We start from the raw sequence: 144,179 nt of genomic DNA, 5'->3' as shown, positions 1-144,179 counted from the left end.
TTTCCTTGCACCTGAAAGAGCCTGGTCTGCCTCTGCCAAGGCCATCTCCACCCCCTGCCAGGAAACCACACCAGACAAGACAGAACTGGTTCTGGCTGGGCACAGACACCCTCTGCCTAGAAGATCAAAGGATTTTGGAACCAAATACTGGGGCCCATACCCCTGAACTTTAGAACTCTTTTGCATCAAGAAGACTGCCAAGAAGAAGAGCTGGAGAATATGTGAGGAGGGACTACCACTTTGCTGTGTACTTTGCTGTGTTGGCCTGCAGGGGCTGCTTCGGTCTTGGGCAGTAAAAGGACTGGACTGAACATTCTGCAATCTACTTTGGGAGTTTCTCCAATGGCTTGAGGTAGAGCTTGCCCCCTGTTCAAGAAGTCTCAGGAACAACAAAGCTCTTCTGCCCGCAGCACTGGGGACTGTATGTTTTGTGGTGCAACAGAGGAAAAATAATTAGATGACGGCTAAGACGCCACTGCAGTTTCCGTGTCCTGATGGCACCGCAGAGGGCACCGCCGCAATGCAACCCTACTGACACCGCCATCGATCTGCTGTTCGTACCGGGATCTGTGGACACCGCACTCGGCACCACCTTGCTTCACGCCGGAGCCAGGGCACCTCAGAGAGCACTGCCGCAACGCAACCCTGGTCTCACCGACGACACCTGCTGACGCAGTCAGAGCCGTTGCTCGCACTGCGACCTGTGGGCACCGCACTCCGCCCCACTACACGACGACGCATTCGCCCCCCTGACGACACCGCTCCACACCGAAATCAGCGCTGCTGCTTGCACCGTGGTTTCCGGGCACCGCTCGTAAAGTTACAAGACGCACTGCCCTCTTCCTGCACCGCAGCCTTGGCTTACTGACGCCGGCACCATTGACTCCAGTTCGTCAGCCGATGACAGCGCTTCAGCAACGACTACGCCATTGCTTGCACTGTGACCTGAGGGCACCCATGCCGAAACCGCTGCACTTCGCACTGCAGCACACGCCGCCTGCCGCCTCCAGCGGTCCTAACTCAATTAGAGAGGAGATCGACCTGCAACGCTGTCTGACTTCAAGGGCCTCTGACTACTCCTGCACCGACCTCCGGAACAGACGCCTGCAGACACCGTGCTTTCGGAAGCTTAACGAGAGGTCGCTGATGGCCTGCATTTCTAAAAGGTACTGTTTGCGGGTCTACCCGACACCATAGCAGGCCCGCGACGCCGCAGTCAGCCAGAACAATTTGGATTTGTTTGCTCACGACGCCGTGATAGCCCCGGCCGGAGCTATCGACATCAAGGAACTATTTTTAAACCATATTTTGGTAAGTGAAGATTTTGAAGTACTGTATTGTGGATTTCTATCATTTTTGGTCGTCTTAAGTATAAAAACATCTTGGATATTTTTCTAAATTGGTGTGGTGTCCTTTTGTAGTGCTTACACTGTATTACTGATGGTTATATGCAAATGCTTTACACACTGCCTCTAAGATAAGCCTGAGTGCTCGTGCCAAGCTACCAAGGATATGAGCAGGGGTTATTTTAAGAGTGTAACTCCCTTATCCTGACTAGAGTGGTGGTTTCTGCCTGACTATGGCACATGCCCTAGCCTGCTAAAAATCCCATTTCTAACAGGGTCTAACGCACAGGGCTTCAAGGTGCAATGCCTGATCATGCTTCATTTTTTTGATGTCACTTACCAGTATGTCACTGCCTCCCATCTGTAGGAATCAAGGGTTGTAAAATGGAAAGCTCAGCATAATGAGATCGTCACCATACCATAGTGCATCCCTTTTCGAGCACGTGTGCAGGAATGATTGGCATTTGAGTGCTTGCCTGCAAGACCCTCAATCAAACCACAGCGCAATGGTCAAACGGCCAGTCGTTTATGTATTGTGGAATATTGAATTTAAAAGCATGAAAAAAACGTATTGGGCGAGGCCTGCAGATCAGAATGGCAGAGCCCCACAGCCCTAAAGCACAAGCCGCCACTACGGCACTACTTGTTAGATATAATTTGGTATTGACGCACGGCTACAACACCTTAATGGCAGACTTCTTTCTAATCTGCTGGCCAGAGTTATTTTTCACTCCTTTAGAGCTTGTAGTACTGTCCCCTCTTAAACCCCCTTTTAGGTCTCGCCTGAGCCAGCGCGCATGCGTTGCTATGCAAGGCTTCTAGTAAGCACTTTTAACTTGGACCACACGCTTGTGCATGTGCTTTTATTTTTGCTCAGATGTTATTGGCCTTTGCATGCGTCTTTCTAAGAAAGACAGCTCACAATTGGCCAAAGGCGGGTGCATGTCCCGCCTTCTCTCTCACCTGGCCTATGGAGCTCGGGAGCGAGCAGCGGCTTTCCTCCCTTGTCATGGCTCATTAAGCACAGCGTGCACTTTTCCCTCCAAACACAGTTGCTTTCACTTTCACAGACCACGCTTTCAAAAAAATGTATTTACTAGAGTGCCGTAATGCCTTTCTGCACAGAACATCTCTCCCACCTCCCAAACATCAACTAGAGCGATGCTGTGACTTGTTAATGGGTGTTTCAGGTGAGTTGGTGTTCAGAAGCCAGTCACTACTGTAATTAGCACATGCACCCCACACCTCATTGTATTCAGCGGCAGCATGTCTCTGTCTGCGCAAGGGCCATCTCTGGGTCTGGACATGTGACAGAGGTGCCACGGGCTGTAAAGCAAGAAGTAAATGTTCCCAGACCTTCTGCCCCGCCTCCCAGTTGGGCAGTAAAGAGCAGCCTTAATTGGGGTGCAGTGAGTCACTCACGCCCCAAGTCCGGTGTAACTGCACCTGCTGCACCGATGATGCGGACCTTGATGCCAGCAGAGCGAGGCAATCTGTAGAGAAGACATGCACGCCCCGGCGCCAGGTTGTGTCATCACGGCCGGTCTCCGGGAGGTTTCCTGAAAGACTATGAGCCCTTTTCTTTTGTCGGCCAGCCCTGAGCGCAAACCTCATGAACACAGTCAAAGCGCCAACATGGCTTTACCAGCTTGTAAATGCTGGGTGCCATCTCCGGGTAGGTCACCCGACACCTCAGCCCGGCTCTCACGGTCTGTATGTTTTTATTCATCCTCACAGCTGCCCGTGAAGCTGAACTTTACCGCTGCAGGGTATGGCGGGTATTTATTTTAAGACACTATGGCTGACAGGAGGCACACCAAGCCGCACCTACACGTCTTCCTTCTAATTCCCCTCAGAAAAGGATTTCTTCTTTGATTGATGGCGCAGGCCTTTAACTGCTCTCAGCTCTTAAACGCGGCCTTGCCATGATGACCCCCCCCATGAAGAATATGATGAGGGTCCCTCCAGTCTACTGTATCTCACAGATATCTATGGCCTGTGCCTGCAAGGGGCCTCACTCTAGGGTTGCCAACTCCCACACACCCCTGCGCCGCAGGGGCCCGTGGTAGTCCCCTACTGGTCACTAATATCATATTTAGGCTGTGAGAGAAACTGAGAGAAAAAACAGTGAAGTGAGTCAGCGAACAAGCCACCAGCCGATGCGAGGCTCAGACTACAGGGGCATTACCGGCAGGCACCACACCTTGCTGTGGCAGGAGAGGGGCAACTTATGACGCATCTGACAGGAAAACACGAAGCTCTGATGTATGTGCGAGCTATAAAACAGTTAAAATAGCCTCTAAAATATTCCAGGACGTCTTTCTTTCGTGTCAGTTTACAAGCCTCAAGACTTTTACAGCCAGCGCCATATTTTTAACCACCCCTTGATGGAGCCTTGGTGGTGCAGCCAGGCGAGGGTTGTAAAGTTCCCGACGGGACAATTTAATTGTCTCTTACCACCACGACCCTCTCGCTTTGCTTAATTACGTTAGGAGACATCCTCATAATGTAATTAATCAAAGCGAGAGGAGGAGTAGGAGTAATTTAGTTAACCAGTAAGTAACTGTAGCCTTCCTGCTTATCCGCTCATGTCAGATGTGGCATGTTTTGTACCACCCCCTTTCATATTCAGACGTCTCAGACAGAGTCTCTTTAGGACTCAAAACAGGGTTATCTGGTATTGTTGAGGAATGCTAGAGGAACACATTGCTACATATAAGGTCACATTTCTTCAAAAGGATGATGACATGTTGCTGAAAAACTTAGCTCGCATTTAAAGTAATTACTGCATTATCGTTTCAGTTGTGACTTTTGTATGCCTGGTTTCATTGACCAATTAATCTTCGGCTTGTAATGGAAACACATTACACAGAGCACCTTTCCAGAAAAATCACACAACGAAGAGTCATTATATTTCAATATTGATGCAGGTCCCTGCAAAAAAATTAATTTATATTTTTGTAAATGGTGTTACAGTTTATCCAGTTATCAACAATTTAAGCATCCATAGAGGTTTGTAATGTGGATGTATATGGAAAATATAATGCAAGAAGATTCTTTCAGTTTAGGAAATTTTGAGGTCTCGCCTACGCTTCTCACAAGCGCTGCTTAGGAGGGGACCTTTAGCAATCACTCAGGACTTTGCTTGAAACGTGTGCATGTTTTGCATTGGTTTCAATTGCCACTCGTGCACGTATGGCGTTTCCCTTGCGAGAGCGAGCTGCAGTGGGTGCATCTGTTAGCAATTGACTCACTCCCGCAAAGTAAACGCTGCGCGTGCTTTAACTTTCGCGGACGCGGGCCGTGCTTGTTAAAGATTGCTGTTCCACCTAAAAATGCTCAAATGTAAATCAATGCGGCGCCGATTTTACGAGCGCCATGCTTTGTTATTTGCAGCTTCAAAGTGCTGCGCTTTAATTTTATTTGTGTGCGCTGCGCTTTTTTCACTATTGGTCGCCAACCTCCATATTTAAAAAATGCCCAAATTTACATTAGTGTGGTGCTGATTTTAAAAGCCCAGCACTTTAATTATATTTGCAGCTTCATCTACTCACCTTCCAGCCACCAAAACTTGGCTGCCCATTTGACGATTCCTCCCATATCTTCACTAGCGGCAAAAGCCTCTTCCAGCCATAATAATCAGCCGCTGTGCCTAGCTCTAACCTGCCCGCCTCCCGTCCTCCCCTGCAGCAGGTCATCAGCAGTCCACAACACCAGAACAAGTTGTGTGGCTGCCGGAACCCGATGCATACGAGTACTGGTTTTGGTACATATATCTTTAAAATATCATCTTACATTGTAACATAGACTTGCAAATGGTACAGTTACTCTTCAATGCGGCGCAGATTTTACAAGCGCCATGCTTTATTTGCAGCTTCAAAGCGCCGCTGTTTAATTTTATTTGCGGGCACTGCGCTTTTTTCACTATTGCTATTCCACATAAAAATGCTCAAATGTAAATCAATGCGTTATTGCAGCCTGACCCCGTCACGACACTAAAGCCCACCACCACCACTGTAATGCCTTTCTGCACAGAACAACCCTCCCACCTCCCAAACATCGACCAGAGCGATGCCGTGGCTTGTAATTTTTACTTCCTCCACTGCCTGTTTTTTTTTTTTTTTATCATAGACACCTGAAATTACATCGCTCACACCTCCCTGAAGAGCGGCGCTTACTGGTGATTCTGGTAGCGTGCCACCACAGAGGTAGACACTTTTCCAGCCCATAATGTTAATCGAAAGCACAAGTCCCTGCTTTAAATTGTGTAAAGTCGTGGCCATCCAGCTGCAGCTAACACTCCACCTGGGACTCTGTAAGACGCGCTGTCTATGCAAATCTTTCTTCCTCCAGAGTCCTGCAGATCACTCCTTCTCGAATTCCGCTACCCAAATGTGTGGTGTGTTTGAGTGTGTGGTGTGTTTGCGTGGGGTGTGGTGTGTTTGCGTGGGGTGTGGTGTGTTTGCGCAGGGTGTAGTGTGTTTGCGCAGGGTGTGGTGTGTTTGCGCAGGGTGTGTTTGCACCGGGTGTGTGTGTGTTGGCACATGTGTGTGTTTTTTTATTTCCCAGAAAGTATCACTCACTACTGGTCCACAACAGGGTATCGATGTTTCCTAAATAACGCTTTGACTAAAACCTGCTGATGTAAAAGCACTTTGAATCCCATGCGCCTAGTCCACTGCTAATAAATGTGTAATTGGCTTGATTCTTTTTTACATTTTCTGCTACTGCGGAGCCCAATTCGGACAGTTCATCTTTTAAGGGAAGTCTTCCAAGGGGGGTCAATTGGGCCTTATATTTTGGGATTTAAATGTGCTGCCTGGCAATCATAAGCTGAAAACCTTGATACTGGTGTGCAGAAGTATGAATTCCCAAAGCAGTGTCCTGACTGTCTGTAGCAGAACAGGCTCTGGACAATGGCGGCCTCGTCCATCTTACACAGTCTGCTACTGGTTTCTCAAAGCTTCTCTATTTGCAAACCATTCGGTTATTAATTCACGGAGATAAATTTGGACTTCACTGATGGAGCAGCAAGGGCTTCCCATGACCCCAGCTGTGCGCTCGGGCATTCTGCGGAGTGACGGACGTTAACTAGGAAGGAGTGCCCACTGGGAGCGCGCCCATGAGCGCTCCCTCCCGTGGATGCCAGGGTGTGAGAATTAAGGCCCGCTGTGATAACGCGCAGTACTTCGGATGTCCGGGCCCGCTGGAGCCCCGCTGAGCTCTTCCTGGTTGTTGAGTGTAGCATCTTTTATCACTTTCGCTCTGGGAGCCAGGAGCATCCTTGGCCCTTCACACTCCCAGCCAGGTCCAGTTCTGTCACGACTCATCACTGCAGAGTGCAGCCTGCTCGAGTGATTGTTCCCTACAGCACTAAGGTGCTCCAGCACAAAAGTTCTACTCCTTGAACACACCATAAAGGAGGGTTGGGCAGAATGGACAATGAATGAGGAGCAATGTTATGTTATGTTATAATGGATTTATACTGCGCACAAATAGAGTGTCCTGTTGCGCAAAATAACAGTGACCCGATGGAGCGAAAACTTTAGCATAACTGCTTGCAAAGGAAGGGTTTCAGTTGCTTTTTAAAAAGTCTGTGGTCCTGAATGTACTGTAATTCCAGGGGCAGGGAGTTCCAAGCAATAGCTGCTTTAACGGACAAAGACTGGCCCCCCCAGCCGCACTCTGCGGAAACGTGGGATCACCATCCGTCGAAGGGTGGCTGAGCATAGCGATCTGTTAGGGACATAGAAAGCAAAATGCTTCCTAATGTACATTGGTCCAAGATCGTGCAGAGCTCTGTGAGCCAAAGTAAGAACCTTAAATTGCACTCTCTGAGCCACAGGCAGCCAATGCAGCTTGTGTAAATGCTGTTTTACGCTAGATCGTCCTGAGATGTTAAACAGAAGTCTAGACGCAGCCTTCTGTATGGTCTGAAGTTTTTTTTTTTTAAGTATCCAGGGATTCCCATATACAGAGCATTGGCATAATCAATGCAGGAGAGAATGAGAGCACGAACGACCACTTCCTTGGCCGACCTTGGAAGCAAGGGGAAGAACCTTCTAAGTGACTTAAGGTTGGCAAAACAAACTCCAGTGAGTTTCTTAATTTGCACCGAAAACTGCAAGTCCTCTTCAAACTAGACCCCCAAGTTTTTTGCTGACCTTTTATACAGCAGCAGGTGGGCCATGCCAATTTCACATTTCCAGAACTTAAAACAATAGGCCAATAGGTCTTGTCTTTGGGACCTTGTAAGTGTTTAGTTATCCAGCATAGTATCCTTGCTGCTGCAACAACTGTTGCATGGCTAAACACCTATAAGATACTAAAGGTGAGACCTATTGGCTATGCCAATGCTTGTTAATGGTCTTTATTATCTTCTGCCTGGTTTACCCTACATGTGCCCCTGCATGGACCCCCCCTTTAATTCTTCCTCTTTTGCCCCTCTGACTTCCTGGTCACACCCTTTCATCCATGATGGTTGTTTCTAGGGGTGGGTCTGATAACCACTGAACTTTCAGCATGGTCTGACATAAATATGAACAAGTCAAAGATTATGACGCTGCCATGACCATCTCACTTGAGTAAGACCTCTTATAATTACTGAAATGCAAAAAAACATTTCTGTAAACCAGCCCAACCGGTATCTTGTGAACTGTCAACCATGCAATGCACGACCATCGCATGACCTCTGGCAACAGCACTTGCAAAGTCACACCCCCAACAGCCTGCATGATCGAATGCATGAACGCATTTTGATAACTTTAGGAAATTGATCACACAACAGATTGCTTGGCAGCCTTGTTCAACCGTCTGCAAATGTGTAGCAATGAGTATTAGGGGGCAGATTTACAATAACTGGCGCAGCCCCAGGGATGCACCAGCTAGTGTGGGCCACAGCTCCGCCACCCATGGTGCGCCGCATTTACAATGTGGCGCACCATGGGGCAAAAACGGCACAGATGCGCGATGCATCTGTGCCGTAAAGGCGGTGCATTGCTGGAGTTGCGTCTGAAGCGCGACGCAGCTCCAGCAATGCTCTGGGGGCATATCTGTCCCATGCTGCGTCAAGCCTTACGCCTTCTTCAAGCAGGCGCAGGGTTTTGACGCAGCATTGGCCTAAAAGTGCCTTTGTGAAATCTTGTAGATTTCACGCAGGCACTTTTGCGAAGCGCACCTGCCCCGGAACGCCCACCCTGCGCCGGAACGCCCACATGTGGAGCAGGGCTTTACAAAGTGACGCATCTGCCTAGATGCGTCATGTTGTAAATGGGTCACAGGGATGCGCCACGTTTATGCCGCCGTTGCGTGACGCAATGAATGGCGGCTTAATCGTGGCGCAAGTCCGACATAAATCTGCCCCTCTATGTTTAACTCTAATGCATGACAAAGTCTTCAGCATTGCAAGCCTCTCCAATGTATGCGACTGAACTGGGGTGGCAGAGTGGGCTAAAGAACGGTGATGGATCAAACCCAGATCTTTTGACTGGGTGTAAGTGTTTGATTGATTCAGATGCTCCGTACATCACCACCCCCTTTTGTACCGCTTTTTTTTTTTTTTGGTGTAAGATTTTATTGAAGTTTGCCATCATTACTATGTCAGTACATCGCATCACAGGAAATCGTTACAGATTCAATCACATTTCTGTACTGTTACACAGCTATTCAGCCGACAACCTTCCGGTCCGGCAGCAAACGCTTGGTATAATGCAAAATGCAATAAGGATACAGTAATAGAATACGTGTCATCTTACTTTTATGTTATTTTTTGTTTTAAATTTAACAAGAACAAAAATAATAGACTCCTGCATAATGTATAGTCACAGTGAATCATCACAGTTGAGTTCAGTGTTGTTTGCCGGTTCCAGGTACCCAGGCTACTACCCCTCCCTCTCTGAGCACCAAACTAAGTGAAGCCCCCATCAGTCGATTCCTATCCTCCTACACTCATCTACACATTTCCCCCTATCTTATTCATCCAGCTCGTCATCATCTTCTGAGCTGTCGTCCTCTTCTTCCGGCAATGGCTCACACAAATCCCCCCTATATCTGTTCCATGCTTCCCAAACCTTGTTCCACTTGTGGGGGTTGGCTCTCATTTTATACACTGTGCGTTCGGTTAGCATAAGTCTATTTTTTTTATTTATTTATTTAGAAGTTTTCTATAGCGCTAACAAGACCCGAAGGTATCAGAGCGCTTCACAGTAGAGGGCATGAAAAAGAGAACAACATGAGACAAACCCAATAAAAGCAATCGGCGAGAGACAATTTGGAAAGAAGAAAAGTTCGGACAGCAGGGCTTCTTGGTGCTGGATTCAGCATTACCGCATGGATTCTAAGACGTTTGCAGCTCCAAGTTATCCACAACCAAGGGAGCGGATAAGGCACAAGGATTTAAGTTGGCTCTTGAATTCTGCATAGGACGGTAGAGTTCTGATGTGCGGGGGGATGGCGTTCCATATTTTGGGGGCATTTCCTGAGAAAGAGCAGTCCGCAGTTCTCTTCCTTCTGGTTTTTGGTAGGATGAGCAGCAGGGAGTTAGAGCTTCTCAAATTTCTGGCTTGGCCTGCTTTTTTGAGCTTGTTAGCCAGGTATTCCGGTTTGCCGGTGTGGAGGGCCTTGTGGGTTAGGCAGGCCGTTCTGAAGGTACTTCGCATTTCCGCAGGGAGCCATTCGAGTTCTTTGAGTGCCGGGGAGATGTGGTCGTATTTTTTGCAGCTTGTGATCATTCTTGCTGCCGCGTGAAGTGTTGTTTTTAGTGGTGCCAGGTGCGATTTGGGGATGCCTGTTAGGATTGAGTTCCCATAGTCCAGTCTTGATAGAACTAGAGATTGCGTGGCTAGTTTGAGGTCCTTGTTGGGAATGTAAGGTTTAATTTTGTTCAAAAGTCTGAGGTTGAAGAATGCGCTTTTCGCCGAGTTCTTAATATGGTTTGTCAGGGTTAGTTTGGGGTCTAGGGTGAAGCCCAGGGATTTAACGGAGTCGGCTAGCGTGAGGTTACCTTTGAGAGCATCGATCGACTTTAGCCACTCGGTGATTTGAGGGTTATCTTCTTTGTTTGAGATGAGGAGTGTTTCTGTCTTATCGGGGTTGAGTTTCAGGTGATTCTTTGTCAGCCAGTCTTGAACTTCATTTAGGACATCGTTGAGTCTGTGGATGTCTTTGAGAGAGGAGGTTTCCAGGTAAATCTGCGTGTCATCCGCGTAGAGGTGGAAGTGGATGTTGGCGTTCCTGAGTAACTTGGCGAGTGGTTCCATGTAGATGTTAAAGAGCTGGGGGGAGAGCACTGATCCTTGAGGGACACCCTTGTTGACTTGCTGGGTATCGGAGGTGAAGTTCTTGATTTTTATAATTGCGAACGGTTATGTAAAAAGGAGTAAAACCACTTGAGAACTACCTCGCAAAGGCCGGCTCTTTCTTGAAGAGTCATGATGAGGAGCTTGTGGTCCACCGTGTCGAACGCTGCTGAGAGATCAAGGAGTATGAGGAGGCAGCACTTGTCAGCGTCAAGAGATCCATGGATGTCGTCTATGATGTTCAGCATCGCGGTTTCAGTGCTGCGGCCTTGTCTGAAGCCAGATTGGAGGGGGTCCAGGAGATTGATGTTGTCTAGATGTTGCGTCAGTTGCAGGAGTACACAGCGTTCAAGTGTTTTCGAGAGTACGTCCTACACCACAGTGCTAGAGTAGGTGTTTCTGCCACTCCCCATCTCTGTGCAGTGCCGCGTTTGGCCACCATAGTCCCAATAGTGACCCATTGTTGTTGCCGGAGTGTCAGGTCAGTCCCCTCCCACACATTCAGCAAGCACATACGTGGTTCTGGTGTCAAGGAAGTGTCAAGGGTCTGGGAAATGGTGCGCATGACTTGCTGCCAGTAACTCGAGATGGCCGGACACTCCCAAAGCGTGTGCAGTAGTGTCCCCTCCTCCCCACACCCCCTGAGACAATACGGGGTTTCCGCCCTGTGCATTTTGTGCAGAGAGGTCCTGGTGTAATATACTCTATGCAGTATTTTAAGTTGTATGAGCCTAAACCGGGCTGAAACCCCCGTCTCCCTTGGTGATGCTAGTGCGGCATTCCAATCTGTCTCGTCCATGGCACCTAACTCAGCTTCCCACTACTCTTTCAACCGTTGTAAGGGGTCCGGGAGATTGTTCAGTAACTTGCGGTATGTAAGCGAGGTAGCGCGTGTTTGCATAAAGTCTGTGAGAAGTCGGTCTTGCAAAGGTGAGGACTCTGGAACAGTGGACCCTGGCTCAATTACTGCCATTAGTGCGTGTCTAATTTGTATGTATCTATAAGTTTCAGTGGGGCCTAATGCATATTGTTGCAGCAGGTGTGGGAAAGGGATCATCCCAGTAGTGGTCCATAGGTCCCCCACCGTCGAGATTCCAATAGTATCCCATTGGGTAAAACCTTTACTGGATCTAAGACAGCCTAGTTGTTTAGTGTCCCATAGTGGAGTAAGCTTGGTTATGACTCCCCTCCATTTAAGCCGTGTCAGCGCCCTATACCATATTGTTACTGTGTGTTTGGTTGGACCGAGCAATCGCTTCAGTAGGCTTGGATTATACAGTGGGGCCAGTAAACTATGTGTTCCCAATTGCGCTCTATCTGCTAGATATGCCGGGTCATCATGTGGGGCGTGGATCCATTGATTAATGACTTTGAGCTGTGACGCCCAATAGTAAAGCTGCATGTTCGGCAAAGCTATCCCCCCGTCATACCACCCACGATTGAGTTTAATATGCGCTATTCTGGGCGGACGTTCTCCCCATAACAGATCGGTCATTACTGCCGTCACTTTCCGGAAATAGGAAGGCGAGATCAGATCTGGGGTATTCTCCAGCACATATAAGAGGCGCGGGAGTGCCATCATCTTAAACAATGCCACGCGCCCCAGCAATGTGAGGGGCAGGGCTTTCCAGTGACGTACATCCGCCTTCAGGCGAGTGAGCGGGGGTGCCAAGTTCTGATCGTAAAACACACCCGCGTCACCAGTTACGTGTATGCCCAGATATTTAAATGAAGTATCGGCTACTACCAACGAGCAATTGTCGGGGAGGAGCGGCGCAGGACCTTTCAGCACGTTGAGGACTGACTTTGTCCAGTTGATCGTGTATCCGGAGGTCAGACCATGCCTATCACAGATTGCCAACAGTATCGGGATGCCCACCTCTGGGTTAGATAAATACATTAGCATGTCATCAGCATATAAGGATATTCTATCTTCCCAGGCGTCACCCCACGTTAGTCCTTTCAACAGTGGTGTAGTCCTAATAACAGTAGCGAGTGGTTCCAACACCAGCGCAAACAGTAGAGGGGATAATGGACAACCCTGACGCGTCCCTCTGGCCAGAGGGATCGCTCGGGAGATGTGGCCATTGGCTGCTATATGTGCAACCGGGTTCGCGTATAAGAGTTTAATCCAGGAGCGAAATTTGGGGCCAAAACCCATATGGGCCAGGACTGCGAATAAATATTGCCACTCCACCATATCAAAAGCCATTCTGGCATCTAGTGACAGAATGGCTGCCTGCTCCCGTAGCAAATGGGCTCGCGCCAGTGCCCCATGCACACGCTGGAGGTTTAATGCCGTGCTTCTATGTGGCATGAAGCCTGACTGGTCCGGGTGGATCAGGTGTTTTAAGTGCGGGGTCAGTCTATTCGCAATCAGTTTTGCCAGAATTTTTGCTTCTGCATTGAGCAGCGAGATTGGGCGATACGACGCACAGTCCGTAGGCGATTTACCTGGTTTTGGGATGGCCATTATAGTCGCCATTCGTTGATCCAAGGGCAGAACCCCCGTTTCTCGACACTCTGCGAACATGGCTAACAGTGGTGAGCTCTGGGTGTCCGATACTGCTTGGAACCACTCAATCGGAATACCGTTAGGGCCCAGCGCCTTACCCGTGTGCAGCGCACCAATTGCCGTTCGGAGCTCTTCCTCCGTTAGGTCTGCCTCCAGTTCAGACACTGCCTCCGGTAATAGAGTTTTGACCTGTATATCTTGAAGCGCCGACACTGCCGCCTCAGCCGTGACCACCTGTCCTGGAGTATAGACTGCTTGGAAGTGGTCAGCTAAGATGTCTATGATCTCAGAGGGGCGTGTATGATATGTCCCTTCCAGATCCTGCAGTTGTAAAATGTGTCTGCTGCCTTCACTTTTTTTATCTAGCCAGGCCAACAGTTTGTTGGCTTTGTCGCCTATAACATAGACCCTATGCGCAGTCGTCTCAATATTTTCTATTGTCCGTCGTCTGAGAAGATCGTCATGTAGCTGTTGACAGAGGTGGAGTGAGTGGCGTGTGTCCTCCGATGGGAGTGCCATATGGGCCGCATTAGCTTGTTCCAATTTTAGTTCTAGTGCTAGCAGTTCTTGTTTCTGTGCACGTTTATGTCTCGTGATCGTCGCAATCGCCTGCCCTCTCAGCACTGTTTTATATGCTTCCCACAGGGTCGTTGGGGAGGACACTGAGCCCGCATTTTCATTAAAGTAGTGTTTAGTCGCTTTTTTTAAGTCTTTACGGACGTGAGGAATTTTGAGATATCCAGGGTAGATTGGGTAGATTCTCTTACTTGCTATTGCTGTACAGGACATGGTCATGGTCAAGGGGGAATGATCTGATATACCCCGGGGTCTTATCTGTACATCATTGATCGTGAGTCGGCCACCCCCCAGTGTAAGAAAATAATCAATACGGGATAAGCAATCGTGTGTGGCCGAATAATAAGAGTATTGCCGATCCTCGGGGTGTAGGTGCCGCCATATGTCAACCAGTCCCTGTGCCTCCATGAACTCGCTGAATCTGGTCGGGCCTGGTGAATTTGCCCGGGTTGGGAATCTATCCTGTGTGACATGAGCCATTGCGTTGAAGTCTCCTCCCACCACTAGGTCTCCGTCCGGGAGCTCCAGAAGGAACTTTCCCAGGGCCGGAAGTGCCGATGCATGTAGTGCTGGTGGGATATACACAGACACCACATTAATGGATATCCCCTCCCACTGCCCACAGACTGCAGCAAAGCGGCCATGACCATCAATCACTGTTACAATCCCAGAAGCAAAAACAAGAACAGAGGCTTGTCTGCATTACCAGACATTCCACCCTGAATGCGACCATACGCCAGGTAATCAATGCAAATTGGCACCTGCTCAATATAAACCAAGATAAAAATAAACTGACAAAGCCTATGTTCGCCCATCGACGGAATAGGAATCTAAAAGACCTAATTGTCCGATCTCGCTTCTCTAAGTCTACAAACGCTCCATTTGTACAGAAATCCATAGATGGAAAAAAATGGTGTAAAAGGGACATCTCGATGTGGCTCTTGCCAATCTTGTGAATCCACCATGACTGGAGAAACTTTGACTTTCAATGGCGTCACCATTGAAGCCAAGGAACTCTGCACCTGCAATACCCGCAACGTAGTCTACCTAATCGTTTGCCCCTGCAATCTAGGATACGTAGGCAAAACTGCCCGAGCAATAAAAACACGCCTAACAGAACACAGGTCTGCGATTAAAACAAAGAGGCATATGGCACCGATGGTCAGCCACTATGTGGAATATAAACATGCATCAACAGAGATGAAGTGGTGCATTTTAGAAAAAATTCATATGTCGGAGGAAAGAGGAGTTGAAAAAATACGGAAGAAAAAGGAAGTCTACTGGATCTTCACCCTTGGAACTTTTAACCAGGGACTGAACCTTGATCTACCGTGGGAGAACGCTATTACATAAAACTAGCTAAAGACACTGCTTCCCCTGTTCCCCAGTCTGTGATATGATTCTGTCTATTATATATTTGAATTTGAGATTTTATCATTTTTCTCTCTTATTTTCGTTATTATATTATTCTTCTATTTTTCACGGGTATAATTTTCCCTTTCTTTTTTTCTTATGGATCTATCATGAGTTCTAGTCAGATGTGATTTAATAGCATATACATATTCTCTGTCTACAATACATAGTGATATCCTACGTATATGCATTGTCTATCCGAACATAACATGAGTGATATGGCCCCTTTAAAATAGGAGGAGCCATACCCAATCTCGTATTAGAAATCACTATATATAGACCAATTGGTCTGCACCTTTCATCTCTTTCTCTAATCACGGACAGAATCGCCGCCATTGACCACGTTCGTTTTGACCAAGAAAACAGGTATGCGCCGTAATGCAATAATGAGAGAACGACATATGCCGAATTCTCTTCTAGATGCGCATTGGAACACTGCATATAAGCCGGAGATAGAGCTTGGATTAGTTAACATAGTCTACTTGGATTTTAATACTTATTAGCTGTCGGCTTTGAGTAAACGTAAGAATTGTTACCTTTGAAACGCCGTATATATGCATCTCATTATGCCATACTATATCCGCAGGTCCTAAAGGTGCTGCTGTTCGGCTCCCTCTTCCTTTTTTGTTCAAACCCGGACGTGTCGCGCATTTGAAAGTGATCGTGTTTACATGAAGAACCAAATAAGTCAGCTATAAGTATGTTTAGTTATAGACCTTCTTATGTTATCCTCAGACCCTCGCTGCTTACTCCTGCCGTTCTATTAATTCCTCTTTATCTCTTTGAACTGTTTATACAGATTAATATCCGGCACTTTTATACGGCGTGTCATATGCTGCACCGATCGTATTTACATCGGAATTACTCACCTTTGATGTTGAATACCACAGTTACTTTCCAACCGTTAAAGTATCCAAGGTGGGTTTATAACATGACGTAGCCATCAATTAGATACACTTCAGTACTTTGGTTACATTTTCGTATCTTCCTTTTTCTGTTCTTAGCAGAATTTAAACAGGGTGCACGCTTTTAAGACGAGGAAGATTGCGAACGAACTATCCTTTCAGATGTACTAACTTTCTGGCCCAGATTCTGTCAGGTAAAAAGATTTTTTTTTTAAATAAAAAAAAGAATAGTGAACTATGGTCTGTTAGTAAAAGTGCAATTATGAATATACATAGGACCCATGTTAACACCGATTGCAATACATTTGTCTTTATAGATTAAAACGTGACAAGAATAAAGCTCTCCACATTTTACACTTTTGAAACCATCCCGTTTGTTGAAAGAAAAAAACGAGTGAAAAATCACTATTGGTAGGTGCTGATGTTGTAATTATATTTACATAAATTCAAATGGACTAAACGGTGAGGCAGGTAGAAGACCTAAATTACCTAATGAATATTCAGGTTAAGAGTATTGATAGGATCACTAGGCTACATCCATTATAGATGTGCAATCGTACTTCGAAAACCCTACCTGAATAGAATAATAAAAGAACGGTTGTCTCTAACTAGAGCTTGTAAACCTAGAATTAAAATAAATATAGATGTGCAATCATACTTCGAAAACCCTACCTGAATAGAATAATAAAAGAACGGTTGTTTCTAACTAGAGCTTGCAAACCTGGAATTAAAATTAAAATAAATTCATGTTCCTTTCTATTCTGTCTTTATCTTATGTATTTTTTCTGTTTGACATTTACAAAAACCTGTTTATAAATGATTTGGTAATAATTGTTTATTTAAATTTGTAACAATTTTTGTGGTTTGTTACATGACTAGGAGAAAAAAGTAGAAAAAAGATATAAAAGGAAATGTCTTTACCCCACTGTAGAATGTATGGAGGAGTGTTTATAGATAAAAACTATAGGGGTAAATTGTATAGGTACATGTTTATTAGTTGTTTTATGTGTCCTTACCTTGCGGTATATTATGTCTCTTTTTTAAGAAATGTGTGGCTCTCTTGTTTTAATATATCTATTATAATTGAATGGAAGACTTATTCATTTGAACACAGGAAATAGATCTCTAAATAATATCATCTTTTGAATTATAGATAAACGCTGTTGCCCTGATGAAGACGCTTTGTCTGCGTCGAAACGCGTTGGCAGAAAAACATCTATTGTAAATCAACTATGGGAATTATCACAAGTTTTTAACTTTTCCTTTTAATGTTAGAGATTACTATAATTGAATAATGTACTCTTGTTTTATATTTTGCTATAATTCTGTATTGGATTGAACGTACTCATCAATTTTTATTAATGTGATTAAATTTTATGTATGACTACAATTCTTGCTTTAAAAGATTTTTCTTTTTCCTGTGTTTATATTTATACCTGTCCATTTACTTTAACGCCAGCCACTTACATTGTCATTGCCTGGATAATTTATTTCTTTACCAATTGTTGAAGTCTCCTCCCACCACTAGGTCTCCGTCCGGGAGCTCCAGAAGGAACTTTCCCAGGTCCGGAAGTGCCGATGCATGTTGTGCTGGTGGGATATACACAGACACCACATTAATGGATATCCCCTCCCACTGCCCACAGACTGCAGCAAAGCGGCCATGACCATCAATCTTAGTAGTCTGTTGAATGAATCGTGATGCCTTCTTCACTAAGATGCCTGTCCCCCGGGACCCCGAAGTGAAGTCTGAATGTGTTACCATGCGGTATCCTCGCCTATCTAAAGCCTTGCTAGCTGCACCCACTAAATGTGTCTCTTGAAGAAGGACCAGGTCGCAATTTAACCTTCTAATACTCTGGAGAACCAACCCTCTCTTTACCTTGTCCCCCAGACCCCTGACATTCCACGACATTATTTGTAACGGCGGCACAGGCCCCACATCGGGACCATCCATCACGTTACTGGGCTGTGGCGGTCCTGCCATCGTAAAACTGTAAACATAAACACAGACCCCATAGGACGAGGCAGCAATGTGTCCGGTAGAAACCCATCCCCATGGGCGCCCACATTTGTATGCTGTGACGGGTCTAGTGTCCTCAGATCAGTACCGGTCTGCCCGGTGTGTGAAAACCGGCATAGTGTAACTATTGTGATTGTCAGTGTAAACAGTAGAGTCAAACAATACAAACCATCAAACCTTATTAACCCCCCATGCCCCGAACTCCCGCCCTCCCTGCTTCCCTGCCACACGGACTCAAAACTGCCCCCCCCCCAATTTAGCAGAGTGCTTGAACCCACCCAGATAGAAATACAAGGTTACTTGCTCGTTGGGGGTGAGGAGTACTCCGGAAACAGCGGCCCCTCATACCCTCTGTAGAGGCCTTCAGCCCAGTGTCCATGGCAGTCCCGGCGGCAGTCCCATATCAAGAATGTCTCGTACCTGCCGGGCCGTTAAATATCCACCTCCTGGTCTGCATCAGCATTGTCTCTCATCGGCGAGCTTCTGTCGTTGTCTAGGTCCTCCTCTCGGACGTTGTCATGATCCTTCAGTTGTTGGCCATTTTTTGTTCATCCCGGGCGGTGGGATTGAGAGGCAGGACGCCAGCCATCCAGCCAGTCCCGGGCAGTCTCTGGATTATCAAAAAAACATGTCCTGTTTTCCGCTACCACCCGTAGTTTTGCCGGAAATATCATGGAGTATTGAATCTCTCTCCTCCTGAGTTCCTTCTTTATGTCCAGAAACGTTTTTCGCTTCCTGGCCACCTCCGCTGTATAGTCCGGGAAGAATGCCAATGTGGAGTTCTGAATCTTTACGGGTGGGGAAACCCGCGCAGCTTGGAGGATGGCATCCCTATCACGAAAGTTGAACAGTCTCGCCAGGATCGGTCTAGGGGATGCCCCCGGTTTAGGCTGTCCTCCCGGGACTCTGTGCGCCCTTTCGACTGAGAAGAACACTGATAGCCCTTTGGGTTGGAGGTGCGATTTGATGAGTTCCTCCACAAAAAGATCAGTTGCTCTAGTGCCTTCTGACTCCGGAACTCCAAGAATTTGTATATTATTTCTCCTGGAGCGCCCTTCCTGGTCATCCAGCTTGTCCTTTAACATTTTATTCTCTGCGACGACTGCCTCCATTGCCGTCTGGAGTTCCGATACGTCCTCCACCAGCGATTTTGTGACCAGCTCCAGTGACCCCACTTTTTCGGCCATTTTGTGGAGATCTGCCCGAATGAGAGTTATTTCGGTCGAGATGGAGCCCACCGTTGTCTGGACCTGCGTGAGTGCTCTCATCACATCATCTAGGGTCGCCTTTTTCGTCCCCACGTTGTCCACCGTTTTCGTGGAGGTGTGCCGTCCGTCTGCTGGAGGGGACGCAGTTTTATCATTTGTGTATCGTTCGATACGTGTTTAGGTCGTGCCGCCTTTAGAGCCCTTTCCCGCCATGACGTCCACTTAGCTGTAACTCAGGCCTTCGGGAATAGGGGATCGGGAGGAAGGGGAGCGGCCACGGATACAATGCGGCCTGTAGTCCGATCAAGGAAAGCAATCTAATGTAGATGGGGGTCGCATCCAGCGCACCCCTGATGGTAACGGAGTTGCAGCCACAGTATTCTTGCCTTATCAGGCGATCTGTCCTTTCCGGCCGCTCAATACCGTCCCGGTGTCTCAGGGTCACTGCTGCGACATCAGTCTCGGATAGTCCCTCCGCCTCTCCAGCAGCATACAGCCTTCTGTTCGAGCTAACGCCGCTTCCAAGGATGAGAATTCCAGTTCGTTGTTCGTTTCGCAGGCTTCCTCTCCAGTCCCCGACCACTTCCGGTCCGTCGTCGCCGGTCAGGTCGCACTTCCGGTCGGCTTCACTCGCCACTGGTTTCCCCGGATTCAGGCCTGTGTTTCGGTCACACCGACACTCGACGGTAACTCCGCTGTCCGGCCTCCGATTTTCGTCCGAGTACTTGCCGCCAGTCCCGCCCGGTCCCGGGCGTTCGGTGCCTCCGTCTGAGGTCTGATTCAGCCACGGATTATAGTACGGAAAGTCTGAGAGGCCGCTTCTCTGTCGGAGCTAGTCCTCTATGCTGCCGCCATGTTCGGCCGCTAGCCACCCCCCCCCCTTTTGTACCGCTTTTGGCCGCCATAAGTGTGGCACGGTATGCTCAGACGTGAGTCCTTTGCTCACTTTGCCACTGGATTCAAGCAAGCCGGGCTGAAGACAGCTGGAATGCCAGAAACCGGTCCTCGGAAGCTTGTTTCCGGTCCAGGGAAGACATGGCTTGGCAGTTCGGGCTGGACTGTTCCCATGAGGCACAGGGTCAGACTGATTTGCATATAGCCATGTCTGAACTGGGGTGGCAGAGTGGGCTAAGAACGGTGATGGATCAAACCCGGATCTTTTGACTGGGTGTGAGTATTTGTTTGATTCAGATGTTCCGTCCATCACCACCCCCTTTTGTATCGGAACGCCCACATGTAGCGCAGGGCTTTACAACGTGACGCATCTGCCTAGATGCGTCACGTAAATGGGTCGCAGGGATGCGCCACGTTTATGCCGCTGTTGCGTGACGCAACGGTGGCTTAAACCTGGCGCAAGTCCGGCATAAATCTGCCCCTCGATGTTTAACTCTAATGCATGACAAAGTCTTCAGCATTGCAAGCCTCTCCAATGTATACGACTGATTGTGTGGCAGGTTCTGGCGACTTACAGACTGTGAGAACTGCATTTTAAGCAGGCTCCTACACTTATGGAATGTCGTTTTGCCTGGCAGACCACCTTAAAACATAGCGACAAGTGTGTGATAAACAGCATGAGAAATACAAACAAGTCTCTGGTGTAGCAACTATCTATACACGCGTGCTACCTGTCCACAAAGCTCTTCGGCACTGCCTTGTCAAGTTTCCTAGGTCCATTCATGATGTTCTGCTCTAGTCCAGGTGATTTGTAGTAAATTCTGTGACTTGTATTCCTGTTTATGCCACCATAAATCGGGACTAAAAGTCCAGAATTCAATGGTAAAACTTTAGCTGGGTCAGCACAGAACGCATAGGCCTAGAAAACTTGGCAGCTATGGCGTCTCTGCCTCCTTGGGGGTAGGAAGAGCTATATACATGTTAGGACAAAACATCTGTATAAAAGTCCTTACTTTGTCACTTCATAATCGCTCACTCACCACATATCACTCCCTCAGGGCCTGTGGCACTCTTACCTCCGCCACCCTTCCTTCACACCCACCGCCCTCATGAAGCCATCACTCAGAGATGACGTCCGTCCCTGGGGTGTTTTTGAGGCATGGTGTGCCAGGAGTGGGGTGGCTCGGTGGGTGTATTTACCCTCTATAGGTGGGCCGCCCCAGCTGGGGGGGTCACAGGGCTCTGATGGGGTATGCTGCGGGGAGGGTCGCAGGGCTCTGATGTAGTGTGCTGTGGGGGGAGGCAGGGCTCTGATGGGGTGTGCTTTGGGGGTCGCAGGGCTCTGATGGAGTGTGTTGCGGGTCTCAATGGGCTCTTATGGGGTATGCTTTGGGGGTGGCAGGGCTCTGATGGGTGTGCTATGTGGGTGTTCTGTGGGGATCACAGGGCTCTGATGGGGTGTCTGGGGGGTGGCAGGGCTCTGATGAGGTGTGCTGCGGGGGGTCGCAGGGCTCTGATGAGGTATGCTTTGGGGGTGGCAGGGCTCTGATGGGTGTGCTCTGGGGGTGTTCTGTGGGGGTCACAGGGCTCTGATGGGGTGTCTGGGGGGGTGGCAGGGCTCTGATGAGGTGTGCTGCGGGGGGTCGCAGGGCTCTGATGGGGTGTGTTGCGGGTGTCGATGGGCTCTGATGGAGTGTGCTGTGGGGGGTGGCAGGGCTTTGATGGGGGTGCGCTGGGGGGTGTTCTGTGGGGTCACATGGCTCAGATTTGGTGTCTGGGGGGTGGCAGGGCTCTGATGGGGTGTCTGGGGGTGGCAGGGCTCTGATGTGGGTGTGCTGTGGGGGTGGCAGGGCTCTCATGGGTGTGCTGTGGGGGTCACAGGGCTCTGATGGTGTGTCTGAGGGGTTGCAGGGCTCTGATGGGCTGTCTGGGGGGGTCACAGGGCTCTGATGGTGTGTCTGAGGGGTCGCAGGGCTCTGATGGGGTGTCTGGGGGGGATCGCAGGGCTCTGATGGGGTGTGCTGTGGGGGGTGGCAGGGCTCTGATGGGCGTGCTCTGGGGATGTTCTGTGGGGGTCACAGGGCTCTGATGGGGTGTGGGGGGTGGGAGGGCTCTGATGAGGTGTGCTGCGGGGGTCGCAGGGCTCTGATGGGGTGTGTTGCGGGTGTCGATGGGCTCTGATGGGGTATGCTTTGGGGGGTGGCAGGGCTCTGATGGGTGTGCTCTGGGGGTGTTCTGTGGGGGTCACAGGGCTCTGATGGGGTGTCTGAGGGGTCGCAGGGCCCTGATGGTGTGTCTGAGGGGTCGCAGGGCTCTGATGGGGTGTCTGGGGGGGATCGCAGGGCTCTGATGGGGTGTGCTGTGGGGGGTGGCAGGGCTCTGATGGGCGTGCTCTGGGGGTGTTCTGTGGGGGTCACAGGGCTCTGATGGGGTGTGGGGGGTGGGAGGGCTCTGATGAGGTGTGCTGCGGGGGTCGCAGGGCTCTGATGGGGTGTGTTGCGGGTGTCGATGGGCTCTGATTGGGTATGCTTTGGGGGTGGCAGGGCTCTGATGGGTGTGCTCTGGGGGTGTTCTGTGGGGGTCACAGGGCTCTGATGGGGTGTGGGGGGTGGGAGGGCTCTGATGAGGTGTGCTGCGGGGGTCGCAGGGCTCTGATGAGGTGTGTTGCGGGTGTCGATGGGCTCTGATGGGGTATGCTTTGGGGGGTGGCAGGGCTCTGATGGGTGTGCTCTGGGGGGTGTTCTGTGGGGGTCACAGGGCTCTGATGGGGTGTCTGGGGTGGGTCGCAGGGCTCTGATGGGGCGTTGGGGTATGCTGTGGGGGTGGCAGGGCTCTGATGGGTGTGCTGTGGGGGTCACAGGGCTCTGATGGGGTGTCTGGGGTTCGCAGGGCTCTGATGGGTTGTGTGGGGGGGGTGGCAGGGCTCTGATGGGGTGTTGGGGTATGCTGTGGGGGGTCGCAGGGCTCTGATGGGGTGTCTGGGGGAAGGGGGGTGCTTTTAAGGTTATATTTCTGTTCCATCGCTCTGTCTGTTCCTTTGTTTTCGGGTCCGGGCTCCCTCTCTTCGTCCCTGCGGCGCCTCGGCTCGGCCCCTGTCGCGCCCTGTGCTCTGCTGCATGGCAGGCGCTGCTCCCCGGGCTCTGATGTAGTGTGCTGTGGGGGGAGGCAGGGCTCTGATGGGGTGTGCTTTGGGGGTCGCAGGGCTCTGATGGAGTGTGTTGCGGGTCTCAATGGGCTCTTATGGGGTATGCTTTGGGGGTGGCAGGGCTCTGATGGGTGTGCTCTGGGGGTGTTCTGTGGGGATCACAGGGCTCTGATGGGGTGTCTGGGGGGTGGCAGGGCTCTGATGAGGTGTGCTGCGGGGGGTCGCAGGGCTCTGATGGGGTGTGCTTTGGGGGTCGCAGGGCTCTGATGGAGTGTGTTGCGGGTCTCAATGGGCTCTTATGGGGTATGCTTTGGGGGTGGCAGGGCTCTGATGGGTGTGCTCTGGGGGTGTTCTGTGGGGGTCACAGGGCTCTGATGGGGTGTCTGGGGGGTGGCAGGGCTCTGATGAGGTGTGCTGCGGGGGGTCGCAGGGCTCTGATGGGGTGTGTTGCGGGTGTCGATGGGCTCTGATGGAGTGTGCTGTGGGGGGTGGCAGGGCTTTGATGGGGGTGCTCTTGGGGGTGTTCTGTGGGGTCACATGGCTCAGATTTGGTGTCTGGGGGGTGGCAGGGCTCTGATGGGGTGTCTGGAGGTGGCAGGGCTCTGATGTGGGTGTGCTGTGGGGGGTGGCAGGGCTCTCATGGGTGTGCTGCGGGGGTCACAGGGCTCTGATGGTGTGTCTGAGGGGTCGCAGGGCTCTGATGGGCTGTCTGGGGGGGGGGTCACAGGGCTCTGATGGTGTGTCTGAGGGGTCGCAGGGCTCTGATGGGGTGTCTGGGGGGGATCGCAGGGCTCTGATGGGGTGTGCTGTGGGGGGTGGCAGGGCTCTGATGGGCGTGCTCCGGGGGTGTTCTGTGGGGGGTCACAGGGCTCTGATGGGGTGTGGGGGGTGGGAGGGCTCTGATGAGGTGTGCTGCGGGGGTCGCAGGGCTCTGATGGGGTGTGTTACGGGTGTCGATGGGCTCTGATGGGGTATGCTTTGGGGGGTGGCAGGGCTCTGATGGGTGTGCTCTGGGGGTGTTCTGTGGGGGTCACAGGGCTCTGATGGGGTGTCTGAGGGGTCGCAGGGCTCTGATGGTGTGTCTGAGGGGTCGCAGGGCTCTGATGGGGTGTCTGGGGGGGATCGCAGGGCTCTGATGGGGTGTGCTGTGGGGGGTGGCAGGGCTCTGATGGTCACAGGGCTCTGATGGGGTGTCTGAGGGGTCGCAGGGCTCTGATGGGGTGTCTGGGGGGGATCGCAGGGCTCTGATGGGGTGTTCTGTGGGGGTCACAGGGCTCTGATGGGGTGTGGGGGGTGGGAGGGCTCTGCTGAGGTGTGCTGCGGGGGTCGCAGGGCTCTGATGGGGTGTGTTGCGGGTGTCGATGGGCTCTGATGGGGTATGCTTTGGGGGGTGGCAGGGCTCTGATGGGTGTGCTCTGGGGGTGTTCTGTGGGGGTCACAGGGCTCTGATGGGGTGTGGGGGGTGGGAGGGCTCTGATGAGGTGTGCTGCGGGGGTCGCAGGGCTCTGAGGTGTGTTGCGGGTGTCGATGGGCTCTGATGGGGGTATGCTTTGGGGGGTGGCAGGGCTCTGATGGGTGTGCTCTGGGGGGTGTTCTGTGGGGGTCACAGGGCTCTGATGGGGAGTCTGGGGTGGGTCGCAGGGCTCTGATGGGGCGTTGGGGTATGCTGTGGGGGTGGCAGGGCTCTGATGGGTGTGCTGTGGGGGTCACAGGGCTCTGATGGGGTGTCTGGGGTTCGCAGGGCTCTGATGGGTAGTGTGGGGGGGTGGCAGGGCTCTGATGGGGTGTTGGGGTATGCTGTGGGGGGTCGCAGGGCTCTGATGGGGTGTCTGGGGGAAGGGGGGTGCTTTTAATGTTATATTTCTGTTCCATCGCTCTGTCTGTTCCTTTGTTTTCGGGTCCGGGCTCCCTCTTATCGTCCCTGCGGCGCCTCGGCTCGGCCTCGGCCCCTGTCGCGCCCTGTGCTCTGCTGCATGGCAGGCGCTGCTCCCCGGGCCCCCACCCTTCCCTCCCTCTCCGGCGGCCATGCTGCCTCGGCTTGGGCCAGCGGGGCCACCGTACAAGGCCAGGCTCCCTCCCTCCCCCGCTCCCCTCCCCCCCGTGGAGCCCTATGGAAGAGCCTGTGCTGCAGGATCCACGCCATGGCCGAGGCCCGGAGCCCCCTCTAGACGCCCCCCGGCGGGGCTGAGGCGGTCCTGCCACCCCCCTGGGGGCGCCCCAGCCTCCGGCCCCCCCGAGGTGAGCAGGGTGGGGGGGGGGGGGAGGAGGCCAGCGCATCCCTGGGCCCGCCCCTGCACTCCAGCGTCCCTTTAACTGCCCCTCCGTGTCCCCAACCCCCCTCCCCCGCGATCCCGTCAGTGTCTGCCCGCATCTACCCCAGTATCGGCTCCCTACAGTCTCTTCCATCTGCTGCCCAAAGTTCCCTCTAACTGCCCCTTCTCTTGCATCCGTACCTGCTACAGCCCACGCATCCGTACCTGCCCCAGCCCACGCTCTGCCCTTGACCCCGCCCGCATCTACCCCAGTGAGTGTCAGGTCTCTCTATTCTGTCCCATCACTTTCTGCCCCATCTCTTCCTTAAGTTTCTTCTAACTGCCCCTTCTCATGCATCAGTACCTGCCCCAAACACCGCTCTGCCCTGGACCCCTCCAGTGCCTGCCCGGATCTACCCATATACGTGTCAGTTATCTCTACTCTCTGCTCCATCACTTTCTGCCCCATCTGTTCCCTCTAACTGCCCCTTCTCTTGCATCCGTACCTGCACTTGACCCCGCCAGAGCCTGCCCGCATCTACCCCAGCGAGTGTCAGTTCTCTCTATTCTGTCCCATCTCTTCCTTAAGTTTCTTCTAACTGCCCCTTCTCATGCATCAGTACCTGCCCCAAACACCGCTCTGCCCTGGACCCCTCCAGTGCCTGCCCGTATCTACCCATATACGTGTCAGTTATCTCTACTCTCTGCTCCATCACTTTCTGCCCCATCTGTTCCCTCTAACTGCCCCTTCTCTTGCATCAGTGCCTGCCCTCATCAACCCCAACCTCGGTCTCTCCACTCTGTCCCATTTGTTCGTCTAGCTGCGCCTTCTCTTGCATCTGTACCTGCCCCAGCCCTCCATTGACCCTGCCGATGCCAACCCTCATCCACTCCATTAAGCGTCATTTCTTTACATTCTCTGTCCCTCCTGCCCCATATCTGTTCCTCTAACCGCCCTTCTCTTGTCTCTCCATCTGCCCTTACACGCACCATCAATCTGAGGTATTTACGCCCCTGTCCTGCTGCCCTCGGACTCCCGAATACTTCCTTTATCTGCCCTTTTTCTGATCCTGTCTCGTCCCTCCAATGGTATATTTTAGTCTCTGACATACTTGCTCCTGCCTGGTTTACTCTCCAGCTGGCCCATCTCCCTTCCTTAATCCCTTTTTTGCCTCTCTATCTACTTGATCACGACTTAAAAAAAACATGACACACCCCTTTTCAATCTATCTTTCGGGAGTTTATTTTTCTTTCTCACTTTTTTCTCGGTTTCTTATTTTTCTCTCCGCACCCGTGGTTCCTGTCCTTGTTGCTCTTCGTCCTTATCTCGCTCGATTTTTACTTTCTCGCTCTTATTCTTCACTGTTCATCCCCTCTTCATTATATCTTCTTTTGTGGAACCCTTCTCGTTTGTTTCCCTTTTTACTTCCTCTCTTCTCCCTCATTTAATCTTTTGTCTTTCCACTTTGTGTTTATTTAATTGTGCCCTGTTCTTCCTTCTCCCAAGTTCCCTTCTTTATTATCGTCTCATTTTTTAACCATTCTTTTTCGTCTCTCCATCTTTGTTCTTTCCTCAATTCTTGTATTTTCCTCAATTATCCTGTATTTCCCCTTTTCCTTCTCCCATCCCTTCCTCTCCATTTCCCCTTCACCGGCCTCAGCTCCTTTTTTTCCCTTTTAATGTATTTTTTATCCTGTATTTCCCCTTTTCCTTCTCCCATCCCTTCCTCTCCATTTCCCCTTCACCGGCCTCAGCTCCTGTTTTTCCCTTTTAATGTATTTTTTCTCCCTTCTTTTTTCTCACGTTCACTTCATATCTCTTTTCTTTCTTCCTTCCTATCACTTTTTCTCTCTGTAGTCTCCCCCTCAGCTCTTTCCTTCCATCTTTTTTCTTACTTCTTTCATTCCTTCTCCGTTCCTTCCTTCCTCTGCTGTAAACTTCCACATCTTTTGTATGTCAGCCCCATCTGTTCCTCAAAGTTCCCTCTAACTGCCCCTTCTCTTCTGTACCTGCCCATGGATTCAGACGCGCCATCCTGTCTCACATAGTACCTCTTGAAGGTGCTGTATTGTTAACATTGGTGCTCCCCGGGTGCTTTGTGGGTAAATAAATCTTGAGGGACTAATACACGAAGATGCCTCCTGTCCGAGATCTGCCATGCTGCTGGGGTTCGCTGGACGCAGAGACTCCTGGGGAAACCATGGGCAGGTTCCTTCTGTTTTTAAGACTTTTTTTCCATTTGGGGTTAGGCAGCGCAGTTGTCAAGTGACTTTTTGATAACAATACATACAGGTGGCTTCAGGTCCGCCCCTTTCAGCGGTTGGCTATCCTTTTCCAGTCATTGGCTTGAGATTTACCCAAACAGCTTCAGCGTACAAATCTCTCACCAAATACTGTTGGCTATTTGAGTATATCCTTCCGCCACTGCTTGAACGCTTACATTGAAACTGCAGGTGCAACTACTTTACTACTCTGTTGCCGCCGGGTGTTTCCCGCTTGTGTGTCTCGCTCCATTGTGCTAACATTGATGCGTTAGCACTTTAAACACACACTTTGGCTTTGTTCTTTCCACACTTGCCACGCCCCCATTCTGAAGTCACCCATTACCTCACGCGGACACTGCTCTGAAAGCTGAGTGGAGCATGGCAGGTAAGGATGGGGTAAAAGGAACTATTGAGGGGCGTGGCCTTGCATAGGGCCAGGTATTGGGTGTCCCCTTTACTCTGATGAATTTACAGCACTGACAGTTACACAATGCAGCAGAAAAAGCTGAAAATTAACAGTTCTAAAAAAATAGTATGTGTGTGTGTGTGTCTCGATTCGAGGGGAGAGTGACACTGAAAGTAAAAGCGCAAAGAACCGAAGACATCGGCAGGGAAAATCGACTGACCAAGCACTTGTAAACGTAAGAGAAGAGAAACTGTGAGAGATTTGAATTCAGGGGTGCTGCCCCCACCCCTCCCTGCTCACAGCTGCGCAGGAAGTAAAAGATATACATACATGTGTTATTTTCCAACATTTTTATTTTTGCTTTTTACCATTTGCTAGTTTTCGCTTTCACAACACTTTAATGGTGGGTGGGCCATACCACTGCTCAGAACCATTAGGGAAAATGTACTTTTTCCTCCTAGCTTAGTTCAGAATTTTCCAGAAGTGCCTTAAGTTGAGTTATCGTTTCAAGGAACTATCCCTCGCAGTAGTGACACCTGTCTTTGGTCCACGAAATCCGGATCCATGCCATAATTTCTTGATAACCATTGACCAGGTTAAAAAAAAGTTATACTTTATGTTTTGTGGTTCTGAAGCATTTGCACATCTTAAGTTCTGAGTAGATGCACATATAATATCATGTAATACAAAACAAGAAGGGAGGTCTCCTCAAGAATCCAATAACGGGACGAGGAGTAAGAGGAAAGACAGAAATCTGGACAGTCCCTGTTGGATTCAATCAAGTGGATAGTAATATCCACTGTATGTAACCATAGCACAAGAAATCCTACCATATAGGCCCACTTTGATAAGTTGTATACACAAATATGAAAACAATTTTAGTAAAAATACAAAGCAATTTATTAAAAATATACACAATTTTATACATCAGTTACTGTGCCACAATGTACAATGTAAAAAAACAGTGTAAGCACCCTCTAGTTAATTCAATGGTGCACATATGATAAACACACACGAAATTTAAAAACAAACAATGGTTAAAAACAAGTTGTCGACGCAGCGTTTCGGTTTCTAAGTTGACACCTTCATCAGGACAGGTTTTTTAAGAATAAATTCATCAATCATTCAGGATGTATTCCTCTTTAATCAATGGGAGGAAGGGGTCCTTACATCATCACAGGACATCATTATTCATGAGTAGATATGAATCATGGAGACATCACTATGTGTCTCAATTTTGTTATGGAGTTTTCTTTATGAGGAGAAAGGAGCCACCGTTATAGAGACTTTATTTTGGATTGCCAATAAAATTAATGGACCAGCATAAAGTGCAGCACGTGACCGGATTGTCTCAACTGCCTTACTTGAATGAAGATGCTGTTCGTGGGGTTATTTTCAATTAATTAACCACCCTTTTGTCCGGTATTCGGCCTCCCTGCTCCTTTCTCGCTCGATACTCTTCCTGAAGTCCTGTGATGATGTAAGGACCCCTTCCTCCCAATGATTGATGAATTTATTCTTAAAAAACCTGTCCTGATGAAGGTGTCAACTTAGAAAACCGAAACGCTGCGTCGACAACTTGTTTTTAACCATTGTTTGTTTTTAAATTTCGTGTGTGTTTATCATATGTGCACCATTGAATTAACTAGAGGGTGCTTACACTGTTTTTTTACATTGTACATTGTGGCACAGTAACTGATGTATAACATTGTGTATATTTTTAAAAAATTGCTTTGTATTTTTACTAAAATTGTTTTCATATTTGTGTATACAACTTATCAAAGTGGGCCTATATGGTAGGATTTCTTGAGCTATGGTTACATACAGTGGATATTACTATCCACTTGATTGAATCCAACAGGGACTGTCCAGATTTCTGTCTTTCATATAATATCATGCACATATACATTCACGTTTTGTATAGGCAAAATATCAATTTATACTCAAATTATTTTAGTGTCAAGTGAAATTAAGCCATCTTGGTGTAATGTTTCGTGAGAGTAAATCTGTTCCCAGGGGCATCAATTGAATGATTCAGACCAAAGTGCCTCACGCTTGTGTTATTGTGAGTGTTCAGTGCCTGGAAACCGTGAGAGAGGCGTCAATATGAGGGGCAGGTATAAATCCCCATTGAGAGGCAGGAGCAACCCTAGAATGGGATCTTCCCCAATACAAGTCTGAGCCCCCTGGCACTGGAGGCAGGCTGGCTGGTTCAAGTGTGGATGGCTGCAGCTTCTGGCACAGGAGGGTTGGTTTGTTCCGCTACCAGAGTTTGAAGGACTAGTACATCCAGGTACATCCAGTCACAAATATCTTTTATCATTTTTTTATTTGTAAAAGTAAATGTCAAGGTATTTTTTAGAGTGCACTGTCACCAAGCGGTTTCCTGGCGCTATTACTCATACCGCTGTGGAACCCATCCTGGCTTTCCCTGTGAAGTGTCCACTCCTGGGCACCCCCAGGGTGAGGCCAGGCATCCAAGCGCTGTTGGGGCCGGTGTGGAGGTTAAGCAAGCTATTGCCCAGAGTTGCAGCATGGGGCCCATGATTAGAATAGGCCCGAGGCAAGAATTGTCAGGTCCGAGGAAATTGAGCTTAAGACCCGCCGAGGCAAGAATTGAACCCTGGTCCCGGGCTAGACCCCTGCATCAGGGTCTGCCGCTCTAACCATTGAGCCACACTCCTCCACATATTTGTTTTTTACACTTTCGGTCCGTGGACTTTCATGAACAAAAGAAGTAAAGCATAACATTATACAGGTGAGATGTAAAATAACACAGGTTACATGTGGTGTTGGCAGAAAACTTCTTCATAGGGATGAAGGTGGAGAATTTAGAAGGGAAAGGGGCTAAGAAGGGGACTTTGGGGAGGGGGTGGAATATGTGTTTGGGGGGAGGCAAAGAAAGGGTAATGCTAAGTACATGATTCTCCAGTCGAAGGCAAAGGCTTCACAGGAAAGATGGCCAGGAGTTGAGGAAGGCAGAGTGCTGCGAGCTTGAAAGGGATGGAGCAGGAAAGGGGGTTTAAAGGGCCAAGTAATAAAAGAAAATGAGTTGCGCCTTTTGTGCGTTTTGAGGCCTTATCAAAAAGTCAAGACAGTCAGCACAGAGACTCAGAGGGATCTTTGTAGTGCTGATATTTTGGATGCCCTGGGGAACTTGTAATGTGCCGGCATACATATGTAAGCTGAATAAGCGTGGCGGCTAGCTTGACTTGTCTATCGGTGCCAAGCGGCTTGCTTCTCGTTCTGTTGAGGTAACTCCGACTATGGCCTTTGCCTTGAACTGGAGGGTGTTTTCAATACTTTGAAGTGTCCCATTGACTCCCGCTTCACCTGTAGTATCTGACTGAGCAATCCAGGAAAGCAGACAATAGGGGATCCGTTTTCTTGAGAGAGGACCCCTACATCATGTCGAACATATCCAGATCTTTTCTACTGTGGACAGGCCTCCTTCGGGTTCAAGTTGATCTGTCTCATACCCATTCTTTCATATGCATGAAGCGGATTTTTGTAAACATTTTTTTACCATTTTTGTCTTTGTTCATGAGGTCGATATGTCTGTAAAAGATGACGTCTGAAAGTTTGCCTTTTTTGACAACATGACTATTGGGGTTTTTCCAGCGAGGCACTACATTTTGGTACTTAATCTTCTGGAGTTTAACGGTACATGATGCTCGTTCGTCTGGGAACCAGAGCCTGTTAGGTCTAGGCACAAGGGATTTGTCCGGCCCGCGACCCCTGAAGTTGGTTTGCCTAAGGCCCTGTAAATTGGGTGGTCGAGACAAGACAAGCTACTTTGTGTAATCTCTTGAGGTGTTGGTAGTTCAATACCCATAGGCTGGTGATTCATATCACTATATTTCTTCTCTATTTTTAATATTACTTTTCTTTTACTTTGACTCCTCCCATTTTTCTGTTCTTCCTCTGTATTTCTTACTTTCTAATTTTTCCTTTTTCCACATTTTATGTCTTGTTTCTTTTGTTCTTTTATTTTTTTCCCCCTTAATCAGCCATGCATCCAATGATAATGGAGTTCGAAAGTTACACTTTCCCCTTTGTACACAATTTGCAGCACCTCAGTTGCAGTTGGGGACCTCCCTGGAATGAGCTTATATTTTGGGATGTTTCCTTCTTTTTTCTGTGCAGTACGCACATGATGTACACCGCTCTTCATTTATTAGCTTTTTTTAATAGCACAATCTAGATTCGAAGAATGACAGAACAAGTTTGTAGCGGGCAATTGAGAACAATGTAGAAGTTTAGAATTTCGACAAATTTGTTTAACCCCTTCGATGCTGAGCTCGTCATCAGCCACGGGGGGCGTGTGCGGATGACGAGCTGAGCTAGTCATCTAAAGCGGCTTTTAGAAAAAAGCTGCGTAGCGCGAAAATAACCGCCGCAGCGATGCAGTTAAATGAAAGAAGCGTGGAGATTACTCTGAATATTATATACAGAGGACCATGAAATAGTCTTACATGGATGATTACGTATGTGTAATGAAGATGTAGAATAGAGTGTCCTACTCAGAGTAATCTGTTCTGAATAAATGATCCATTTAAGAGCTTATTTGCCCAGGGCTGAAACTTAAGTTCCTTTTTAGGTTGAGCCGAAGACGGCACAGCTGTCTGACTGCAAAAGACATATTGTGGGCTGACCAAGAGCCTATGCCTGTTGCTTGCCATTGGTTGGCCTTCCTGTCACTCTCACTTGTCTGCTTCTTGTTCATGTTCCAGCATGTCAATCTTGTTTTGTGTTGTCATATCTGCGTTACCATTTCTTTTGATTGGCTGGCTTTTATGCTTCCAGTGCCTGCTTTTGAAGAACTACTTTTTTTCGTTTTTATTAAGCACTTTGTGTGAGTGCCTGTGTGTTTGCAGTTGTCTATGTAATGTGATTCCCTTCCCATGCACTCCCTGTTGCTCACTGTAGCCTGTGTGCTTCTCCTAACCCCTTTCCATGTTGCGTTTGCTCTTGTTCTTCAGTAGCATTGCTTTCTCATTTTTGTGCTTCTCCCCTGTACTCTCCATGTTGCAGTCTTACTCGCTGTTTCTCCTCCTCCCCACCCTCATGTTGCTTCCTTACACTTGCTCCCTCCATGTTTGCCCGCCACCTTCACTTAAAAAAATGTTTTTGTGCATTTTTTTCCCGATATCTGAGTATAAAAAAAGAAAGAAGAGTCTGCACCATAGTTTTTTAGGTCGAGCCTGGGCAGCGCATGTGCTGCTGCGAGGCATGCCGTATTGGAGTATGGCTTTGAAGCTCCGCCCACTCTCTGCCCATGTTTTTAATAGGTTTGTGTCATTGTCCTTCGTAAACGTTGGCTACCGAGGCGTTATTAGGCTTGTTAGTCCCTCCTTGGTACCGCCTTGTCTGCATTTGTTACCTCCCATAACGAATGGACCTTTCACTGGTGTTACATGGTCTGCTTTATGAGTCGGTGAGCACTATTTTTATTAATGCTCTGCTTTATAAGTTTTTGAGCACTATTTTTATTAATGCTCTTTTCCTATTCCACCCACTACCTCCCACCACAACGCCCACTTTTATTTGACTTTTTTTCTAGTAGCGGTCCACTTTCACTATAGCTGCTGTGTTTTTTAAAATGTATTTATTTTAGCAGCGCGGTCCGTATTTAGCGTCAGTGCTTACTTCTTTATGTATTTATTTTGTTCACTAGCGCCCATGCTGCGCTTTCACATTCATAGAGGCCGCGCCTCTTTCTTTACATCAATCTGCGCCTAAAGAAAGGTACCCAGCCGATATTAAAGTGAAAGCGTGGCATGGGCGCTTTTACCCCCCCCCCCCAAAAACATCTGTTTGTCAACTTGACGAACAGATGCATTTTGTTTGGTCAAAGCCCCCATGCCGTGGTTTCACTTTAATGTCGGATACGCCCCTTTCTTTAGACCCAGTTTGTGTAAAGAAAGGCGCGCAGCCTCTATGAATGTGAAAGCGCTGCATTGGCGGTAGTCAAACATATTTGCAATGCAATAGGTCTTGCATATGCGAGAGTTTAAGCCATTGCATTGCCAATAGCTTAAACTCTCGTTAATGAGAGAGCTATTGCATTGCAAATGCTTATTTTTCTTATTTAGCCATGCTACACAGCATTGGGGATGCTGTGTGTCGTGACTAAAAACACCTTACAAACCCAATAGGTCTCACAGCCATAACACTTGATGACACTCCGCGCCACTCACTTTTACCCCCCTAACCTTTAGAGAATGCTGAACAGCAGCCCCGCTGGTGTACAGCATGGCTAAAACATATTGGCAAAGCAAATAGCGCTTGCATAGGCGAGCCCTGTTGGCTTTGCCAATGCTTGTTTCTTTGAGTGTGTATAGTAGGACATTGTGACTAACCATCTCGAAATGCCTCAGATTTGTTGAGGAGTATGAGCAGGCAAGAGTCCTCATTATCTTGGAGCAGAGAGCATTGTTCATGGTCTAAACACTGGCTCTTTCTGTGCTATAACCTGTTCTGAAGCACGACTGAAAATTGTCTAGTAGGTTATAGCTCTCAATGTAGTGTTGTAATTGGGAAATACCACTCTATAATTATTGCTGCAACGGGAGGCTAGTTACTGAGTGGAAATTATTCAGGTCTGCAACTGTTTTGTTTTTCTTTTCTTCATAAGGGGCGTGACCTATTTTCACGCAGCCGTGACTTCACCATTGGCCAGTGAGGAGTTGTGGCATCCAGTGAGTGTCGTGTGTGAGAGTGGGCATAGTCTGTAAGCCCGGTGTGGCACAAGCCCCTCGCTCAGGCCCAGTGAGTGTAGTTTGTGAGAGTGGGCAGTAGTCTGTAAGCCCGGTGTGGCACAAGCCCCTCGCTCAGGCCAGTGAGTGTAGTTTGTGAGAGTGGGCAGTAGTCTGTAAGCCCGGTGTGGCACAAGCCCCACGCTCAGGCCAGTGAGTGTAGTGTGTGAGAGTGGGCAGTGTCTGTAAGTCCAGTGTGGGCCAGGCCCCTCGCTCAGGCCCTGTGAGTGTAGTGTGTGAGAGTGGGCATAGTCTGTAAGCCCGGTGTGGCACAAGCCCCACGCTCAGGCCAGTGAGTGTAGTGTGTGAGAGTGGGCAGTGTCTGTAAGTCCAGTGTGGGCCAGGCCCCTCGCTCAGGCCCTGTGAGTGTAGTGTGTGAGAGTGGGCATAGTCTGTAAGCCCGGTGTGGCACAAGCCCCACGCTCAGGCCAGTGAGTGTAGTGTGTGAGAGTGGGCAGTGTCTGTAAGTCCAGTGTGGGCCAGGACCCTCGCTCAGGCCCTGTGAGTGTAGTGTGTGAGAGTGGGCATAGTCTGTAAGCCCGGTGTGGCACAAGCCCCACGCTCAGGCCAGTGAGTGTAGTGTGTGAGAGTGGGCAGTAGTCTGTAAGTCCAGTGTGGGCCAGGCCCCTCGCTCAGGCCCTGTGAGTGTAGTGTGTGAGAGTGGGCATAGTCTGTAAGCCCGGTGTGGCACAAGCCCCACGCTCAGGCCAGTGAGTGTAGTGTGTGAGAGTGGGCAGTGTCTGTAAGTCCAGTGTGGGCCAGGCCCCTCGCTCAGGCCCTGTGGGTGTAGTGTGTGAGAGTGGGCATAGTCTGTAAGCCCGGTGTGGCACAAGCCCCACGCTCAGGCCAGTGAGTGTAGTGTGTGAGAGTGGGCAGTGTCTGTAAGTCCAGTGTGGGCCAGGCCCCTCGCTCAGGCCCTGTGAGTGTAGTGTGTGAGAGTGGGCATAGTCTGTAAGCCCGGTGTGGCACAAGCCCCACGCTCAGGCCAGTGAGTGTAGTGTGTGAGAGTGGGCAGTAGTCTGTAAGTCCAGTGTGGGCCAGGCCCCTCGCTCAGGCCCTGTGAGTGTAGTGTGTGAGAGTGGGCATAGTCTGTAAGCCCGGTGTGGCCCAGGCACCTCGCTCAGGCCAGTGAGTGTAGTGTGTGAGAGTGGGCAGTAGTCTGTAAGTCCAGTGTGGGCCAGGCCCCTCGCTCAAGCACAGGAGAGTGTAGTGTGTGAGTGGGCAGTAGTTTGTAAGCCCGCAGTGGCAAAGGCCCCTCGCTCTGGCATGTTTTTAAATAGACAGTCTTTATTTATTTTGCATGGTATTTTTAGATCGTGAAGCACTGGGACAGGAAGGCCACGGCAGCTGCTGCTCTCTAGCCTGTTTGGAAAGGCGCACTGCACCGTGGGGAACTTGGGCCACTCACCCCACCCCATCCCACCCCACCCCACCCCAATCCAATCCACCCGAGCTACAGGGCAGCAGTGAGCTCTCCTCCAGGGGCTGCAGGGAGACCACTCACACACAGAGCCCTCCAGCTGAGGCATGCGGCCGAGGGGATCACCTGAGGGGGCGAGCCCCCTCCCTCCCTGCCAAGTGCTGCTGCCCTGGTCTAAGGTTCCCCGCCTTGCTGGAACACTGAAACAATGATGTGCATACATGGGCGGAAAGCCCCTGCACTGTAAAGAGGTGCCCCCCTCACTGAGAGATCCCCCCATTATCCCTGGCGAGCCATAGGCCTGGGTGGGAGATCTCAGCTGGAGGGCGCTCCTATGGGTGATCTCCCATCATCCCAAGTGAGCCGCAGACCCCCTGGGCTGAGATCCCAGCCAGATATGGGTATCGGGTGTCACTTCCAGACAGCTGCGGGCTTGGGAGTGTGTCCCAAAGACCCAGTCCCACCAGTGAATTGTTTGCTTAGCCAAAGCCACCATGGCCACCACTCCCTTCTCCTGCAAACAACCTCACCAGCTCTGCTGGTTCTCGGCACACCAGCAGCCAGGACACCATCTGACCTCAGACTAAGAAGTGCAAAAAAGAGAAAACAAAACAACGGACCTTTTTAGGTCTCGCCTGGCGATAGCAGCGCACGCGCAGCTCTCACAATTGCAAGTGCCTTTTGCAATCGATTCTCTCAAAGGCTTACATGCATGCGTAGGGACGGACAAAGATGGCTGCTCTCGCCATTTGTCCTACCTCAAGTAGATGGTAAACCAGTCACAAATCGGAAGGGGTCCCTTTTGTGAATGGGTGTGAAAATATTTTTTAAGAGTAGACAGGCCCTTAAAAATCTGAAACTAAAAAATTTCATTTTGCTTTTTTAAATACATCCCGTTTTCCTTTGAGGAGAATGGGCTGCATTAAAAATCAGCATTAAAAATGCAAAAGTCTCTTTCATTAAGTTAAAGCCATTTGCTTTGCTATGCAATACTATTAGCAAAGCAAATAGCTTTAACTTAATCAAAGAGGATGCAGGCAGCTGGTTGGTTTGTTTGACTCTTGCTGGACATTGGGTGAGTGGATCGTCACTACTGTGCAGCACTGCACCCTGACCAGGACGCTCACCCACAATGACTTATTAAGGAAAATACCCTTACATTGGTGGCCCATCATCTGCAGCGAGTTCCTGAACCTAAATAGAGCCACTGGTTATGTCCCAGCACTCCCATCAGCAAACTGCAAGATGCCTGAGAACATTTTGGTTTCCTCTGGAGCTTCCATGGTCGCCTGAGTCTGGAATTACAGCAGTTGACTTCATGCTGCTGCTGCGGCCGCCTCATAAGTGGTTCACTCAGCACAAGTACTGATAAGAACTTGAACTGCCTCCAAAGGCTATCTGCCATGGCCACTACTGTGGTCCCCTTCCTGTACCTGTGACTGCCAGTGGCTTCAGAGGGAGAACTCCAAGATATTTGAGCTTCCCAAAAATCCCATGCTCCAGCAATACATGCTTCACTTGCTTATGGACACGTTTGTTTGCACCATTGATTGCCTGTGTACACCCCACTGCTATAGAATTAGGAAACAATGCATGTTATGCAGAACCACTACAAATGACTTATAACTTACTACAGTTACTGAACATATTACCATAAGAGTTATGAAATATATTTTTTAATTAAATTTCTTATTATGCCACTTACGCTGCTAAAAGTTGACCTTGTTTTATTTCCTGATATGACTGCTCAAGAATCAACATCGCATTAGAGGTCCTAACAAAAAAGCACAGTGTTGCATAGTACTGGTGGTACGGGAGCAGTTTGTATAATCATCAGGATAATACTGATGGAAGAGGCAATCAGCTTGCACTTATGGATAGTCCAATTTAGGGAATGGGTGCAGCAGAAAGTGCTGTTTGAGGTCCCTGTTAAAGGTGGAAATCAGTGGTGCCTTCCTGATATGTACCGGGAGAGGATTCATATCTATGGAGCGTTTCCATCCACACAGTTTTCAAATGTGAAAACTTTTCGGAATATGTTTAGATATTTTTGTTTTTATGGAACCGTTTTTCAAGCTTGATTAGGTGGATTATTGTGTAGGTAATGCATGCTCTTTTACACCCTGAAAGATCTTCACAAGAATGCAAACCTTTCGAAGGGAACATGAGTGATGCACTTTAATATTTTTGTTTGTTTGGAGACCATGAGTGCTGGTTTGTAGAGGACAACTTTGATGGGACAGTTTGTGAAGCCAGTCAGTCAAGCATTAACTTAGTTCCTGTTAGATCACTAACTCTCAACAGCCAACTTCTGGTTTTGTTTTGGAAGTAGGTGCTTAAAACTTTCAGGAAGTTGTACCTGGAATCTGGTGTTTTCTGGCCCTCTCTTAGATGTAAATATCAAGGTTAAGTGTTTTGTCAAATTTGAAGCCAAGGGATTTTGTAGAGTTGATCATTCTAAGTATAAGACTCTCTTCCCAAGTTGGTCTGTCCAGTTGGAGAGAAGATCCTTCCCTATAGTGGGGAGTTGTGGGGGAGCAGGAGGAATTCTGTCTGCATTTGTTAAATTCAGATAAGCCATTCTGTTGTAAATTCCTTAAGAGAAGAGGTTAAGGTCTTGAGACTGGTTTAGTATATCATTTTAATGTATTCTTGCATATTGTAGAAATGAGCTACTATATTTTTTGCATCTCCCAGTGGGCCCACAAAAAGTTTGAGAAGTAAAGGAGCGAGGATAGAACCCTCACGCCCTTCATATGGTGCTGCGGTAGTATTTGAGGATCTACTTCCTAGTTTGATGCATTGTGTTTTGCTGGCTAGCTCTGACCTTAACCAGGCAGTACTGCTTCTTCAATGCCCGGACGGGTTCTCGGAGCCCCTCATGGTCAACAGATTCAAAAGTCACTGACGAGTCATGAGTGATCAATCGGCAGGATGGAGTCTGTGATCCGATTAGAAATGTTAATCAGTTTAGACATGTAACAGAGGATTGGTACTTGTGTAGTCTTTTAGTGCCAGATTTGCTATAATTCTGGGAGCAGAAAGCAGTTGCAAATTGAGACCAGTCTTTCTAAGCCCAGAAACTAATTTTGCAAACCAATTCATGTATTCATAGGTCAGTTAGCAAAATAAGGACTTGTAGTGAGTCGCAATCCGACCTACCTAGTTAATATACAATAGATAGATCACAAAGTGTGACTCACTGTGACTGATCAAAATCAAAGGATTTGTGGCCAGCAGTCCACAAGTGTGTGACTGATTTTAAATAAAGTAAAAATTCATTTTAAAGCAGCCTGATTTCCTTACGGGCACAGGAATGCTTTAAAAGAAGTGTTGATACGTTTCATATAGTCATCAGTGGTCCATGAACAAAGGGGAAGGGGTCCAAACAGTAAAACTTCACTTTTGCGTATAGGTTACCACTCTAACTTGGGAGCTGGTAACCTTTTTAATGGTTTGGGATTTGAATTCTGGTCACAACCGTTTATTCATGGTACCGATTCACAATTTGGAAGGGATGCCCACAACCTGCTCCTTCCAAATTTAGAAACTACCCAATCAGAAACCCATTTATGGAGTCAGTAAATGCTAGAGTGAGTGCAGCCGCAGAATCTGTTAGTATACCTAGCTCAAAGTTTACTGACAACATATGATCTCGCAGAGTGATGGATCTATAGCTGTTCAAGTTCTGCTGTAGGTTTCTTGGGAATAGGCTGAAATCAGCTCATCTAAGGGATTCCAGGTACCAGCCCTAGTGGAGGAAAGATGTGATGATTTGTAACCACAGAGGGGAAAGAGCATTAGAGAGTTCCTTTGCTAGAGAGGGCGGGATCAGGTCTGCACTGGCTGCCAGTTGAATCACGCCTGAAATTCAAAATGCTGACTATTGCTCATCTGACCCTATATGGTACCGGCCCCTTATACCTACAAAAGAGATTCGCCTTCTATGTGCCAGGTCGATTGCTTCGGTCTTCCGCCCAATTGCTGATGCAGACCCCTAAGTTTAAGCGCCAGCGTCTCGGTGGCAATTCCTTTGTGCGCAGGGCTGGCCTGGCCTGGAATTTGCTGCCCTTAGCCCTGCGGACAATTCAAGACCCATTGATCTTCAAAAAGAATCTCAAGACTTTGCTGTTTTAATCAGACAATCAGACACTTCTTTCTTCAGGTGCTAGTGCCGGGACACTTTAGGTAGCTGTGCGCTCTATAAATTGAAAATAACATAACATAACAAAAGAGAAATTATGGAGTGGTCTACTCTCGTCGCTCTCAAACTGAGAGCTGGGATTGACCTTAAAAGCCAAAACTTAAAGACGAGGCACTTGGCAAGTTAGTGAGTCCCAGGCATAAGCACGGTCTTTGCCGCAGAGGTCCATAACTTGAAACAGGGACCAGATCTTGGTCCCCCTGGATTCCAGCAGGGTGTCTGCACCAGCAGTACAGGTTGCTGCATCAGGGGGTCCGCGTGGAGTTAGTGCCCTGCAGTGGGATCCCGAGGTCTCTGCTCTCATAAGGCTCCTGTTCCCCCTTCTACAACACAGCGCAGGGCCCGGCAATGTCTCAGTTTGGGCAGCCCCTATCCGTCGGGGTCGGATGACTCGCACCTGCCTCCCAAGGAGCTGACAAGATGATCCACGGTTCAGATCAGCGATACTGCAGGGATTACTGGTGTAGAAATGCAGCTGCGGGTTGGAACTCACATTTATGCGACCGCCCCAGCTGCCATCTTGGACATGCCCCCCTACTGAAGGCTTTAATGTTTTCAGCGACTCATGCTATAAATAAATCATAATAAAACGTCATACAGTTATATAGGCTTTGTCATCCCTCTTTTTCCAGTGGTCTGTTCAAGTGTCATACACATATTGCTTCTGCAATCCACAGCCTATAGCAAGGGGAAATGGTTCAATCCACTTCAGTCATTGGCTCTGTTCAGTTTGTGTTGATTGTTTTTTGCGCATGTGCACACCCACCTTGAAAGTAGTCCTATTCTGAGCTTGGGCTTCTTGTTTTTTTTTTTTAACTGATGAACGATTTTTATGATAGTTATTTTTATTTACTTTTTTGTGCAAAATATTAATGTGACCTTTCGACATTTTCACTTTTGTATTTTGTATTCATTTCATATATATTGACTAATACTCACTGCTTCATCCATGTCCACACCTTGGAAGTATTGTAGTGTTTTCCTCCTATCACCTCCCAGATTACAGATTTTATTTTTTAGGTTGAAGCCTAAACAGCTAACATTATCTTGGGGGCATTCAGAAAGCTTCCCCGGGAATGTACTCTGCCCGTTGTTTACCATTGGCTTTGTGGTTTGTAACTTACATTTGCTTGCTTTCTGTTGGCTGGCATTATTTGTATTAGGCTGTCAAGCTTGAGTTCATCCATTCCTTTGTCCAAACCCTATTTACTGTATTCGTCCACCAGTGCTCGAGTTCTGTAAACAGGCCTTTTATTCTTGTTCTTATCTTGTCACATTTGCTGTGCATTCAAAGACCAAGGGGCAGATGTAGGTAATGAATTACCGAATCTGTAACATTCGGTATTTACCGATTCAGTAAATACCGAATCGGTATTGCCCATTGATTCCTATGGGCCTTGAAGCCCATAGGAATCAATGGACAATACCGATTTGGTATTTACCGAATTGGTAAATACCGAATCCTGCAAGGGTGCAGGGGGTGTCACTTTGACACCCTCTAGTACCCCAAGTACAGGCTTGTGTGCCATGTGGCACACAGACATGCCCTAAGGGCATGTCTGTGTGTCACATGGCACAGGTGTACATGCACAGATATGCATGCACACCTGAATTCGGTATTTTACCACCCAATAGGATTGGGTGGTAAAATACCAACTCTTAAGGGCCTGTGGCACTCTTAGGAGTGCCACCTACATATGGATATACCGATTCTGTAAATTTACCGATTCGGTAAATTTACAGAATCGGTAAAATATAGGCCCCCTACATCTGGATGTTTACTTTTGTTTCTTTGACTTCAAAGTGAGAGGATTTATGTGACAATGATGCTTGCCACAGGGAGGGCTTGAGGAAGGCCATATGATTGTTATTTTTTTATAACACATAACAAAATGTAAATGTCTGTAAATGAACTGTGGAGATGTTTCAGAATTACCAATGCCCAGATGTAGCACATTTTTTGGTAATTCTGAAGTGTAGTCGAAAAAAATACTTTAAAACGATAAAAGCAAATCATTACACTAGGTGATGACATTTCCACACATTATTGTTTGTGCGCTGTATGCTTTTATCTGTGAAACTGTATGTCTGTGCAAATGTGATGGTGATTTAAATTGAATATGTGTTGTCTGTATTGTAAGTGTGCTATTACGCCATGCATATTCCACTCTACCCTGCTCCACTCCACGCCACTGCACTCTCGAGGACTCTCCATTGACTGCCAGTGAGGAGTGGGTGAATTTTAAAGCCCTGTGCCTACTATTAAAGGATCTTCATCAGCAGGGCACATGTAAGTTTTGGGCCATTTTCAACTTGAATGCTAGAGATTGGCAGGACAGAGAGGTTTCAGAAAGCTGGAGGGGGGAATATGCTTTCTCAGCAGCAGCGGCCAGGTGGTGGGATTCCCTCCCAGTAAATATTAGGATTCTGGAATCTCACTTGAGTTTTCGTAGGCAGGTGAAAACCTGGTTATTTTTATAATTACATTACCCTGGGTGACGTCCTGGCTTATTCTGAATCTACTTTGCTAGGGTGATCCGCCTTCCCTCTGGTGCCTTACTCTGTGACAGCGCTTTGATGCCGATTGGTTTTATGCACTTTATAAATTCAAATTCACTGCACTCTACTACACTCTTTTCTGCACACCACGCTCTCCTCCACTGAACTGTATGCCAGTCTACTCTGCACTACTTTACTGTATGCCACTGCCCTCTGCAGCGCAGTCCACTCTACGCCACTATACTCTACCATGCAGTACTCTACGCCGCTGCACTCTTAAACCACTCTACCCTGAAACACTGTACTCTGTCACTGTATTCTAGGCTAGTGCAATCTATGCATCTCCACTGTGCACCATTGCTCTCTACGCCCCTGTACTCTGTACGATTGCACTATGATATGCACCACTCTAATCTACGCCCTGCATTCTATGATACTGCATTGTACACTGTTGAGTTCTATGTTGCTGCGCTCTGCACCACAATACTCTGCAACACTCTACGCCAATGCACTCTACACCAATCCACAATACTCTACTGTACCCCACTCCACTCCACTGTAACCCACTCTATGCCACCGCACTCTACTCCAGACTATAGAGCCTTGACTACTTCCACGCATCACCTCAGTCTACAACATCCCTTCTCCTGCCGACTTGGCCCCTTTTTGCATCATCAAATCCCCCGCACCCTGACCTACTCCTACCCCCCCAGGGCACGACAGCTCCACTGCCTGCTGATCAAATACCGGTCACTCTGCAAGCACGCAACTGAAATCTGGTACACCATCACCTCCCTCACGCCGGACGTCCTCTTCCTCACTAAGACCTGGCTCAACCTGTCATCCGCACCTGACATCACCACTGCGACGCCAAAAGGATTCAAAATAATCCACCAAGACCGCACCAACAAACGAGGTGGAACAGCCATCACCCACAAAGTATCCCTCAACTGTACAGCTACCACTGACATCACAACCACCATCATGGAGCACCTAAACGTCCAAATCAACACCAATTGCAAAACCACAATTGGAGGCACTCTCGCCTACACACCCACACTCAGACCCTGCCCCGCCTTCTGCGGGGCCATATCTGACTTCCATTACCCCCCTAGCTATCAACTCGAAAGACAACGTCTTCCTTGGGGACCTGAACTTCCACCTGGACAACTCATTGACACCAACAAATCCAACTTCCTCGAGCATGGACATCCTTGGACTCTCCCAGCTAGTTACTGACCCCCACCCGTACCGCTGCACAGATGCTGGACAAATATTTTCAGCCAGAGACAGGATCAGATACAGCCACGTCCCCGAAGTCACCTGGTCGGACCACTCAATCATCCACTTCTACAACTTGTCCACCAGCAACCCATCAGCCAACCCCTCCAGCATCCCCCTAGGAGCTGGAGTAAGGTAACAGATGATCTGGCCAATCATCCTCAACTCCTCCCTGACAGACTCCCCCTTCAACCTAGAGGAGGCCTTGATCATAATGCCCTAAACCATCTGGTTCACAGCTGAACTAAAATCCACAAAACGCAACTCCAAAAGACTGGAAAGAATCTGGTGCACCAGCAAAACACCCTAAGACAGAAAAAACTTCAAACCATCGATCAACAACTACCACACTCCACTGACAAACTCCAAGAAGACCACCCTTAACACTCGCCTCGTATCCAGCTTCAAGCACAGCATGGAGCTCTTCGGTATCGTCAAGGAGTTCTACAACCCCACAGCCACTGAGGATACAATCGCCCCCTCCCAGGACCACTGCGACTCGCTCGCAGAATTTTTCCATAGCAAAATCGCAACCATCTACCTCACATCAGAGCTATCGGTGCCAAGGGATAGACCGCAGCCTTCAACACTGTGCCTCTCTGCAGCTTTTGACACCGTATCTCATTACACCCTCCTACACCCGTCCTCCACCAGATGGGAATCCAAGGCAGAGTCCTTAAGTGGATCACTTCCTTTCTCGCTGGAAGAACCCAGCAGTAGCAGCTGGTGTATAGATAGAGTGGAGGGCCAACAGACGGACAGATGACAGAAACAAAAAAAGCATTTACCTGCACATAGTGCCCCTCTCATCTGCTGGCACAGTTTCCCAGAGTGTCCTGCGGCCAATCTTGATGCTGCGTTCATGCTGCTGAAAGCAGCGCCAGGATTGTCCAGAGCACCGATAATTTGCTTCCCATTTAGACTGGGAACCTGTGCCTTCTCTCTCCAACCCACCAATGCAGCTCGAGTTGGAGAGCGCTTCAGTCCACATGGCGGTTTGGCCGTTCTGAGAAAACTGGCCAGACCGTCATGCCCACTGAACAGCAGTGCCCAAAACTACCCCCTCCATCCTGTCATCCTCCTGGCCCTGCCCCAAGCCTCAGCTCCAGAACAAAATGAAACAATAATAAACAAGGGTTTATTTTTTTTTTTTTTGGGCTGCTGGTAAGTGGGGTGACTCTCCTCCGCCATAGCGGAGCAGCTGCTTCTGGAACCCAGAGCATCCGCCTTTATCCTCGGGCCCAAAGGATATCATTTGTGCCATCCCACAAGGATCATCTCTGAGCCCTACTCTCTTCAACTCTTCATGGCTCCTCTGGCCGCCCTGGTCAGAGCACATGAAATGAACATCGTACCCTACTCGGATGGCACACAGCTTATCCTATCCTTGTCCTCCGACCCCACCACAACCAGATCAAGCTTCCACAGATGCATGACCAGCATAGCCAGCAGAATGCAGAACAAATGCCATAAACTCAACACTGATAAAACTGAGGAACTCCTCTTTGGGAAAACACCCCCCGGAACAACAGATCGTAGCTAACTGAGCTTGGTCCCCACCCTCGACCACAGAACATTCAAGGAACCTAGGCATCATACTTGACAGCAGGCTCTCAATGAGGCAGCAGATAAACGCCATCTCATCAACATGCTTCCTTATTCTATGCATGCTGAAGAAAATATTCAAATGTCTCCCCACCAACACAAGACGCATCGTCACCCAGGCACTCATCGCAAGCTTCTTGGACTATGGCATTACACGCTGTACTTGGAGATCACGTCCTTGACCCACAAAACCCCCACCTAAAAGCACCACACTGAGCCACCATCAACAAACTGTGCCAGTTCAAACTACTCACCCACGCCTACAAGGCCCTCAATAACAAGGGCCCAGCCTACCTCAAACACACAGTCAGTTTCTACGAACCCATCAAACAACTATGCTTCTCATCCCTCTACTTGGCCTACACACCACGCGTCCGCAGGAGCGGTGACCGCGCCTTCTCCCAACTGGCTGCAAAAAGCCTGGATCGACCTCCCTCAACAACTCTGAACAGCCCGGACCCTGCAGGAGTTCAGGAAAAGTCTGAAAACCTAGCTAGTCAACAGATAGCCCACAGCAGCAGCACCCCCCCCACCCTCCCATCACCTGGATACCCTCTAATGTTGAGCGATACAAATCCAGTTTGATTGACTCTATGTCTCTCTACTCCATGCCACTCTACTCTGCAACACTGCTCTCTACCCCACTGAACTGTACGCCACTCTATTGTGCGCTACTGCATTCTTTGCCAGTACACACTAAACTCTACACCACTCTACTCTGCATCACTCCACTCTACGCCACTTCACTGTATGCAACTGCACCCTGTCACTTTACTCTGCACCTCTCTATGCCAATTCACTCTATACCAGACCACTCTACGCCACTCCACTGTACACCACTCAACGTGACTCCAATACACAACACTATGCCACTTCATTCTACAACAGTCTACTCCTCACTTTGCTATTCCACTCTCTGCTGCACCACTTTTAACAGTGCTGGAAAGTAGCCATGGTGGTGTACAATATGGCTAAAACACATTGCCTAAGCCAGTAGCTCTTGCATAGGCGAGACTTATTAGCTCTGCCAATGCTTGTTTTGCTTCTCCTTACAACATTACTTGAAGCAGACCTACACCAGTCTACTACTATTGCTCTGAGCTGTCTCTATCCCACTCTGCTTTTCCTTGGCATTGAGTCTAATCCGAGATTGCACTGCTCTCACTGTGTTTTTAGGTCTCGCCTGTCGATGCGCATGCGCATCGAGCAAGCGAGAGTATTGGGACTTATCCACTCTTTCCCCAACTTGCAAGGAATCGTGGCGATTCCTTGCAGTGCCCGTGACTTTTAAGCTCAATGCGCATGCGCATTGAGCTTAAAAGCGCGTGCACATCAGTTCCCTCAGCCGCACTCCAGGCCCCTGCTGCTTTCACACCCCCTCCCCGCTCCGCCCCCTCCCCTGCCCGCCGTCTGTTCCCTCAGCCGTCTGTACCCTGCTGCTTAACACCCTCTCCCCCGCTCCGCCCCCTCCCCGCCATGTCGCATTTCTCCTCCCCCCTCCCCACAGCAATGCCCTCCTAACACACAGAAGCCCACCTCCGGCCCGCCTGCCCAGTCTAATCTGCCCCGATGTAATAATTGGTGAACAGTGCTCCTGTGCACTATACTCTTTACCCGCTAAGCCGTATTAAGATTTAATTGGTATGCAAGAATGTTTGCCGGTACCTTGAACTCCCGGTTCACCTCGTTTTTTCGTGTGGGCTCGTATACCGCAGTCCGACGACTGAAGTCTTTACTGCTGCTGCAATTCTGGCCAGAGGGGGTCAAACGCCTTACTCCTTCCGGAGTCCGTAAATCCTGGGTGCTCAAGATAGCGTCCCGGTTCAGGCGTTGTCCATTTTCAAAGAGGGTCTCGTGTGTTGGCTGGTCCAGGAACAAACCAGTCGATACATCCGGTACACTGCGTCTACTACCAGTGACAAACTCCTCCACCGTGATAGAAACAGCACGGACACGGACCAAGTAAGTGCTGAAGATTTTATTTGTGAAAATTCAGCCGCATGACGTTTCGGCTTTGAGGAGCCTTGCTCACATGACAACATGCTGATGTAGAGAACACTCATTTAAAGTGCCAGTAATTAATTTAGACATCGTCACCTGGTCAGGCTGGTAATGAACATAGACAAAATACTAGAAGTAGAATGACAAGGCAGAGATCTTGCATAAGTCAGTATCGTTTTTTTTACAGAAAATAATGCAAGGTAAAATCACTGGTAGAAATATTTTGTGGTCACAATCTCTGCATTAATAAAGGCAAATACTGTGGATTTAAACGCAATAATATGGGTAATTTTTATATACACACACACACACACCCACCCACCCACACACACACACACCTATATATACTTACATACACACACACATTCAATGTTAAACGTGCACAATACATTAGCGGATAGCGGGGTATGACTTACTATGAGAGCTCACCTTTACTGGAAAAGATGGCATAAAACTGCCTGGCCCAATGCCGCATCTGTGCGGACTGGGGATCCAAGCAGTAGTGCTGCATAAAAGTATGTATTTTTCCAGGTGGCTACTCGGCTGATATCTTGCATAGACACCAGCAGACCAAGCTGTCAAAGTTGATAAGTTCTAGTATAATGAGCTCGTACTTAAGTCTATAAAGGAGTGACAGCTTCTTTATGACAGAAGTGTATTAATATCACTACCCATCTTGCTATACTTTGTTTAGAGAGCACATAACCTTTCTTAGGAGCACTGTATGTTACTAGCAATTGATCTGATTTACGGAATTGTTTTGTCCTGTGACACCCTCACTCACCCTCACCCTCACTCACCCTCACTCACCCTCACTCTCACTCACCCTCACTCACCCTCACTCTCACTCACCCTCAACCCCTCACTCACCCTCACTCACTCACCCTCACTCACCCTCACCCACCCTCACCCTCAACCCCTCACCCTCACACAGTGCAATAGGTCTCGGAGCATTTGAGTTAGAGCTTTTAGAATTGTTTATGGCTTTTTTTATTTGTAATTCTTTAGCATTGGCTACAGGAAACAAAAATGCTAAAGATTTACAAAAAAAAACCATAAACAATTCTAAAAGCACTAACTCTAATGCTGCGAGACCTATTGCATTTCCAATGCTTGTTTTATTCTCCTACTATTTTGATAATGTCTCCGCTCTGCCTCCCCTGCACTCGCCCCCATCCCATTCCCTTCCAAAAATATCTCTGCTCAGATGTGCTGCACCAGCCCGAATTCTAAGCTGCTGTTCCTTGTTTCTCCTACCAAGATGACACGAACACTTGCCGAACTTGTAGCAAAAGTTTTGAAGTTTGAGCCTGTTCTGGGTTCATATTTTCATCATTACCCAAAGCAATGGTCGGGTCTGGAATAAACATGTGGAAACTAAAAGTTTTATTCACCCGTACTGTAATATTTCCACTTTATATCGCGTGGACATTAAAGTTGCCTGATAGCTCGTTGCCTCGAGTGTCAGACTTCTTTTCTTGTAAGCTTAACTGCTGTCACCTCCTGACATCTGGGGTGTAACCCAAGAGCTTTACCTCCGGGTCTCTCCAGCTAATGACGCTGTGCACAGCAGCTGCGGGTATTTCTTTAGGTCACGTGGCGTTGAACCGCTCGAAGCGCTGTCTCGCCAGAGACCTATTGTTAGGGATTCTTCTTTCTAGGAGAGGGGACAGGAGCTGGCCACGCGCTCGGAATTGAGCGGGCCACGCACACGCTGTGCCCAGCTCCTGTCTCCTCTCCTGGAAAGCTGTACCACACAGCCACACCTCCCCCTTACGCATGCGCACACACAGAGACCACACACACGAGCACACCTACGCACACGCACGCACACACACCTACAGAGACCCCGGCCCCCCTCCCACACCTGCCGCCGCCGCCTCACACACACATACACACACACACACACGCGCATACACACACACAAGTGCACTCCCCCACCCCCCTACAACTAAGCCCCACTTACCGCCATTGCAGAGTTCTGCAGCCTCCGCGGGGCTCTCCCTCGGGCATGGGAGCCCCGCGTCACCAGCACTGCTTGTTTGGCCATGCATTCCGCGTGCGCGGGCTTCCGAAGACGGGTGTCCCACCCCACGGAAGGTTTCAGTTTCGCTCACGTCTTGTTCTCCAGGTCGTTGAGGGAATCGCTGGGGGCGTGTGGTAAGTACCCTTCATTTTAGACACCTAAAATTACAACCACTGTTGCATAGCTGCCAAGGTCTGAGATTGCCTAGTTGTAGTTTAGCCGGGTGTCTGGTGACTAGCCACAATGCCTGGCCAGTCGATGTCCTGCAGTTCATTTTAGGTGGGAGAAAAAACAGCGATGTCTTCTGAAGTGATCGTGCTTCACTGTAGTCCCTGCCATAGGGCTTGTCCAGGTAGTGACTTTATCGCAGTAATATTCAACAGTACTTAACACTGAGTTTTGACTCCGTGTCATCGTCGAACAGTCGAATGCTGCCACCGTGTTGGCAGGAGAGGGCTGTGTCGGCACCCTGCAACCTCCAACCCACTTAAGCTCCCGGGTCACAGGATGCAGTCTTCTCAACCTGGGTCTCACTCTCTCTCCACCAGCCTCCAGAGCTATGTAATCCTCCTTTCTCGATGGATCAAGCACAGTGCAGGCACGTCACTGCACAGGAGCTGGACAAGCCAAGAGCGACCTCCTGCGGACCACTGCCTCAGATCCCCTGTGATTTCTTGCTCCAAGTAACTTCAAGTCTCTGCAATAGCTCGCTCCTGTAATGCCCATCAGCTACCTCTCATTATAGTCCTCTTCAGCGCAAATTGCATAATATTTTGCTGATATTTTATCGCCAACTGGAATAGCAGCCATCTTGCAGTGGGCAGTCTAACACCTCAGAGAGAGAGACCTGTACCCAAAAGTAGCCCCCCTCATGCCTCTCACACTCCGGTGCAAAGGGCATAGTGCTAAGGAGTCCATGGACTGTCTCCCTGATTGTTTGTATTGCAATATAGAGAGTTGTCTGGCCACTGTCCAGCATTTGTGGAAGACCTGGGATTGTTGGAGATAAATAAATCAGAGTTGTTTCACATCTTGGTATAGAATTAAATTGTTTGCCAAAGTAAAAGTTGTTAATAACATTACAGATTAGTGGCATTTATCATTCATTGTGCTAGATCTCTTTTCTGTTTATGAATCTCTGAGCTGGACCCTCTTGCTGAACCCTCAGTCCCCAAATGCCCAGATGAGTTGGCTTTGCGTTTTTGTTGATTTCTTGTGGCTGCGATTAGAGCGCAAACTTTTCCTTCACATTCTCATTAGCAAATGCTTTATTTGCCTCTCTTTCAAGTTTTAAGGGAGGCTCAGAAATACAGGCACTTTCAGGAGGCATCAGCTCCGTGCGTGAGGTGCATCAGCAGAGCTGTGTAAATAATAACTGCGCCAGCCCCGTGCGTGAGGTGCATCATCAGAACTGTGTAAATAGTAACTGTGTCAGCCCCGTGTGTGAGGTGCATCATCGGAGCTGTGTGAATAATAACTGCGTCAGCCCCGTACGTGAGGTGCATCATCAGAGCTGTGTGAATAATAACAGCTGTGAGCCCGTGCGTGAGGTGCATCATCAGAGCTGTGTGAATAATAACAGCTGTGAGCCCGTGCGTGAGGTGCATCACTTATTTGCCTCTCTTTCGAGTTTCAAGGGAGGCTCAGAAATACAGGCACTTTCAGGAGGCGTCTTCCCCGTGCGTGAAGTGCATCATCAGAGCTGTGTGAATAATAACTGCGTCAGCCCCGTGCGTGAGATGCATCATCAGAGCTGTGTGAATAATAACAGCTGTGAGCCCGTGCCTGAGGTGCATCATCAGAGCTGTGTGAATAATAACTGCGTCAGCCCCGTGCGTGAGGTGCATCATCAGAGCTGTGTGAATAATAACAGCTGTGAGCCCGTGCCTGAGGTGCATCATCAGAGCTGTGTGAATAATTCCTTTTTTTTGTATCAAAATAAAGCAGGTGCACGCGTTGTTAAAAAACGTCGGGTTGTGCCCTTCAACGCGTTCACCTGCTTTATTTCGATGACATGCCTTGCGATGTAACTGTAAACGCGCAGTAGTCGCATGCGTTGAGAAAGCATGCGATGTAACCGCCCCCGCAATGTAAAGGTCGCGATGCGATGGCAGTGGGATGTAATACTGTCGGTGTAATGGGTGTTCCCCGTAGCGAACACTGCATTCCAGGAGGAAAAAGTGACAAGTGTGCAGGTTACAAGACAAAAAAAGTACAATTAGAGGTATAATACTGCAATATATGCTAGACACTCAGGCACAAGAACAAACGTTATGTAGGCAATGGTGGCATTTGTGCAAGTATCAAAAGCAAACAAAATGTGAGAGGTGGCAAACAGTGTATTACAAGAGAAAAGTGGCGTGTGCATGTTACAAAAGAGTACCAAACACAAGGATAATACTGCAATAACTGGCAAACACTCCAACCACACTGAGAAGGCACTTCCATAGTCATGGAGAATAGAATTTTCAGTAATGGGAGGTCTTCCTTCAGATAATAGAGAGGGCACAGTGCCATCTTTGCATATTACTTTGTCCTATTAAGCGACTAGAGTGCTTAGATGTTCACTGTGCTGCCCAAATTCCACCTCTAATGATCAGCTTTGCATACTTTTCACACCAAAGCATGGGCCAGTAAAGGGCACATTTCAAACACCTTGAGTAACAAAATAAAGAATAATTTTATAGCTCATATTCCCAAACGTAACTGACTCTAGGTGCTTGAACAATTGGCGTTATAATTTCTCAATAGAACAAGTAAGGTTGAGTTATGTAACATTTATAACTTATAAATGTTACACAACTCAACAGTGCTGTGTTTATTGACTAGAAGGATAAACAGAAGACTTGGACCTGCCGTAATTTGAAACTCTGGCTGGCAGGTCAACGGCAGGCGCCTAATCCACTGAACTGTCTCACTGACCTACTTTGCAGTATTACCATGGAAGGGAAAATGTAATTTTTCTCGCTTTATAGCTTAACTGGGTTCCCTCTTCAATTCTGACCTCTTGTTTCACTTCCCTGAATAGATATACCTCTTTAACACATCCTCAGTATTCAACAATCCTGTCCACAATTTGATTCTTACTCCGAGGCAGTGCTTAGTTTGTAAAGGAATGAGTTCCTGTGCTCAGAGGTCGGCGCCCTGAATTCGTAGTCTTGAATCCACCTCAGGCCTCTTTAGTCCACTACCAGACACTCCCCGACCCCTTATCTCACTCTTGCAGCTTTCTGCTTTCTCTCTGTGTGACCGTTTTAGGTCTTACTCTTCCTCCTTCGTTCCCATATGTTTATTTTTCTATCTCTTCCTTTCGGTCAATGCTTGAAGAGGAAAAACACGTTCCATTCCCCAATATATCGCCCCCACTGTCTCCAAGCGGACACACCCCTGTAGACCCTCTACTAAACGTTCAGAGGGTTCTCTTTCTTTCTCTCACTCTCAAGCACACAACCAGACACACGCACGGATGCACACACCACACACCCATTCCATATCTCACTGGTATCCAATTAAACACATTTTGTCGAGTTACACTCACTCCTGTAATCGCACCCCATCCACATTGCTCAGGTCACCCAAATTCCTGCACTCTCTACCACACTGCTTTCAAGAACAGCATACTCTTGCACACACTCTCACTTTACCAATTCAAAGTTTGCTAAAAATTTTATGCAACGCATTGTCATACACAATGTCAATAACTCAAACTTTAATGCTGCGAGACCTATTGCATTGTAAATGCTTGTTTCTGTACACTTGCTGCTTCTGTTTTATGTTCTATATTGAAAATAACAATTATTTTTTATTTATTTATTTATTTAAAGGGAGAAGGTTGGGTAGAAAAAGTAACTCATTTGTAATTTCTATAGCTTCTCACGCCCTGACTATAGCTGTATTGCCCAGAAATTGCACGTTTCGAATTGCTACTTATGCAGCTCTCAAGCATTTTATTCCTGTTTACCTTCCACCAATAATTTACTCTTCCTGTCCGTGTTCTGGTTTTTCAAGTTCCTTGTTTTCTCTTTCCAGCCTAAGAGTTCCCAGAACTCCTGCCATATAGGAGAGATCTCTCGCTGGCGTATGTGGACTTTGTGTTCACCAAACATCAGACTATTCTAGCACTCAATAACTTCTCTCAAAATATTCCTCAGTCTCATTCCTTAACTTGTTTCTAAAACTCAGTGCTGCAATGTGCTGCTGCGTATTTTTTTTATTTTTTATTTTTTTAATTGTGCAACGTCCTGTGGAGACCATCCAGAGGAAACCCACAAACGCTGATGGCGGGAATTCTTACAGATATTCTAACCACTGGCGGTCGCTTGGGTGAGCATGCAACCCATCATTTTTCAACTACTCTAGGCAAAGGCTCACCTTATGGTATTTAGGTTACACCTTAGTCAGCACATTGTGATGATCATTATTTCTAAAAAAAAAAAACCCAGAAAAACCCCCTCCAAAAATGGATTTTAGCCTGCCCGTTGCTTCGCATTTGCTGGCTTCATTGTCACTCTTATTTACTTTATTTTCATTGGTAGCGAGGGTCCGCACGTGTCGGCTTCACTTTGTGACCACACGTTTGTTTTCTTCCAGGGCGCAAATGACCAAGTACTGATTGTTTTCTTGATTAGTGTTGGTGTGTGTTGTTTGTGCTCGGATTGTGGTGTTTTTTTTGCATATGCTTGCAAGACAACTTAAACCCATCAGAGTTGAAGCTTTCACTTCAGGTATTTCCAAGAGCTAAATGCAAACAACTAACACTAAAACTTTGTGGAATGTGACCAATTTATGAAACATACATGTTAGCTGCCTGTTGCCTATATTGCTGATAAAGTTCTAAACAGACTCCTTTCATTTAAGACTGTTGCCATACAGTTTGTGCTTTTCTGAATTAACTTTTCTCGCTGAGTCACATTTATCCATTTGTGGTTGACCTGTTTTATAATTGTAAGGATTATTTATTCTTTATTAATCACAGAATGATTTCAAAATGTATATGTTTCGCCCTTAATTCTACAAGCCCTAACCCTTATCTCCCTTTTCTTCTAACCAGCCCTAACCCCTAAATTTACCTTTACCTGTACTCACCCTTGAAGCCTAAAATCACACTCCCATCATCTCTACTCCCTCCGACCCCTCAAGTCACCTTCGCCTATCTTTACCTATATCCACCTCTGAGCCCTCAAGTCACCCCCACCTCCCTCTACCTGCCCCTGAACCCTCAAGTCACCTTCATCTCACTTTACCTCTGTTATTTGAAAGAAAATAAAAAATACCTACCTGCACGTTAAGGTACGGTCGGGTAAAGTACAGCGTGGTAAAAGGACAAATACCTGCGTGGTAATTACCTGAATACTGAAGGCTGCTTGGTAAAAATACTGCTTGGTAAAGATACTGCTTGGTAACGATACTGCTTGGTAAAGACTGCTCGGTAAAAAAACTGCTTGGTAAAGATACTGCTTGGTAAAGATACTGCTTGGTAAAGATACTACTTGGTAAAGATACTGCTAGGTAAAGATACTGCTAGGTAAAGATACTGCTTGGTAAAGATACTGCTTGGTAATGATACTGCTAGGTAAAGATACTGCTAGGTAAAGATACTGCTAGGTAAAGATACTGCTAGGTAAAGATACTGCTTGGTAAAGATACTGCTTGGTAAAGATACTGCTTGGTAAAGATACTGCTTGGTAAAGATACTGCTTGGTAAAGATACTGCTTGGTAAAGATACTGCTTGGTAAAGATACTGCTTGGTAAAGATACTGCTTGGTAAAGATACTGCTTGGTAAAGACTGCTTGGGAAAGATACTGCTTGGTAAAAGCTGCTTGGTAAAGATACTGCTTGGTAAAGATACTGCTTGGTAAAGATACTGCTTGGTAAAGATACTGCTTGGTAAAGATACTGCTTGGTAAAGATACTGCTTGGTAAAGATACTGCTTGGTAAAGATACTGCTTGGTAAAGACTGCTTGGGAAAGATACTGCTTGGTAAAAGCTGCTTGGTAAAGATACTACTTGGTAAAGATACTGCTTGGTAAAGATACTGCTTGGTAAAGATACTGCTTGGTAAAGATACTGCTTGGTAAAAGCTGCTTGGTAAAGATACTGCTTGGTAAAGATACTGCTTGGTAAAGATACTGCTTGGTAAACATACTGCTTGGTAAAGATACTGCTTGGTAAAGATACTGCTTGGTAAAGATACTGCTAGGTAAAGATACTGCTTGGTAAAGATACTGCTTGGTAAAGATACTGCTTGGTAAAGATACTGCTTGGTAAAAAAACTGCTCGGTAAAGATACTGCTTGGTAAAGATACTGCTTGGTAAAGATACTGCTTGGTAAAAAAACTGCTCGGTAAAGATACTGCTTGGTAAAAAAACTGCTCGGTAAAGATACTGCTTGGTAAAGATACTGCTTGGTAAAGATACTGCTAGGTAATGATACTGCTAGGTAAAGATACTGCTAGGTAATGATACTGCTAGGTAAAGATACTGCTTGGTAAAGATACTGCTTGGTAAAGATACTGCTTGGTAAAGATACTGCTTGGTAAAGATACTGCTTGGTAAAGACTGCTTGGGAAAGATACTGCTTGGTAAAAGCTGCTTGGTAAAGATACTACTTGGTAAAGATACTGCTTGGTAAAGATACTGCTTGGTGAAGATACTGCTTGGTAAAGACTGCTTGGGAAAGATACTGCTTGGTAAAAGCTGCTTGGTAAAGATACTACTTGGTAAAGATACTACTTGGTAAAGATACTACTTGGTAAAGATACTGCTTGGTAAAGATACTGCTTGGTAAAGATACTGCTTGGTAAAGATACTGCTTGGTAAAAGCTGCTTGGTAAAGATACTGCTTGGTAAAGATACTGCTTGGTAAAGATACTGCTTGGTAAAGATACTGCTTGGTAAAGATACTGCTTGGTAAAGATACTGCTTGGTAAAGATACTGCTTGGTAAAGATACTGCTTGGTAAAGATACTGCTTGGTAAAGATACTGCTTGGTAAAGATACTGCTTGGTAAAGATACTGCTTGGTAAAGATAACGCTTGGTAAAGATAACGCTTGGTAAAGATGCCGCTTGGTAAAGATGCCGCTTGGTAAAGATGCCGCTTGGTAAAGATGCCGCTTGGTAAAGATGCCGCTTGGTAAAGATGCCGCTTGGTAAAGATGCTGCTTGGTAAAGATGCTGCTTGGTAAAGATACTGCTTAGTAATGACTGCTTGGTAAAGGCTGCTTGTTAAAGATACTGCTTGGTAAAGACTGCTTGGTAAAACGGAGTGCGATTTAACCCCTTGGGAACACCGACAACACTTCTTCAGCCCCACACGTGCCGATGAGCACGTCGAACAGTGGTGCAACTTGTAGGGAATCTTCAGCGCGGCACTCCTAGACACTCAGAGCAGCCAGCGCGCCCCACACTCGATCTCTTCCGATTCTTCAGATCGAACCCACGCTTCCAGGAACACACTGCAGGGCAAGCAGGAGGGCACAGCAGATCATAGCGAACACGGCAGTTTCTTCTGCGTGGTAAAGACTGCTCAGTAAAGATACTGCTTGGTAAAGGCTGTTTCCCCTCAGGCAGGACACATCCCGCCCCTTTCTTAAACACTCTCCTGCCTTCACCCTAGTGCTCCTATATGTTTTGTGGGCACTGTTAGGTGTTGTATTCCCTTCTATATTTTTGGGGGGTGGGGGAGCATGAAAAGTCATACCAACAGGTATCAAGATGCTACAAAGATCCAGGCTGCTCTGCATGGCCTTTCTGGCGCTGGCTTCATGCAAGGCCAACACTTCAGCTTGGTCGTGAGATAGTGAATGGTTTTTATTGTGATGGCAGACCATAATACCATATTAAGGAAACAGATGACTGCCGCTTGAGGTCAGCGATGGCCGCGTCATAGGGTGCTTTCTTCTAACTTTCAGCCATGCTGCACAGTTGTCCCTAAATATTCTACAAAGAATATTCAAGTTTTGATTCACTTTTACACGCGATATGCAGATATTACTAAAAGCTTACTAGAGTTAGCTTCTTGTGGTTGTCATTTCCTATAAAACACGGTTAAGCTTTGGAGGCCAATTAGCAAGTGTTCAGGAAATATGGACAGACCTCACATCGGATGACATAGAGAATCTGTTTAATTTATGTGAATTTTCAAAATATTTCATGGGTTTGAAATCATTTCTATGAAATATTGGTTTTGAAACTGCAACTTATTATGCACTGAAATCAGTTAAACATAACCTGTAGAGGAATCTCAATTCATAACCGTGTAATTTCCGTCCCGTAATGCATTTGAGTGATTTTGGTGGGACCAATAACCATGAGGCCGGGAAGTTCGTTAGAAAAAAACTATTATTTTTTGTTAGATCTGGGGGTCTCTAGTTGGCTGAGGTAGGCACCTTAGACCAAATAGGGACCCTTGCATCTAGTCAGGGCACAGGGACACACACTGTAGATAAACCCTGCTCTCTCTAGGTAGCTTGGCTCGAGCAGTCAGGCTTATCCCCAAGGCAATGTGTAAGTATTTGCATTCGGTTACAATGACCCCCCAATGTACACCACAAACTGAGACCACACAGGTGAGTTATACATAAATAACTTTTATCTAGTTTTGGCACTGTAAATAAAATCACATAAGCATTGCACGTATTTCTCTTATCACTCTTCTTCTTGTTTCAGGTAGGCACTTGTTTTAGGAAAGTTTCAAAATAGTCTCTAGTCTCTCAAAAATAGATCGTGATAGAATGACTCAGGTGTAGGAATTCAGCACTCAAAAACGTGCTTCCTAAACTGTACTTGGCACTAGCAGGAGCACCGCTCCTTCTACTCAGGTTCCCCCCTTCTCAATGGGGAGATCGGGCACTTGTCGTTGGTCCCCGTGTCCCACGCTCAATGCGGGACCTTCGGGGGACGATGCGCACGCCCAAGAATACTTCCGAGGCGAACGTAGTCACTTGCACCGCCCCAGCGCTTCCTCTGCAGCCGGCGTCAATACCGGGTGCTGGGGGCAGGCGATCTCTCTCTCTTTAGGGTTTCAGACTCACCCTCGCAGGTACGATCGTTGTTGCAGGCTTCAGGTGCTGAACGCGGCTTCTCCAATCCGGTCGCGGCGTTTGCAGGCTTCTCGCTGACGTCGAGGAGTTCTCCGGAGTCAGCCACTCACAGCGCGGCTCCAGGGACAGCTTCCGATGACGCGGCGGCACTTCCTCCAATCGATGCGCAGCTCACGAGAACAGCTTACAGCAGCGGCCAATCACAGCGCGTCTTCTCCGACGAGCCTCCAGGCAACAACCAATCAGGTCGCGGCCCCTTCGTGCATCAGCCCAGGTGCCGATCAGTTTGCAAGTTGGTTTCGCGGGCCCTAGGCCGCGGCGGTGAAGTCCGATGGCAAGAATTTACGGCTCCCGGGGTCACAGGTCACGCGACTCCGCACGGAGTGCGATTTAACCCCTTGGGAACACCGACAACACTTCTTCAGCCCCACACGTGCCGATGAGCACGTCGAACAGTGGTGCAACTTGTAGGGAATCTTCAGCGCGGCACTCCTAGACACTCAGAACAGCCAGCGCGCCCCACACTCGATCTCTTCCGATTCTTCAGATCGAACCCACGCTTCCAGGAACACACAGCAAGGCAAGCAGGAGGGCACAGCAGATCTTAGCGAACACGGCAGTTTCTTCTGGGGCAACCTTTGTAGTCCTGGGTTGCAGACAGGAGGCCAGCTCTTCTAAGGCCCTTGGAGATTCACAGCAAGACACAGCACACAGCAAAAGTCTTTGTAGGTTTCAAGCAGGGTCACAGCACACAGCAAAGTCCCTCTTCTCCTCAGCTCAGTTGGTTAGCACAACAGGTCAGCCCTTAGAGCACACAGCAAGGCAATCTTCCTTCAGTTCTTCAGTCCTTCTTCCAGCCGACGTTCCTTCTTGATTGTTGTAGAATCTGATTTTCTGGGGACGGGGGTCCTATACTTATACCCCAAAAGGCTTTGAAGTCCTTTGAAGTCTCTAGAAGTCCTTTGAAGTTCCTTGTGCATTGGACCCTGAATCCTTGTCTGATCCCAGATCTGGGTGGAGTGGAGCACTTCGTTATCTGATCTTCCTGGTTCCTTTCAAGGAGAGGGGCAGGGTCGTCAGCCACCCAGCAGGAGGTGTTGTGTTGTGGCAGCCAGGCACATCCCTAGCTATTTCCAGGTGCTACCTCCCCTTTCACTTCCAGATGCTAATACCAGCACCCCATCAAAGGGCTGACTCATCTAACCCCCTGGGGGCTTCCTGCTCCTGTCACTTCCAAACCAGACAGTCAATCCCCAACCATACCCAGGCACACAGGAGGGTTAGACAGGAGAATAGCGACTTCTCTAAAAGTACTATTCTCCCACTCAGGATTTAAAAACCACCCCTCACAAAAGATGGGTTATTAAATGCTGAGCGCAGGGATATGAAACACTCATGTCTTATCTTGTTCCTATGAGGAGTTAGGCTGACAGCCATTGGCCCCAGCCTCTCCCATGTTATCCTATGGAGCAAGATAACCTTGCAGCAGTGAGCACATAAAATGGCTGTTGTTCACTACCATGGCATGGTACCTGCACTAGTACATGCCCTACCTTTTACATACACTGCATCCTGCCCAGGGGGGTACCTTGGGCCTTCCATAGGGATGACTGATGTGCACAAAAAGGGAAGGGTTAGGCCCAGTCAGTGTGGACACTGACCAGGGTGACATGGCAGTCCTAGAGACTGCGGGCAGGCCGGCAAAGGCAGGCCTGAGACACCATTTTAAAGCTACACATGTGGGTGGCGCAATCAGCGCTGCAGAACCACTAGTAGCATCTGGCATCACCAACCCTGGCACACACAGTGCACATTACTAGGGACTTCCTGGTGATACAGATATGCCAGTCAGGTATATCCAATCAACTATGATATTTTACCTTAGGAGCACTTACACTCTGACACTGATTAGCAGTGGCAGAGTGTCCAATACATCTAAACCAGCAAAACGAAATTCAGCATAGCATCACAAATCCAGGTAGCAGAGGCAAACTATAGGGGAAGAACTCACGCCAAAGATGTCAGGTCTAACATTTTTTTATAAACAGAAAAATATTTTTTGAGGAAACTTAGTGGATACTAGGCTATTCTCTTTATGGGTATTAAATAGAACAGGAAATACTGCTTTTTTTAATTGAGCGCAAAATTTTAGAAAAAAACATTTGTTTTGTTAAAAATTAGATTCTTTCTATAGAAGGAAGAGATTGTTGAAGATGTTGTCTCCAAAGTTCAACCAACAGTAGGCATCGATTAGGACGAGAATGATCAGATCTATCTTATTCGTTTGGAGTTATCATGATGCGGGTACAACACACATTTCGCAGGGACTTGTGAAATGTTTCACATATTTCATTGGTCCCTTAGAAATATTGTTTTTTATGCGACTGCATTTTCTGCAACAAAAGCACCTGAGATCGATCTATCTATCTATCTATCTATCTATCTATCTATCTATCTATCTATCTATCTATCTATCTATCTATCTATCTATCTATCTATCTATCTATCTATCTATCTATCTATCTATCATGCCTTTCCATGATTATTAAATCTTACGGTCTTCTGGTGAATCAATTCACCTTACCTGTATCCATAGCATAGCTGACCAAGACCTCTTGTCTCAATACACATGCTGCCCAGATGTCTGCACACCATTCCTGTTTTGCGGCTACAATGTCCTGCTGCCATTAGCCACTGGGCAAAGAACTTCTCCCACTATACCCTTCTCATTGCCAAACTGAAAACCCAAAAGCAGGTTCCGCTGCTCTTTTTCCTATTTAATGTCTGTAGGTTATACAATAGATTCTTTATGGAAGTAAATTACAAATATTTAGGCAATCGTGAGGTTTTAAATGAATTTCCAAACAGTCATTAATCGAAACTGCCTCTTAACTGGAGTTTCAGGTCAGAAGTAGGGAAATTGTTGTAGAGTTTTGTGAAAACACAAACGTATCATTCCGCCTGTTTTTAAAATCATCAATGCAAATATTGATGTTCTAGGGTGCGAATAAAGTACAAACTTTGAAGCCAAATGTGGTTTTTGTTGCTGTTGATAGAAGGACTTATGTGCTCTAGGCCTTCGATCTTGTTGTGATTCTCTGCTTAAACATGGTTCATCAGCTTTAAAAGTCATCACGCGGGGTGTATCCCCTCTCTCTGACCTGCTTTGTTCACACAATTCCCTATCCCTACTCACACGCCATCCCTTGGATTTAGATTCTACCTTGCAACCCTATGTGACTTTACCAAACTAAACCAACTCCCCTAGTATAATGCCAATGATGGTTCTAGTGTGTGTGATTGATGGGCTTAACCTGGATGGTAATAGAATACAAACCACTATTGTCCTGTTGTGTTTCTTTTTCAGGATCTGTTGCCCGTGAGGAGGTAGCTGTCTTACTCCGATGACGATTGTGCAGCCTCGAAGGAGTATTTCAAACATTGCTGCAGAAATGTGACAAGAAATTATTTTGAGAAAATGTTGTCTTTGGGTAAGTTGCAAATCTCACTGATTGTTTCTTGGTCATTATGAATCTTGGTCCTTATGAATCTTGCTTCTGCATTCCTTTTTTCCCACCACCTGATCTTGAAGTGTTGACCTTCTCGGATCCCTCCACCCCTCAGTTTATTTAGCATCTGTGTTGCAGTTTTTGTTCAGATTTCAATGTCTGAGTGTCTGGCAAAGTACATATAGTAAAAGTTCAGGCGCGTGGTAGCAGAAGACCCATAGCGCTGAAATAGACATATTCAATTGGAGTTCGATTTATTTTGTTGCATTGCTTTGATTTCAGCGAAATAAGATTCAAATGTTTGATACAGAAGATGTAAGAGAGTTTTGAGGTTTTCAATCCTCAATGCTTCTCCTGGATGATGTTTTGCATGCTCGTCACTTCCTGCTTGCTCCATTTTATCATCCGCCATCTTAAGTATTGTTGTAGTTGCCACTTTATGTAACACTCTAGTTGCTCACTGGGCTAATATTTAAGTATGCCACTTCTGCATTGGCGTCAGTGACGTGCGAAAGGCAAGCCTGTGTGCACCTGTCCATGCCCAGGCCACATCCAGTAGCCACAGACGCTGCTCCGCAGAGAGCATCATATCCGGTAATCAATCCCTGAGATGCACCATGACCGAGGTATGAACCTGGGCTAATGGGGAAACAATTGGGCAGAGATTCTTAAGACAACTGGGCATATTAACATATTTCTACTAACCACTCAGTTGCTCTCTTGGATAATGAAGCATGCAGTCATAATTATTGTAGTCTTGAATCTAACTCTGAAAGTTATGACCAGCTTTAAAGGAGCCCTGTCGAATGCCCTATCAGCGGTTAGCAATCAGCAATCATATTGGAGATCTGATTGCTGAACAAGATTTAGATCAGCCATATTTAGATTTAGCCATGATTATTAAACAACCCCTAAAATTTGAGATATTTAGGTTTGATGTTCAGGCTCGTTTGGACACTTTAACAGAAAAATGTATTTAGCCACATCACGTGTGCCACATTTCACTTTGCCATAGACGGTTAAATGTTCATTTTAAAACATCACTTGAATGATTGAACTGTCACTTAAGTTCCATCTCATTGTTTCATCTCATCGTTTATACCAGAAATACCACTAACTGATTTTAATATGCATTTGGATGCATCTTCTGATAGTGATCAACGGAGGTTTAGCAATTTGCTATTGATGTTTGATTTTAAGATCCAACCTACTCATAGAGCCACACATATATTACTTTGTGACAAGTTTGGCGTACCCTATTCATCCTCCTTTTGAAGCACCATGGACTAATTGTGCTATTATTCCCGTTAGCTGGGTATTTGCCTCTCACATCCCTAAGACAACTGAGGTAAGTTTTCCTAGGTTTTTGACACATTCGAGGCTTCTAAATAACAAAGCCTCTATCCTTTGTCTTTGAGGAGACGTTGACTGATAGTGATGGGTTTTGGGAACCTGGGTATTTCTTTATACCATTAATGCCCTTCTTAACAATTCTCGGAAAGACGGTGTCCTAGTAAGAACACATGTAAGCAAGGATACCGCAAAACCAAGAATTGGTTCTCCGAGGAGCCAAAGGATATGAGACAAGCTCCGCCAGCTCAAGCAAGAATGGCAGCGTGATGGATAGGATAACCCAAAATGTCTCTGACTTTCATTCAATAGAGAATACAAAAATGGGATCAAAGCTGCGAAGGCGAACTATTATGGAAATATATATTAAAAAGCAAGTCATTGAGTCTAAACTTACTTAACATCTCATCAAACTCCTAATGAACCTATTGATTGTAGAAATGATGGCATGGAGAATCCTGTAAAATTAAGTCAATTTAAAGATTTGAATTATAAAGAATGTTTAACCTTAATTAAAAAAATAGAAGGCCTTCTAAATCAAAGGGTGACCTGCTCCTGGTTGAAGTACATACAGAGTTCTTAATTAACTCTCAAGTTAATGGAGTTAATTAGTTGTAAAGTCTTCTCTCCATCCGGGCTAAGATCCAGTGGATCCGAGGAAAGCTAGGATCCGAGGAAAGCTAGGATCGTCCACTGTTGACCAACTCTTAACCCTGAGACTTTGGATCATTGTAGACCAGTGCCCTAGCTCCCCTCCATGGCAAAGGTTTGGGAGTGAGAAGTATTTCATCAGTTATAATTTCTTGTTCATAATTGTAACTCGACCAAAGTAGATGTTCGTGCTGCATGTAGCACAGAAAGTGTAGTTGTAGCCGTGTTAGGTGACCTTTGGCTCTACTCTGATCGTGATGTACCAGCGGCCCTGATATTATTAGATTTGTAGCTACATTCGATACCGTATACCACCGGCTGCTACTTCAACCCATGGTGGAAAGCTGTATCGATGACACAGCCTTGAACTAGTTTCAAATATTGCTGACCGATCGGGCTCCAATCTTTCAGGGGTATTACCTGTGATTGGTGTTCCCCAAGGTTGGGTATTGTCTCCTCTTTTACTTAACCTGTATATGACTCCCCCGGCGTAATGGATGGAAAACTTTGGCTTAACATTTTTAATGTATGTGGACAATACAAAACTTTAGTTTGCTATAAATGGTAACCCAGTTTTCAGGGCTGCCAATTTACAAAATTGCCTATGTTCAAAGGTGGATTGTTCAAAATTGTTTAAAACTAAATGGAGGAAAGACAAAGTCTTATGCTTTTCTGCCGTACAATGATGTGGAGGTGCGCATTCTGGCCCGCATCTTTGGCCAGCAGCCCACACCAGTGGCAATTTTTTTTTTTTTTGTAAATCTTTTTATTATTTTAAAAGCAAGAAAAAGGAACAGATATATCCGGTGCCATACATTCAAACATAATAATAGGGTGAGCAGGTATAAGGAAACAGGATAAATACGGTGCAATAAAAGAATAGCTGAGACGCCTGCGCTAATAATTATAAAACAGGATTTACGACATTTCAATATACAACCCAACGTAGGCGCAAGCCCTCAGATCCTGTCCACCTATAAATCAGGATAATTAAATGAAGTACGGTCACCAGACATTAGAATATAAACTAGATCAGAATAATACCCCACATTGTTAAGGAAACTGAAAGAAAGAGTAGAAGAAAATGAAACTATAAAAACGAAATCAAAAACAAAACAATAGACCCATACCCCCACCCTGCACCCCTGCATATGGCAATCGCCTAACCCAAACTAGCAGTGTGCCTGTCGCCCCAACTAACTAATTCTAAAAACATAAAAGAGTGGAGGAGGAGAGTTTCATACAGGCTCCCGGTCTCCCTACCCCCACGGCCAGAAACGAACAACCCCTTTAGTAAACAAAAGACATTCAGTAGTTATAAACAGTACAGAACAGGGGAGACGTTAAGCACCGCCCAACCTCCCACAAGCATTATGGTAGCAAATCCCGTGTCCTCCAAAGCCCCGAAATCCAATCTAGACAAACAATCTCATCCTTGGCCCTTCCGATCTTTCGTGCGAACTCTAAATGGCAACACCATCGCAACCCCAGAAGATTCAAAGTACGAAGGGAGTTTGATAAAGTGCAGTCCTCCTGTCCAATGGCCTTGATGCCACTCTCGTTAGATTTTTAGCCTATCTCCATACTGACCTGAAAGCACGGGTACGTATCGGGATGGGCGGAGAGGTCTCGGGAGCTATTGAGATAGGGAGGGGGTAAGACAGGGGTGCGTTTTAGCACCCCTGTTGTTTATCATTTATATCAATGGCCTGTTTAATTGTTTAAAAAAAGCCACCCCTGATGTCCCAACAATTCTAGGCAATCCCCTACCTGTGCTTTTATATGCAGACGATGCTGTCCTTATGGCACACACACCTAATGCTCTACGTCTGCTTGTACATAGTTTTGTAAATTTTATGGAGGGACTGGACCTGAAAGTAAATTTTAAAAAGTCTTTTATTATGTCCTGTGGGCCGGGCAAAAGGAAACTCAGTACAATTCGAATTGGAACGGATAAACTAGAATCTGTTCATAAGTTTCCTTATTTGGGGTTGGTTTTCGCTGCGAACAGCTTGTGGAGTGGGCATTTGGCCCACGCCACGAGCAAGTTCTCGAAAGCCAACAATTCTGTTCTGAGTCTCCCCCGTCCAAAGAAAATTGGTGCCTCAAAGGCTATTGTAAAGATTTTTAAATTACAGTGTTCACCTGTCGCTACGTATGGAGCTGAAGTTTGAAGATCGGATAGCAGCATCTGTATCCAAAGAGAGGAAAATCGTTTCTGTAGAAAAGTGCTGGGTGCACCGATTTCCTCTTCTGATTTTATTTGTCATAATGAACTTAACCTCCCCTATATAAGTGATTTTATCAACGCAAGACCAGCTCTCTTCTGGATTAGAATCTGGAGGAATGATGCTGCTGTCCTTACACAAAATATCATCAAGGACTGCCTAAATTGTGAATATGGTATGCAGATTCCTTGGTTTAAAGAAGTTCTTAAATCACTGACCCAATGGCAATTGAACCAAAGGATAAATTTGAGGTACAAAAAGCACTTTATGCACTTTATCGCAATGGGCGCATAGGAAGAGAATTTCAGAAATCAAGGGTCAAGAAATACATAGGAAATGGTCTCTGTATGCAAATTCTGCCGCCCTACCTTTCCCTCCCTATGTCAAACTGGGAGCGATCTCTATTGTTTCGTTTAAGGGCTGGAACTGTGACATTTTTGCTGTCTTTTCCTTTGGGGTACTGACATAGTACAGACCTTACTCCATGCCCTTGCGATGGTATACGATTTAGAAAAGGGGGTGGTGATGAACAGAGTGTCTGAGTTAAGCAGACCACTCTTACCCAGTTCAAAGATCAGGGCTTGATCCATCACCGTTGTTTATCTCACTGCCCCATCCCAGCTTAGAACCTGGCTATATGCAAATTAGTCTGTCCCTGGCCCAGTGCATCATGGGAACAGGGCAGACTAAACTGCGATGGTATAAGCACTCAAGATGACCTGCACTTTCTATTTTTCTGTAAATTTTATGTGAGATATATCAAATGGCTTTTAACCTCATATTTTAGAAAACCTAGACCTCTCACACTTCAAGAATCTTATATGTTGCTGCTTACCCTGGATACCGATGAACTGACCTTTCGCACTAGCACTTTTTTAAGACTAGCCATACGTGCACGCAAGACAATGGAAAGTCCCTGAAATCAGAAACTAGTCACAATGATACTACTGTAAAATTTTATAAGAAAATGAAATTTACTGCTCAATCACTGTATGAATTACTTTGTTATCATGGAACGCTATTTATATAATTGTCTGTATTACATGTATATGTGTGTTTTTGCTGTGTTCGGTACTTTTATGAATTTTATGAAATTCGAATAAAGGTCTTTTGAACTTGAACTTGAACTTGATAAAGTGCAGTCTGGGACGAGTCACAAACATTGAGTCATTGTAAACCGCAGCCACACATAGGATCCCCTCACCGACATTAAGTCCAACTGTTGTTTCCGCCATGAATGTAATAAAATCGCTGGGGAGGGAAAAGACGTTGTTGCCTTCCGATAGTCATTAAAAGAAGTCTCCAGGAGTAAAGAACAAAATCGATCTACTCCTATCGGTAACGATGGTGGATGCTGCGTTCCTGTCGAAAAGCCAAGTCCGCGACTCCTCATTTGCACACTAATCAAGGGCATCAATACTTCTTCCTGCACGGGGCCCTCATCCCCCATTACCATGTATATCGTGGGAGACTCAGTTCGTTGTAGTTCCTGTGATGGATCAGAGCTCGGACTCAGACGCCCGGTTTCGATCTTAGCGATCATTTTGTGAGCCATGGATTCCAGATGCAAATGAAGTGCCCCAATGGCGGCCAGTACGGTCTTCAAGGACGGCTCACATTTCGTCCGTTCCATCTCCGCTCGTTCTATATCAAACAAAGACGTGCACCCCGTAACGCCAGATCACTCCGGGGAAGTAGACAGGAGCGGAGCGGACGGCAACGGAGGGTGTTTTATCAGCCAGAAGGCTTCGATCTGTATCTTGCCTCCGCGAGCGAGGGCCCCAGCCCGGCTGACCCAGGAGACAGAGAAACCGGGTCGCCGGGACGGGGACCCCCACCCCACGGCCACAGGCGAGTCTTGTCACCACTCCTTCAATACCAATTAGACCAAATGATCGCCATCAAAATCGGGCCAGGATAACCTCCACTGTAAGAGACCAGACCCTGGGCCAATGTTGTTCAACTGTAACCCGGCTGGGCCAGTACTCAAGGCCCCGGCTCACAGGTTGAGTTAGGCCGAAAACCAAAGCACAACACAACTCCGTCAATCGGGGCGATAAAATTCCCGGGTCTGCACCATTAGACTCGGCATCAGTTCATCTACTCGGAGGTTGGACGTTTGAGCAGGATATATAACAGGATTATCTGGCTGAAGACGGAGGTCTGCGGAGGCTGGAGCTTAAGCGTAGCTCCTCCCAGTACCAGTGGCAAATTTAAAAAACCCTAGGCCTAAAGCATGACTCTGGCCTAACTATTAAGGGACACAGTAAAGATGTGACTAAGACCTGTTTATGCCAATTATGGATCCTTATACAGATTATCTACCTTTTCGATCACTAGCAACATACACAGGTAATAAGCACATTTATTTCTGCGAGACTGGATAATTGCAATTACATTTATCTTGTTTTTCCATTTAGGCTGGTAAAACTTTAATTGGTGCACAATGCATCCGAAAGACAGATTTCCTCCCACCCACTCAGTCAGCCAAACTTCATTGGCTCCTAGTTTTTTAGAGCATCTGTTTCAAAACATTGTGTCTTTTAACAAAAGCATTAAATGACAACAGACCCAGTCCACTATTAAATAAATTGTCCTTTTAAATCCCAACCTGTGAAAGATTCCCTGGTGAATGTCCGCAGGATTCGTAAAGTAACACAGGGCGGCTAGACTGTGGAATAGTCTCCTCTTAAACTTCCCCCCTGAAAAATGTTTGCTGAAATCATACCAGCTTTAAAGATACTTTTGTTTTCAGTAATAGCTTAGACATGTAGCTCCAAGATACCCAATGGGTAAATGTTTGCAGTCTTTAAAAATAAAAAAATAATAATTCTTTATGCTGTTTCGTAGCACAGTGAAGCCATTGGGGCATTTGGGTGAAGGTGTGTGCCTTTGCAAGATGTAATCAGGATACCATCTTGAAAGTACAGTAATATACACCAAATAGAAGTGTCTGAGCAGGGTAGAATCATGAGATCCATCCAGTCTGGGACAGCCAGAGTCTCCTGTCCCCATCACATGCTCAACGTGGGGAACAACCACATCAGCAAAGAGCTCACCTAAATCCTCAACTCTCCATCTCTACAGCCTCCTACCCAGCTAAATGGAAACATGTGAAGGTCAAACCCCTTCTTAAGAAACCCTCTGCAGACCCACAAGAAGTCAAGAACTACTGGCCCATCTCCTTCCCGACTAAAGTTCTGAAAAAAGCAATCAACCACCAACTCACCGACCATCTGGAGACCAACAACCTTGTTGACCCCTCCTAATCTGGATTCCGATCAAACGGCAGTACGGTGACCACCCTAGTTGCAGCCACTGATGATATCAGGTCCCTCTAGAACAGCAGGACACCACAGCCCTTGTCCTGCTCGATCTTTCTGCAACATTAGATAGTATCTCACCACAGCTTCCTAAATAGATTCCACCAGTTGGGAATCCGAGGGGATGCCCTTAAATGTATCGCATCTTTCCTCACTGGAAGAACACAGAGCGTTCGCCTCCCGCCCTACACCTCGGACCACAAGAACATCATCAGCGAAGTTCCCCGAAACTCCTCTCTGAGTCTCACCCTCTCCCACGCATACATGGCCCGTCTGACCACCTTGGTTAGAGCCCACTGTATGAGCATCATCCTATACACAGATCTCACACAACTCATACACTCCCTATCTGCCTGCCCCGCTTAAACCAAAGCTAATTTTCCCAAGTGTATGTCCAGCATCACCAGCTGGATGTAAAGCACCTGCCTCCGACTTAAAACGGAGGTTCTCATCTTTGGGAACAACGGCCCCTACTGCATCATACTTGACAACAGGCTCACCGTAAAAAAACAGATACACTCCGTATTCTCAGCTTGCTTCCTCACTCTATGCATGCACTGTAAAATCTTCAAGTGGATACCCATCAGTACCAGACGCACAGTCACCCAGGCCCTCATCACCAGCTGCCTGGACTAAGGCAACACCCTCTACGTGGGTGTTACCACCCAGCTTCTAAGCAGGCTACAAACTATCCAGAATGCAGCAGCTAGGCTCAACCTCGACCTCCTGAGGGGAGCCGTAGCACTCTGCACCTCCGATCCCTCCCCTGGCTCCCCATACACAAGAGATGTCCATTCAAAATGCTGACCCATTGCATACAAAGCCCTACACAACTTAGGAACATCCTATCAGACTGAGCTTCCACCAGCCCACCAGACTGCTGCATTCCGCCTCCCTGTCCCACACTTCTCGGTATCACCGAAGTAGGACAGGCGGCCACTTCTTCTCCTACCTTGCCGCCAAGACCTGGAACATTCCCCCCTTCCACCTCAGGACCCCCCCCCCACACTGCAAGAATTCAGAAATTACCTTAAGACCTGGCTGTTTGACTGACAGTGCCCAGCAGCAATATTACACCCCCATCCCCCCCAACCCAAGACCCCATCCCTTGATACCCTCACAGGTGATAAGCTGCGATTTACAAATCCGGAATGATTAAGTGATATTTGGCATGTGACTAATACTAACTCGCTCTTCTGGCCTTGCAAAGGAACTGGGCGCCATTCTTAATTTGTTCATAACTAATTGTATACAGTGCGTTATAAATAACTGTATCGATCCAAAAGATTGTCTTAGGAGCCTACCAGTAAGTGCTGCTGGATTCAAGCCAGCCTGGTTGATGAGGGGTGTTATCCCGAAACCGGTCCCAGGATGCTAGTTCCCGGTCTAGGGTGCACATGGCTTGGCAGTTCGATCTGGACTTTTCCCGTAAGGAACATTGTCAAGACTGAGTTGCATATAGCTGGGTTTAAACTAGAATGGCACAGGGAGCAAAAAATCGATGGATTAAACCAAGATCTTTGTGATTGGGGTTGAATGTTTGACATTGTTCAGCATTCCGTCCGTCAGTTGTTCTTGACGGAAAGAAACAGTGTTTGACTCGCAGGAAACGTCCTGCTTTCCCTGTAGGCTAGCAACAGATTTGGGAACCAAACATTTTCCATTTGCAGAATTTATTGGCAAACCTAGGGAAGAGAGAGGTCCTTACCAGGCCATGGTGTTCCTATCCCCAATCATCTCTCGCCGAGGGTGTTATGTTTTCCACTGCGGCTATTCTTCGGTTTATGTAAGCTCTGTATTCCCACATCCCAAACTCCTGCGGCAAATCTGTGCTTATAGGGAGTGTTACCTGCTGAGGCCTAAAGGCTAAAGGTTCTGCCCTTCTCAGCACCCTGATTCAGAAAAGGGGGTGGTGATGAACAGAGTGTCTGAATTAAGCAGACCACTCTTACCCAGTCCAAAGATCAGGGCTTGATCCATCACCGTTTTTTAGCTCACTGCACCATCCCAGCTCAGAACTTGGCTATATGCAAATTAGTCTGACCCTGGCCCAGTGCATCATGGGAACAGGGCAGACCAAACTACCAAGCCAATTCTTATACTGGGAAGGAAACAAGCTTCCGGGGACCGGTTTCTGGCATTTCAGCCGTCTTCGGCCCGGCTTGCTTGAATCCTGATGGTGCAATGAGCTAGGGACTCACATCTGAGTATACCCTTCCACGCTTATGGTGGACAAAAATGATTCAGAAAAGGGGGTGGTGATGAACAGAGTGTCAGAATTAAGCAGACCACTCTTACCCAGTCCAAAGATCAGGGCTTGATCCATCACCGTTTTTTAGCTCACTGCACCATCCCAGCTCAGAACTTGGCTATATGCAAATTAGTCTGACCCTGGCCCAGTACATCATGGGAACAGGGCAGACCAAACTACCAAGCCAATTCTTATACTGGGAAGGAAACAAGCTACCGGGGACCGGTTTCTGGCATTTCAGCCGTCTTCGGCCCGGCCTGCTTGAATCCTGATGGTGCAATGAGCTAGGGACTCACATCTGAGTATACCCTTCCACGCTTATGGTGGACAAAAATGATTCAGAAAAGGGGGTGGTGATGAACAGAGTGTCTGAATTAAGCAGACCACTCTTACCCAGTCCAAAGATCAGGGCTTGGCTGAAATGCCAGAAACCGGTCCCCGGTAGCTTGTCTCCTTTCTGGTGAAGAATTGGCTTGGTAGTTTAGTCTGCCCTGTTCCCATGATGCACTGGGCCAGGGACAGACTGATTTGCATATAGCCAGGTTCTGAGCTGGGATGGTGCAATGAGATAAATAACGGTGATGGATCAAGCCCTGATCTTTGGACTGGGTAAGAGTGGCCTGCTTAATTCAGACACTCTGTTCATCACCACCCCCTTTTCTGAATCGTTTTTGGCCACTATAGGTGTGGCAGGGTATACTCAGACATGAGTCCCTTTCTCACTGCACCATCAGGATTCAAGCAAGCCGGCCGAAGACGGCTGAAATGCCAGAAACCGGTCCCCGGTAGCTTGTCTCCTTTCTGGTGAAGAATTGGCTTGGTAGTTTAGTCTGCCCTGTTCCCATGATGCACTGGGCCAGGGACAGACTGATTTGCATATAGCCAGGTTCTGAGCTGGGATGGTGCAATGAGATAAATAACGGTGATGGATCAAGCCCTGATCTTTGGACTAGGTAAGAGTGGTCTGCTTAATTCAGACACTCTGTTCATCACCACCCCCTCTTCTGAATCGTTTTTGGCCACTATAGGTGTGGCAGGGTATACTCAGACATGAGTCCCTTTCTCACTGCACCATCAGGATTCAAGCAAGCCGGCCGAAGACGGCTGAAATGCCAGAAACCGGTCCCCGGTAGCTTGTCTCCTTTCTGGTGAAGAATTGGCTTGGTAGTTCAGTCTGCCCTGTTCCCATGATGCACTGGGCCAGGGACAGACTGATTTGCATATAGCCAGGTTCTGAGCTGGGATGGTGCCATGAGATAAATAACGGTGATGGATCAAGCCCTGATCTTTGGACTGGGTAAGAGTGGTCTGCTTAATTCAGACACTCTGTTCATCACCACCCCCTTTTCTGAATCGTTTTTGGCCACTATAGGTGTGGCAGGGTATACTCAGACATGAGTCCCTTTCTCACTGCACCATCAGGATTCAAGCAAGCCGGGCCGAAGACGGCTGAAATGCCAGAAACCGGTCCCCGGTAGCTTGTCTCCTTTCTGGTGAAGAATTGGCTTGGTAGTTTAGTCTGCCCTGTTCCCATGATGCACTGGGCCAGGGACAGACTGATTTGCATATAGCCAGCTTCTGAGCTGGGATGGTGCAATGAGATAAACAACGGTGATGGTGTTAGGAATCGAGCTAGTCCTGTTTCAATGGCCATGCCTTGTTATCATGTGACCAGGGGCTGGGAGATAAATAGTCAGTCCTACCTTTAGTTCATTGCTCGATATTGCCAGTGTTTGGATTCCCTTCCTGGTTGTTGGATGCTGGAGGCTGCAGAGCTGATTTTTCCTCTCTGTGGTCCTTTCCCTTGTTTGCTGAGCTGTACCCTCTCACGGGCTCGTGAGAAGGGTTATTCCTGTTTTTTACCTCGTTCCCGTCCCTTCCCTGTCTTTTCTCTTTTCTGTTAGGTATTTAGAGGTATCCTGGTAACCCCTCCCTTTTTTCCTTTCTTATCTCTGTTATTCACTTGGGGGTTTAGGTTACGTTCCGATTTATTGATTGAGTGAACCGGGGGCTCCCGGTCACTCTAGCGAGCCTGCCAGCGTTTCGCGGTAGAGCTGAGAACCGCCGCTACTACGTAGCGCGTCCCCTCCTCAGCGCTATCCGCCTCCTTGTATGCGGAAGTGACGTTTCGGGTCACTCCGCGGCGGTTTAGAGTAAACGCTAGCGCTGATTGGAAAGCGCACGGAGGGTTCCCTTGTCTCGGCCCCATTGGATTTTTGTAGTCCCCTCACGGGGTTTTTTGGTAGAGGTTGCTTGCCTTCCCTGACCTTTTTCCCCGGTTAACCTTTAAAGCGCCAGTGTCAAGCCCCCTGCTCCCACTTTGATACTGCTACAGTTTTAACGGCAGTCTGATCCTTATCACGTTTGTTTCTTCATGTACACAGCATCTTTGCGAAGCCAATCCTGCACAATACACAGGTGAGAGGGGACTGGTGACTAAGGCATGGTCATTGGGGGTTGATATCAGCAGTGCCCAGTGTATGTACAACGTGTTGTTTTTCCCTACTTGTGCTGCAGGTGCAGAAGCGCAAAGATCGTGGGAGCAGTGTCCTGGTGCTGTCAAGGGTGGCAGACTTGGTGTCTTCTTCATATAGCCACCCTCTTTTCTGGTCCATAGGTGCACCCACAGTGTGGTTCCTGTGGGTGTCCAGTGGGCAGGAGAAGGGGACTGGTGCATGCTACGTCCCTGCAGTGTTTGGGCCGGTTGGGGATCTAACAGATGGATCAAGCCCTGATCTTTGGACTGGGTAAGAGTGGTCTGCTTAATTCAGAAACTCTGTTCATCACTACCCCCTTTTCTGAATCGTTTTTGGCCACTATAGGTGTGGCAGGGTATACTCAGACATGAGTCCCTTTCTCACTGTATCATCAGGATTCAAGCAAGCCGGGCCGAAGATGGCTGAAATGCCAGAAACCGGTCCCCGGTAGCTTGTCTCCTTTCTGGTGAAGAATTGGCTTGGTAGTTTTGTCTGCCCTGTTCCCATGATGCACTGGGCCAGGGACAGACTGATTTGCATATAGCCAGGTTCTGAGCTGGGATGGTGCAATGAGATAAATAACGGTGATGGATCAAGCCCTGATCTTTGGACTGGGTAAGAGTGGTCTGCTTATTCAGACACTCTGTTCATCACCACCCCCTTTTCTGAATCGTTTTTGGCCACTATAGGTGTGGCAGGGTATACTCAGACATGAGTCCCTTTCTCACTGCACCATCAGGATTCAAGCAAGCCGGGCCGAAGACGGCTGAAATGCCAGAAACCGGTCCCCGGTAGCGTGTCTCCTTTCTGGTGAAGAATTGGCTTGGTAGTTTAGTCTGCCCTGTTCCCATGATGCACTGGGCCAGGGACAGACTGATTTGCATATAGCCAGGTTCTGAGCTGGTATGGTGCAATGAGATAAATAACGGTGATGGATCAAGCCCTGATCTTTGGACTGGGTAAGAGTGGTCTGCTTAATTCAGACACTCTGTTCATCACCACCCCCTTTTCTGAATCGTTTTTGGCCACTATAGGTGTGGCAGGGTATACTCAGACATGAGTCCCTTTCTCACTGCACCATCAGGATTCAAGCAAGCCGGGCCGAAGACGGCTGAAATGCCAGAAACCGGTCCCCGGTAGCTTGTCTCCTTTCTGGTGAAGAATTGGCTTGGTAGTTTAGTCTGCCCTGTTCCCATGATGCACTGGGCCAGGGACAGACTGATTTGCATATAGCCAGGTTCTGAGCTGGGATGGTGCAATGAGATAAATAATGGTGATGGGTCAAGCCCTGATCTTTGGACTGGGTAAGAGTGGTCTGCTTAATTCAGACACTCTGTTCATCACCACCCCCTTTTCTGAATCGTTTTTGGCCACTATAGGTGTGGCAGGGTATACTCAGACATGAGTCCCTTTCTCACTGCACCATCAGGATTCAAGCAAGCCGGGCCGAAGACGGCTGAAATGCCAGAAATCGGTCCCCGGTAGCTTGTCTCCTTTCCGGTGAAGAATTGGCTTGGTAGTTTAGTCTGCCCTGTTCCCATGATGCACTGGGCCAGGGACAGACTGATTTGCATATAGCCAGGTTCTGAGCTGGGATGGTACAATGAGATAAATAACGGTGATGGATCAAGCCCTGATCTTTGAACTGGGTAAGAGTGGTCTGCTTAATTCAGACACTCTGTTCATCACCACCCCCTTTTCTGAATCGTTTTTGGCCACTATAGGTGTGGCAGGGTATACGCAGACATGAGTCCCTTTCTCACTGCACCATCAGGATTCAAGCAAGCCGGGCCGAAGACGGCTGAAATGCCAGAAACCGGTCCCCGGTAGCGTGTCTCCTTTCTGGTGAAGAATTGGCTTGGTAGTTTAGTCTGCCCTGTTCCCATGATGCACTGGGCCAGGGACAGACTGATTTGCATACAGCCAGGTTCTGAGCTGGGATGGTGCAATGAGATAAATAACGGTGATGGATCAAGCCCTGATCTTTGGACTGGGTAAGAGTGGTCTGCTTAATTCAGACACTCTGTTCATCACCACCCCCTTTTCTGAATCGTTTTTGGCCACTATAGGTGTGGCAGGGTATACTCGGACATGAGTCCCTTTCTCACTGCACCATCAGGATTCAAGCAAGCCGGGCCGAAGACAGCTGAAATGCCAGAAACTGCTCCCCGGTAGCTTGTCTCCTTTCTGGTGAAGAATTGGCTTGGTAGTTTAGTCTGCCCTGTTCCCATGATGCACTGGGCCAGGGACAGACTGATTTGCATATAGCCAGGTTCTGAGCTGGGATGGTGCAATGAGATAAATAACGGTGATGGATCAAGCCCTGATCTTTGGACTGGGTAAGAGTGGTCTGCTTAATTCAGACATTCTGTTCATCACCACCCCCTTTTCTGAATCCTTCTCAGCACCCTGACATCTTTCTTCCAGGCACATTGTACCAGTCTTTGATTCCACCCGCCCCTACTAGCTTTCCTCACTGAACCTCAACAACTCTATCGTCAACAGGTGAAGACCATATAGAGAACCTTTCACGCCCTTTGGCATCCATTGAGTTCTCAAAAACACTAGGGACAGAATATTAACGTTCACTCCAGGTCACACTAGAGAGCCTCTCCAAAAATGTAGAGAGTCGGCTGCTCCGATCCCGCCCTCTTACATATGACCGTTTCAGTCTTCAGCAACCATTGAAGCGTTGCTCATGTCTTTCATCTCTGGTACTCCATCAATGAAGTGTGGTCGTTGAATGAAGGAACAGACAGCGGGAAACTCTAAACCATCAGGAAAGCCTCCCACTTGCATCTGGAGTGATCTAGCCCCTTCCTAAAAGAGTAACCTGAATCTCATTCTCTCTTTGTTTGCAGGCCACCAGATACCGAAGCCCGATGCCCTCACGGGAGCTGGCCAGCAAGAACCCTGCGTCATGGAGCTGGAAGAGCCCTGTGCAGAAGGTAATTGCAAAATAATGCATGCAATAGCTAAAAACACTGATCTAGGGTATAAACACAACACAGACCAACAGTCAATTTGTGGACTTTTTGCTGCTGTCATTGTGGCATTGGCTCACCCCTAGTCTCTCTCCCTGCTTTCACGCTGTCACCAACACCCATAGACCTCTCTACCTGAAGAAGATTATAAAGGTCTGTGCAAATAAATCTATAAGTAAAAATGAAAATACAGCTCATAGGGAACATAGGGAACAGAGTTCCACAGAGCTGTTAGAGTACAGTGAAAACCACCCGTCCATCTGTAAGCAGGATTCCCAGCAGATTTTTGTGAACGCACAATGCGTAAACCCATAATGCAGGAACTGTGACTCCCACCCTAGAAAGCCAAATGAGTAACGGAAGCGTACTGAAATTATTACTTCAGATCACTTGAAAGAAGCTTGGTGACAAAATACTGACCAATCCAAACTCAGTTGTTTTATAAATAGGCATGCCAAAACTCATTGACGCAGTCAAGTGGAGGAGAAGAAAAGGCGTTGTTAACTGTAGACTGTTGCTTAATGGCTAGATATCTTGGGAAGGTACTTGTTGTTTTTCCTTTATTTGCAGGATCTATTCTTACCTAGATTGTTTAAAAGCCCACCCTTTTTTCTTACTGGAGTGATTGGGGAACAGCACAACCATGTCACGGAAGTAGTCATTGAGCGGCAGGAGCGTGTCCTCATGGAATGTGGCCTCATGGTAGGACTAATTGTGGTGGGCTTCTGTGTGTGTATGCTCCAAGTGGCCCACAAACCCCAGGTGACCAATGTCTCCCCTTCTTCTCTTCCATGTGAGAACGTGCCATCTTTCTTGCATTGGTATGCCCCCACTTTTTGCTGAGTTGCTGATGTGCTTTGACTGAGTGTGCAGTGGGCTCCTACCAATCAGGTGCCCAGGGCCTGTGTTCCTTCCCTAAAACTGAGTTGAAGCTAAAACCCAATTGGCATCTCTGGCCACATGTCAGCCCCTGGTAGATGGTACCCTAGGTACCCAGGGCATTGTGACCAGAGAAGACCCCTAAGGGCTGCAGCACTGCTTGTGCCACCCTTAGAGGCCCTGCACCCTGACACACCCACACTGCCTTTGCAGGAAGAGTGTCCTTGTGCAGAACTAAACAAAGAGTCGACATGACACGCATCCCTGTGTGCCATGCCCACAAACCCACTGCCCCGGCATACATCAGTCACCCCTCTAGCTGGGTGCCCTATGCCAGTGGTGTGGGCACAGGTGCATGAGCCCTTTGCCCCTACAGTGCCCAGGGCCATTCCTGGGCACTGTAAGTGCAGTGAAGCCATTAAGAGTATATGGTGCTGGGAGGTTGTCATTACAAACTCCAGAGCACCATAATGGCTACACTGAACACTGACAAGTTTGATATCTAACTTTTCAGCACATTAAACCCACACTGATGCCAGTGTGGGATTTAATGTAAAATGCACTACAGAGGGCATCTTAGAGATGCCCCCTGAAACCTAACGTACAATCCACGTCTTGTCTGAGAGGCTTCCTAGGCTGCCACACAGCAGACAAGTTGATGGACCCCTGGGTTGAGAGCAATCCGCTCTCCTGGGCCTGCATCAATGCACATCCTGGGCGAGGTGCTAGGTCTCATCCCCCAGGATGGGCAGGGGGAAGCTTCAAAGGCATACCGCCTTGTGAGCTTCTCCAGACCACTTGCTGTACTCAGCAACTGGCCCCCACCGGTCCTGACCCCCACTCTGGCGGGCAGACTGTCGGGAAACCCTACTTGAGGAAAGGGGGTGTGCCAGCCTGTGCCAACTCCGCCCCTCAGGTGGGAGAGGCGAGATGAAGCTCAGCTCCGGGCTCCGGCCATCTTGAGGATGGGGAGCCCTGCCCAATCAGAGATAGTCTCCTGCTCCCCTCCCACAGGAGAGGAGCAGGATAGGGAGGGAACTCACCCCAGGACAGGGACCTATTGGTCCCTGCCCTTCACCTACCTGTAACGCCCATAAATTTAGCATTTAGGGGCAGCCTGAAACTTCCTTCCTCAGATCCAGATTTCAAAACAAGAAAAAAGACCAAGAAGAAGACCTGCTGTGCAGCTGCTAACAACAGGACGACACCAACTGACAGCACTACCGGCCTGTTGATCCTTGAACCTGCTCCTGCTAAATCCCAGCGTCTCCTGCGGACAGCAACCTCGAGAACCCCGGAGGACCTTTAACCCTCTTAGAGACTGGGACTCCCATGAGCAGTGGTTCTACTCAAACAGCAATACCCCTGGTGCCAGCCAGGAACCGCGAATCCAGCAAACTCTGCACCCGCCGGTCCCGGCCTGTGTCTGAGTGGACAAAGACCCTGAGGACGTCCCCCCAGTGATTCTGACCTGGAATCCAGCGCCCAAGGACCTTCTTCGACGACCCAAACGACTCCTGCAGCCGCAGAACCAGGGACCCCTCCAACCGCGACCAGCAGGGGGGTCCCTGGTTTCCCCACGTCAAAAGACACCCCTGCACTCAGCGCCACGGCCTCCTGTGCCCAACTACGGGGTGCCTACCTATCCTCCAAGATCCCAACTTACCCCTCAAAGTGTTGGTCGCTCCTGAAGAATCTCCGTTCCCGCGCCTGCAGCCTTTTTTCCCTTTTCAAGATCTCCATTGAATAAAATTGAGCGCCCAACGGCTGAAAAGCACCCTGCATCCAGCCGCCCGAGTGCCCCTGGCAAGGCAACTTTTGTCCTATCCTACTTGCCCATTTGCCCAGAGCAAGTAACCAGGAGCCCAGCTCCCACAGCCAGCAGCCACCAACCGAAGGCCCCCTGCCTCTCATTGGATAATATTGGGCCTAACTACCTCTGTACCCGGCTGCCCCTGTGCCGCTGAGGGTGTACCAACTGTACCTACCTGACCCTGGGAAACCTCTGAGTCTATGCCCAGAACCATAGCTCTGCCAGTTGAGTGCTTACCTAAAAGCCGATAACTCACTTTTCTTCCATAGGCTAACATTGACTGGTTTGACTTGGAAATTCTTCTATGTGTGGAGTTTTGGAACTTTAACCCCTTCTATGCTTAAGACAAGCTCAGCCCGTCATGAGGCAGAGTGGAGTTGTGCTCATGACGAGCACGCCCCACGCGCGGCTAATTCCCCGCCCGTACAGGGGTTCTATTGTTGTGGGCGGAGTGGTGACAAGCTCAGCTCGCCATGAGCACAGCTCCACTGTGCAGCATGACGAGCTGAGCTCGTCACGGGCACCGCACGTGGCCCCTGCACCGCGGGGAATTAGCCCCACGTGGAAGGGGTTAAAATATTCATCTAAAATTAGCCGAACAACGAATTCCGATTTACTCACCTGTTAACAGGGGAGATCTCAGTGCTAATTGCCTTTAACTAGAAATTCTCATTGAGCTCAAGGTTGCATGGTGTTTGAAATTGTGTTGCCTATTGCAACAAACTGCAACTATTGCATTCAAAAAGTCTATTGCCTATTTGAAAAGTATTTAACTAAAGTAACTCATCCTGAGAAAGTATATTTTGATACCTTGTTGGTTCTAAAATAAAATAACTCTATCTTTTGATACAAAAAAATTGGCCTAGAGTTCAGTTCTTGAGTGTGTGAGATCATTTGCTGACTGAGTGTGTACAACAAATGCTTTACACTGTCCTCTGAGACTGCCTTACTGCTCGACCAAGCTACCACTTTAGAGAGTAAGGTTATATCTAACTTTAGCCTCTGCCAAACCTCTGGGGACTGTGGACTCTAGACACACTGTAGAGTCCTTGGCCCAGTATATATAGAGCCACTTTTCTACACTCCACCATTCTCACCTATCCTTGCCCCTTATCTAGCCACAGCAGTTCCAGCACACAACTGAACTCTTCTTTCTGTCTCCTGCGGATTCATGGGTGTCTCCATTGCTGGTGCTTTTCTTACAGCGACTCATACATGCTGGAGTAGTGTTGGTGGAGATCACTGTTGACACATTCTGCCACTGCACATCCATGTCTAACACAGATCTTCAGATCCTTCCACTGCTCCCCCTCCAGTCAAGGAAACTCCTGGTTCAAGGACTGATCCTTGCACGACTGGACTACAGTAATGCTGTCTATTTAGGAGCCCCCGAAACTACGCTGGGTAAGTTACAACGAACCCAAAATGCGGCTGCCCGGATGCTAATGAGTCTCCCCTCTAGAGCTTCCGCCAGACCAGCGCTTAAAGCTCTCCACTGGTTGCCAGTGCGAGAGAGGATCGAGTTCAAGGCAATGTGCATCGCCCACAAACTCCTCCATGGACAAGGCCCTTCTATTCTGGGAGATATGGTTACCCCATACAAAGCCCCGAGATCCCTGCGCTCGGACAATGAGCGACTGGCAAATGTCCCTAAGTTCAGGAGGGTACTCACGGGAGGCCGGCGCTTTTCAGTAAAAGCTTCCACACGCTGGAATTCGCTCCCCCGCAGTGTGCGGTTGGAACCCTGCTACTTACGCTTCCGCAAACAGCTTAAAACTTTGCTTTTTCCCAAATAAGCTCCCCTCCTCTCTTGGCCTTCTCTAGATCTGACAGCGCGGGGATGCCTCCGGGTCACCAGGCGCTTTATAAATTGTTAAATAAATAAAAAAAAAAAAATCTTATGCCTGGGTCGTGGTAAGAGCTTCCTTAAGTGCCACACTGCCTACATAACACTGCCATAACAGCCTGGTGGAGGGCACCCATCATCGTAACCATAGTGCGAAACAGCAACCTAATACCACAAGGCTCAGCAACCGGGGGTTCGGCACAGAGGGCTGGAGAGTTATGGCCATGTTGGATCCCTTCCAGTCTCTGCCCCCTTTCTGTCTGTTTTAGGGAATGTTGTGCTGCTGCCTTTGCTTGCCTGTTCTGTGTGTGATTGATGCCTGAACTGAGGGTAGAAGGCTGGAACCAGATCTGTAATAGGAGGCAATTTTGAGGAGGTCTACAATATTGCATACAGGGATGGGAGACGCAACAGGAGATTGCGAGGTGCTATTGAGGTGCTGCTTGAAGACCTTACAGATCCAGCATAGCAGTTGATTGGCTATGGGTGGCCTTGGCTGTGTTACCGAGGCATCTGTGTGGGGAGTGTGGGGATATCATTTTCAGATTTGGGTGTTTGCAGTTTCTTTTCTTGCTTTGGCTCATTTGCTGTCAGTGAATTCTTGGGTGCACCATGATGTGGAGAGCTTTTCTTTTGTAGGTCCCTCCTTTAGAGCAAGTTAGTGTTTACTTCCCGGATAAGGTTGGCTAAGTGCAATGGAGGACTTACATCGGCTTTGTAGTCAGTTGTGTTTGCCATGGTTTTTGCTTGCCTGCTGAGATGTGTGAGGGTTAATTGCACTCTCCCGTCTGTGCTTTGGAGATTTAGGGTGACAAATGCAAAAAGAACGGAATGTTGAACAATATCTTACATTCACCACATCGTTTTGTTGCTCACCATGCCATTCCAGTTTAGACCCAGCCATATGCAAATCAGTCTTGACCTTGCTCCCCAGGTGAACAGTCCAACCTGAACTGCCAGGCTAGGTCCTCCTTGTCTGGAAATGAGCATCCTAGGACAGGTTTCAGGGTATAACCCCTCATCTACCAGGGTATCTTGACACCATTGGCATGATCCACGTATGGGCATACCCGTTCCACTATCCGGACGAGAAATGCAAAAAGAACAATTGATGGACAGAATGCTGAACAATGTCTAACATTCAGCCCAGTACAGAGATCTGGGTCTAAATCCATCGTTTTGTTAGCTCACCATGACATTCCAGTTTGGACCCAGCAATATGCAAATCGGACTTGACCCTGCTCTCCATGGGAACATTTGAGCCTGAACTGCCAGGCCAGGTCCTCCTCGGACTGGAAGCAAGCCTAGGTACATCACTGTTTTGTATACTTATTGTCTCGCCCTAAGTGGGACGGGTATGCCCAGATGTGTATCCCGTGCACACTGTCACTGGAACCAAGCTGTACCCGGCTGATGGGCCCATAACTAAGGAGAAACCGGTCCTGGGTTGTTTTGGTTCTGGTTCATGGAGGACCTGGCTTGGCAGTACGGACTGGACTATTCCTGTTGGAGCAGGGTCAATACTGATTTGCATATGACTGGGTCCAAACTGAGGTTGCATGGTGTGCAGAATAACAATGGATTGGGAGGCGGCCCGAGTGATTACCAGTGGTTGAGATTAATTCAAGCATTCCACCCATCATTGTTTTGTGTACTTATTACGTTGCTTTAAGTGGGATGGGTATGCCTAGACATGGCTCCCGTGCACACTGTGTCACTGAAACCATTCTGCACCCAGCTGATGAGCACATAACTAGGGCGAGACCTGTCCTGGGTTGCTTGTGTTCTGGTTAGGGGAGCACCTGACGTGGCAGTTCGGGCTGGACTGTTCCTATTGGAGCAGAGTCCAGACTATTTTGCATATAGCTACGTTCAAACGGAGGTGACATGGTGTGCAGAGTAACGATTGATTGGGATGCAGCCCAAGTGATTACCAGTCGGTGAGATTAATTTAAGCATTCCATCCTGTACTGTTTTGTATATTTATTGGAGATGTGGGCGGTGGAGCTGTAAGTAATCCCAGCTGTATTCAAAGAAAGGCTAACAGATTACTTTTAGACTCACTCATCGCCACAGACACACTTGGATGATTTCCGAGCTGTTCTTGTCTGAAAAAATCATGTTCTATTTTTAGGCAGGTACATTTCTCCATATCTTTTCTTTGTGAGATTTACAAGGACCAAGTGCCTTAAAACTCTCAGTAATGCAGAGGCTTGGTGTGTGGGACTACTACACTGTCAGAAATTACAAGGCTTTTGATGGACGTTTGTCTTGCAGAGATACTTTCCTTTTGTGGGATTTTTGGATCACTTGTTATTTAGTAGACATTGTTTGGTATGCACATACACCAACCAGCCTACGGCTATCTGTAGATGTGAACACTGTCTTAGTAGGAGTTGAAGAAGAGAGACTTTCTAAAAGCTTTGTGGTAAGTTATGACTCGAGTGTAGGGGTCATATGTGGAGGTGTGACTTGAGATGTATTCCAGGGGCATCATTAAGACCCTGTTCAGCACAAGTCCAGTGTTGTAAACCTTTCCAGAAGTATAGGGAGGTCTTTAAGTGGACGAGGTTCTTTGTGTGCCCCAAAGCTTTAGATTATTTAGTGAATATTTGGGACTCTGTATTTAGGCATGACTAAATGCTTTGGTCAGCTTTTTGGGGATTGGATTTTCCTAGTCCTTCAGGTGTGGGGAAGTGTTTTTGAAACTCCCCTCACCTCCAACTCATGATTAATTTGTGGCCCCTGTAAACGACCTAAGGTTCCAACTATAACCATGCAAATCTGGACACGTACATTGTCTTGATACCCAAAGTACTCTGCAGTGAGACCAGGTCCAGGCTTCGCGAATGAATATGACCGCTGTAAAGTGCTCTAGGTGAAGCTCTCCTCTCCCTGGCGTGCAGCAATTCTGTGCGAAAGAGCATGCACCTTGTCTTATCAAATTCAGAATTATCTTCATTGTTTTTCTTTTATTTTTTTCTATTTGAATAAGGATCTAATACTGTTTTTCTTTTCTTTTCAGAGAAAAGATTGTCATTGGAGATGACTCTGATTAACACAGAAGCCAAAGATATTTTGGAAACCAAGGCATCTTCCTTTGAAGAGGCTGACCCAGCCATCTCCGATGGGATGATTCCCCAGTATGCCAGACAGTACCAGCCTATGGGGTTTGGAGAGCGTGAGGCTTGGCAAGCTGGTACACAACAGAACGAAGCGGAGGGTGTGGCAGGGGACCTTACATATCTTAGGATGACTCCGATGGATGGAGGTGGAGCTCCAAGCCACTCGCACTATAGTGAAGGGACTGCCCGTATCCTTAGTGAGCAGAATTACCAGGCCACCGGAGAATACGTAGAGCCCCTACCAATGCCCTCTGGAAAAACTGACCTGGAACTCGCTGATCACTTGAAGATCCAAGATGATGTGCTGACACGAGGGCACTTTGCTACACAATCCGCTAATTGTATGGAGGGCAATTCAGATTTATCTCTCCCTCGAATAATTGCTTGCCACTCCTTGTCTTCCTCTGCCATGCCCATCAACAATCTCCTGCCTGTGGAGAGGGAATCGCTTGAAATACTAGAGGATGGAATGATTCAGGACAACATGTTGGCAATTCCGGACCACGAGCTCATGCAGGCAACCTGGGGCCTGGTCCAGTGCCCCTTCTGCACCAGCACGTTCAGAGACCCAACGGAGCTACTAGAACACCAGAAATCCCACACCCAGGAGGAGCAGTTTGAGTGCATCGACCATGAGGTGGTCCTGGCTGAGTGTCAGGAGGTGCCTGGAGATGCTAAGATCTACCAGTGTATCGTATGCGACCGGAGTTTCAGCAAGCAGTCGTCCCTGCTGACTCACCTACGCATCCACACTGGGGAGAAGCCCTTCAGCTGCCATATGTGCCAGAAGACCTTCAACCAGCGCACCAGCCTGACTGTACATCTGCGTACTCATACGGGTGAGATGCCCTACCCATGCGACAAGTGCAACCGAAGCTTCCGCCAGAAGTCCAATCTCACCCATCATCTGAAGAGCCACATCACTCAGGACATCCTCAGCTACCTCAAGGGTGTGGAGAACTTCGACCACCAGGTAGAGCTACAAGTTCTACACCCTAATCCCCCAAGGTACCCCCACCAGTGGAGTCAGAGCTTCACTGGGACTGTTAATCCAAAGATGAGCACTACAATGACTCAAGACCCCAAAGACCGCTTCATTTCACACTCTGCTCAAGTGTTCGGGGGGAAGCCCCCCATCCAGGAAGGCACCTCGACATTGCCCTTTGATCTGGCTTCCCATCTGGATATCCGTACAGGAAAAAGGCCCTACACTTGCAGCAGCTGCTACAAGAGATTCACCCACGAGTCGAATCTCATTGTCCACCAACGGATCCACACAGGAGACAGGACCTACAGGTGTCACGAGTGCGGCAAGGAGTTCAGCCGACGCACCAGTCTGATGGTGCACATTAGGACACATACTGGGGAAATGCCCTACCAATGTCGTCAGTGCAAGAGGAGCTTCAGACAGCAGTCCAATCTCATCTATCACCTCAAGACCAACAGCGTGCAGGGCGTCCTATCTTGCACCGAGAGCACACTGGGTGCTGGACTGCTGAATGGCCGCAATATTGTTCCCCTACCAAGGATCAAGTATGAAACTTCTGCAGACTTACACAACACTTTTTCGCACATCAAGGTGCCGGTTAGGCCTTCAGAAGACCTGCTCAGGAGGCCATCATCTGGGGGACTTAAATTGATACCATCTGGAAACATACCCATCCCGAGTTCACCTGTTGATGTAAAGGCAGAGCCTTGTGAGTATTCACTCAATATTCATTCACATGAAATTTCTGATTCCGCACCCTCCCAAGAGATACCCATCTGTCCTGCACAAGTCACCGGCAAGCCTCATATCCATGAGCAACTACTGCATATCCAGTCACATGTAAACAACCAGACCCACTCCTCCCAGGTGCTTCCCACCTGTCGTCCACATATGAACTTTAAACAAGAGCCCTTGGATCAACCACTTAATCAATCCCTTGTGAACTCAATGTCTACATCCTCTCTAGAGCCACCCACCTCTCCTTCATGTGTGGACGCTCAGCCTTCTGAGGGAGTCCTGATCACTCCTCCTCTCATGGATTTAGTGTCTAAGCCCTCTCAGGAGTTATCCTCCTCTCCAATTGTGGATGTTCTGCCTTCCGAGGGAGTGCTAGTTTGTTCCTCCCTCATAGATATAATATCCAGTCCATCCCTGGAGCTTCCACATGGTCCTTCACTTACGCACTTCCAGGCTCAGCCGAGTGGGGACTTGCTCATAGGTTTGTCACAAGTTGAAGGGGGGCAGGAGCCTGCGGAGAGCCTTCTCAGCAGCCCTACTCTAGTGGATGTCAAATCGGAGCCCCCTGAGGAGCTGCTGGTCAGTGGGGGTCCCGCAGCCTCTGGGGATCTGCTTACCCATCAACCACATGTTGCTGTTAAGCCTGAGCCCCCTGATGAATTGCTCATCCCTTCCTTGGATGCATCGAAGTCCACTGAAAACCAGACCATCAGTCCGGTCCATATGGATATTAAGCCTGAGCCTGGGGAGGACATGTTGATCAATCCCCAGGTAGAATCTCCCTTGGTTCCTTCAAGCAGCATTCCTGCATCCACCCCTGTGGCTCAAGAAGACAATTTCACCAAACAGCCATTTTTGATGGACCCTGTGACACTAGAAGACAACTTTGTTAATTCGTATCTTTTGATGCCACTGCCACTACCCGTAAAGCGCAAAAGAGGCAGGCCTCCCAAGTACATGAAACCAAATGTTCTTGACAGAGCCTCTACCTTTCTGGAAAGCTTGATGCCTCCTGTTAGTATTTACAAATGTGAACATTGCCCCAAACATTTCACCCACGAGGCCAAGCTGCATGCCCACAAGCGCATGCACCTGGTCGAAAAAAAGCACCCATGCCAGGTTTGCGGGAAGAGGTTCGGCCACCGCACCACCCTAATGGTTCACATGAGGGGACACACCGGAGAGACACCGTTCGAGTGTAAGCAGTGTGGCCGGGGCTTCAAGCAGCAGTCAAACCTCCTCTACCACCTTAAGTCACACACTGTGCACAACTACAGGGTACAGAAAGTGGAGGGCTCGGATCTTGGTGGTTCCCAGCATACAGGCAAGGCTGATCAGGTGAGCGGTTGCTTGGCCATTACTAAAATGCAAGCCTACATGGGGGAGAGAACGTTTAAAGGTGTCATGCCAGAGAGGAGTACCGGTCAACAGTTGGATTTTTTAATGTATCACCGGTCACGTGGCAGAGGCCGACCAAGGAAATACTTCAAATTCAAGCCAAACTTTGGTACTCATGGCTACCCCTTATCCTGCCAGAGGATGCCTGTGGCGAAGAGACCATACCGATGCAGAAGGTGTCCCAAGAGGTTCAACCACAAGTCTAACCTGGTCGTGCACCAGCGGATCCATACAGGGGAGCTCCCCTACCCTTGTAACCAGTGCGAACGGAGCTTCCGCCAGCAGTCCAACCTTAGCCACCACCTAAAAAGTCACGCTCGACTGACTGTAGGGACTACAAAAGTCAAGGGTCAGCACAGAACCCTTCATGGGTACCAGATAACTTTAACTGAGCTTGCAGAAATTGCCAAGGAAGAACTAATTACTCCTTCAGGTATAGACATTACAACAGGCTTGTATGTTGGGAGGGACAGTGAATGCAATAGTGTAAAAAGTAATTGTTCAGTCTTAGCCGGGGGCACCGCAACAACTAACATCAAGTTGGAAGAAGACCTTTCCTCCCAGCTTCCATTTGCTGTAGAACACCGGCCCTTCAAATGCAACGAGTGTTTCAAGACCTTTAACCACATCTCCAACCTCATCGTGCACCAGCGGATTCACACTGGAGACAAGACGTATCGGTGCCACGAATGTGGCAAGCACTTCAGTCAGCGCACCAGCCTGATGGTGCACCTGCGGACCCATACGGGGGAGATGCCCTACCAATGCATGCAGTGCAAGAGATGCTTTCGGCAGCAGTCTAACCTCATTTACCACCTAAAAAGCCGCACAGTCCGAGGGAAGCTAGCCTGTAAGGAAGGCGAAGACCTCCCTAGCCAAGCAGGAGCTGGACGCAGCTCCCAACAGATCCCCAAATCTGCGGCATCTGATGAGGTGCCTGATGCCCCCTCACACCCAGAGGTGAAGGCAGAAGACGCTGCTTGTGGTGGAAGTGGGTCACCCTCTGTTGTGGAGCCACGACTAACCCGTTCGCGAGGAAGACTGCAAAATGCCCAGAGTGAAGAGGCAGACCCAACTGAAGATGCAAAGTACAAGTGCAGCGAGTGTTGCAAGACTTTCACCCATGAGTCCAACCTCATTGTTCACCAACGAATTCACTCGGGAGATCGGCGCTATCAGTGCAAAGAGTGTGACAAGGAGTTCAGCCAGCGTACCAGTCTCATGGTGCACCTGCGGACACACACTGGAGAGATGCCCTACCAGTGCCAGCTGTGTGAGAGGAGCTTCAGGCAGCAATCTAACCTCATCTACCACATGAAGAGCCACAAGGCTCCTCGCTCCTCCGGTAGCAAATCGAACACTGCAGTATCCGAATCCTCATGTGTGAACTCTGATAATCCTTCTGCTCAGGACCTTAATAACAAGGTGACTGCTGGAGCCAGCAAGCAACAGGCACCCAGTCAGCATTTACCCCACCAGGGACGCCCTAGAGGAAGACCACGAAAGCATGTGAAGTTAAAGCCCTCCTGTGGTAAGCATTGTCGCCTAGTTGTACTCTAAAATATCTTCACTTTTTCTGTTTACTATAGTAAAACACACTTTGTCTTAATCACATACTTTCTTTTGGAGAAAACTGAAGCAGCGGTTCCTTCATGGACTACCATGCTTGCTTTCCTCTTTTGTTTTGGGAAATTAGAAGTATCATCTGGGCCAAGTGGAGCTTCACAAATCAGGGTGTTGGTGCTGGAAGAGATCAGGGTAGTTTTATTGTACACTGAACATACCAGATTTGTGCTGATGTATGTAAAATCTGTATTAGGTAGCTACATTTGAATTGAAGATGGCCTTCTCGTGGGTTGCATTTTTGGTTCAATTTTTTAGGGGCCCATTCACAAAGGAAATTACAACTGTACGTGTAAGTTAAGAGCTGAAAATACTTCGTTTATACCTGCCAGGAACTCATATAGGGATTTCTGGGGTGCGTAAATGCATTTACTACTGTGGATGTCTCTGCTCAAAGTGCTGGGAAATCTGCAGTAACAATCCCACTTGATGGGTGGGCATTCCAAGGCATGGTTTGTTTTGGAGTTTTAGGAATACCCACACACGTAAACATCTTTGGGCATTACCAAATTCCAATATGGCCTCTTTCCGCCCTAGAAATGGGCAAAGATTTCCCACCTTTCAGAATGGGAAAAACAATGGATCATCCCCCAGATTTGTGGAGGGTTTCGAGAAAGAGGTTTCTTTATGGGGAAAATGTTTGCTGCTTTTTTTTCTCCTATGCAAAAAAAATCTGCATATTCCGGCCATGATGAATTCTAAGCCATACAGATAGAACTCTAACCAGTGAATCCAATAGGGATGTCCCTTGACATTTCCAATTGTACACCTAGATCACGCTGCCAATGCAGCTTTCTAAATGTTCTGCTGCGAATGCTAGTGAATTGCTAAAAATCCTACATAAATGTAATTGTGTCTTCCACAGTGTTGTCTACTGTAGATGTCAGATTTGTGTTAAGAGAGAAAGCTTTCTTTTCATACAGTTCCTTATTGAATCAGGGAGTGATTGGAATATGGACGCAGAAGTAAGACTCAGGAGACGTCATCTCTGCACATAGTATTTTGTTAATGGAAAGAAGGTGTACCCCTTTCTGATGTGCTGATAGAAGCACTGTGGTTTATCATACATGTTAACAGGTCCTTGTTTACCATGCATCATATGTCGCACTCTTAACATGTCTTTTTTCGAATCCGCAGGTGCACACAGAAGAGAGCTTCCGTGTCAGTAGCGAGTCTAGGACTACTTCCACTCGCATGCTCACCCGGAGCGAGAGCCTGTGCCAGTGTTGGGACAACTGTGTGGGAATATTTCAGCAGCGTTCGGACTTGCTTGACCCAGGGGAAGGAAACTCCCAGGCTGAGACGGCTTGGATCAAGGATTCTGAAGGACACTTTGAGGTGAAGGTCAGTCTTCTACCTCTCCCGGGCCTGGGCACAGGCTACCACTACACATGAGGAACGGAGTCCGCCCGTATCCCAGGACTGTTGCAAAGCACACACTGACTGATGCAGGGCTGGATCGTGGGCCCAATGTGGTCCCTCATTAAGTAAGAATCCCAAGTAGAGGTGGGAGAAAGCTGATAGGAAGCTATGCCCCCCCTCAACCCCCCCCCCCCCACACACACACACCACTTTGAGGTATTGCAGAGCACCACAGCTCATCTTCCAGCTAGGATGTTTGATGAGTTTACTTCTTCTTCAAGGTGTAGTGACTCTGGGCCTTATGCACAGATAGTGGGATCAGGAAATCTTTGCAGCACGCTTGAAAAATATTCATTAGATAGTGGAGTGGAATACTGGGTAGGTCCATCAGTAACCTCCCACTAGGAAAAGATATTAATGTGGTGAACATCCTTCAAATAATGGTTGCCCTAGTTGTACCTGACCTCAAACCAACCATGGCGGGGAAGAGTTAGACGGAGGCCCGTGAACCTGTGGCGCGGATTGTTGTTGCTTGAGTCTTCCACTTTTCGAATGACAACTTGAGAGTTAACAAAGCCACATATCATGCTATATTGGAATTTTCTTACAATGTTCATCCTATAAGCATCACTTAACCTGGTTCTCTGATGAGACGCGTATCTCTGAAATTAGATGCTTGATTTGATGAAGTGATCTTGAACTCACCAATTTGGTCACATCTTCTAAGGCAGCCTTGAGGGAGTGTTAACGGAGAGATCTGGGCCAGTAAGCCTGCCATCAGGCAAAAAAGCAGTTTTTTCTTGAGGACTGATTGTGGATGTATGTCAGTAGTTTTCTGCAAACACAATTTTATTGAGTAGTCCAGTTGAGTATAGACTGGTGATCACGCTCCCAATTAAATCTTCTTAATGGGGTGCACTGGTGTTTCGACTACTTTTGTATATGAAATGGCCTTTCTTTGTCTAACTGGTGCAAGTTGATAGGAGCAGGTTAATCCAGTCTTTGGCCGAATGCTTCCAGGTGGTGAACTGCCTACTTTGATGCAATGAGTGGTGTAGGGTCTGAGTCCTGTCTGAGGATGAAGCAATTACAACTTTTCAAAGCACTCCTACATGCCGTTTGTTGCATGTGGGTGGGTATTTGGGGGCTTGCGGGTGTTGCTGCTTAGTTTCGTAGTTGAGTCTTATTTAGTGAATGGACCACACGTGTGTTTAATTTTATGCCTACAAACTAGCACATGCTATCGGTGGTCAGTATACTTGGAAGAGGCAAACCTTCAGTACATCTTCCTAGTTGATTCTTCCTAGTAGCTGAGAGTAGCAGTGGCCTTTGAGTTGCACACAAAGGGGATAGTCATTATTTATTTTCTTTCCTGTTTGTCCCAAGATTTCCTGGCTGCTCTTTTGAAAACTCAGGTTTGAACATTTTGCTCCTGCAATGTTCCGACGTGTTAGAGGGTTGGCAGAAAACATTTTTATTATTCAAGCCCTGACTGCGAACCTTCTAAGGTGGCTGCCCCTTTGTCTAAAAGACATAGCTCGTAGGCAAAAAAATATATTCCCTGTTCGACTAGATCCTGGATAGCACATGCAGAGGTGTAGCAATTCTCAGCATATTGAATTTAGAGTACTTTTTCGGCACAGTGCAATGGAAGAAAGATATGTGGCACAAGGGATGCCTCTCTTAAAGGACCGTGCAATAGAATGTCTGAATCTCTGTGATTGAGAGCGTGTATCACCTTGAGTTACAGTTAGTCTAGATTTCACGTTTGTAATAGTCTGGTAGCATGGTAAATCATCAATTAATCATATGCAAGACCTGGTGGAAGGATGTGCACTCTCACATTGATCTCATCCCCACACACATGCAAAGAAATCATTAATGCTAGCACAGCCAGCCTCAACCCTGGAAGTGTTGGAGTAGAGGCTTCCTACTCATGATTGGTATGTAGTGGATATGATCAGGAGACCAAAAAAAAACACTTTTAGAAGTTCTTGACAATGGGCATGCCCTGCCTTGAAGACACCATTATCTGGAGGTCCAAGAATGGTGGTTCAGTCCCATTCTTAACTTCTCATTAGAATTGTTTGCCCAACCCTTGTGTGCCTCTGCAAGGCTAGTGACCCATACCACCACTGAAATCCACATCAAATCCCTTGGTTAAATATACATGCCACCCCTACCGCTCCTCTACATGAATGATGAGACCTCTGATCCATGTCCATACCAACTGTTAGCCACATGAAATCCAAGGCCATGAGGCCAGTACCCAACTTAAAGCACTTGTCCACAAGAAATCCTAGGCTAGACATGCACATTTAGCCCTGGCTCTCATCTGCTAGAGATCGAGGGATAGGGACGCGGACCCAGCCAATACCTCTTATCTACATTAAGTCTTAGGCTACAGCCCATAGCACTCCTCGTGGGAAGCCCTACTCAGCCTACGGAAGAGAGCAGAATTCTTATAAAAGGGCGCGGTCCTTGTGCACAGTCTTCACCCTCCTGAATTCCGAAACCCATTTTCCCATCGACTTTGAAGGAATGTTAAATTTAACATCCATATTGCCTATTAAATTTAGGAAAGAGTTGAGCTACCGCCTTTTGACCTCTTTTGATTGCAGCTCTAGAGAGGAGGTGGATTGCATGCGGAAACCGCCAAAAAATTACTCTAGCTAGAAAAACTGAAGTCCCTACTTCTGGTGTGATTAGGAGCTAGGAGGGGGATAGCTTGGAACTCTGAATGATCCTTAGGGTATGGAAACATGTGAATGGGACGGTCTCCTTTTAACAAACCAGTTTTCTTATTTTGAACCTGTTATTAGTTTTTCTGGAAGTCTTCCATACAAGTGTTAAATATCTTTGTTAACATTTTAACCAACATGTTCGATATTTAATATCCCATTGTTGCAAAGGTATTCCCAAGGACAGAACTTGTATCTGTATGTTATCCTCCTTTGAGATTTGCAAAGGCTATCTCAACAATTCTAGTTTCTCCTCTGCAAAATCCAGCAGATGTTGAATTTGTTCACTCGGCTATCAGTCCCAGCTGCTGAGTTAACCATCAGTGAAGAGGGGACGGTCACCCCAGTAGTGCACCTTTTGACTAAATCCAGAGAAATCTCTAGCACTTGACAAGAAGAAAGTTGTAGAACGCGCCCCTGCAGCTTTCAGAACATTGTTAAAAAGATCACCTGAACAGAAGAGGAATCGGTTCTTTCTCGCAATAGACTTATCCTTCGAAGGATCTAATATTCTAGGAACCTTTTCCACAAGACAATTACTTGGTTCCTTCTCTATTATCCACTCCCTGTCTTGAGACCACCTCTGCTTACGACCTGTGCTGGACGTATTCCCATAGTCAGTGGCTGAGCTTGAAGTATCTGCTTCATCGCTGATGACTTCCCCTCTCAGGAAATGAAGCCTCCTAATCACTGGGCATTGCATCTTCCATGGCAAATGTATCCTCTGCATTTGGACATGTCCTAGACGAACAGATTGTGGTATGTCTAGCTGCACGGAAGCCTTTTACCTACGGTGATCAGATTAAGGAAGATCCACGCCCATCCCCTCACTCTGCAATAATTGTCCTCCATGTTTTTTCTTCCCTTCGTGGATCCCAGTTGTGATGATTTACTGCCAAGGAAACTCTCTACCCTGAAACAAGCATTGACCCAGGGGTGTGTGTATATTCTGTGTTACTGTTGTTTGTTATCCCTAGGCATATTCCTTGTAATTAACCATTCACTAATAAACTATTATTACATTGTGTTACCAAAAATTAATAAACACCATAATCAACCTGATTTAATGGCTCCTTGGTGTGTTATTTGGGGGGCTGTTCTTGGGAGAGGCCAGAACATTTGTGTCTTCGAAGACCTTGGAGGAAGACCCAGCAACTGCTAGTTGGTTACCTCGCTAGTGAACTGATTCCCATATGATGGCGTAGATACGCATGCTCTGCATACTCCTGCAATCTAGCGTTGGGCTCAGATGTCTGCCAGTTGTTTTTCTTCAAAGAAAGTCTTTTGAGTTACAAGATGTAGTGTGACTCCTACCTTAGCTGGCAATGAGCATGGGCACCAACTCCATTTCTATTTTTTTTTTTTGCCATTGTGTTCTGATGTCTATTGTGTTTCTTCACGCTTCAACTCAGACCCACACAGTGATATTCTATTACGATCATCTGGAAAACCTTCGTTGTCCACATCCTTTTCGACGACAGCCTCCCAGAGACTGATTTCGCCATTGACCGTCACCATCCCGACTAGAGGGTCTCAGGCACTCTTTTAGGCGACACCCGCCCCAGTGTTCTACAGCCTCTCTGTAGAGAAAGCACCCATGGTACGGGTGCCATTTCAATACTGTCCTCCGTACCAAGCCAAGTATTTGTGGTTGAACAACTATAGACATCGTATTTTGGTGGGTCATCACCATTGTCTACATGAGACACCACGCCTTCATCCCATTTTAGGCTTTAAACCAAAGGTCCGTCAACATCTGTCCAACCTGCTTTCGATGGAGAACATCTGTTCTGCTCGCAGGTTGATCAGATGTTAGAAAAAATCAAGAATAACACCAGTGGGTGCCCTCCAGACTCTGCCCCCTATGGGCTCCTTTCACAGGCAATGACACTGGGCTGGTTCTAAAGCCGCTTCATTGGACCCTACTTACTCATACTAGCAGCAGTAGCAAGCATACCACCAGTCGGTGGCACAAGGGGTGTCTACAAGGACAACTACATGGAGCCTCCATCTTCAAACATGGACTATCCTTCCCACCAGCTGGGGATAGCTCTGCTTCATGGTAAGTAATCATCACTACTAGATCAAGGTACTCCTGTTTAGCGTCATCACTGCTGCAAGGGTTTACACAAAGTGCTTGGCAGTAGCCACATACCGGAAAAGGGGTGTATCAACATTTTCCCTTACCTCAAGGATTGGCTATAAGAGCACAAGCAACTGTGCCCACAGACACCGAGGCTTCCTGTAATCTAGTGCTTATGTTAAATAGTTTTATGTTCATGTTTGTATTCAATCTGTATTCTCTATGGACACATCTTGCTCATTGATTAGCACCATGGAGATAGAATGCTCATAATGAATGTTGAGTCAGTTTCATCTGACTCCTGCTTGCTAATGGTTGAGACATTTCTTGCTCTGGATTAAACTTCATCCTTCTACGTCATTCATCTCTGTGGATCCATTTATCTAATTTTACACTTCCATCTCTGTCTTGCACCTTTTCAGGCTCACAATAAATGCCACCTAATCACACCTAAATCCACTTCAAATCCAGCCTTTACTTGGGGCAGTGCTAAACTCCATCACAGCCTACCCAAGAGGGCGCTGGCCTTCCATCAGCACACACCTTTTTTTCAGCAAAACCGTCAATTATCGGAACCTGTTTGCGCTTGATGTGCATGCTGGCTTCCTCTATCACTATAATACTGCATGCCCTGGTCCACGTGCACACGCTACACCAGTGCCTTTTAGCCCAATGCCCACAAATGGAGGGTCACTAGGCTGATCTATCGCTGGTAAAGGATGGCACCCTGTTCTCTCTGCAGGCTTGGAATAGCACCAATCTGCTGCAGGGCGGGCCCTTCCTAGACCCCATTCCGCAAGTCCCCATCACCATGGATGCCTCCTAAGCCAGCTGGAAAGCGCATCTGGAACAAAGGAGCATAGAAGCTGTATGGGTCCCTCTTAACCAGGGGCACCGCATCACTAACCTTCTGCTCCAACACCTCACCCTGAAAGCCTTTCTTACCTTCATCCAGGGCAAGGTAGGTTTAATCCAAGCAGACATGAGAGCCATGCACTAACTTCAGAAACAGGGCTGTACTGCCACCAAACCATAGAGCTCCCAATGTTTTTTTCCTCAACCAGACTCCATGGCTAAAAGAATCCTTCACACTCTAGATGTCAAACGGGCTCTCATGTACAACATTCGCACGACCAAGTTCCTGTGCAAAGCTGGTCAATTGCTCAAAGCATTTTTCAAAACAGAACAAGGGCCAGTTCATCTCCAAAGCAGGAATTGCCAGATGGATAGTTAAGTGCATCCAGATGTGCTATCTTGAAGCTAATAGAGCCCTTCTTGTTACCCGGAGGGCACGCTCTACACACACAAAAGCAGCAATCGCGACTTTCATAGGGAACATTCCTTTTGCTGACATGTGCAAAGCAGCTACTTGGTCAACCTCACACATTTTTACTAAACATTATTATGTGAATATCGTGGTCAGGCAACAGGCAACGATTGGCCTATTGGTCCTTGTGGAATCGATTTCAGACACCTGCATCATCCACTTGCTAGCCGCCGCCTGTAGAGGGGTACTACTTTACAGTCTATTCAAAGCATGCGTATCTACAGAAACACATGCTACTTACCCTGTACGAATCTGTTCATTGTGTCTAGTGCTGTAGATTCACATGCACCCACCATCCTCCCTACATGTGGGTGGCTCTAGACACAGATCTCGTCCTTTACCAGTGCACATGTGCACCAATGCCATACTTTCTTTACTCCCCTCTCCATACTACTCTCACACGCTGTGCAAGAAACAGTCTAACATGAAGTCGGTGCCAATGTGCATTGCCAACTAAGGAAGGAGTCACACTGCACCTTGTTACTCTAAAGACTTTCTTAGAAGAAAAATAACTCCCAAAAATTCTAGTTGGAAACTGGATTGTAACGGTATGAAGAGCGTACAAATTGACAGCACTACATGCTATGAAAAGATGCCTACACAGTAAGTAGCATTTTCCTTCTGTTACAACATGCAGGCTAAGGCTGAAGAAGGAATGAGAACCTTCGGATTATATTAGAGCCAGCATTAGTGCAGCATGTGTAGTGTAATGATGAAAGCTCTGGGACTGGAAGATCCCGCAACCCAGGATTTAAAGTAATCTGTTCAGTAGGCCTAACTGGGTCCCTGTAGCCGGCCTGCGCTGCATTAACGTCAGCCTGAACTTGCCAAGTTGTCCCGGTCCGGCGCAGTGAGATATCCACAGTTGGCGCTTTCTGCTTTTTTGGCACTTAATTTGCTGAAATCTTTAAACCTGAATATCTCCGGTCCTACTTATTGGGTTTTTGTCATTTTAGACTTATTTTATTTATTGAACATTGTTCTATTTTTCTACATTGGTGCAGTTGTTAATTTGTAAACTAAAAAAGTGCCGGGGCTCTCCTCAGGAGGCAGCGCTAACAGGAGAAATGTGCTGGTGCAAGCTGCCACCTGACGAGAGCCCTGGCACTTATTAACCTGGAGAGGATTTGGCCTAATGGGTAGAGCTGCCGATTTCAGAGCTGGAGAACTTGGTTTGAGTCTCGGCATGGCTCAACATCCTGTGAGTCTGGGGAAAATAATGTGCGTTCTAGATGAGTGTGACCTTAACTGGTGCTGTAAGCACTGGTGCTGAAGATTAGGTGCCGATGCTGAGCACCGGAAAGCACCGGCTCAAATTAAGCACTGCATTGGTGTGGGATTTTCCCTGTGTGGTGGTTTCACCTTATTACTGTTTGAAGTACTGCATAAATACTTTACACAGTGTAATCCTGACTGTTCTGTGCCAAGCTACCAGAGGGTTGAGCCCAGGTTAATTTATGGTTTGCTTGTGCCTAACCCTGAAAAGGATTGTGGTTCCGGCATGAGTAGAGTTTCAATCACCTCCTCCCCTCACCAGTAACTCATTTTCTCACAGAGCAGGACAGAGAGTGCAGTGTTAGAGACCCAGGACTGAAGCAGAACCAGCCTTGGTGCAGCACAGTGAGACTGAGGTAGCAGAGGTCCACCTCTGAGCAGCACCAGCGTTAGTGCAGTTTAGAGCAGCTTGTGGCAGAGGCCTAGGACTAGGAGAGAGACATCTCTAGCCCAGCATGGAGAGGAAGTCAGTAGAACATAAATAGTGTAAAAGAACCAGCGTTGGTGCAGCGCAGCAAGGGAGTCGCAGTAGGACAGAGTGAAGGCGGACTGGAACAGCATTAGTGTGCAAAGACTGGTACTGCACCAGTGTTAGTGCAGCGCAGCAGGGGAGTCGCAGTAGGACAGAGTGAAGGCGGACTGGCACAGAACTACTGTTAGTGCAGCACAGCAAGGGAGGTGCAGTAGTACAGAGTGTAGAAGGACTGGCACAGAACTACTGTTAGTGCAGCACAGCAAGGGAGGTGCAGTAGTAGAGTGTAGAAGGACTGGCACAGAACTACTGTTAGTGCAGCACAGCAAGGGAGGTGCAGTAGTACAGAGTGTAGAAGGACTGGCACAGAACTACTCTTAGTGCAGCACAGCAAGGGAGGTGCAGTAGTACAGAGTGTAGAAGGACTGGCACAGAACTACTGTTGGTGCAGCACAGCAAGGGAGGTGCAGTAGTACAGAGTGAAGAAGGACCGGTGCAGCACCAGCGTTAGTGCAGCACAGCAAGGGAGGTGCAGTAGTACAGAGTGTAGAAGGACTGGCACAGAACTACTGTTAGTGCAGCACAGCAAGGGAGGTGCAGTAGTACAGAGTGTAGAAGGACTGGCACAGAACTACTGTTAGTGCAGCACAGCAAGGGAGGTGCAGTAGTACAGAGTGTAGAAGGACTGGCACAGAACTACTGTTAGTGCAGCACAGCAAGGGAGGTGCAGTAGTACAGAGTGTAGAAGGACTGACACAGAACTACTGTTGGTGCAGCACAGCAAGGGAGGTGCAGTAGTACAGAGTGAAGAAGGACCGGTGCAGCACCAGCGTTAGTGCAGCACAGCAAGGGAGGTGCAGTAGTACAGAGTGTAGAAGGACTGGCACAGAACTACTGTTAGTGCAGCACAGCAAGGGAGGTGCAGTAGTACAGAGTGTAGAAGGACTGGCACAGAACTACTGTTAGTGCAGCACAGCAAGGGAGGTGCAGTAGTACAGAGTGTAGAAGGACTGGCACAGAACTACTGTTAGTGCAGCACAGCAAGGGAGGTGCAGTAGTACAGAATGTAGAAGGGCTGGCACAGAACTACTGTTAGTGCAGCACAGCAAGGGAGGTGCAGTAGTACAGAGTGTAGAAGGACTGGCACAGAACTACTGTTGGTGCAGCACAGCAAGGGAGGTGCAGTAGTACAGAGTGAAGAAGGACCGGTGCAGCACCAGCGTTAGTGCAGCACAGCAAGGGAGGTGCAGTAGTACAGAGTGTAGAAGGACTGGCACAGAACTACTGTTAGTGCAGCACAGCAAGGGAGGTGCAGTAGTACAGAGTGTAGAAGGACTGGCACAGAACTACTGTTAGTGCAGCACAGCAAGGGAGGTGCAGTAGTACAGAATGTAGAAGGGCTGGCACAGAACTACTGTTAGTGCAGCACAGCAAGGGAGGTGCAGTAGTACAGAGTGTAGAAGGACTGGCACAGAACTACTGTTAGTGCAGCACAGCAAGGGAGGTGCAGTAGTACAGAGTGTAGAAGGACTGGCACAGAACTACTGTTGGTGCAGCACAGCAAGGGAGGTGCAGTAGTACAGAGTGAAGAAGGACCGGTGCAGCACCAGCGTTAGTGCAGCACAGCAAGGGAGGTGCAGTAGTACAGAGTGTAGAAGGACTGGCACAGAACTACTGTTAGTGCAGCACAGCAAGGGAGGTGCAGTAGTACAGATTGTAGAAGGACTGGCACAGAACTACTGTTAGTGCAGCACAGCAAGGGAGGTGCAGTAGTACAGAGTGTAGAAGGGCTGGCACAGAACTACTGTTAGTGCAGCACAGCAAGGGAGGTGCAGTAGTACAGAGTGTAGAAGGACTGGCACAGAACTACTGTTAGTGCAACACAGCAAGGGAGGTGCAGTAGTACAGAGTGTAGAAGGACTGGCACAGAACTACTGTTAGTGCAGCACAGCAAGGGAGGTGCAGTAGTACAGAGTGTAGAAGGACTGGCACAGAACTACTGTTAGTGCAACACAGCAAGAGAAGAGCAGTAGTACAGAGTGTAGAAGGACTGGCACAGAACTACTGTTAGTGCAGCACAGCAAGGGAGGTGCAGTAGTACAGAGTGTAGAAGGACTGGCACAGAACTACTGTTGGTGCAGCACAGCAAGAGAAGAGCAGTAGTACAGAGTGTAGAAGGACTGGCACAGAACTACTGTTGGTGCAGCACAGCAAGAGAAGAGCAGTAGTACAGAGTGTAGAAGGACTGGCACAGAACTACTGTTAGTGCAGCACAGCAAGGGAGGTGCAGTAGTACAGAGTGTAGAAGGACTGGCACAGAACTACTGTTGGTGCAGCACAGCAAGGGAGGTGCAGTAGTACAGAGTGAAGAAGGACCGGTGCAGCACCAGCGTTAGTGCAGCACAGCAAGGGAGGTGCAGTAGTACAGAGTGTAGAAGGACTGGCACAGAACTACTGTTAGTGCAGCACAGCAAGGGAGGTGCAGTAGTACAGAGTGTAGAAGGACTGGCACAGAACTACTGTTAGTGCAGCACAGCAAGGGAGGTGCAGTAGTACAGAGTGTAGAAAGACTGGCACAGAACTACTGTTAGTGCAGCACAGCAAGGGAGGTGCAGTAGTACAGAGTGTAGAAGGACTGGCACAGAACTACTGTTGGTGCAGCACAGCAAGGGAGGTGCAGTAGTACAGAGTGAAGAAGGACCGGTGCAGCACCAGCGTTAGTGCAGCACAGCAAGGGAGGTGCAGTAGTACAGAGTGCAGAAGGACTGGCACAGAACTACTGTTAGTGCAACACAGCAAGAGAAGAGCAGTAGTACAGAGTGTAGAAGGACTGGCACAGAACTACTGTTAGTGCAGCACAGCAAGGGAGGTGCAGTAGTACAGAGTGTAGAAGGACTGGCACAGAACTACTGTTGGTGCAGCACAGCAAGAGAAGAGCAGTAGTACAGAGTGTAGGACTGGCACAGAACTACTGTTAGTGCAGCACAGCAAGGGAGGTGCAGTAGTACAGAGTGTAGAAGGACTGGCACAGAACTACTGTTGGTGCAGCACAGCAAGGGAGGTGCAGTAGTACAGAGTGAAAAAGGACCGGTGCAGCACCAGCGTTAGTGCAGCACAGCAAGGGAGGTGCAGTAGTACAGAGTGTAGAAGGACTGGCACAGAACTACTGTTAGTGCAGCACAGCAAGGGAGGTGCAGTAGTACAGAGTGTAGAAGGACTGGCACAGAACTACTGTTAGTGCAGCACAGCAAGGGAGGCGCAGTAGTACAGAGTGTAGAAAGACTGGCACAGAACTACTGTTAGTGCAGCACAGCAAGGGAGGTGCAGTAGTACAGAGTGTAGAAGGGCTGGCACAGAACTACTGTTGGTGCAGCACAGCAAGGGAGGTGCAGTAGTACAGAGTGAAGAAGGACCGGTGCAGCACCAGCGTTAGTGCAGCACAGCAAGGGAGGTGCAGTAGTACAGAGTGCAGAAGGACTGGCACAGAACTACTGTTAGTGCAACACAGCAAGAGAAGAGCAGTAGTACAGAGTGTAGAAGGACTGGCACAGAACTACTGTTAGTGCAGCACAGCAAGGGAGGTGCAGTAGTACAGAGTGTAGAAGGACTGGCACAGAACTACTGTTGGTGCAGCACAGCAAGGGAGGTGCAGTAGTACAGAGTGTAGAAGGACTGGCACAGAACTACTGTTGGTGCAGCACAGCAAGAGAAGAGCAGTAGTACAGAGTGTAGGGTGACCCACTTGTGGGACACCCCCGCGCCGCACGGCCACCAGCTGCTGCGTGTGTTCCCCTCTGCCTGCCTTCTGCCTCGCTGACGCCGTGGTCGCTCCCCTCTGGTTTCCCAGTTGTTTTGCCCTAAATTTGTGCTTGTCTGTTTCTGCCGTCTGCTCGCGTATTTTGCCGTTTTTCCTTGTTTTGCCCTAAATTTGTGCTTGTCTGTTTCTGCCGTCTGCTCGCGTATTTTGCTGTTTTTCCTCGTTTTGCCCGTAATTTGTGCTTGTCTGTTTCTGCCGTCTGCTCGCGTATTTTGCCGTTTTTCCTTGTTTTGCCCTAAATTTGTGCTTGTCTGTTTCTGCCGTCTGCTCGCGTATTTTGCTGTTTTTCCTCGTTTTGCCCGTAATTTGTGCTTGTCTGTTTCTGCCGTCTGCTCGCGTATTTTGCCGTTTTTTATTTGTTTTGCCCTAAATTTGTGCCTGTTAATTTCTTTGTATCCCCTGTGCCGTGTCCAGTTTCCTTCCTGATTGGCCGCCTACCTCGCCGCCCTCCGCTCTCGCTTCCCGCCACCGACATTGGCCCCGCCCCTTTTTCTCTTCTGCTCCCTCCCCGCTCCCGCCTCCCAGCTGCTCCGCCCACCCGCGCACTTGGCCTTAAATGGCGACCGTGCAGCGCAGGTGAGTGTGACCCACTTGTGGGACACCCCCGCGCCGTACGGCCACCAGCTGCTGCGTGTGTTCCCCTCTGCCTGCCTTCTGCCTCGCTGACGCCGTGGTCGCTCCCCTCTGGTTTCCCAGTTGTTTTGCCCTAAATTTGTGCTTGTCTGTTTCTGCCGTCTGCTCGCGTATTTTGCTGTTTTTCCTCGTTTTGCCCGTAATTTGTGCTTGTCTGTTTCTGCCGTCTGCTCGCGTATTTTGCCGTTTTTATTTGTTTTGCCCTAAATTTGTGCCTGTTAATTTCTTTGTATCCCCTGTGCCGTGTCCAGTTTCCTTCCTGATTGGCCGCCTACCTCGCCGCCCTCCGCTCTCGCTTCCCGCCACCGACATTGGCCCCGCCCCTTTTTCTCTTCTGTTCCCTCCCCGCTCCCGCCTCCCAGCTGCTCCGCCCACCCGCGCACTTCGCCTTAAATGGCGACCGTGCGGACGCGCAGCGGGCGCGCCGATTGTGCGCCGAAGGCGCGCCAAAGGTAAGCCCGTCTACGCCCGTCCGCGACCGGATCGCGACCAGCGCCAGGACCCCTGGCCCACGAAGACCCCGACCGACCCGCCTGACGTACTCCGCCGCCACCCTCACCGCTCTCAACACCGGCCGACTCCCAGAATGCCATCAAGCCTCTCCACGACGTACCCACGGACCCTTCAGCTGCCACGCCTGCAAGTTCACCTGCATCCGGACCTGCCTCGCACCAGCACCCACCAAGCCGAACACCAGCAGTACCCACCTCAAGTGCATCCTGCTCAACACCCGCTCCATCCACAGACATGCCATCGAACTCTGGAACCTCCTCGACACCACAGCTCCAGACGTTGCCTTCCTCACGGAGACCTGGATGAACGCCTCTTCAGCTCCCGACATCGCCATCGCCATCCCAGAGGGCTACAAGATCGTCCGGAGGGACCGAAACGCCAACCAGATGGGAGGAGGCATCGCCATCATCCACAGGAGCACCATCCGTCTCACGACCAGCACCGACAACTCCCTGACCACCGCCGAACACCTGCATTTCCAGATCCACACCAACCCGAACACCACCCTCAGAGGCACCCTGATCTACCGACCCCCTGGACCACGCACACAATTCAGCGAGGACATCGCCGACTTCGTCAGCCCACATGCCCTCCCCTCCGCTGACTACATCCTCCTGGGAGACCTCAACTTCCATCTGGAGAACAACAACGACCGCAACACCAGCACCCTGCTCGACAACCTCACCAACCTGGGACTCAAGCAACTGGTGTCCACCCCCACCCACCTCGCCGGACACACACTCGACGCTGTCTTCTCATCCAGCAAGGACATCAACTTCAGCCACACCACAGAGCTTCAATGGACGGACCACAGCTGCGTCCACTTCACCTTCAAGAAAACAACGACCCACCACCACCAGCAACAGACCGCCCGCAGAAGCTGGAACAAGATCACAGCAGACCAGCTCGCCACCTCCCTGAGCCAGCACCCTCCTGCCAGCTCAGCGAACCCCAGCCAGGCCGCCGACAACCTCACGAAGTGGATCAGCAACTGCGCGGACGAACTCGCCCCACTGAGGACCCCGCCCAGCAGACCCGGCAGCAAGAAAGCCCCATGGTTCACCGACGAACTCAAGAGCTCCAAGAAGAACTGCCGAGCCCTCGAGAAAGTCTGGAGAAGGGAACCGACACCGGACAACAGGACCTCCTTCAAACTTGCCACCCGGAAACACCACCAGCTGATCCGCGCCGCCAAGAAAACAGCATTCAAGGACCGGTTGGACAACAACGCACACAACTGCAAGGAACTCTTCAACATCGTCAAAGAGCTTTCCAACCCCAGCGCAGGAAACAACGACATCACCCCATCGCAAGACCTCTGCAACTCCCTGGCTTCATACTTCCACAACAAGATCGCGGACATACACAACAGCTTCAACAACCAACCAACGCACACCATGACCGAACAACCACCCCCCACCACCACCCTCCGCGCCTGGACTCCGATCAGCACCGAAGACACCATCCGCACGATGAACTCCATCCACTCCGGATCACCGACCGACCCCTGCCCTCACCACGTCTTCAACAAAGCCGACGCTGTCATCGCACCCCACCTGCGAGACATCATCAACACATCCCTCGACACCACCATCTTCCCCGAGAGCTGGAAACACGCCGAACTCAGCGCCCTACTCAAGAAACCAACAGCGGACCCCACCGACCTCCAGAATTACCGCCCCATCTCGCTCCTCCCGTTTCCAGCCAAAGTCATCGAGAAGACCGTCAACAAGCAGATGGCCGCTTTCCTCGAGACGAACGGATCCCTCGACCCCTCACAGTCCGGCTTCCGAGCCAACCACAGCACCGAGACCGCCCTCATCGCCGCCACCGACGACATCCGAGCCCTGATGGACAATGGAGAAACAGCGGCCCTCATCCTCCTAGACCTCTCCGCGGCATTCGACACGGTCTGCCACCGCACCCTAGTACGGCGCCTCAGCAACGTCGGAATCCAGGACAAGGCGCTGGAGTGGATCACCTCCTTCCTCGACGGGAGAACACAGAGAGTCCGCCTACCACCGTACAAGTCAGAGGCCACCGAAGTCATCTGCGGCGTCCCCCAAGGATCATCTCTGAGCCCCACCCTCTTCAACGTCTACATGAGCCCCCTCGCGGCCATCGTACGCAAACACAACCTCAGCATAATCTCCTACGCCGACGACACCCAGCTGATCCTCTCCCTGACCAACGACCCCGCCGCCGCCAGAGCCAACCTGCACGAAGGGATGAAAGAGGTAGCCGAGTGGATGACGACCAGCCGCCTGAAACTGAACTCGGACAAGACGGAGGTCCTCATCCTGGGCTCCTCTCCCTCCGCCTGGGACGACTCCTGGTGGCCTCCCGCCCTGGGCACCGCACCCAAACCGACAGACCATGCACGCAACCTGGGCTTCATCCTGGACTCCTCCCTCTCCATGACCAGGCAAGTCAACAACGTCTCCTCGGCATGCTTCAACATCCTACGCATGCTACGGAAGATCTTCTGGTGGATCCCCACCGAGACCAGGAAGACCGTCACCCAGGCCCTCGTCACCAGCCGACTGGACTACGGCAACGCCCTCTACGCCGGGACCACCGCCAAGCTCCAGAAGAGACTCCAGCGGATCCAGAACGCCTCAGCCAGACTCATCCTCGACATCCCACGAACCAGCCACATCTCCGGACATCTGCGAGACCTTCACTGGCTCCCCGTCAACAAAAGAATCACCTTCCGCCTCCTCACCCACGCACACAAAGCCCTACACGACCAAGGCCCGAGCTACCTCAACAGCCGAGTCAACTTCTACGCTCCCAAACGCCACCTCCGATCAGCCAACCACGCCCTCGCCGCCGTCCCCCGCATCCGAAGAGCGACTACAGGAGGAAGGTCCTTCTCCCACCTGGCCGCCAAGACCTGGAACTCCCTCCCGACCGACCTGCGCCTGACCCAAGACCACCTCTCCTTCAGGAAGAAGCTGAAGACCTGGCTGTTCGAGCAGTAGCGGCTCCCCCCCCCCCCCCCAGCGCCTTGAGACCCCACGGGTATGTAGCGCGCTTTATAAGTGTCACTGATTGATTGATTGATAGAAGGACTGGCACAGAACTACTGTTGGTGCAGCACAGCAAGAGAAGAGCAGTAGTACAGAGTGTAGAAGGACTGGCACAGAACTACTGTTAGTGCAGCACAGCAAGGGAGGTGCAGTAGTACAGAGTGTAGAAGGACTGGCACAGAACTACTGTTAGTGCAGCACAGCAAGGGAGGTGCAGTAGTACAGAGTGTAGAAGGACTGGCACAGAACTACTGTTAGTGCAGCACAGCAAGGGAGGTGCAGTAGTACAGAGTGTAGAAAGACTGGCACAGAACTACTGTTAGTGCAGCACAGCAAGGGAGGTGCAGTAGTACAGAGTGTAGAAGGGCTGGCACAGAACTACTGTTAGTGCAGCACAGCAAGGGAGGTGCAGTAGTACAGAGTGTAGAAGGACTGGCACAGAACTACTGTTAGTGCAGCACAGCAAGGGAGGTGCAGTAGTACAGAGCGTAGAAGGACTGGCACAGAACTACTGTTGGTGCAGCACAGCAAGGGAGGTGCAGTAGTACAGAGTGAAGAAGGACCGGTGCAGCACCAGCGTTAGTACAGCACAGCAAGGGAGGTGCAGTAGTACAGAGTGCAGAAGGACTGGCACAGAACTACTGTTAGTGCAGCACAGCAAGGGGGGTGCAGTAGTACAGAGTGTAGAAGGACTGGCACAGAACTACTGTTAGTGCAGCACAGCAAGGGAGGTGCAGTAGTACAGAGTGAAGAAGGACTGGTGCAGCACCAGCGTTAGTGCAGCACAGCAAGGGAGGTGCAGTAGTACAGAGCGTAGAACGACTGGCACAGAATTACTGTTAGTGCAGCACAGCAAGGGAGGTGCAGTAGTACAGAGTGTAGAAGGACTGGCACAGAACTACTGTTGGTGCAGCACAGCAAGGGAGGTGCAGTAGTACAGAGCGTAGAAGGACTGGCACAGAATTACTGTTAGTGCAGCACAGCAAGGGAGGTGCAGTAGTACAGAGTGTAGAAGGACTGGCACAGAACTACTGTTAGTGCAGCACAGCAAGGGAGGTGCAGTAGCACAGAGTGTAGAAGGAAGGGCCCAGAATTACTGTTAGTGCAGCACAGCGAGATTATGGCTGCAGAGATTCAAGTTTGTGACAAAACACTAGTGCAGCACAGATGGCCTAGCACCGAGCCAGAGCTTCAGGTGCACAGAGAGAGGAGGCAGCAGCAGAGTTTCCACCTGTGAGAGCCTGCTTAGCAGAGCTCAGAGTTAGAGGGGTCGAGACATGCCAGGGACAAAGAAGCCAGCAGACCCTTTGCAGTTAGATGGGAATACATGTTCCCACTGTACCCTTTGGAACTGCAGGTTTATTGAATCTTTATTGATTCATAGAAGGTTTTGATATGTTGGTAATGATGGCATCAGTGCTCCGTACAGCAGAAGCGCTCACCTCTACCCGCGACTAGTGGGTTCTGATGACCCTTTTAGGAGATGTGGTGGTGGTGCCTGAATGCAAAATAATAAGGATGGCTTGAGACCCACCATCATCCTAATATTTTATGGAGGGCTTCTGTTTCTTTGTGGCAATCAGTGATCACTCTTAACCCCTTGAATACTGCCGCGATTCTGCGCGGCACATTCCGATCGCGGGTGCGGTGGTGACGGCCGGGAGCCGTCTTCAGCACACGAGCACTGTGTGCCATGACGGCTCCCGGCCGTCATCAGCATGCAAGGGGTTAAAACCGGTTTAGATATGCAGTTTTCCCCTCGGGGCACCTGTGGGTCCATTCATATTTCTGCCAGTGTGTCCTCCCTTGGCACGATTTGTCCTCTCTACGAATTAATTCTGGAGCAGGAAAGGGACACGAAGAAAATGGTGACTATTCTTGCCCGTGCTGCAGGCAATGAATGCATGATATATTTGGCTTGGATTGAGACCAAATTCAAATACTTGATCCACCCCAGCTTGATATGGGAGGTGTTGTGTCCTGTGCCTATGTGCTTGAGTATTCCAGTGGTCCTCAGAAAATACCTTACAAGTATTATGTGATCTGATGGGTGCGGTTAATAAAGTGTGTGACTCCGTGCATTCAGTTAACGGTTGCATGCTGAAGAACAAAGACCTGCAAACCAGAGCTCCGTGTGAGGTTTCGTCTGTTACATGCTCCCGGGCTGGGGAGGACCCTATAAATGCCCGATAATTGCAAGGCAGCTAATCTGCTTCCGCCCCCCACTCTTCTCAAATGGCAGACTACTTAGCCTTACAACAGGCTAGTGGATTGGATACCTCTCCTGAGAGACAGACATGGACTGCCCATCAGGGCCACCTCATTCAGATGTGGCTTCATTCCAGGTCAAGAAAGCTGCCGATGCACTTAAAGTTCCCCAACCCTTGGTAGAACCATGTCAAACATCTTAACCTGGGTCCTCCAGCCTACTGCAATGCACTCTACCTGAACATCAATAAATCCTCCCTAAATAAACTTCACGTCATTCAAAACGCGGCGGCATGTCTGATTTTGAATATTCCCAAACGCCAGTCCGTGAGGGAGGGCTTGTGCTCTCTATACCCTGGCTACCTGTGAGTAAGAGGATATCTTTCAAAGCATTGTGTATGGCACATCAGGCACTGTACCAACAGAGACTGCCGCCTTTTAGGCTAACATTTCAAAGGTATCCGCCTAACAGGCAGCTGAGGTCGTCTTCTTGAAAGAAGGTAATTGTTAGATGGAATGGTCTCGCCTTTGCAGAAGCAGCTGCCAAATTGTGAAATTCTCTGGCAACCCATATTGCTAGCCTAACTTCTCACTTGGCTTTCCATAAGATTTTGAAGACATGGCTATATTCTCTCCCAATACGGTTCCACCTGTGGACAGCTTCTTTCTGCTGGCAGCACCATGACACCATGGGGCATAGTGCGCTTTATAAATCCAAAAACGTAAATCAATCAAATCTTCAGCCAGAACCTCTGAAGTCTTGCTGCCATTCAGGGAGGGACTCTTGGGACACAGCGATGACTTCCTGGTAAAAGGCCTTGCCTGCCCCGGCAGTCAATTGTTTGATCGCCGGGCGCACCGCACCGTCCCCTGAAGGTCTTCAATTCCCATTGATAGACTACCATTAGTGTCTCAAGTTTTGGGGGTTTTCAAGTTTCATTAATTATTGTAGCACCAGCCTTCTCAGGCTGCCAGCAAGAGAAACCTCTCCTGAAGCAAAATGTGCATAGGCCACCAGACACATGCCCTCCAGACCACCAGACACATGCCCTCCAGACCACCAGACACATGCCCTCCAGACCACCAGACACATGCCCTCAAGACCACCAGACACATGCCCTCTAGACCACCAGACATATGCCCTCCAGACCACCAGACACATGCCCTCCAGACCACCAGACACATGCCCTCCAGACCACCAGACACATGCCCTCCAGACCACCAGACTCCTGCCCTCCAGACCACCAGACACATGCCCTTCAGACCACCAGACACATGCCCTCTTCTCCTTCTTATCCGCTTCTCCTGCACCACCTGGAAAGATGCTTGTGCAGCCTGTGAGACTATGGGTATCCCCTTTCTATAGGCCCAGGAGACCATGACATCAGACCAATACGTCCACTGAGAATGTAGAAAGCAGGTCCCTCCCCACATTCCCCCAGTCCGCAGGCCCTTCTGTCGGAAGACCTTCTGTGAATACTACAACAGGAGGTGGTGGCAGTCCTGCTGCCTAAAGAAGCAATGAAGTTGGTGCCAGAGCAGGAAATTGAGCGGGGGAGCTACTTTTGGTACTTCCTGGTTCCAAAGAAGGATTACCATATTCGTCCTGTTATAGACTTCTGGCTTTTGAGTTTTTACCTTTGCAAGGAAAATTCTAGGATGCAGTTCCTCCCTTCTGGCCCTGAAGGTGGAAGACTGGATGGTGTCCTTTACTTGCAGGATGCATATTTCAGTATACCTATTCTGCAGCTATACAGGTGGTGCCTCCATGGTGTAGGGTGCTCTCTCTACTAGTGCACTGTTCTACGCTTTGGATTTAACCCCTTCGGTGCTGGTGACAGAACCGCTCTGTCACCAGCCTCGGTCACGCTGTGCTGGTGACGGAGCGGTTCTGTCACAGCTTGCTCGGCGTGCCTGCGCGGCGCTGATTTCACTCCTGCTCGGCACGTTCTATTGAGCGGGCGGGGCCGTGACGGAACCGCTCCGTCACAAGAACAGCGCGCCCGAGGCTCGTGACAGTATGATTCCTTCACGAGTACTGGAGCGCCACGCAGCCCCCCTACCCACTAGCGCTGCAGTGGAATAGCCGCCACAGCAAAGGAGTTAAAGCAGCACCTTGAGGCTTCACGCAGGTGACTGTGGTGGTTGCGGCTCATCTCAAGAAGTGCAGAATCTCAGTATTTTTGTACCCAGACAACAGACTGCTCCACGCTATTGTGTAACAGATGGTCCCGCACCGCTTGCAGGCAACTGCGTCACTGCTGTTTAAACCTAAACGTTTTCTCCAACATGCCCAAGTCTCACCTGGAACTCTCTCTGCAGCACCTGTTTAAGGTGTAGAAACACCTATCTCAAGGGATATCTGTGTATGCCCTGCCAGCCATGGCCATGGCCATGGCGGTGGCGAATGCTGACAGATGCCTCCAACTTTGGATGGGGTGCTTATCTGCAGGGACTGGAGATCTGATACCTTTGGTATCCAGAAGCGCATGTTCTGCACACCAACCTGCTCGAACTGTGGGCCATTTGGCTTGTGCTGAATGCTCCCCTGCCTTCTCAGTCAGACTGTACAGATCTTGATGGAAAACAATGCTGTGTTGTGACACTCCAAGTAGCAGGAAGGAGTGAGGGCTCACCTTTCTTGAGAGGCTGTGGACGTGGATGCACCAGCTTGTTTCCGCCTTTCGAAATAGCAAGGGCAACAGCCAGAGTTATTGTCACCTTGCCAACTACGAGTGGCGTCTTCATCCCAAGGTAGTATGGTACATCTTTGCCCTTTGGGGCTCACTTAAGGTGGATCTCTTTTCCATTATCAAGAATACTATTTACTAACAGTTCTGTGCCCTCATGCTTCTGCTGCAGGGGCTTTGGGTGAATATTTCGCGATTTAAATAGAACTTTCAACTTTGTTACCCATCCCCTGGATTCCTTGGTGCAGAGTAAGATTCTCTAGGATCGAGTCCTTCTTATTGCCACAGAGTTGTACACAGACCTTCTGCACTTCTCCCTGCATCTACCACTCTGTCTTCCACTCTGGGCTCACCTCCTCTCCCAGTCAGAGAGAAAGGTTCAGTGCCTCAGTCTCCAGAGTCTCCACCTTCATGCCTGGAGATTGAGTGGGGACATCTGAGCTCCTTCGAACTGGGGTTGGTCATGTGATCCTTTCTGCTTTTCACCCCTCCACAGAATAGTTTATTCTGGAAGGTGAAATAGATGTGTCATGTGGAGAATGAGGGGGATCCCTTAAGGGCCCATCTATCTGAGGTCTTCCGATTTGTGCTTTCGCTGTTCCAGTAGTCACGATCAAGAGTTGCATTGTGGCTCTGCTGGCTTTCATCTGCCTTCCAGACCAGCCATCCGTGCACAAATCCCTGCTCATTGGGAGGCTTTTAAAGGGACTGACAAATATATTTCCACTAATTCCTTTTCTCATACCCCAATGGTACTTGAACCCTGTTTTTACTTTTCTGATGTATTCTCCCTTTGAGTCACTTAATTATCAGTTGATTGTCACTGAGCGTCTGCTCTCAATGCACATGCTCCTTTCAGAACTGCTTCTTCGAACTAAAGCTGATTTAATTCCCATGGGGATGACCCCTTTTCAGCTGGGGCAATCCATTATTCTCACATCTACCTGCCATCCCAACCCAAACAGGAGAAGGAGAGACTTTATTGGCTGGACCCCTGAGGGGTGTTCAGTAACACATCAACCTCAGTAAGTGTAGGGTCTGCCGAGTCGCACCCACCGGCAGAAGGAAGGATAAAGCAGTTCAAAAGGGGTCCTTGTCCAGATGTGTAATCTCATGCATCAAGATGTGCTGCACACTTGCCAAGAAGGAATCGCTGGGGGGACTCAAAGCCCATTCCACCAGGGCAAAGTCTTGCACTTCAGCACTGGGCAGAGGGATTCCCATGGTTTGACATCTGTTGGGTGGCGACATAGACTTACCTTTATGCCTTTGCCAGACATTATATCAGGATCCTGAGGTGAGAAGGGATGGCCACTTTGCATGGTCTGTGCTCCAGGATTTCCTGGTTTGATCACTCCTTCTGACCCTCCACCTTGGTGGTGGCACTCCTTTGAAATCTATTCAACAGGTGAGGAATCTGCAGGTAAAAGTATCCATCAGGAAAAATGTTACTTACCGTAGGTAAGATCTTTCTGGTCGGATACTCTACCTGCAAAATGCTCTCTTATCCCAACCACCCCCCATTCTGAAGGAAAGTCATAGGCTACATTAAAAGGTTCACAATTCAGATGCTGCACCACATTCCACTTATGTCATTCCTCATCTCTACCTCTACGGACACAGAAAAAAATAAAAATATAGGGAAAGGTCCATGCCCTGGGGTGGCCGGTATATGGCACCAGTGATGTCGCCAAGGTATCCCTTCCGTCGCCTCCAACTGGCACAGGTAAGCGATGAAAGTTTCTGGAACCAGACGGATGCCTTGGAATATATTTAACAGTTGAGGAATTTGTAGCTACATAGAGGTATATACCACTGGGTAGTTATAGTTAGGATCATGTTTCCTTAAGGAATGATTTTTTGTGTTGCTAATAACTTTGGCGCTGTTTGACAAATCTCTACTAAACTCAAGCAGGGACTGAGAAAAAGGGGTGTCCTAAATCAAGTTTTTCCCATTCAGTTTTCCATGGGAACTTAGACACAGCTACAGCCTAAAACTGCTGAACGGATTTACCCAAATGTGGTAGAAAGCAAGATCTTGGCCCAGAAAGAGTTATTTGTGTTTTGGTGTATATCCGTTCAGTAGTTTTGGAGAAATTAAAGGTAAAAAAATTGTATACTTCAGGCTGTGGACGATCAACGAAACTGGCTGATTTCAAGCTGAGATTTGATTGGCTGCCAACACATCAAGCAGAAAGTGTTAACAGCCTTCTTAGGACTTGGGACTCAGTCCTGAGCCCTAACAAAAATGCATAATAAAAGACATAGGAAGCAAGGTAGGGATATCCTGACTCCCTAGGCTTGATGGTGGGTATGGCCTGGTATTCTGCAGGTCTTGACATAGTAGGGCTACATCCACCCGGACCGCGCCAATTTTAGTTTAGAGGGCTGACCGTGATTCCTGAATCACCAGTAGGATTACTATGGTATCATCTGCCCAACCCCCACCACCCCACCCGGCAAGCCATCACGTTTGGGAATGAGAACAGCCTTTACAACAAAATTGGAAATAAACATGCCTTTACCACGCTAACTTTTTCAACAAATATGCCTTAACCACTCATGCCTATAAAACGTAAATGTAAGTATTTTGCAGGTAAGTGTAATGTAATATATGCACACACACTGAAAAAAACAGAAGGTTGCAAGGACATTATAGTTAGGCTCAGATTTCACATGCACAAAACCATAGAAATTTAGCTATGAGTTACCTGAGCGAACTATAACTTATGCCCCAGCAATGCATTGCTTTTGCCCTCGCATATTACATCACCATAGGCATTGTATGTGGCATCATTGTATGACATCACGGATTCCAGATGTTAATTTGATATGACCTAAAGGCTCTTTTATTGTTTCTTTCTCCAAGTTGGTGGACATATACTTGCACAAAGGTCCTCTTGCCAGGAAGTAAGCTCTTGTAATCCCATTTCCCATGTCATTTTTAAATTTGTATTTTTATCAAAATTGTATTGTTCGTAACAAACCAAAACAATGATTATATATCAGCAACAACTCGCAATACTCCCCCGCTTGAGCGCGGAATCACGGGTGCAGACCAACTTTTGTGCCAGCATTATTTTTATTTCTTATACCATGTCAAGACGCGTTTCGGCCGTCCAATCGGCCTTGATCACCTGACCATGCGTGACGACAAGACCCAATGCATCAAAAAATCCGAAAACATAAAAGATACTATCCGTATACATACATTAAAAGTGTCTTGTAGTGGTTTTCAAACAGGAATTATTATTTAGTACAATAACAGCTTAAATGCTTGCTAAATAAATAATTCATCACAATTACAAATTTCCGAAAAATAAATTTGAATCAAGACAAACTTATATGAGCCTCACTGTGGATTTGTGAGTTCCAGAAGTGGAGCGGAACCATTTTCACTCCATTTCGTACCAAACATAGGTCATTATGAGACTCCTCTCACACCTACCTCTACCTTTACCTCTTTACTCATTTTTCAGATAAATTTTAAAACCCCAGGACCTCAACCGGATACATGAAACGGCAGAAGCAACCTCCCGGTCAGGATGTGATCAGCCAGTGATGGCATTGCTCACAGCGTGTAACTTCGCAGATCCACCATGTGGGATCCTTAGAGCGTCTGAGTTCCTAGAAATACAAATTAGTTTTTCTTTTAATAACTCAACAAATACTGAAAGGATTTACACCAAATAACAAAAAGGGCTCGTTCTGGACCAAGAGCTACCATTCTGCCGCATTTGGTGTAATTCCGGCCAGCACTTCGGGCTGTAGTCAAGTTCATAATCCCAATGGGAAATTTCATGGGAAACACACTTTTTTTTTAAGCCCTGCCCCCTTTTTCTCAGCTCCCACTTGACAGATCATTCCAAAACTTTCCATGCAGAACTAGACATACCGGGCCACTTCTTTTTGGAAAATTTGTGAAGATTCATCAAACAGTGCCAAAGTTAAAAACAGTTTTCCTATGGAAACTAGGTCCTAACCATAACTACCTACAGGCCACCTCCAATAGGTAATATATGCATATGTTACCTACTGGCTATAGCAGTAGACAACTATAATTAGGACCAACTTTTTTTGGGAAAACAGATTTTATTTGTCATAGGTCAAATATATTGCATAGCTCCGGTATCCGGAGACTGCTGCACACATCAATAGATCAGCAATAACATCTTAGACTTTTGTAGATAAACTAACAATACCCCCCTCCTCAACCCCCGTTTGCACAGATGCTGCCACTTATTTACAGTATAAAGTCTTAAATGAGCGTACCAGGTCCAACGAGACACTCTATCCTCTCCACCAACGAACCACCTGTCAAATCGTCCGCCCACCTCTTCCAGATCTTAGAGTGTTTACGGGGGCACCCCCTAGCCATAAATATAGGTTGCTCGAGTCCCATACAAAAGTCATTGCCATTTTTCCAAGCAGTCAATGGCGGAGCTTGAGGCGCCTTCCACGCCTTGGCAATGTCCCTCTTTGCCAGTGTAAAGCCCAACAATAACAGGTGGCGCTTGTACCTATTGCCCCCAATCCCATCCATCACATGCAACAAAGCCAATTTCGGCGTGTGCGGGAGCTCCCATGCCAAAAACCTGGACAAATAGGCAAACACCCCACTCCAGAATCTATGCAACGCCGAACACCCCCAGACAGTATGCAAAAGTGTACCCTCCTCTGTCCCGCAGCAGAGACAATCAGGGGAACTAATCATGCCCGCCCTCCATTGACGCTCTCGGGTAAAATATGTGCGTTATAGATATTTAAACTATCAGGCGCAGGCGTGTGGAAATAGCCGCCCCCCTCGGGCTTGCCAATGCCTCCGTCCAGTCCTCTTCCTCTAAGTCCCCTACGCCCCCCCACCCCACGCTGTCCTAAGTCTGTGTAGGTCAGTGGAGCAATGGTGAACTAATGTTTGATATATACGTGAAATTTTCTTATGTGGTAATTCACCCATAAACACTTTGGCCTCTAACAGACTGAAATCGGGGAGTGGCCCTAGGTCAGTCAGGTATGGCGTCAATGCGTGCCTAAACTGTAGGTATTTAAAGAACTGGGATCGTGACATCCCGTACTCGTCTTGCAGGTTCTGAAAGAACTTCAGGGTACTACCCGACATTACATCTCCCAGGAAGGAGATTCCTATCGCGTCCCAACCCCAGAAACCCTGCAAAGCATCTAGACGGGGAAGACTGTCATTTCGCCAAAGAGGAATCTCTCGGGTCAGCACATTCCACCACCCCCTCCTGCCCAGCGCTCGCCTCCAGACATAGAATATCACCTGCGTGGTGGAAGGAAGGCACTTTCGAAGCGATGCGGAGTGCAGCAGTGTATGCACGGACGCTGAGCCCATTAGGTACCGCTCGACGCGTAGGCCGGGTCTCCCCTACCACCATACCACCACTCGTTGAGAACCAGCAAGTGCACCGTCTGATAGTAGGAGAGAACATCAGATGTAGCAAGCCCCCCGGTGTAGGATAAAAAACACGTTCGCAGCCAGCGCCAAGTTGACCTGTTGAAACCAGCGGGGCGGAATCCGGTATGGATGGTTTTGTAGTTGGTACAATAGACAGGGGAGCGGCACCATTTTAAAGATGGCCGACCTGCCATTTATCGTCATAGGCATGCGGGACCAAACCTTCAAATCCTCGCGTGTGCGGCCCCATACCGGAGTGAGGTTGTGATCTCCGGAGGCGGCCGCCTCCTCCGACTGGTACAGCCCCAGGAATTTCATCCCCCCAGCCGCAGGCTGAAGGCCAGAGGCCCAGGCTCTCACCTGCCACAGTCCACCCAGTACCCACAACGTTGATTTGCCCGGGTTCATATAGAGACCAGAGGTTTCACCAAAGATCTGTAGAATGGGTAGCAGCCGCGGTCCCGACCGATCCAAGTCGGTAAGAAAGAACAAGACGTCGTCAGCATATAGTTCTATTTTGTCGGTGAGGCCCGGCGACCACCTAAAGCCCTTGAGCTGGGCGTCTATACGCACCCACGCCGCCAAAGGCTCCATGGCAAGCGCGAATAGGTAGGAGGAGAGGGGACAGCCCTGTTGCGTGCCCCGCCGGACCTGAAAGGAGCGAGAGATTGCTCCCCCCCACTCGCACTGACGCCGTGAGGTCTGTATATAATAACTTTAAATAGGCCATGAAGCACGGGCCAAAATTGAGACGCCGCAGCAGGGCAAACAGATATACCCAGCTCAGGGAATCGAAGGCCCTGTCCATGTCCGCTAGAAATAACGCCGCCTGCTCCCCCAATCTCTCCCAAGCCGATATCGCGACGTGGGCACATTTAATATTGTGGCGAGTCGCCCTCCGAGGCATAAACCCCGCCTGACCGGTGAACTAAGTCCGCAATGTGGGGCCTTAGCCAGGACTTTGGCCTCCGTATTGAGTAGGGATATAGGGCGGTAGGACGCATGGCTCTCGGGGGGTCTACCCGGTTTCTAGAAGACCACCACCTCTGCATGCCTCCTATCTGGGGGAAGCAAGCCATCCTCGCGCGCCTCCTCTACCACCGGACGAAGATGTGGGCCCAGCTGTACATAAAACTGCCTGAAGAATTCGCACGGAAAGCCATTTGGGCCTGGGGCCTTTCCGGGGTTCAGCTCTCCCAGGGCTGCGCCCAATTCATCGTCGGAGAGGGGCCTATCTAATTGCTCCCGCACTTCGTCTGAGACTGACCGTGGGGGAAGATCGTCAATGAACCTCTGGATAACATCTTCCGCCAGGCATTCCCTGGGTGCATACAAATCCTCATAGTATGCCGCGAAGCTCTCCGCAATGGCCGGAGGCTCAAGAACAGGCACCCCCTCCGAATCCAATATTTGGGGCAATGGCTGGGCTTGGAGCGTGCCCTGGCACAAGCGGAGTAGCATCTTGCTAGATTTATCACTCCACTGGTACACCCGACTACGCGTGGCTAGCCAGGCCTGCCGTGCCTCCTCCATCAATATCGCGGTGTACTGCTGCTGAGCCAGCACAAGCTGTCGTCTGGCTGGTCCGCCGCCCACATCACGACTCCTACGCTCCAGCGCCTCAATATCAGCCTCCCGTTGCACCAAATCCCGTTGTCGCTCCCTACACGCTGCCGCACACCAGGAGATATCAACACCCCGCAATGTGGGTTTTAAAGCTTCCCAGAGGGTAGCTTGGGATTCTACGGAGCCTAAGTTGGAAACTAGGTAATTATCTATTTCTTTGGTCAAGTGCTCCCTGTACTCGTCCTTCAGCAGGTGCCACTCCGACATACGCCACCTAAACGACTGCCTGCCCGGGCCTATTCTTAACATGAGGGCCACTGGCGAATGGTCTGACAGGGCTCTCGGCAGAATTGTAGCCGATAGTATCCTATGTGTCAGTCCCCTAGGGACAAAGATATAGTCCAGTCTGGAGAATGAGTCCTGTACCGTGGAAAAGTAGGTATACTCCCTGCGTGGGCTGTGCATATATCTCCAGACATCCGTCCAGTCGAGTCCTGTGGCCAGGACATGAAGTTTAGTGGGTTGGCCCCCCGCCCCGTCTGTCGCCCCGCTCCTCCACCTATCACAGCCCAGCTCATCACATCGTTCCAGTCCCCCCCAACCATGGAGAGGGTATCTGGCATGTCACACCATAGCGACATAAGTCGCTTCACCAGGGTCCACTGTAACGGCGGAGGAGCGTTAATCGCTACCCAAGGTCAACCTTGGGACCTTACTATGGCCAAGCGAGATATTGCTCGTAAGTTTAAAGCCAGTGACCCTCCTTTTACGGAGGAGTGATGCAAGAGCCTTGACTGGTGCATGAGTAGTGAGCTCTGAGAGTAGGAAGCTAGGGGATGTCCCCAGATACGCACTAAGGTCTGGCAGAACTGGGCAAGTTATCGAGAGTTCACCATTAACCCCAAGATATCCTCAACCACCACCATAAAATGGGAAGTATAAACGTTCAGGAGTTGACTGATACAAACTCTTGCTGGACATCTTGTTGTGGGTGCTCTGGAGGAAGGGAACTCAGCAGGGCCGGACTGGGAATTACAACCGACCCTGGCAAAGTGCTCGGCCGCACCCCCCGCCCCTCCCCACTTGGGGGGTTGGTGGTGCTGCCGAGCTCTTTGCCAGGACCGGTTTTCGGCCGATTTAGGTACAGGGCCGATTTTGCAGCTATGTGGCAAAAACGGCCATGTAAGAAAAACAGCCCCAAGGGGCCCAAATCCGGCCGCCACCCGTGCGGTGCACCAGGGGATTGCCCGTTGCCCGCTATGGCCAGTCCGGGCCTGGAACTCGGAACTCTTTGGTGGGAGAGACGGGGAGATTGTAGGGAACGAAAATGCCATTGTTTTTCTTGTTATTAATACTATTCATTGCTGTAGTGATATGCCTACTTTAAAATCATTCACATGTTTTAAATATATATATATATATATATATATATATATATATATATATATATATATATATATATATATATATATATATATAAATTACTTTAAAAAAACACAGAAATTCATTGGAAAAAACAAAGCTTAAAGTTACGTGATAGCTTGATATGATGATAAAACCTTATTTTGCATTAAAAAAAATCCCGTAGGAATTCACAGAAAAAAACAAAGGTTAAATATGGAATTCATAAGGGGTCTCAAGACCTGGCTCTTTGACTGAGCCCAGCGAGATCGCCGCACGTGGATACCCCTGGGGTGAAAAGCCGCGCTCTATGAATACTGCTCGATTGAGATTTGAACTTTGAAGAACACACAGAAGTAGAAACACACACTGAAGGTTGCAACACTGACTCGAAGATTAGTTTAAGCCGCCCACCCCTAAGGAAAGTGTAAAGAGCCTAGGAGTCTGGCTGGACAATAATCTCTCTTTCTCCACTCAGGCCACCAAGTTGTCCGCCACATGTTTTGGCTTACTCAGAACCCTGAGGAAAGTCCTTCTGCTTCTACCTTTAGAAGCCAAACAGGTGGCAGTGCAAGGCCTGATCCAGTCCTGGCTAGACTCGAACAACGCCCTATATTTGGGGGCCCCTGAGATGACTCTTTGGAAGTTGCAGGTGGTTCAGAACTGCGCAGCCCGCACCCTGCTACAGATCCCACGCACCCAGTCAGCTAGACCCGGACTAAAAAGTTTACACTGGCTACCAGTAAGGTAGAGAGTGGCATTTAAGGCGCTCTGTATCGCCCATCGGGCCTTCTGGAAAACAGGCCCAGCAATCAATGACAAGCTAGTCATTCCATATCACCCAAATAGAAACCTTCGCTCCACGGAGGCTTTCCTGGCGGTGGTACCCAGAGTAAGGAGAGCTAGGGCCGAAGGCAGGATGTTCTCCCTGAACACCTCGAAATTGTGGAATGCTCTTCCTCTACAACTCCGGTCCAACTCGAACCTGCTCTCATTCCGCAGACAACTGAAAACCCTACTGTTTGCCAAATCCACCGAGTTCTAATCTCTTCTGCACCGCCCATCTCTGCCTACTTACTCAGCGCTTGGACGCCCTTGGGCAGCAATCGTGCTTAACAAATCCATATACAATACAATACAATTCAGAAGCAACATTTTGAGCTTTTCTTACCCGGGTGGGGGCAAAATAGATGATGTGGAGATTCCTCTTTCACAAACTACAACTCTTTATAATGACGCAATCAAGGTTGCAGAAGGATGTTTGACTCTGAGTGGTGGTGTGACAACAAACAACATATGCATTGTACATTGCCTAGTGCAGCAGGGTGACCGCCAACATCTGGTGCCAAAAGAGGGTTTTATGTGTTCCATCTTATATGTTTCAAGCGATTGGTCACTTTTATTTACTCCAACTATGTTTCTGTTAAAATGAAGTGTACAGATGAACTCACGCCAACTGACCCCAAACTGTGACAAGTGAAGAGCTGTCATCATAAGCTGTAGTGAGACCATGAACTTCTCTTATGTCACATATTTTCAAAGCAAGCAGTTTGTTGCAATGAGAGGCACTGCACACTGACCTGTTTGGATTGCTTTGCAAACAAACCCCTAGGGAAACTCTTTGTAGATGCCTCAAACGAATCTGCATGCTACTGAGCCATCCATGCATTGCTCCTGTGCAGAGAAGATCTACAGAAAGGTTGCAAGCTCAATGTAAGAGAGAGTGAGCAAGAGCCCAGAGTCTTCGTGCTCCTTCTTAATGAGGAAAAATATCCAGCAGGATGTATCGTGGGGTCTTTGCAGTATACATGTCAAGGATGTATGTGTAACCAGGGGAACTCTTGTACCACATGTAACTCTTGATGCTGTACGAGCTCTTACTCGGTATATGCTGTCTGAACAGAAGGCGCCCTTTAAATCACAACTGATAACCACCGACTGCTATATTCTGCCCTGGAGTATACAGATCAGCAAACTTTGTTGACAAATAGTCTAGATCAGGTTGAACCTTGAACAGCCTATCATGGCCTAGAAGGTTTTGGGACAATGCTGCCCAGTTCTCTGTGCAATCCTGCATAGTTCTCCTTGAAATGCTGCAGAGTTCTCCATGAAATGCTGCAGAGTTCTCCATGAAATGCTGCAGAGTTCTCTATTCAATGTTTCTCAGTTCTCTGTGCAACTATGCAGAGTTCTCCATGCAATGCTGCAGAGGTCTCTGTGCAATGCTGCAAAGTTTTCCGTGGAATGCTGCATAGTTTTCTATGCAAAGCTGCAGAGTTCTCTGTGCAATGGTGCAGAGTTATCCATGCTACAGAGTTCTCCATGATATGCTGCAGCGCTTTCCGTGCAATGCTGCAGAGTTCTCCATGCAATACTGCAGAGTTCTCCGTGCAGTGCTACAGGGTACTCCACACAATGGTGGAGAGGTCTCTGTGCAGTGCCACAGAATTCTCTGTGTAATGGTGCAAAGTTTTCCGTGCAATGCTGCAGAGTTCTCTGTGCTATGCCAGGCGGCAAGCAGGTCATAATGTTTCCAATCGGCACACAGGAGTATTTCTGTTTTGGAAGCATTCAATTTGAGATGGCTCCAAGTCATCCACTGATCTGCGGCTCGAGAAGAACTGAAAATTGGCTAGTTTCCAATATCTTTGGGGCATTCCAGTTACAGGAGTATTTGTGTGTGTGTGTCCTCTGCATAGTGATAGCATGTGAGGTGAAATTGATTGATCAGTACCGGTAATGACTTCATGTAAATGTTGAAAAGCATGGGTGAGATGATAGAGCCTTGAGTGACCCCTGCTTTGTGGGGTATGGTTTGGACGAGAAAGGTGGGGTATGGATGACATTAGCTCTCTTTTAAAGGTAGGATGGTATCCAGCAGTAGCAGCCCGTGGAGGTTGTTCCGTGGGGCGGTGAGGAGGAGCAGGGGATGGGTAGGGTGGGAGGTAGTAAACACCGGAATATGGATGAACGAAGGTAAGTAAACAATTAAATAAATAAAACAAATTTTGTTGCGCACGCTGCATCACATTTTACCTCCGCTCATCCATATTCTTGTGTTTACTACCTCCCTACCCCGCCCCGCCTCACCGCCCCACGAAACTCCCTTCCCGGGCCGCTACTGGTATCCAGTCTGGAGCAGTCCCTCCTATGCTGGCTTCGTAGAGTCTTTGTATCAGAGTGTCATGATCAACCATGTCAAAGGCAGCCTATAGGTCCAAGAGGAGTAGCGCAGCGACCCCGTTGCGGCCAACTGTATTCTTCAGGTCATCCTAGATGGCAAGGAGGGCAGATACTGTGCCTGTCCCAGGACAGAATCCTGTTTGGAAGTCTGAAAGTATGGCATTCTCTTCAATGAATTGTGACATCTGGGCAAACGCTGCTCTTTCTATCAGTTTGCGCAGGAAAGGTCCATTTGTAATGGGTCTGTAGTTGTCAGGGTTCATCTGGTCCAAGTTTGTTTTCTTCAGTAAAGGATTTATGTATGACTGTGGAGGTGGGGGTTGGGCGGACCGGAATAACAGGCGTGGAGGCCGGATATAGTGTGCTATGTTCAAGGTTTTTATTTGGAAGTTCTGAACAAAGTCTGGTTGGAGGGTTGGTTAGGAGGATGGATCCGGCTGGATGTGCAGGGCGGGGTTGCTGGGACGACGGTCTGGCGTTTCTTCTTCTGGCTGCTATCGTCCTCACTGCTGTAGGGTACTGGCACTCCTCTGAGGCATGCAAAAGGAGAGAAGAGTAAAGGGCTTTAGTCCGGGTCAAAGGACGTCTAAGCACTTCCACCGACACCAGGGAGTGAGGGGGCGGAAACTGAAAGTGAGGAAGGGACGGCAAGGAGGGGGGGGGGAAAGGCGAGCAAGAGAGGAAAGGGACAGGGGGGTGGCGTATGGTGGGGACGGTGCGCGGGCTTCTTCACAGTGCCAGTGATAGGAGTCAATATACAGTGCCTTCGTGCTTGTGATACTCTAAAGACAATATGTGCAACTACTTATGTACAACTACTTATGTACAACTACTTACAGGGGGGAGGGGGACACTGAGAAAGGATGGAGTGTACTCACGTGCCCCGCCGCAACTCTCTTCCGAGTTGCGGCTGCTCTCCAGCCACCTCCTGAGGGCGCCTCCAATCTTCGCTCCAGACGTCCTCCTCCTCGTCCTCACTTCGAGTTTGCTGCTCCGTCCGCTTACTGTTGGTGGTTCTCCGCTTGACGCTGCCTCCTGCCACGAGTCCGCTGCTGAGAACCCCTCTCCTTCCTTCCCGACGGTTTTTCTATGTTCCGGGCAGGCTTCCTGGCAAACACTTCCGGGGTCAGAGGCGGCCGTTTCCGGTTCGTCAAAGGCCGCCGCACTTCCGGGGTCAGGGAAGAGTGTTTCCGGTCCTCCAGGCTCGGCTGTCACCGCTGGCTCCTGTAGAGCGAGAGAGAGAGAGAGGAGGAGTCCCGTATGATGGGGGCTCTGCATGCCCGGCCGCGGGAGACGGGGCCCCCAGGCTCGGACGTCGCCCCGGGGAGGTAATGGCCGCTTCGTCTCCACATCCCCTTTCCCTAGCTGTCTTTCTTGTAGGGATCGCGGGAGGAGGATAACGGGAAAGATAGTCCGCGTTACCCTTTTGCAGTCCCTTCCTGTGTAAGGTTTTGAACCGAACTGGCTGTAGAGAGAGAAACCATCGGAGGACTCTGTCGTTGTGGCCCCTGTTGCGGGCCATCCATTCTAGCGGGGCGTGGTCGGTGTATAAGAGGAACTCTCGTCCCTCAAGGTAGTATCAGAGGCTTTCTACTGCCCACTTAATAGCTAGTGCCTCTTTTTCAACGACTGCATAGTTCTCTTCTCTTGGGAAGAGTTTCCTACTGAGGTATAGGATCGGTTTTTCCACCCCTTTCGGATCCTTCTGTGACAGGACAGCCCCCAAACCCTGGTCGGAGGCATCGGTCTGCAGGATGAAGGGCTGTGTGTAGTCAGGGCTGATTAGTACGGGCTCGGAGATCAGGGACTGTTTAAGAAGGTTGAATGCGTGTAACAACAGGGGAGAGGGATGTCGTAGTTGTTCTTCTGTTCTTGTGGCCTTCTTTAATAAGTCAGTCAGAGGGGCCGCGGTTTGGGAGGAGTTGGGAATAAATCTCCTATAATACCCCAAAAAAAACAAGAAAGGCACGGAGTTCTTTCCGGGTTTGAGGGAAGGGTATGGCTTGAATGGCTTTGATCTTGTTGTCCTGCGGACGGATGAGCCCTTCACCCAACAGGTATCCCAGGTATTTTACGCTCTGTGCCGCTAACGTGGTTTTGGAGGGGTTGATGGTGAAGCCATGTTTCCCCAAGGAGGAAATGACTGAATGCAAATGGTGTAGGTGTTGTTCCCAACTGTCGCTATATATGACAATGTCGTCTAGGTACGCCCCGGCGTAACGTGCATGGGGCCATAACACCAGGTTCATAGCCCTCTGAAACGTAGCCGGGGCTCCGTGAAACCCGAAGGGCATTACTTTGAACTGAAACAAGCCCTCAGGGGTTGAGAAGGCAGTCTTGGGTCTGTCCTCTGCTTTAAGGGGAATCTGCCAGTAACCCTTGCACAGGTCAAGGGTGCTTATATACCTGGCTTTGCCTATGCGCTCCACCATCTCATCTACGCGGGGCAGGGGATAGGAGTCGAAGGCCGATATCTTGTTCACTTCTCTGAAATTAATGCAAAACCTAGTAGAGCCATCGGGCTTGGGGACTAGGACGATTGGCGAATTCCAGCTGCTGTTGGAGGGCTCTATGATGCCCATTTTTAGCATCTGGTTCGTCTCTTCTTTGATGATGGCTCTACATGCTTCGGGGATGCGGTACGGTCTTTGTCTCACCGTTTTTCCTGGTTCCGTGTGGATGACAAGTTCCACTACTGTGGTGTGTCCCGGTAGGGATGAATACACCTTGTGTACGGAGCACAAGGACCTTCTGAGGTCCTGTTTGTTTCGCTCAGGCAGGTCAGGGTCAAGGCATCCTTTGAAAGGAAGGGTGTGCACTGCAGGCAGGACAGGACGGGGCCCCTCCCACTTCTTTAGGAGGTTTAAATGATAGATTTGGGTGATCCCTCGGGTGGAGTCCGTCTCCACTTCGTAGGTGACAGGAGTCACTTGTGTCAGGATGGGGAACGGGCCCTGCCACTGCCCTAGCAGCTTGTGGTCAGAAGACGGCAAGAGCAACAACACAAGGTCCCCAAGGTTAAAAGAATGGGTCTTGGTTCCTTTATCATACTGCTGTTTTTGTGTGACTTGGGCGGCTACCAGGTTCTGTCTCACGATCTCCCTTATCTGTCCCAAGTGCGTCCTCAAATTGTCTACGTATTCAGGTAGGGGCCGGGTTCTGTCTGGTTCGGCTTCCCAGGCCTCCCTAGCCATGTCTAACAGGGTCTGAGGTGCTCATCCGTACAACAACTCATACGGCGAGTATCCTGTACTGCTTTGAACCTTACACCGGGTGGCGAAAAGAGCAAGGGGAAGCATCTCCTCCCACCTCTTGCTCTCTAGGCCTAGGAGCTTCTTAAGGGTTGTCTTTAGGGTGGCGTTATAGCGCTCCACCAACCCGTCTGTCTGGGGGGTGGTAGGCCGCGGTCCTTATTTGCTTAATACCCAGGTGGGAACAGACTTGGCGCATGAGGGAGGAGACAAAAGGCGTCCCCTGATAGGTTAAGATCTCACGGGGAAAACCCACTCTAGAGAAGAGGGTGATGAGGGCCTTGGCTATATTCTGGGTGGTGGGTTGGCACAAGGGGACTGCTTCAGGGAAGCGGGTGGCATAGTCCACCAGCACAAGAGCATACCTACACCCGCTCCTAGAGGGCAGCAGGGGTCCTATAAGGTCCATTCCTACTCTGGTAAAAGGGACATCAATGAGAGGGAGGGTTGGAGAGGAACCCTCGGGGGACGATAACGGCTGTTTCTCTGGCAAACTGGGCATTCCCGGCAATACCGTTTTATTTGCCTGTGTACACCAGGCCAATAAAACTTGTCCAGGATCGTTTGTCCCGTTTTCTCATCGCTGACATGCCCTCCTAGCAAGTGGCTGTGGGCCAGAAACAGAACTTTCTTACGAAACAGTCCAGGGATAACCAACTGGGGGGATTGCTGGGGCCCTCCCTTCCCGTATAGAAGTCCATTCTTTCGGAAGAAGTAAGGACCTATGTGCAGCGGGTCCTCATTGTCCAGGGCCCGGCCCCAGGCCTCTTGTAACACCGGTTCTTCTTGTTGGGTGGCACGGAATTCCCTGTCTGTTTCCCAAGGATGGACGTCCACCTGCGCCGGGTAGGCCATGGCAAAGTCCCTTTTTTCTTTCTTCTTCTGATTCCTGGACTTGAACGGTTTGGTTGGAGAGTCCACCGAAGGAGAAACATGGGGAAAAGGGGCTTCAGCCCACCAATTCTTCAGGGAGTCCGTAGTGTCTTGAAGGAGGTGGGGAAGACCGCTATAGTCGCTACCGAGAATAACTTGTTCAGGGAGATTGGGTACCAGACCCACCGTTAACATGCTCCATTCATCGGTGGGGGTTTGCACACGGACTCTGGTTGTCGGGTAACTCTTGGTTTCGCCATGGACACATTTGATGGCCACGGTGCCTGTCACAGGTCCGACAGAATGTGGTAGCTCCTGCGGTCGCAGAATGCTGTGTCGGCATCCAGTGTCAGCAAGGGCCATCATACGGTGCCCGCCTATCCGTACTGGACAACGAAAAGGTGGAGGGGTGTTTTCTGCGGTGAGACATACATAGTTCCTGGCGAGTCCAATGTCCATGGGTTCTTCCCTTTGCGGCATATCCGAGCTATGTGTCCATACCCACCGCAATGGTAACATTGAGGTCCGGGCGGGGTTGGGCGAGGCAGGACAGGATAGTGTGAGAAGTTGGCCCGATATGCAACGTTCGCTATTCTAGCGACCGCTATGTATCGTTCCAACGACCCTTATGGTGTTTGGTTGTAAGTCAACCTATAGACCAGCTATCCTAGTAGCGTGGATACGAGCAGTCTAAGGCTAAAGACTCGAGAGGGCGCGTTAAGCCAGCTGTTTACCACACATGTACCCCTTGAACACCCAGTGAAAGGACACCACACAAGTGTTATGAAAATAAACAGGATATTTATTAAGATTCACAACAGCCCTGGACTCTTTATGAGGACAGGGTACTAAGCACAAACCAAATCTCTTAGGAAAATACTTCAAGTGCACAATTAAAACAAGTGTCCGAGGACACGGAAAGTTTAAGGTCTCGGGCGGACCCGATAAGGCAAGTCGGAAGCGAGGGACTCGGGACCCTAGAGTAAAGAGGCTATGCAGGCACCGAAATGCCGATTTACCTAGCCACGAGGGCTGCGGCTGCACAAGTCTTACAGGCGTCGGGGTCTTCGCTGACGAGCCAGGAGCCGGAAGAAAAGGAGTTGCTGGCCGGCGACCAGTGATGAATAGTTCGTAGAGATCCAAGCCTGGATCAGAGATTGTTGATACCTGAAAGCAGAGGGGACCAAGTTCGTACTACTAGCCAGTAGTCAGAGGGTACCAGGAGGGCACCGGTTGGCCGTCACCTCGACCAGGTGAGTGGGCGACGCTAGGCTCTGCAGTCTCACGGACCAGGAGGCGTTGTCGGCGACCACGGTGGAGGTGCGAGCTGTCCCACGAAGGATGATGCTGTCGGCGTCGCTGGGCCCAGGATGGGGCAACAAGCCTTGGCAGATCTCAGGGCCACGTGGTGGGCCTAAGATGGCGTCTTGAGTGGACCAGGAGGGTCCGGGGTGCTTCTCGCAAAGATGGAAGCAAGGGCCAGTCTGGAGCAACCAGACCAGCAGAGTTGTTTGTCGGTCGACGTCAAGGAAGGGCACAAGCCAGCGGCTAGTGACCAGACAACGTGCTGAGCAGCGAGCAGAAGGGCCCCACGCAGATCGTGGAGATGCTGGGGGACTGCACTTCGGTGCTGGAGCGGCTCAGGGTCGGGGCTTCTCGGACCCCAGAGCACTCACCAGGGAATTGCTTCGAAGGTCGTGCTGGTTAAGAGCGTGCAGGTTCTGATGATGGCCGGTCCCTCGAGGTCTCGTCGCACCCACAGATCACAGCTGAGCTGATGACGTGGGTAGAGGTCAGAGGTGCCAGGGAAGCCGGTTCTCGTCGAGCTGGGCCGTCGGATTCCTTGAGGAAGGACTTACAGCAAACCGCAGAGTTCTTAGATGGTGCCCGCTGATGCAGGGTGACTACTCCTTAGTCACAAGGGAGAAATCTTGAGAAGAGTCTTGAGTGTCCTTTCGTAGAAAGTAGTTCTTGATTCAAAGATGATCTAATTTGGAAGGGTCCCCGCTCCGGCCTTTATTCTAAAGAAAGGGGTGGGTACATGACTAGGTCCTGCCCTAAGGGTGGGACCAGGAAGGGGGGTAGTTACACCCCTCTCCCCTGCCGGACTTTCCCCAGGCCAGGGCTGGCGCCCCTGGAACTGGTTCTGACCGGCAGATGCGTAGTGAGCACCGGGGTGCCACTCCGCAGTCACCTTCTCGCAAAAGCCCTACCTACCCAGAATACACAAACCCTGTCTGGGACAGTGCAAACACCGCCCTCGACAGGAAACCCTTTGTCCAAGCGCTCCTCGCTGGAAGGACTCCCAGCAGCAGGAGGTCAGACTCGTGTCTGTGGTGGCAGCATCCATTTTGTGGAGCTGAGGCTTTAGTTAACTTTAACCGGGGTTCACAGTTACGTACATGTCGTGTCCCTCTAGAAGGGCGGAATGCTAACCTCGTCGCCAGAGTTGGTGAGAGGGCAGCATCCCGATTCGTATGACACCTTACTCGACATGTCTTGATAACGCGACACCGAAGTTACCGATGTGGTACGCGTTACCATGGAACAGCCATTGGATCTTGGTTCCGCAAGCTGCAACCGGGCTCGGCTCGGGCCAGAGCCTAGTTCACACGAGCCCATGCACTCTGCCTTCAGGATTGTCAAGGCCTGCCATAGGAGTGACTGATAGGAACTCGAGTGTCCATTGTATGGTTAGATATAGGGCTACTATATCTAAAGCAAAGTGTGATTACACGACTTCGCCCCAGCTGTCATGCAGCCAGTTGTGTCAAATTTAGGAGGCCAGCCAGGGGTGGCATAATACATGCTGCAGCCCCTGGCGGCCCTGGGTACACCTATGCCCTGAGTTACAGGGTCTGATAAGGTGGCCCAGTACCAATTGGTAAATGCACCTAGGGTACATGTCGTAATTTAGAAAGAGAACAGCCAGGCTGTGGGTCTGATTAGCAGGCCCACAGCCAGAGGAAGTCGTAAACCAGTGAAACAAAAGCAAAAAATCTGGGTGATCATAGGATTGCAGACCCTACTCTCCTACATGACCCCCCCCCAAACGTCGGAACAATAAGCTAACCTTGACCAGGTGAGTCTTCTTGTTCTAAGTGGAAATATCTGGAGAGCCCATCGGCATTGCCATGATCAGTACCAGGTCTATGTTCCACTGTAAAGTCCATCCCCTGTAGGGAAATGGACCACCTTAGCAGTTTGGGGTTTTCACCCTTCATCTGATTTAGCCACAAGAGGGGCTTATGGTCGGTCTGAATCTTGAAGTGGGTGCCAAACAAGTATGGCCTCAGCTTCTTCAGGGCCCAAACCACAGCAAAGGCCTCCCTCTCAATAGCTGACCAATTCTTCTCTCTAGGGGTCAGCCTTCTGCTTATAAAAGCAATGGGCTGGTCTTGACCATCAAAATTCAGTTGAGAAAGAACAGCTCCCACACCCAACTCAGAAGCATCTGTTTGGACAATGAATGGTTTGGAGTAGTCCGGACTCTTGAGGATAGGCGCCGTGCACATGGCCTGCTTTAGGTCATCGAATGCTTTTTGACAGCTCACTGTCCACTGAACCTTTTTTGGCATTTTCTTACTTGTCAGTTCGTTTAATGGTGTCACGATGGAACCATAGTTCCTGACAAACTTCCTGTAGTAACCAGTCAGGCCCAAGAAAGCTCGAACCTGAGTCTGGGTGGTTGGAGGAGCCCAGTCCCTGATTGACTGTATCTTGCTCTCCAGTGGCTGAACCTGGCCTCCACCTACAAGGTGGCCCAGGTATACAACCTGTGTCTGCCCTATCTGGCACTTGGTGGCCTTGATAGTGAGGCCTGCTGCTTGCAGAGCCTCTAACGCTTTCCGTAGGTGGACCAGGTGATCCTCCCAGGTGGAGCTAAAGACAGCAATATCGTCAAGATACGCCGCACAGAAGTCATCCAGCCCAGTAAGGACTTGATTCACCAACCTTTGGAAGGTGGCAGGTGCATTTTTCAGACCAAAGGGCATCACCACGAACTGATAATGCCCACCAGGGGTTGAAAATGCGGTTTTAGGCTTGGCGTCCTCAGCTAACCTGATTTGCCAATACCCAGCTGTCAGGTCAAACGTACTTAAGTAGTTGGCCGAAGCCAATCTATCGATAAGCTCGTCTGCCCTTGGTATTGGGTGGGCGTCAGTCTTAGTGACTGCATTGAGACCCCTGTAGTCTACGCAAAACCTCATCTCTCTCTTACCACCCTGGGTGTGAGGTTTCGGCACTAGAACTACGGGACTAGCCCAAGGGCTATCCGAGGGTTCAATGACTCCCAGCTCCAACATTTTCTGCACTTCACTCTTGATGCAGTCTCTAACGTGATCAGGCTGCCGGTAGATTTTACTCTTAACGGGCAAGCTGTCACCAGTGTCAACCTCATGGGTGCACCAATCGGTCTGACTGGGTGTTAGAGAAAACATATGTCTGAACGACTAAAGAACCTGTTTACAGTCGCTCTGTTGATGTTCGGAGAGGCTGCCACAAAAGACAACACCATCTACCGATCCATCGTCAGGATTCTGAGTGAGCAGGTCGGGGAGAGGGTCACTCTCTTCTTCCTGTCCCTCATCTAGGGCCATGAGCAAACTCATGTCCTTCCTGTCGACATATGCCTTGAGCCTGTTGACATGAAGCACCCTGTGGGGGCTCCGGGGAGTTCCCAGGTCGACCAGGTAGGTGACCTCTCCCTTTTTCTCCAGGATGGTGTAGGGCCCGGACCATTTGTCCTTGAGTGCTGCTGGGGCCACCGGCTCCAACACCCACACCTTCTGTCCGGGCTGGTAAACAGTCAAGACAGCCTTTTGGTCATGCCAAGCTTTTTGGAGTTCTTGGCTGGCCTTAAGGTTTTCAGATGCCTTCTCCATGTATTCAGCCATCCGCGAGCGGAGGCCAAGCACATAGTCCACTATGTTGGCTGCAGGCTTTTTGAGAGGTCTCTCCCATCCTTCCTTCACCAAACACAGGGGTCCTCTTACAGGATGCCCGTACAAAAGTTCAAAAGGGCTGTAGCCAACCCCCTTCTGTGGGACTTCTCTGTAGGCGAACAAGAGGCAGGGGATCAGGACGTCCCATCTACGCCGAAGCTTTTCAGGTAGTCCATGAATCATCCCTTTAAGGGTCCTGTTGAATCTCTCAACAAGCCCATTGCATTGTGGATGATAGGGTGTAGTGAACTTGTAGTTGACACCACATTCCTTCCACATAGCAGTTAAGTAGCTCAACATAAAGTTTGCACCTCTGTCGGAGACGACCTCCTTAGGGAAGCCCACTCTGGAGAATACTCCAACTAGGGCTCTTGCCACAACAGGTGCTGTAGTGGTCCTAAGGGGAATAGCTTCAGGATACCTGGTGGCATGATCCACTACCACCAGTATAAACTTGTGCCCTGATGCTGTTGGTGGTTCCATGGGACCGACGATGTCGATCCCCACCCGTTCAAAGGGCACCCCCACCACAGGCATTGGTATAAGGGGGGCCTTTGTCGTGCCACCTGACTTACCACTGGCTTGGCAAGTGACACAGGAGCGGCAAAACTCCTTGGTATCTTCGTTCATATGAGGCCAGTGAAAGTGTGAGACAAGCCTGTCCCACGTTTTCGTCTGGCCTAAGTGGCCTGCTAAGGGAATCTCGTGGGCCAAGGTAAGTAGGAAACCACGCTGAGACAAGGGTACAACCAGCCTCCTGGTCATGCCAGGCTTGGGGTCTCTTGACTCAGTGTACAGGAGTCCATCTTCCCAGTATACCTTGTGGGTACCTGTGGCGTTCCCAGCAGCCTCAGCAGCAGCCTGCTGTCTGAGGGGTTCAAGAGAAAGGCAGTCTAACTGGTCCTTCCCCAGGTCTTCCCTTGAGGGTCCCCCTGAACCCAAGAATTCAACTTGATCAAGTTCGAACTCCCTAGGCTCAGTTTCCCTCAATTCCTGTAGGTCAGCCTCCTCTGAGACTTGATCCCCGACCTGGGGCAAGGGGGAAGGCGCAGCCTTAACCCTACTGCTCTTTTTCTTGGGAGGTGTCTGGTCCGTTGTTCCAGGATCCAGCACCTGTTCAGTGGGGCATTTCCTGACCTGTGACCTGGTCACAGCGAACACATGTGCTGGCAAACCTAACATTTCCATGTGAGTCCGGTGCTCCACTTCTGACCATTGTGATGACTCCAAATCATTGCCCAACAAACAATCCACTGGGAGATCTGGACTAACTACAACCTTCTTTTGGCCAGTTACCCCTCCCCAGGAGAAAGCTACAATTGCCATACTGTGATTGGTAGTGACATTGCTTGCATTGGTCACCAGGAATTCTGTACCTGGCATGATCTGTCCAGGGTCCACAAAGTTAGGCGTCACCATGGTGACGCTGGCACAAGTGTCCCTATAGGCCTGAGCCATCTTTCCATTTATGAAAGGCGTCTGTCTGTATTTGCCCAAGGTATTGGGACTTATGTCAGGGGACACGTCCGTGTCCCCTGTACTGACAAGGACAGCCTGAGTGAGTGTGCCAACTAAGTTGTCACGCCCCTCAGAACCCAGGGTTAACCCTACTAAACCCTTGGGAGGTGCACTACCACTGCTGACTGTACTAGGGGGCACAGGTGCCTTAGGGGCTGCAGTGGCAGGAGTCTGCCCTCCTCCTTTCTTGGTGCACTCACTAAACCAGTGAGATTTACTTTTACAGTACTGGCACCATCTTTTGGATTGGTCTTCTTTCTTCTTTTGGGGAGCCTGACCCCCACCCTCTTTGGGTTGTTGGGGACCTGTCGAAGACTTCTGGTCATTTTGTTCCCCCTTAGAATCTTTACCCTTCTGGTCTGCTTTCTTCTGACCACCTTGATTCTGGCCCTGGTTCTGTTTAACTCTCGTACGAACCCATCTGTCTGCCTTCTTTCCCAATTCTTGGGGAGAGGTCAGATCCGAGTCGACAAGATGCTGATGCAACAACTGGTTCTGACAATTGTTTAAAATTTGTTCTCTCATCATCAAATTATACAATCCTTTGTAATCAGTAACGTTACTGCCCAGCAACCAGCCCTCAAAAGCCTTAGTGGCACAATCGACAAAGTCAGACCAATCTTGAGACTGCGTTTTCTGGGTATCCCTGAACAGCACCCTGTACTGCTCAGTGGTTAGGCCGAACCCTTCAACGAGTGTATTTTTCAAGACTTGGTAATCGTTCGCATCCTCCACCCTTGTGGTGAGGAGCTTGTCTCTTCCTTTACCTTCAAAGGAGAGCCACAAGATAGCTGCCCACTGACTCTGGGGAACACCTTGCACCGTGCAGGCCCTCTCCAAAGCAGTAATCCATTTGTGGATGTCGTCCCCTTGTTTAAAGGGGGGCACTATCTTACCAAGGTGTTTCGTATCGAAACTCTTTTCCCTATTGCTAGGTACATTGCTGCCACCAGTGGGGACTACCCCACTTAACTGTTGCTCTCTCGCAAAGGCAAGCCTTTCTTTGGCCAGGGCAAGTTCTTCCCTTTCGATCCTCAGATTAGCTGCCCTTTCCTTAGCTTCGTACACTCTCCGCTGAGGGGACGTCATCCCTCTTTGCGAAGAGTTGCGAGAGCCATTGGTTTGAAGGGATCTGCCAGAGTCTCTTGACAGAGATCGGGCTCGTCCATTCCCAATGTTAAGCGGACCTGACAGTAGCGCCGGGGGTCCCCCAGTACCACTATCATGTTTGCTTAAGTTGGACCTGCTTAGTCTAACGACTTCTACCTGTCCCTTATCTGCCTCATCCCCAGAGGGATCCGAATCCTCATCATCCTCCACATCTTCGTTCTCAGTTGCGAGGTGGATGAGGTCAGGATCGTCTCTGGTTCCCTCGAGGGGAGGCATGTCTCCTTCTGGATTAGAAGAGCTAAGACGGGTCTCAGCTTTTCTGGCATCATAAGTCTCCAAGAGACCAATCAGAAAGGACGTGGTGGGGTTAGACCCCTGCTTGATCTTCCGGGAGTGACACACCTGTCTTAACTCCTTGAAGCTCAGCACAGTATATCTTGAAGGGATGACCTGTGGAGGGTCAACTGACACAAGGGGAGACTCAGAGTTTCCTCCTTTGTCCGACATACTGTTTCTAGTGTGGTGTAAGTGATGCACCTACCTACACTACGTGTTTACCTACTGTTCCCTTGCTAAGAGTTGCAGCCAAGGTGTGCTAAGCCTTGAGGAGCTACAACAGCTGGTTCAGTAGAACTCAGAGTATTCTAAGCTTTAGTTATATGTACTAACAGTACTTGTGTGATCTTTCAACAAGATATTCTTAGGATACGTGTGGTAAAACAACAGCAAGCTCAAATCCCAACCGCTGCTCACCAATGTGAGAAGTTGGCCCGATATGCAACGTTCGCTATTCTAGCGACCGCTATGTATCGTTCCAACGACCCTTATGGTGTTTGGTTGTAAGTCAACCTATAGACCAGCTATCCTAGTAGCGTGGATACGAGCAGTCTAAGGCTAAAGACTCGAGAGGGCGCGTTAAGCCAGCTGTTTACCACACATGTACCCCTTGAACACCCAGTGAAAGGACACCACACAAGTGTTATGAAAATAAACAGGATATTTATTAAGATTCACAACAGCCCTGGACTCTTTATGAGGACAGGGTACTAAGCACAAACCAAATCTCTTAGGAAAATACTTCAAGTGCACAATTAAAACAAGTGTCCGAGGACACGGAAAGTTTAAGGTCTCGGGCGGACCCGATAAGGCAAGTCGGAAGCGAGGGACTCGGGACCCTAGAGTAAAGAGGCTATGCAGGCACCGAAATGCCGATTTACCTAGCCACGAGGGCTGCGGCTGCACAAGTCTTACAGGCGTCGGGGTCTTCGCTGACGAGCCAGGAGCCGGAAGAAAAGGAGTTGCTGGCTGGCGACCAGTGATGAATAGTTCGTAGAGATCCAAGCCTGGATCAGAGATTGTTGATACCTGAAAGCAAAGGGGACCAAGTTCGTACTACTAGCCAGTAGTCAGAGGGTACCAGGAGGGCACCGGTTGGCCGTCACCTCGACCAGGTGAGTGGGCGACGCTAGGCTCTGCAGTCTCACGGACCAGGAGGCGTTGTCGGCGACCACGGTGGAGGTGCGAGCTGTCCCACGAAGGATGATGCTGTCGGCGTCGCTGGGCCCAGGATGGGGCAACAAGCCTTGGCAGATCTCAGGGCCACGTGGTGGGCCTAAGATGGCGTCTTGAGTGGACCAGGAGGGTCCGTGGTGCTTCTCGCAAAGATGGAAGCAAGGGCCAGTCTGGAGCAACCAGACCAGCAGAGTTGTTTGTCGGTCGACGTCAAGGAAGGGCACAAGCCAGCGGCTAGTGACCAGACAACGTGCTGAGCAGCGAGCAGAAGGGCCCCACGCAGATCGTGGAGATGCTGGGGGACTGCACTTCGGTGCTGGAGCGGCTCAGGGTCGGGGCTTCTCGGACCCCAGAGCACTCACCAGGGAATTGCTTCGAAGGTCGTGCTGGTTAAGAGCGTGCAGGTTCTGATGATGGCCGGTCCCTCAAGGTCTCGTCGCACCCACAGATCACAGCTGAGCTGATGACGTGGGTAGAGGTCAGAGGTGCCAGGGAAGCCGGTTCTCGTCGAGCTGGGCCGTCGGATTCCTTGAGGAAGGACTTACAGCAAACCGCAGAGTTCTTAGATGGTGCCCGCTGATGCAGGGTGACTACTCCTTAGTCACAAGGGAGAAATCTTGAGAAGAGTCTTGAGTGTCCTTTCGTAGAAAGTAGTTCTTGATTCAAAGATGATCTAATTTGGAAGGGTCCCCGCTCCGGCCTTTATTCTAAAGAAAGGGGTGGGTACATGACTAGGTCCTGCCCTAAGGGTGGGACCAGGAAGGGGGGTAGTTACACCCCTCTCCCCTGCCGGACTTTCCCCAGGCCAGGGCTGGCGCCCCTGGAACTGGTTCTGACCGGCAGATGCGTAGTGAGCACCGGGGTGCCACTCCGCAGTCACCTTCTCGCAAAAGCCCTACCTACCCAGAATACACAAACCCTGTCTGGGACGGTGCGAACACCGCCCTCGACAGGAAACCCTTTGTCCAAGCGCTCCTCGCTGGAAGGACTCCCAGCAGCAGGAGGTCAGACTCGTGTCTGTGGTGGCAGCATCCATTTTGTGGAGCTGAGGCTTTAGTTAACTTTAACCGGGGTTCACAGTTACGTACATGTCGTGTCCCTCTAGAAGGGCGGAATGCTAACCTCGTCGCCAGAGTTGGTGAGAGGGCAGCATCCCGATTCGTATGACACCTTACTCGACATGTCTTGATAACGCGACACCGAAGTTACCGATGTGGTACGCGTTACCATGGAACAGCCATTGGATCTTGGTTCCGCAAGCTGCAACCGGGCTCGGCTCGGGCCAGAGCCTAGTTCACACGAGCCCATGCACTCTGCCTTCAGGATTGTCAAGGCCTGCCATAGGAGTGACTGATAGGAACTCGAGTGTCCATTGTATGGTTAGATATAGGGCTACTATATCTAAAGCAAAGTGTGATTACACGACTTCGCCCCAGCTGTCATGCAGCCAGTTGTGTCAAATTTAGGAGGCCAGCCAGGGGTGGCATAATACATGCTGCAGCCCCTGGCGGCCCTGGGTACACCTATGCCCTGAGTTACAGGGTCTGATAAGGTGGCCCAGTACCAATTGGTAAATGCACCTAGGGTACATGTCGTAATTTAGAAAGAGAACAGCCAGGCTGTGGGTCTGATTAGCAGGCCCACAGCCAGAGGAAGTCGTAAACCAGTGAAACAAAAGCAAAAAATCTGGGTGATCATAGGATTGCAGACCCTACTCTCCTACATGCCAATTCTTCAGGGAGTCCGTAGTGTCTTGAAGGAGGTGGGGAAGACCGCTATAGTCGCTACCCAGAATAACTTGTTCAGGGAGATTGGGTACCAGACCCACCGTTAACATGCTCCATTCATCGGTGGGGGTTTGCACACGGACTCTGGTTGTCGGGTAACTCTTGGTTTCGCCATGGACACATTTGATGGCCACGGTGCCTGTCACAGGTCCGACAGAATGTGGTAGCTCCTGCGGTCGCAGAATGCTGTGTCGGCATCCAGTGTCAGCAAGGGCCATCATACGGTGCCCGCCTATCCGTACTGGACAACGAAAAGGTGGAGGGGTGTTTTCTGCGGTGAGACATACATAGTTCCTGGCGAGTCCAATGTCCATGGGTTCTTCCCTTTGCGGCATATCCGAGCTATGTGTCCATACCCACCGCAATGGTAACATTGAGGTCCGGGCGGGGTTGGGCGAGGCAGGACAGGATAGGACAACAATGGAGAAGGATCTAGTTTCCTGATGATGGGAGGGGGCCTTTGGGCCCGGGGAGGACCGCCATGGGGTATGCAAGAAGGGTGTTCCTCCTTGGGACGCTGTGATTCCTGGGCTCTGCTGTAGGGACTGGTGATTTCCACTGCACTGTCGAGTGTCAGGCGAGCTTGTTGGCGCACCCATTTCTGTGTGGCAGGAAGTAGGGATGCCAGGTATTGCTCCAGGTAGATTTTCGACAGGATGTCTTCCTTGTTGGCCGTGGCGGGCTTCAACCACCGATTGGCCAAGTCCTGTATACGGAATGACAAAGCCCGAGGCGTTTCTTGGGGTCCTTCCTTTGCCTGGTGTAGACGAACCCTGTAGGTCTCGTCGTCCGTCCCCAGACGTTCCCGGATGCAGGTCTTGATATCATTGTATGGGGTTTGCCCCTGGATGTTGGCCTGCTGGTAGGCAGCTTGCAGCTCACCCATCAACAGGGGACCAAGGTAGTGGCCCCATCGGTCGGCAGGCCAGGCAGCAGCCCGGGCTCAGCGCTCGAAATTTGTGAAGAAGTAATCGGGGTCTTCGCCTGGCACATATTTCTGCAAGACTACGGAGGGAAGGGAGGTAACCGGTCTTTGTTGTCCCATAACGTTAGTGAGTTTCTCAAGGGCTTGGTCCTGCGCGGTGCCCTGGCCCTTCAGGACATCATGCAAATGTCCGCGATCATCTTCTGCCGTCTTGAGGAACCTCTCCATCATTTTCCCAAGCTGTTCCTGGTATTCCGTCAGCTGTTTGACTGCGGCCTCCATGCTTCCGGGATATCCCACTTCTGACACCAACTGTGGAGGTGGGGGTTGGGCGGACCGGAATAACAGGCGGGGATGCCGGATATAGTGTGCTATGTTCAAGGTTTTTATTTGGAAGTTCTGAACAAAGTCTGGTTGGAGGGTTGGATAGGAGGATGGATCCGGCTGGATGTGCAGGACGGGGTTGCTGGGACGACGGTCTGGCGTTTCTTCTTCTGGCTGATGTGAGGAAATATAAATTTTATGGTCAAGATATGTTCCCTAACGTGTACCCCACCGTCTCCATGTACAAGCTTAAAGTGCATGTAACTTCCCTCCTGTGCCAGCTATGAAGACGCAAATACATTTGCGTCCAACGTTAACATGTCCTCTTTCAGATCCACCCTGAATGGGTTGAATATTCCGTTCCTAAGTATGCCTTGCCAACGTCTTTTTGTGGTGTACTTTACACGTTTTTCAGCTCTGGCGAAGTAGGCCCTGAATTCTGCCATCGAGCCTTTTCCTGCCTTCTGACTCTGAATGCCTCAGCCTGGGCCTGCCTCTGTACCCGTGACCTCTGCCTTACTCCCTGCGCGGCTAACGGCGCTTAGCTCAGCCTGTTGCTTGCCAAGACTGTATTCAACCTTCGAATTATCTGCTCCGCTCCTCAAAAATACATTCCTGCCTACTAGTTCAAGTAAACATCCATCCAGCTGCAGAGCAAAGGGCCCGGCCTCACTGTCTCCGTGCAAGTAATTCATAGCTCCTGTTACCATGGAAGGCCCATGCCCCCTCGCATCTCATGCAGACACGTAGACGCTTATACACGCACTCACAGTCAGTATAGAATAGCCTCTGCCCAAGAGACCTTTCCCTCTAGATAATATGGTTCCCAAACATCAGATACCAGATATGATATAGGAACGAGTTGATCTGACATGCCAGACTTCTGTCTCTTTCCTCTAGTGTAAATGTCAAGTCCCCTGCACCCTCCAGCTCCACGTCAATCACACGTCATGCAGCTGCGCGCGCATCCAAATCTCAGATTTCCGCTGACATTGCAAGATTCTGCTATGTACCCACCCCCTTGTGACACTTTCATGTGACGTTTCTAGCACACACCTCTATGTTCACGCCTAGTTCACGCCTTCTGATTACGTATTGCTAACACGTGTGTGCTTTTATCTTGTTTCTCTCAGCTGTTACGCCTACTGTATTGGTTTCCATTATATGATTTAAGTATAAAAGTTATGTCTTGTCAATAAAGTATGCTCTATCCCTTCCTGAACCCCAGTGGTGTCAGGAACCCGATATCCGGTTCAAGAACCATTCCTTTTTAAGGAATAAAACCCCTAAGAACTCTAACACCACGGACTCTGCGTCTTTCTTTCCGATTGAGTTATTTTGTTTTTAGTACTTACCTGCATAGAAATTAGGACGGTAATTAAATATTTACCACAGATGTCGTCCTCACTGCCGTAGGGTACTGGCACTCCTCGGAGGCATGCAAAAGGAGAGAAGAGTAAAGGGCTTTAGTCCGGGTCAAAGGACGTCTGAGCACTTCCACCGACACCAGGGAGTGAGGGGCGGAAACTGACCGTGAGGAAGGGATGGCAAGGAGGGGGGGGGGGGAAAGGCGAGCAAGAGAGGAAAGGGACAGGGGGGGTGTCGTATGGTGGGGACGGTGCGCGGGCTTCTTCACAGTGCCAGTGATAGGAGTCAATATACAGTGCCTTCGTGCTTGTGATACTCTAAAGACAATATGTGCAACTACTTATGTACAACTACTTATGTACAACTACTTACAGGGGGGTAGGGGGACACTGAGAAAGGATGGAGTGTACTCACGTGCCCCGCCGCAACTCTCTTCCGAGTTGCGGCCGCTCTCCAGCCACCTCCTGAGGACGCCACCAATCTTCACTCCAGACGTCCTCCTCCTCGTCCTCATTTCGGTTTTGCTGCTCCACTCCGCTTACTGTCGGTGGTTCTCCGCTTGCTGCTGCCTCCTGCCACGAGTCCGCTGCTGAGAACCCCTCTCCTTCCTTCCCGACGGTTTTTCTATGTTCCGGGCAGGCTTCCTGGCAAACACTTCCGGGGTCAGAGACAGCCGTTTCCGGTTCGTCAAAGGCCGCCGCACTTCCGGGGTCAGGGAAGAGTGTTTCCGGTCCTCCGGGCTCGGCTGTCACCGCCGGCTCCTGTAGTGAGAGAGAGAGAGAGAGAGAGAGGAGTCCCGTATGATGGGGGCGCTGCATGACCGGCTGCGGGAGACAGGGCCCCCAGGCTCGGACGTCGCCCCGGGGAGGTAAGGGCCGCTTTGTCTCCACAATGACTTTTTGAGTTCTTCTGGAAATATTCCGGTAGTGAAGGAATCATTGATGATTCTTCTTACCGAAGTGGCAGCAGAGGTTGTTAGAAGAACTGTCTTGAAAGTTTGTGGTGGACAGGGGTCAGAAGGGCTGCCGGCAGACCTGCTTGCTTTGACCAGGTCCATAAATTCATTGTGTGAGATGTATTGGAAGGTACAGAGAGGCTGGGTAAGAGTATTCTTGGTTTGTTGTTTTGTGAAAGGGTCAGCGCTGGTGCTTTGTCTTTGTTTTAAGTATGAGTCCAAAGTGTCTATTTTGTCCGTGTAATTATTTGCCAGTTTGTTTTTGAAATCTTGAGTAACGGGATGTGTTCTTTCTAGGCAATTTGGTTTACTAAAATTCATTGAGTATTTTAGGTTTAAAGCATTTTATTAAAACATAAAAAAACATGAGGAAGGGAAGTAGGAGGTCAAGTTTACATACAGTGCAAAAAGAGACATGTTGCAGCAATTCTGGTGGAAAGTGGGGAGGTCGGTAGTCCCGGAGGGGAAAAGAGGCATATGCTATAAGGCAATAAGGTAGTGCGAAGAACCCTCCAAAAGTCCCCAACCTCCCAATCAAAGCTAAGCACGAGTAGCGTCCCGCAACACAGCGAAAACGACACAGTCCCTCTAAACCCCCTGTCCCCAGAAAGGAAAAAGAAGAAAACAATACCCCAACATCCCCGTCCAATAGCCCGTAGTAGAAACAGTCACCCCAAGCCGCCTACCCCCAACCCCCAGTCCCCCTGATCCCATCCCTCTTAATCCGCTGGAGCCTCCGGCGGCGTCAGCCTAAGAAGGCGTAGGTACCTCGGACATGTGAGCTCGCGAAATTCCGTGGACAGCAGTGCCAAGAAAGGGTGCCAGAGCTCCTCGAACTGGTCTACATTTCCAGCCACAGTGAGCGACATCTTCTCCATACCCAGTACTTGCCAGAGTCTATGTAACCAGCCAGTGATAGATGGGGCAGTGGGGGTGCGCCAGTGTACAAGGATATTTTGAACCGCTGAGCCTAGCGCAATAGCAATCTGCCTACCCCTGCGGGACTTCAGCGGGTACATCAAGTCGTTGGGAAGGCCTAGCAGGACGTATGCTGGGAAGCGCGGGAGCTCAACCTCAAAGTGCCTGTCCACCTCATCTAAGACCTCCTTCCAATAAGCAGACAGCACCGGGCACCCCCAGAGAATGTGCGATAGAGTACCCTCCTGTCCGCAGCCTCGCCAGCAACCCTTGTCGGTGAGTTTGTGCATCTCGTAGAGCCTCTCCGGGGTGTAATACCAGTAGGTGGACACCTTGGTGAAGGTCTCCGTCAGCCCAGTGTGATACGCAGAGTGCCTCGTCCGATATGCGATCTTGTCCCACTCCTTGTGGCTCAGGGTTCTGCCCAGCTCCCTGTGCCAGCGCTCCCTCCCCGGGTTGTGGTAATGAAACGGTGGGGGCTGGAGAAATTTATACAGATCGGTGATAAGCTTGGCATCCGAGGTCCGAGTCACCAGCCACCGCTCGTAAGGTGTGATTTGACGGGCTGCGACGTCGCGCACTTGGGGCTGGAGAGCCCAGTGACGGACCTGCATATAACGCAGTCTGTCCACCTCCGTCAGACCAAATTCCTGTCGGAGTTGTTGGAAAGGGAGCACGCCCTCTGGCCCGTAAATCTGAAAGAGCAC

The 144,179-nt window shown here is 48.9% G+C and overlaps 1 protein-coding gene across 2 annotated transcripts; it reads left to right on the top strand.

The window, feature by feature from the left end:
• The first annotated feature begins 25,409 nt into the window (after positions 1–25,409).
• On the top strand, positions 25,410–95,431 carry LOC147700968 (uncharacterized). 2 transcript variants are annotated; one of them, XM_086929795.1, is made up of 5 exons: positions 25,410–25,559; positions 62,451–62,574; positions 77,734–77,820; positions 85,420–90,174; positions 91,404–95,431. In XM_086929795.1, the coding sequence occupies exons 2-5, from the start codon at positions 62,562–62,564 to the stop codon at positions 91,433–91,435; spliced, it is 4,887 nt and encodes a 1,628-aa protein (XP_086785921.1). In that variant the 5' UTR covers positions 25,410–25,559; positions 62,451–62,561; the 3' UTR covers positions 91,436–95,431. The 2 variants fall into 2 exon arrangements, with proteins under 2 accessions (XP_086785921.1, XP_086785922.1); XM_086929796.1 differs by lacking the exon at positions 77,734–77,820 and having other exon boundaries at positions 25,425–25,559.
• The last annotated feature ends 48,748 nt before the right edge of the window (positions 95,432–144,179 follow it).

This window comes from Lissotriton vulgaris, chromosome 7 (assembly GCF_964263255.1).
Source record: "Lissotriton vulgaris chromosome 7, aLisVul1.2, whole genome shotgun sequence".
Classification (NCBI taxonomy): domain Eukaryota; kingdom Metazoa; phylum Chordata; class Amphibia; order Caudata; family Salamandridae; genus Lissotriton; species Lissotriton vulgaris.
The sequence above is the reverse complement of the archived record's forward strand: the minus strand, read 5'-3'. Positions and strand labels throughout refer to the sequence as shown.

Bases quoted from the DNA above. Each gene is read 5' to 3' on its own strand.
- LOC147700968 (XM_086929795.1), top strand. The intron at 77,821-85,419 runs GTAATTGCAAAA...TTTTCTTTTCAG, and splicing joins GGAAGAGCCCTGTGCAGAAG to AGAAAAGATTGTCATTGGAG. The intron at 90,175-91,403 runs GTAAGCATTGTC...TCGAATCCGCAG, and splicing joins GAAGTTAAAGCCCTCCTGTG to GTGCACACAGAAGAGAGCTT.